The sequence below is a fragment of the Salmo trutta genome, chromosome 10 (assembly GCF_901001165.1).
Source record: "Salmo trutta chromosome 10, fSalTru1.1, whole genome shotgun sequence".
NCBI lineage: Eukaryota > Metazoa > Chordata > Actinopteri > Salmoniformes > Salmonidae > Salmo > Salmo trutta.
In genome coordinates, this window is record NC_042966.1 from 27,141,723 (window position 1) to 27,285,901 (window position 144,179).

At 42.0% G+C, this 144,179-nt stretch overlaps 5 protein-coding genes and 1 long non-coding RNA gene across 14 annotated transcripts; 3 read left to right on the forward strand and 3 right to left on the reverse strand.

The window, feature by feature from the left end:
• Positions 1-16,440: 16,440 nt before the first annotated feature.
• On the reverse strand, positions 16,441-50,139 carry pcnx2 (pecanex 2). 4 transcript variants are annotated; one of them, XM_029765151.1, is made up of 34 exons: positions 49,478-50,139; positions 43,792-43,994; positions 38,568-38,685; positions 38,378-38,414; positions 36,850-37,995; positions 36,559-36,697; positions 36,278-36,438; positions 35,268-35,346; positions 34,995-35,130; positions 34,110-34,252; positions 33,854-34,007; positions 33,533-33,565; positions 32,705-32,876; positions 32,461-32,571; positions 32,251-32,342; positions 31,992-32,101; positions 31,774-31,882; positions 31,540-31,632; positions 30,957-31,107; positions 30,552-30,693; positions 28,520-28,697; positions 28,110-28,218; positions 27,785-27,914; positions 26,798-26,856; positions 26,408-26,623; positions 25,866-26,119; positions 25,083-25,316; positions 24,748-24,851; positions 23,656-23,800; positions 21,316-21,546; positions 18,846-19,120; positions 18,250-18,425; positions 17,325-17,758; positions 16,441-17,040 (listed from the first exon to the last, which is right to left on the reverse strand). In XM_029765151.1, the coding sequence occupies exons 2-34, from the start codon at positions 43,974-43,976 to the stop codon at positions 16,867-16,869; spliced, it is 6,030 nt and encodes a 2,009-aa protein (XP_029621011.1). In that variant the 5' UTR covers positions 43,977-43,994; positions 49,478-50,139; the 3' UTR covers positions 16,441-16,866. The 4 variants fall into 4 exon arrangements, with proteins under 4 accessions (XP_029621011.1, XP_029621009.1, XP_029621010.1 ...); XM_029765149.1 differs by lacking the exon at positions 49,478-50,139 and adding an exon at positions 45,684-46,162; XM_029765150.1 differs by lacking the exon at positions 49,478-50,139 and adding an exon at positions 45,684-46,161 and having other exon boundaries at positions 36,278-36,420.
• A 148-nt stretch (positions 50,140-50,287) lies between these two features.
• On the forward strand, positions 50,288-66,554 carry map3k21 (mitogen-activated protein kinase kinase kinase 21). 3 transcript variants are annotated; one of them, XM_029765153.1, is made up of 11 exons: positions 50,288-51,937; positions 57,590-57,770; positions 58,325-58,473; positions 58,932-59,107; positions 61,045-61,285; positions 61,790-61,906; positions 62,108-62,212; positions 62,796-62,946; positions 63,049-63,146; positions 63,257-64,030; positions 64,152-66,554. In XM_029765153.1, exons 1-11 carry the CDS (start codon positions 51,163-51,165, stop codon positions 64,598-64,600), a joined length of 3,216 nt encoding a protein of 1,071 aa, XP_029621013.1. In that variant the 5' UTR covers positions 50,288-51,162; the 3' UTR covers positions 64,601-66,554. The 3 variants fall into 3 exon arrangements, with proteins under 3 accessions (XP_029621013.1, XP_029621014.1, XP_029621015.1); XM_029765155.1 differs by having other exon boundaries at positions 50,290-50,683; XM_029765154.1 differs by lacking the exon at positions 62,108-62,212.
• A 2,453-nt stretch (positions 66,555-69,007) lies between these two features.
• il22ra2 (interleukin 22 receptor, alpha 2) lies at positions 69,008-72,562 on the reverse strand. Its single transcript, XM_029765156.1, has 6 exons — positions 72,341-72,562; positions 72,083-72,215; positions 71,439-71,617; positions 71,147-71,316; positions 70,271-70,447; positions 69,008-69,823 (listed from the first exon to the last, which is right to left on the reverse strand). The coding sequence occupies exons 1-5, from the start codon at positions 72,402-72,404 to the stop codon at positions 70,298-70,300; spliced, it is 696 nt and encodes a 231-aa protein (XP_029621016.1). The 5' UTR covers positions 72,405-72,562; the 3' UTR covers positions 69,008-69,823; positions 70,271-70,297.
• Positions 72,563-81,639: 9,077 nt separating this feature from the next.
• On the reverse strand, positions 81,640-98,066 carry LOC115201488 (interferon gamma receptor 1-like). Its single transcript, XM_029765158.1, has 7 exons — positions 97,775-98,066; positions 88,919-89,039; positions 88,416-88,594; positions 87,855-88,015; positions 83,467-83,635; positions 83,070-83,191; positions 81,640-82,527 (listed from the first exon to the last, which is right to left on the reverse strand). The coding sequence occupies exons 1-7, from the start codon at positions 97,839-97,841 to the stop codon at positions 82,153-82,155; spliced, it is 1,194 nt and encodes a 397-aa protein (XP_029621018.1). The 5' UTR covers positions 97,842-98,066; the 3' UTR covers positions 81,640-82,152.
• A 12,728-nt stretch (positions 98,067-110,794) lies between these two features.
• On the forward strand, positions 110,795-125,463 carry LOC115201489 (interferon gamma receptor 1-like). 2 transcript variants are annotated; one of them, XM_029765160.1, is made up of 8 exons: positions 110,795-111,051; positions 112,640-112,668; positions 122,155-122,275; positions 122,550-122,728; positions 122,973-123,133; positions 123,378-123,546; positions 123,809-123,930; positions 124,203-125,463. In XM_029765160.1, the coding sequence occupies exons 3-8, from the start codon at positions 122,256-122,258 to the stop codon at positions 124,587-124,589; spliced, it is 1,038 nt and encodes a 345-aa protein (XP_029621020.1). In that variant the 5' UTR covers positions 110,795-111,051; positions 112,640-112,668; positions 122,155-122,255; the 3' UTR covers positions 124,590-125,463. The 2 variants fall into 2 exon arrangements, with proteins under 2 accessions (XP_029621020.1, XP_029621019.1); XM_029765159.1 differs by lacking the exon at positions 112,640-112,668.
• A 4,579-nt stretch (positions 125,464-130,042) lies between these two features.
• LOC115201490 (uncharacterized) lies at positions 130,043-139,044 on the forward strand. 3 transcript variants are annotated; one of them, XR_003879749.1, is made up of 6 exons: positions 130,043-130,301; positions 132,606-132,653; positions 132,844-133,033; positions 133,133-133,248; positions 133,347-133,396; positions 137,953-139,044. It is a non-coding gene; the product is annotated as an uncharacterized LOC115201490 (long non-coding RNA). The 3 variants fall into 3 exon arrangements; XR_003879747.1 differs by lacking the exon at positions 132,606-132,653 and having other exon boundaries at positions 130,046-130,301; XR_003879748.1 differs by lacking the exon at positions 130,043-130,301 and having other exon boundaries at positions 132,219-132,653.
• Positions 139,045-144,179: the final 5,135 nt, after the last annotated feature.

The window sequence follows — 144,179 nt, forward strand, 5'->3', positions numbered from 1 at the left end:
TAGGGTATTACGCAATGTTAAATTAAGATCCTCAGTTAGGTGGTTAACCGATTTTTGTACTCCGACATCCTTGTGTAGGTGGAAGGAGTCTGGAAGGGCATCTACATTTAAGTCATTTAGCAGACGCTCTTATCCAGAGCGACTTACAAATTGGTGCATTCACCTTATGATATCCAGTGGGACAACCACTTTACAATAGTGCATCTAAATATTTTAGGGGGGGGGGGGGTAGAAGGATTAAGGAATACCTAGGATAGGATAAAGTAAATAGGTGGGGTTTCAGGTGTCTCCGGAAGGTGGTGATTGACTCCGCTGTCCTGGCGTCGTGAGGGAGCTTGTTCCACCATAGGGGTGCCAGAGCAGCGAACAGTTTTGACTGGGCTGAGCGGGAACTGTGCTTCCTCAGAGGTAGGGGGGCCAGCAGGCCAGAGGTGGATGAGCGCAGTGCCCTCGTTTGGGTGTAGGGACTGATCAGAGCCTGAAGGTACGGAGGTGCCGTTCCCCTCACGGCTCCGTAGGCAAGCACCATTGTCTTGTAGCGGATGCGAGCTTCAACTGGAAGCCAGTGGAGAGAGCGGAGGAGCGGGGTGACGTAAGAGAACTTGGGAAGGTTGAACACCAGACGGGCTGCGGCATTCTGGATGAGTTGTAGGGGTTTAATGGCACAGGCAGGGAGCCCAGCCAACAGCGAGTTGCAGTAATCCAGACGGGAGATGACAAGTGCCTGGATTAGGACCTGTGCCGCTTCCTGTGTGAGGCAGGGTCGTACTCTGTGAATGTTGTAGAGCATGAACCTACAGGATCGGGTCACCACCTTGATGTTAGTGGAGAACGACAGGGTGTTGTCCAGGGTCACGCCAAGGTTCTTAGCACTCTGGGAAGAGGACACAATGGAGTTGTCAACCGTGATAGCGAGATCATGGAACGGGCAGTCCTTCCCCGGGAGGAAAAGCAGCTCCGTCTTGCCGAGGTTCAGCTTGAGGTGGTGATCCGTCATCCACACTGATATGTCTGCCAGACATGCAGAGATGCGATTCGCCACCTGGTTATCAGAAGGGGGAAAGGAGAAGATTAATTGTGTGTCGTCTGCATAGCAATGATAGGAGAGACCATGTGAGGATATGACAGAGCCAAGTGACTTGGTGTATAGCGAGAATAGGAGAGGGCCTAGAACAGAGCCCTGGGGGACACCAGTGGTGAGAGCACGTGGTGCGGAGACAGATTCTCGCCACGCCACCTGGTAGGAGCGACCTGTCAGGTAGGACGCAATCCAAGCGTGGGCTGCGCCGGAGATGCCTAACTCGGAGAGGGTGGAGAGGAGGATCTGGTGGTTCACAGTATCAAAGGCAGCAGATAGGTCTAGAAGGATGAGAGCAGAGGAGAGAGCTTTAGCAGTGCGGAGAGCCTCCGTGACACAGAGAAGAGCAGTCTCATTTGAATGACCAGTCTTGAAACCTGACTGATTTGGATCAAGAAGGGCATTCTGAGAGAGATAGCAAGAGAGCTGGCCAAGGACGGCACGTTCAAGAGTTGGAGAGAAAAGAAAGAAGGGATACTGGTCTGTAGTTGTTGACATCGGAGGGATCGAGTGTAGGTTTTTTCAGAAGGGGTGCAACTCTCGCTCTCTTGAAGACGGAAGGGACGTAGCCAGTGGTCAAGGATGAGTTGATGAGCGAGGTGAGGTCAGGGAGAAGGTCTCCGGAAATGGTCTGGAGAAGAGAGGAGGGGATAGGGTCAAGCGGGCAGGTTGTTGGGCGGCCGGCCGTCACAAGACGCGAGATTTCATCTGGAGAGAGAGGGGAGAAAGAGGTCAAAGCACAGGGTATGGCAGTGTGAGCAGGACCAGCGGTGTCGTTTGACTTAACAAACGAGGATCGGATGTCGTCGACCTTCTTTTCAAAATGGTTGACGAAGTCATCCGCAGAGAGGGAGGAGGATTCAGGAGGGAGGAGAAGGTGGCAAAGAGCTTCCTAGGGTTAGAGGCAGATGCTTGGAATTTAGAGTCGTAGAAAGTGGCTTTAGCAGCAGAAACAGAAGAGGAAAATGTAGATAGGAGGGAGTGAAAGGATGCCAGGTCCGCAGGGAGGCGAGTTTTCCTCCATTTCCGCTCGGCTGCCCGGAGCCCTGTTATGTGAGCTCGCAATGAGTCGTCGAGCCACGGAGGACCGAGCCAGCCTGGAGGATAGGGGACATAGAGAGTCAAAGGATGCAGAAAGGGAGGAGAGGAGGGTTGAGGAGGCAGAATCAGGAGATAGGTTTGAGCAGAGGGAAGAGATGATAGGATGGAAGAGGAGAGAGTAGCGGGAGAGAGAGAGAGCGAAGGTTGCGACAGCGCAATACCATCCGAGTAGGGGCAGAGTGAGAAGTGTTGGAGGAGAGCGAGAGGGAAAAGGATACAAGGTAGTGGTCGGAGACTTGGAGGGGAGTTGCAATGAGATTAGTGGAAGAACAGCATCTAGTAAAGATGAGGTCAAGCGTATTGCCTGCCTTGTGAGTAGGGGGGGGGGGGGGAAGGTGAGAGGGTGAGGTCAAAAGAGGAGAGGAGTGGAAAGAAGGAGGCAGAGAGGAATGAGTCAAAGGTAGACGTGGGGAGGTTAAAGTCACCCAGAACTGTGAGAGGTGAGCCATCCTCAGGAAAGGAACTTATCAAGGCGTCAAGCTCATTGATGAACTCTCCAAGGGAACCTGGAGGGCGATAAATGATAAGGATGTTAAGCTTGAAAGGGCTGGTAACTGTGACAGCATGGAATTCAAAGGAGGCGATAGACAGATGGGTCAGGGGAGAAAGAGAGAATATCCACTTGGGAGAGATGAGGATTCCAGTGCCACCACCCCGCTGGCCAGATGCTCTCGGGGTATGCGAGAACACGTGGGCAGACGAGGAGAGAGCAGTAGGAGTAGCAGTGTTATCTGTGGTAATCCATGTTTCCGTCAGCGCCAAGAAGTCGAGGGACTGGAGGGTAGCATAGGCTGAGATGAACTCTGCCTTGTTGGCCGCAGACCGGCAGTTCCAGAGGCTGCCGGAGACCTGGAACTCCACGTGGGTCGTGCGTGCTGGGACCACCAGGTTAGAGTGGCAGCGGCCACGCGGTGTGAAGCGTTTGTATGCCCCGTGCAGAGAGGAGAGAACAGGGATAGACAGACACATAGTTGGCAGGCTACAGAAGAGGCTATGCTAATGCAAAGGAGATTGGAATGACAAGTGGACTACACGTCTCGAATGTTCAGAAAGTTAAGCTTACGTTGCAAAAATCTTAGACTAAAATGATACAGTACTGCTGGCTGGTGAAGTAGGCTAGCTAGCAGTGGCTGCGTTGTTGACTTTGTTTGAAAGTGTAGCTGGCTAGGTAACCTCGATAGTTTCAGTACTACACCTTTATCATGAAACAAAGGCAACTATGTAGCTAGCTAACATAACACTAATCAAGACGTCCCTTTGTAATGTATTTAGTTTCTACAATGCTGCTCGTCGGTAATAGTTGGCTAGGTTTGGAAAATGGCGTCGCGGGGGACGAAAATAGCTGGCTAGCTAACCTCGATAATTACTCTAAACTACACAATTATCAAACTATGACAAAGACAACTATGTAGCTAGCTAACACTACACTAATCAAATCGTTCCGTTGTAATGTATAAGTTTCTACAGTGCTGCTAGTTGGTAGAAGTTGGCTAGCTAGCAGTGTTGACTAAGTTTGGAGAACGGCGTTTGGAGAACGGCGTCGCGGAGGACGAAAATATCTGGCTAGCTAACCTCGATAATTACTCTAAACTGCACAATTATCTTTGATACAAAGACAGCTATGTAAAGAATTGCTCAGATCAAACAAATCAAACCGATGTAATGTAATGAAATGTAATATTACCTGCGGAGCGAAGTGCAGCATGACTACTCGCTCCAAACCTGGAAGTAGATCAGGAATCTTTAGGTTGTCCGATAATTTATTGCACGGCTTTGATGTTCCTTGGTTGGGGTCTGAGCAGATTATTTGTTGCGATTGCAAACGTAATAAAAAATGGTGGTCCGATAGTCCAGGATAATGAGGAAAAACATTTAGATCCACAATATTTATTTCACGGGACAAAATTAGATCCAGGGTATTAATGTGGCAATGAGTAGGTCCGGAGACATGTTGGACAAAACCCACTGAGTTGATGATGGCTCCGAAATCCTTTTGGAGTGGGTCTGTGGGCTTTTCCATGTGAATATCAAAAGTCACCAAAAATTTGAAAATTATCTGCCATGACTACAAGGTCCAATGGGAACTCAGTGAGGAACGCCATATACGGCCCAGGAGGCCTGTTTAAAGTGATTAAGTAGGCTGCATAGATTAACTAGGAGTGATGAGCTGTACAGCAGAGTCTCACAACTCAATCGCTGGTTGAAAACTGTTTTCTGCCCCTCCCAAAATATAGAATTTGTAGATAATTAGCCCTCTTTCTGGGACTCACCCACAAACAGGACCAAACCTGGCCTGCTGAGGAGTGACGGACTCCATCCTAGCTGGAGGGGTGCTCTCATCTATGAACATAGATAGGGCTCTAACTCCTCTAGCTCCACAATGAGATGGGGTGCAGGCCAGGCAGCGGGCTGTTAGCCAGCCTGCCAGCTTAGTGGAGTCTCCCACTACCACAGTCAGTGTAGTCAGCTCAGCTATCCCCATTGAGACCGTGTCTGTGCCTCACTCTAGGTTGAGCAAAACAAAACATGGCAGTGTTCACCTTAGCAATCTCACTGTAATAAAAGACCTCAATTCCTGTCATTATTGAAAGAGATTGTGATATGTCCCATTATGCCTGGCGAAAACCAAACACTGCATTCCACAGTAAGAACCTTATAGCAATGGTCAAGCATGGTGGTGGTAGTGTGATGTTTTAGGAATGCTTTGCTGCCTCAGGACCTGGACTATTTGCCTTAAGAAGGAACCATGAATTCTGCTCTGTATCAGAATTCTACAGGAGAATGTCAGGCCATCCATTTGTGAGCTGGAGCGGAAGCTGAAGCGCAGCTGAGTCATTCAGCAAGACAATGATCCCAAACACACAATCAAGTATACATGAATATAGCTAAAAAGCAACAAATGTAAAGTTTTAGAATGGCCTAGTCAAAGTCCAGACCTAATCCCAATTGAGATGTTGTGGCAGGATTTGAAACGAGCAATTCATGCTTGAAAACCCACAAATGTCACTGAGTTAAAGCAGATCTGCATGGAAGAGTGGGCCAAAATTCCTCCACAGCAACGTGAGAGACTGGTCAACAACTACAGGAGGAATTTGGTTGGAGTCATTGCAGCTAAAGTTGGCACAACCAGTTATTGAGTGTAAGGGTGCAATTACTTTTTCAAACAGGGGCATTGGGTGCTGGATAAAGTTGTTATAAATGAAATAAGTAGGTAATTGTGTTTATTTGCTCACTCAGGTTCCCTTTATCTAACATTAGGTTTTGGTTGAAGATCTGATAATTCAGTATTAAAAATATGCAAAAGTAGAGAAAATTAGAAAGGGGGCAAATACTTTTTCACAGCACTGTATGCTTTGTTTAATACAATGAAAAGAAACTTAAAGATACCAAAAACATTTTAGTCCAATCAATGTTGCTAAATATCGTGTGTAAGTAAAAAAAAAAAAAAAAAAAGTTGTGGGACTCACCCTACTTGTGGACTAGTTGAACGCTTTTAGTTTTGTTTTCATAGGCTACCTAGCTAAAATGCTTGCTAGTGTAACTTCCTTGCATGGGCAACAATGAACCAGCAAAACAACAAGTCCAAATCCCCATCTCCATCTATGGCTTAGGAAGGGCCGATTTAGCAAGCTAGCTACTACAGGACATCAACACCAGCAGACCAGACACAGACACGTTTTTCTGACTGATGACATTTTGCTCGAGATGTGATTTGATTGGTGTGAAGCCAAATCCAAACTGGCCTCCCTTTGGGAGAGTTTTGCTGCGCCAGGAAAACCCACAGATGACCTCAGCTCAACGCTGATTGGCTAATTATTTTATACTTTTTTCAATCAAGGGAGGCCAAATCTTTGCTGGCGTCAATCAATCAAATGTTATGGCGGCAACATGTCATACTCTTTTGTTCCAGATAGCATCAGATACATGGGCTGCACACACATACTGAGACAGAGGGTCGCTGTTTCCCTTGCTCAGATGATTTCTCCGGTGAGATTCAGCCACTTGCGAATTTAAGGAAAATTATGAAAACACAGAGACGAAAGTTAATGTTATTTTTATTTGTAAAATATTTGGGGAACCTGGCTTCCCTTGGTATCCATGAATACATGCCACTGCTGAAGGGAGGGCCATCCATTTTTATTTCAGAGAACTCCATGTAACCCTTATTATAAATAACGCACCCTCCCTAACCATCATGTGGAGTCACACAATGATATGTTTTGTTGTCCTCCCACCACGATGTGGAAGAGGCATTAAGAGTTTATTAGGCAAATGAAATAAGTTGGAATGAACTTCGCACGTTGATGAGCTTGATGCAGATTTCCAATACATATCGATAAGGGTATTATTTGTGTGCTGGTGACATGATGATTGGTGCTTGGCTGCCAATACTTTTTTAAATGATCTTGTTCATATCTCATTATGTAACCTCTCCACTTTATCAGCGAACTGTTGTTTAAAGTGCATGTGCACATCGGCGTCGTTTACAATGGGAGCCAATTATGCACAGTTTGCGGAACAAGCAAGGAGGTGGGCAGAGCCAAGCACAAGCTAGCGAGATCCTAGCCGAGGGTTTTTGCATACACAATATCAACAGCAGAATTATATCTGAGAAATACTTATCTTACTGCAGAAATTACATTACATTAAATTATTATATTACAAAGGCGGAAGGTAATAAAGTGTAACTTAGCTCTCTGGTTCGAGTCCAGGCTCTGCCGCAGCCAGCTGCGACTGGTAGACCCATGGGGCGGCGCACAATTGGCCCAGCGTTGTCAGGGTTAGGGGAGGGTTTGGCCGGCAGGGATGTTCTTGTCCCATCGTGCTAGGTGTACAGTGTTTCCTCCGACACATTGGTGCGGCTGGTTTCCCGGGCATTGTGTCAAGAAGCAGTGCGGCTTGGCTGGGTTGTGTTTCGGAGGACGCACGGCTCTCGACCTTCGCCTCTCCCAAGACCGTACGGGAGTTGCAGCGATGAGACAAGACTGTAACTACTAATTGGGGAGAAAGTGGTAAAAGTTAATTTTTTTTTTTTTTTTTTACCTTTAATCGCGTCTGGCTAAGAACACACGAACAAAACTCTCAACAGGGAAGATGCGTGCTTCACTTCAAGAGCCGTGGTGGAGATACGGGGATTGACAGACAACTTTTCTCAGAGTTTTGATGACAAGCTATTTTGAATAGACTTTATTGGTCAAGAGGTTGTGAAACGTTCCTACAGACATAATGGTGAACAATTAGTATCGATTCACGTAAAGAAAGGATACATAATAATAAACAAATTTGGAGTTACGAGGTTTTAATCCAACAGCGACGAAACAATAATATAAATATGTAAGTTAAGTGATTTGGTAAAATGTAACGGAGTAAAAACTAAGTTAGTTCTTTCAGAAATTACTTCGAATAAAATAAAATGTTATTTGTCACATGCGCCGAACAGGTGTAGCTTACTGTGAAATGCTTTCTTACATGCCCTTAACCTATAAGGCAGTTAAAAAAAAAAAAATAAGAGTTAAGAAAATATTTTATAAATAAAATAAAATAAAAAAAGTAACACAAAAAAATAACTATAACGAGACTATATACAGGGGGTACCGAGTCAATGGTACAGGTTTGTCGAGGTAATTGAGGTTATATGTACATATAGGCAGGGGTAAAGTGACTAAAGAGTGAGTAGCAGCAGTGTATAAAAAGGGGGGGGGCATCAATGCAAATAATCCGGGTAGCCATTTGATTAATTGTTCAGCAGTTTTATGGCTTGGGAGTAGAAGCTGTTAAGGAGCCTTTTGGACCTAGACTTCCAGATGGGAATGGGCAATGTGGAGTGCAATTGAGATTGCGTCATCTGTGGATCTGTTGGGGTGGTATGCGAATTGGAGTGGGTCTAGGGTTTCCAGGATGATGGTGTTGATGTGAGCCATGACCAGCCTTTCAAAGCACTTCATGGCTATAGACGTGGGTGCCATGGGGCGGGAGTCATTTAGGCAGGTTACCTTGGCGTTCTTGGGCACAGGGACTATGGTGGTCTGCTTGAAACATGTAGGTATTACAGACTCGGTCAGGGAGAGGTTGAAAATGTCAGTGAAGACACTGTTGGTTGGTCCATGCATGCTCTGAGTACACATGCTGGTAATCCGTCTGGCCCCGCGGCCTTATGAATGTTGACCTGTTTAAAGGTCTTACTCACATCGGCTTCGGAGAGCGTTATCAAATAGTCGTCTGGAACAGCTGGTGCTCTCATGCACGCTTCGGTGTTGCTTGCCTCGAAGTGAGTATAAAAGGCATTTAGTCAGTCTGGTAGGCTCGCATCACTTGGCAGCTCACGACTGGGTTTCCCTTTGTAGTCCTTAATAGTTTGCAAGCCCTACCACATCTGACGAGCATCAGAGCCGGTGTAGTAGGATTCAATCTCAGTCCTGTATTGACGCTTTGCCTGTTTGATGGTTCATCTGAGGGCATAGCGGGATTTCTTATAAGCATCCAGATTAGTGTCCCGTTCCTTGAAAGTGGCAGCTCTAGCCTTTAGCTCTGTGCGGATGATGCCTGTAATCGATGGTTTCTGGTTGGGATATGTACATACGGTCACTGTGGGGATGATGTCATCAATGCCATCGGATGAATCCCGGATCATATTCCAGTTTGTGCTGGCAAAACAGTCCTGTAGCTTAGCGTCCGTGTCATCTGACCACTTCCATATTGAGCGAGTCACTGGTACTTCCTGTTTTAGTTTTTGTTGTAAACAGGAATCAGGGGGATAGAATTATTGTCAGATTTGCCAAATGGAGGGCGAGGGAGAACTTTGTACGTTTCTCTGTGTGGAGTAATGGTGGTCTAGAGTTTTTTTTCATCTGGTTGCACATGTGACATGCTGGTATAAATTAGATAAAAAAGATTTAAGTTTTCCTGCATTTAAGTCCCGGGCCACTAGGAGCGTCACTTCTGGATGAGCATTTTCTTGTTTGCTTATGGCTTTATACAGCTTGTTGAGTGCGGTCTTAGTGCCAGTATCGGTTTGTGGTGGTAAATAGACAGCTACAAAAAATATAGATAAACTCTCGGGCGAACAAAACCTAGAGACTCCCTTAATATTAGACATCACGCACCAGCTGTTACTGACAAATAGACACAGACCACCACCTCTCGTCTTACTGGAGATAGCTATTCTGTCTTGCCGATGCAGGGAAAACTCAGCCAATTGTATATTATCCATGTCGTCGTTCAGCCACGACTCTGTGAAACATAAGATATTACAGTTTGTAATGTCCCGTTAGTAGGATAGTCTGGAACGGAGCTCATCCAGTTTATTCTCCAGTGATTGCACGTTGGCCAGTAAGACGGATGGTAGAGGCGGGTTACCTACTCGCCGACAAATTCTCACAAGGCACCCGGATCTTCAGCCCCTGTATCTCCATTTCCTCTTCATGCAAATTACGGGGTTTTGGGCCTGGTCCGGGAGCTGCAGTATATCCTTCGCGTCAGACTCATTAAAGAAAAATCTTTGTTCAGTTCGAGGTGAGTAATCTCTGTTCTGATATTCAGAAGCTTTTCGGTCATAAGAGACGGTAGCAGAAACATTATGTATAAAATAAGTTACAAACACTGCAAAAAAACACACAAAATAGCACAATTGGTTAGGAACCCATAAAATCGTAGCCATCCCCTCCTGCGCCATTATGTACTGAGTAAGTAAACATTTAGTAAGTGTATAAGTACTGCCAACAGAGAGTAACTTGAAAAGTAGAAATTCCTCCAAAAATGTACTTAAGTACATGTAATCTGTTACTTGTAGCGCGTTACTACCCACCTCTGGTAGCTAGGATATATCAGTTAGCTAACCATTTACAGTAACAGCAGTTTATTAATAAGGCAATACACACTATCATTGTTGTGGCTAGATTACAAAGCTAACCTGAAATATAAAGCAGAAATTGAAAGACCTCACCTTATCTTGGCACTGCGCCGTGGTATGGAGGCTATTAATTGATTAATGAATAGATTAATAGAACGGAGTTATAAGGTTGAACTGCTTTTCTGAAGGGACAGAAAGTGTTGGCTGTGTATTTGGCCAATGACAGGAATTCCACATTTAAATCCACCCACACTTGAAAATCGGAACTTACACAGACTGTCTTTTTATACATTTTTTATTTAACTAGGCAATGAAAATAATATTATGAAAATAATATTTTACCTTAATTTAACTAGGCAAGTCAGTTAAGAACAAATTCTTATTTACAATGACGGCCTAAAGGGGAACAGTGGGTTAACTGCCTTGTTCAGGGGCAGAACGACAGATTTTTACTTTGTCAGCTCAGGGATTTGATCCAGTAACCTTTTGGTTACTGGCCCACTGCTCTAACCACTAGGCTACCTGCCACCCCCATAAACAGCCCCTTGTATACTGATTACAATATGTTAGCAAATCACCCCCTCTGTGTCAGCAATAACAAGTGTTCTAGACGGGCAGAGATCATGCTCTTTCCACTGGGACTCTGTGGGCCTCAGTGTTCTTTCCCTGAAGAATCCACCTCAGGACACATGAGGTAGAAGGTAAAGACAGAGCAGGGTTGGAGGCCATCTAAGAACCATTTTTTTCTAAAGGGAAAATCAGATTCATAGAGTTCCACTTACTGTACTACATATGGAGGGGGATGTACATTCTATCCTTTGACTCCGTAGTATTGAAGTCTTCCCTGTGGCTCAGTTGGTAGAGCATGGTGTTTGCGACGCCAGCATGGTGTGTACAATGCCAGGGTTGTGGTTTCGGTTCCCCTGGGGGGCCAGAGAAATGTATGCATTCACTGCTGTAAGTCGCTCTGGATAAGAGCGTCTGCTAAATGACTAAAATGTAATATCTTCTCTGTAATTTCTACTGAACATAGCCTTACAGTATATTTCATGACCTGGGTCTGGTTGTGGGAGCTAGGTTGAGTGTCACACACACACATCAGCTAATGGGGATCCTTAATAAATACACACACACACACACAGAAAGAGAAAGAGTGAGACTGACAGCTGAACCCAGTGAAGGCTGCTCACGATGGCAGTCTTGAAGACACAACACCAGAAAACCAATTATGCCAATTGACAGACTGGACAGTTTGGGAAGAATGTGAACTTAGTTTTTTACATTTTCCCACAATTCCAAAAGCATCAACACAGCCAGAACGAGGGTAAAAAAAAGCTGTGCCCCACACCTTCCCCTAGCCTCCCAAAACCCTCACTCCCTTCCCCACAGCCTCAGCAGTGTGGAGAGGTGGGATTAGATTCAGGTGCGAGGTCCTGTTTGGGTTGGACGGGCCCCAGTCCAGAACAAAGTGTTTCTGTCTCCACTCAACCCAGTTAACAGCTTATTATGAGATGTTGCCATTCCGAGATGTCAATCAGTCGGAGGGAGACCCCGCTTCGCTGATCTAACCAGCTGCAGGCTCTGAAAACATTTGACTCTCAGTTTTTAATGGGATCCCTTTACATGCCCCCTACCTCCACAAACCCAACCAACTACTGCCCCCATGCTGGTAACAAGAGCTACTCCAGGTATTCTCTGGCAAACATTAAAGCCCCCAATCAAACAGGAGAGAGATAGAATGGCAGAATAGTATATAGGGTTCTGAAAGAGGCGATTGCGTAGGTGCTGACTGACGTGGAGCCGTAACGATGGTCTGTATCTGAGACTGGTCTCACTGACTAACAAGTATCTATGAAGCCTTTCACAACAGCCTGAAAACTGCCTTACAGCCATATAGGAGCCAGAATGACGGTATCTACTGATGCCCAGACGGTAATGATTGTATGGCCCATAATGAGGGTTACCACTGAAAATGTTTTGGTCCTGACTGACTGACAGCCTCTATGTACGTCTATGGCATGGAGTGAATACTGTAGCATGGTAATACTGTAGAATGCGGTGATGACATTTCTACTGTCGCCATCAGAGGCACAGGCTTTTGGCATAGATGGTAGAGCTCTCATCTAATTTCTGGACTGCACCCTCTTACAGCACTGCTCTCACTCTATACATTGATCGGCAGTGGTGGAAAAAGTACCCAATTGTCAAACTTTAGTAAAAGTAAAGATTTCTTAATAGAAAATTACTAAAGTAAAAGTGAAAGTCACCCAGTAAAATACTACTTCAGTAAAAGTCTAAAGTATAAATCATTTAAAATTCCTTATGTTAAACAAACACGAAGGCACCGTTTTCTTGTTTTTTTATTTTATTTATTTATGGATAGCCAGAGGCACACTCCAACACCCAGACATTTGTGTTTAGTGAGTCGGCCAGATTAGAGGCAGTACAGATGACCAGGGATGTTCTCTTGATAATTGTGTGAATTTGACAATTTTCCTGTCCTTCTAAGCATTCAAAATGTAACGAGTACTTTTGGGTAAAAAGTACATTATTTTCTTTAGGAATGTAGTGAAGTGAAAGTTCTCAAAAATATAAATAGTAAAGTAAAGAACAGATACCCCAAGAAACTACTTAAGTAGTTTACACCACTGTTGATCAGTAGGTTTAGGTTACACTATATTTAGATACTACAAATACTGCCTGAGACACCTTTGCTATTTGTTTCTGTACCCAATAAATAGTGATCGAGGAAGATCCGATTATAGCGTGATTGACATTTAATGGTCATTTCCGATTGAGCCGACATCCAGGCTGCGTCACATCCGGCCGTGATTGGGAGTCCCATAGGGCGGCGCACAATTGGCCCAGCGTCTTCCGGGTTTGGCCGTCATTGTAAATAATAATAATAAAAATAACAAATAAAAAAACATTATGCAGCGTTCCTGGTCTCCATGAACACGGAAACATTGCCTTTAAAAGGTGCATAGCCGGCAAAGGGCGATTGGATTGAATCTAACCCTAAATGTGATGTTCTTTCTTCAAATGAAAATGCATGAAATGTACAATATATAAAACATGTCTCGCACTGTCATAATTAGTAGAATATCGGATGTGCAAGATTTTGGCACAATCAAAATATTTGCCACTGCAGATATGGCACTGGGGTTAGAAGTTAACCACCTCCATTTATTCACATTCATTGACTTAATAATAAGTATCTGAAATTGAAACATTCATTTCCCAACTGCTTTTCTATAATTTGCAGGCTGTGTATCGTTCTACATTAGATCTAGCTCAACCACAGTGCAGCCAATGTGTACAACAAGCTCTGTCAAAAGTTAATAAAGATCGCGTGTTATACGGTTTTGGAAACCCCAGAAACTAAATTCATATCACCCCAAAATAATTGTACAAATACAGAAGGTAAACTTACTGTGCGCCGTTTAACCACACATAGGTGTTTTGCGTTGCACATTAAACTGAACTGTGATACTTCCTTAGCTAAATGGAAACTCGGGAACACAAAGAAATTTGTCTCGAAGCTGTGTCACACAAATCTGTGGTAAAACAGCTAACAGTAAGTAAGTCTATTTTTTATTTTATTTTGTAATGTTATTTTTGGATGATAATTAAGCTGAGTGTTGAAGGTTTCCAAAAACTTTTCGCAATCAAGGATAAATTGTTTCTAGGTATTGACACAAACACATGGTTTTCTTGTATTTGATACCATTCCAGTCATTATTATGAGCTGTCCTCCCCTCACCAGCCTCCTGTCATGTACACCATGATATTGGTGTGATATTGGGCAACTGCTGACAACTGTTATTTCACCACTGGTTAACAAACTCTGGTTCTCTAATTTCAGAGCACATTGTACACCTTTTAACAAACTGGTTTTAGAGAAAATTGGATCTGTTGTATTGTATTGCATGTTGCACTATGTGTGTAAGTCATGTATGTTAGCTATACGCATGATGCAGCAATCCATCAGTTTTTAAACCTCCATTCTCCCATACACACTATGCTTTTATTTGGGTTGACTTCCAGTCGACTCGGTTCGACATCTCACTTTGGGACATGATCTAATAAGATCATTTGGTGGATTTGGCCTGATCAATATCAAATCAAAATCAAATCAAATTTATTTATATAGCCCTTCTTACATCAGCTGATATCTCAAAGTGCTGTACAGAAACCCAGCCTAAAACCCCAAACAGCAAGCAATGCAGGTGTAGAAGCACGGAACTAGGAAAAACTCTTTAGAAAGGCCAAAGCCTAGGAAGAAACCTAGAGAGGAACCAGGCTATGAGGGGTGGCCAGTCCTCTTCTGGCTGCGCCGGGTGGAGATTATAATAGCACATGGCCAAGATGTTCAAATGTTCATAAATGACCAGCATGGTCAAATAATAATAATCATAGTAGTTGTCGAGGGTGCAACAAGTCAGTAACACAAGAGTAAGTGTCAGTTGGCTTTTTCATAGACGATCTTTGAGAGTATCTCTACCGCTCCTGCTTTCTCTAGAGAGTTGAAAACAGCAGGTCTGGGACAGGTAGCACGTCCGGTGAATAGGTCAGGGTTCCAGCAGGTCTGGGACAGCAGGTCTGGGACAGGTAGCACGTCCGGTGAACAGGTCAGGGTTCCATAGCTGCAGGCAGAACAGTTGGAACTGGAGCAGCAGCACGGCCAGGTGAACTGGGGACAGCAAGGAGTCATCAAGCCAAGTAGTCCTGAGGCATGGTCCTAGGGCTCAGGTCCTCCGAGAGAGAAAGAAAGAGAGAATTAGAGAGAGCATATTTAAATTCACACAGGACACCGGAAAAGACAAGAGAAATACTCCAGATGTGACAGACTGACCCTAGCCCCCCGACACATAAACTACTGCAGCATAAATACTGGAGGCTGAGACAGGAGGGGTCAGGAGACACTGTGGCCCCATCCGATGAAACCCCCGGACAGGGCCAAACAGGTAGGATATAACCCCACCCACTTTGCCAAAGCACAGCCTCCACGCCACTGGAGGGATATCTCCAACCACCAACATACCATCCCGGGACAAGGCCGAGTATAGCCCACAAAGATCTCCGCCACGGCACAACCCAAGGGGGGGCGCCAACCCAGACAGGAAGACCACGTCAGTGACTCAACCCACTCAAGTGATGCACCCCTCCCAGGGACGGCATGGAAGAACACCAGTAAGCCAGTGACTCAGCCCCCGTAATAGGGGTAGAGGCAGAGAATCCCAGTGGACAGAGGGGAAACCGGCCAGGCAGAGACAGCAAGGGCGGTTGTATGGGTGTGCAAGGACAGCAATATGGGTGTGACCATCTGAATTCGCAAAACTCATGCAGCACACCATAATATGGTAACTGCCCTCTGGGCCACCGTAATCACATTTTTTAACTGGTCATTCAGTACAGTACCGTTTCCGTGTCTGTTGAATTCAACATTGTGTACCGTTCTGGCATACTGAACGCAACCCTGATGGCTTGATGCCGAAACTTTTGTTTTGTTTTTTCACCTTACATTATGAACTTTTCTGCACAATGCACTTTTTGGGCATCATGATGTCCCAATAAATAATCTCTATTTTTGCATTTAAACCTGTTTTGGATTTTCCTCATTTTCGACAGTGTGCAGGTCTCCATCTCTCCCAGTATTCTTATATATTTTGAAACCTATTCACCTGTAACAGACACTATTTGATATAAAGGTCCTTTAAAGAGCGCCGATGGCCACCCATCATTTCATTAGAGGCCCAGTGCAGTCAGAAACAGGATTTTCCTGTTTTATATACACTGAGTGTATAAAACATTATGACACCTGCTCTTTCCATTACAGACTGACCAGGTGAATCCAGGTGAAACCTATGATCCCTTATTGATGTCACCTGTTAAATCCACTTCAATCAGTGTAGATGAAGGGAAGAAGACAGGTTAAAGAAGGATTTTTAAGCCTTGAGACAATTGAGACATGGATTGTGTATGTGTGTCATTCAGAGGGTTAATGGGCAAGACCCTTAGTGTGGTAAAAATAAATGTATGGAGGTGTGCTAGACAATCTATACTTAAAAGGATAAGTTGTGTATTGTTTTTAAACATATGTATGCTTTTCTCCTACGAGAAAACATCTGCGGTAGGATACACCCAAGAATCCTCTGCAAATGCAATCGAGGAGAGGAGCAGACTCCTCTGTTTACCTATTAACGAATTGACACTCCTACATATGGCGACCAATTATGAGTTTCCGGGTCATGCAGGAGAGGAAGACGGAGGAGTCGAGGAGAGGACTTACTTTTGCACAATTGGGAAAAGGCTTAAGTGTTCTACCTTCCCAGCCAGCACCTCACCAACCAATAGAGATACAACCTTTAGAAAGTGACAAAATATTTTCCAATTTATGAACGCTCAAAACTTTGTTTCAAGCACCTTTTTGTTAGGTTTTTTATTGGTACACTGAGCACATTGTGAAAAATTAACATCAGTCATTGGAAAGTGCCCATATCTCATGCACCAGATATATCCTTAAAGTGATCTGTGATTATTGTTCACATTTACAGCACAGTATGAAATGAATCCATTGATCCAGCGGCACCCTGAACACGACTGAACCTTTGAATGTGTTTAATTTGTTAAGTGTTTATGAGTTTTTAGTACACTATTAACACACCACATAATTCACAACCCTTTGGACAACCCTCCCGGTGTAGGATCATGAACGGTGCAGGAGTTGTCTTTCTTACAAAAAAGTTTATTTTGTCACTCGAGCAACAGGCATTGTTGTTTACATTCAGAACACTGGGGCTGAACATGCTGCGGAGTGAGGCAGGTGTTGGTGGTCTCAGATAGTCTTTTGCTCTGGAAGTTCGTGGGTTTCAGAAGTTGTCGTGTCCTCCTGGCTCTTGTCTGCACCCTGCTGTGTGCAGCCTTTGTCACTTGAAGGCTTGTTGTCTTTCGAGCCATTGGGAGTGTTGGAGTAGGTTGCATCTATACTCTCGTAGGGCTCTGATGTCCACTGGGAGCAACATAGAAAAGATAGAAAATTCCTTCAGAATTATTTCATTACATTTATTTAACACGATCTGATATCTGATGCATTGTACCAACTAAAAAGCAAATTTAGTCTCATTTGAATTTGACTTATTTAAAGGTTCTGACCCATGTCTGATAAGTGTCCTCAATCAACTGTTGACATTAAATGCTAACATAGGTAACCACAACATAGTTAAACGTTAATATAGTCTCATGAATTAAGCTTAATAAATGCTACTAAATATGTTATCGGGCTGGAGCTTCTACCTGTGTGGCTCGGCTTGTGGACCGGCAGGAGGGTCCACCCATGGCGATGTTGACGCTGCTGGACGACTGCGTGTCCGTGGTGTTGCCCCCCTCGGCTGCCGACAAGCCGGAAATGACCAGACCGCTGGAGAAGCTCCTCTTGCCGAACAGCAGGCTGAGGGTGGAGCTGGAGGAAGACACCTGGCTTGAGCGGTGGTGGGCTGCAGCCTGGAGCTGGGAGCTCAGCTGGCCCCCGGCCGTGGAGAGCCGCGGCACCTGGGAGAAGATAGAGGCGATGGAGGTGTTGAAGGACAGCTGGCTGTTGGAGAGGCGCTGCACCAGGCCGTTGGCAGAAGATGACACCTGCTGGCTGTCCAGGATGGGCCCTGACTGGCTGGTGACTGGAGGCCGCTGGCTCTGGGGCTGCACTGAGCGGCTCCGGTACTCTCTCCTGGCTGGATGGATGCACATAAAGACAAGAAAACACAGTCAGTGTCAGAACCTAACATGGCAGAACCATGAACATAGCTGTCAGAACCTAACGTTTCAGAACCATGAACATGGATGTCAGAACCTAATATGGCAGAACCCTGAACATGGATGTCAGAACCTAATATGGCAGAACCCTGAACATAGATGTCAGAACCTAACATGGCAGAACCCTGAACATAGATGTCAGAACCTAACATGGCAGAACCCTGAACATAGATGTCAGAACCTAACATGGCAGAACCCTGAACATAGATGTCAGAACCTAACATGGCAGAACCCTTAACATAGCTGTGCAAGACACATCAATGTACTCTGCTTAGATGTGTAATGCTTTCATGGTAAGGAAACCAATATGTAAATGAGTAACTTGGGTGAACCATCCCTTTAAACGTATCATGTATTGCATTTGTTGAGCATACGTGTGCATCTCCAGAGAAAAGCTGGTGAACCAAACCTGCAGCATGCTGCCTATTGGCGTGAGAGGTCCTGTTGGGCCTGGCCTGGTAAAGACTCAGGCTCTGGGAGGTGATGGAGTTTGGGTTGTGGCTCAGAGAAGAGGAGCCCCCTGCACAGTCCACATCCTCCATGTTCACACCACTGTTACAACTGGTCAGGTTATCCTTCCGCACCCTGCAACACAACACACACACACGGCCCTATGATTCCTTTATATGCTGTCCGACAGCTCTATTAAAATGTTGTTTAGTCAAGGGCAATGAATCTGGATTGAAAAAATCTACATCTAATGTCAATCGAAAAGCATGGACCTATAAAAGGCTTACACAGTGCAGCCGTGCCTCCACCCAATAAACACTCTAAACATAAAAGTTCCATTAGCCTAACAGAAGATGCTAATGGTCAGTTAGTTATTTCAATCTCTCTGGATGCAGTCAAACATGTCGCAGCACTTTAGCCCTATAGGGTTTGGAAAGAGTGGTGCTGTCACAGCAGAAAAGTCCCTGATTGGATTCCATCCATAGGAGAGCAGAGCACTAGCAGGCTGGCTGATAAAGGATACCCTTCTGTTTCCCCTTGGCAGCCAGTACTCACCGCAGCCACTTGGAGAAGAGCCAGGTCCTGATGCTGTCCAGGCTGAGAGGGCCGCCCCAGATGCTCCTCAGCTGCTTGTGGGTGCCCATGTAGGAGGTGGTGAGGGGGGACACGTACATGGGGTAGCCCAGCGGCTGGTCACACGACGAGTTGATCATGTTTCGGAGGGCCTGCTTGGAGTTCTGGATGCTGCCGCGCTCTGGGTTGCGGTTGCGCAAGAACACCAGCTCCTGCTGCTGGCCGGCCCACAGGCCCCTTACACACTCCTTATTGATCTAGAAGAGAGGAGAGGATGAAGAGGGTAGTATTACTGACATCTGAATACACATGACACAGTCCAAATCCATACTTCTTTGAATTAAATCACCATTTTAATCAACTATGATACTATGATTAAATCATGACTTCAATCTACTGGCGATGGCAGAGAGAGGGATCAGGGTAGTACTATTGACACCTGAAAACACATCACACACCTTGTCCAATTCCACATTTCTTTACTCTGATTAGATCACAATTTTAATCAACTGGATATGGCAGACCCATTTGGATAAAGTTTCTTTACTTCATTAATCAAACCAACAACTCGTCCATCCCACACTGCTCACTCTAAACTCTATTAATATACAGTGCCTTATTAAAATATTCACAGCCCTTGACCTTTTCCATATTTTGTGTTTCAGACTGAATTTAAAATAGATTAAATTGAGGTTTTTGTCACTGGCCTACACACAATACCCCATAATGTCAAAGTTGAATTATGTTTTTACAAATTAATAAAAAATAAAAGCTGAAATGTCTTAGGTTAATAAGTATTCAACCCCTTTGTTATGGCAAACCTGAATATGTTCAGGAGTAAGTATTTGCCTAACAAGTCACCTAGTAAGTTGCATGGACTCACTCTGTGTGCAGTAAGTTTAACATGATCTCTGCACCCCACTTATACAATTATCTGTAAGGTCCCTCAGTCGAGCAGTGACTTTCAAACACAGATTCAACCACAAAGACCAGGGAGGTTTTTCCAATGCCTCGCAAAGGGCACTTACTGGTAGATGGGTAATAATAGAAAAAGTAGACATTTAATATCCCTTTAAGCATGGTGAAGTTATTAATTACACTTTGGATGGTGTATCAATACACCCAGTCACTACAAAGATACAGACAGAGAGAAAATAAACCGTTCAGGGATTTCACCATGAGGCCAATGGTGACTTTAAAACAGTTAGAGTTGAATGGCTGTGATAGGAGAACACTGAAGATGGATCAACAACATTGTAGTTACTCCACAGTACTAGCCTAATTGACAGAGTGAAAAGAAGGAAGCCTGTACAAAATACACATATTCCAAAACATGCATCCTGTTTGCAACAAGGCACTAAAGTAATACTGCAAAGAATTTGGCAAAGCAATTTACTTTTTGTCTTGAATACAAAGTGTTATGTTTTTGCCAAATCCAATACAACACATTACTGAGTCCCACTTTCCATATTTTCAAGCATAGTCATGGCTTCATCATGTTATGGGTATGTTTGAAATCAAGGACTGAGGAGTTTTTCAGGATAAAAAAGAAACAGAACCTGGTTCAGTCTGCTTTCCACCAGACATTGGGAGATTAATTCACCTTTCAGCAGGACAATAACCAGAAACACAAGGCCAAATCTACACTGGAGTTGCTTACCAAGAACAGTGAATGTTCCTGAGAAACTGAGTTACAGTTTTGACTTAATCTACTTGAAAATCTATGTCAAGACCTGAAAATGGTTGTCTAGCAATGATTATCAACCAATCAACCAGGTGTGGAAAGCTATTAGAGCCTTACCCAGAAAGGCTCACAGGTGTATTTGCTGTCAAACGTGATTCTAACATGTATTGACTCAGGGGGTTGAAAACGTATCAAATCAAGATATACTAGTATATTTTTCTTCATATTTTTTTTAATACATATTTTATAATTTTTCTTCCACTTTGACATTAGAGTATTTTGTGTAGATTGTTGACAAGAAATGACAATTAAATACATTTTAATCCCACTTTGTAACACCATAAAATGTGGAAAAAGTCAAGGGGTGTGAATACTTTTTGAAGGCACATCAGAGTAACTTCATATCATGTTCCAGACAGCTTCACACAGCTTGAATAGACAGCAATGCTGAATAATTCCAGTATGAACTACAATACCATAGGCACTTCTATAGATCTGAAAGGACTGGATAGATGTAAGCAATATTGTAATAGCTTCATCTTGCCTTTTGGTTGGTAGAAAAACTGCCATATTGCTTACTTTATACACTCCTCACAGATCTACAGAAGTGGCTACAGAATAGGGGCTTGGAATTCATTATGTGTTCAGCACAACTGTTCATTCCAATCCGGGACAAAGTTTTTTAACCATTGGTGGGGAAAATGCAAAACTGACCCAAGATCAGTGTCTAGGGGCAACTACACCCTACACCATTCATCCCACACCCACCTTAATGACCTTGAAGCTGAGGTGGCGTTTGTAGAGCATGATGATCTTGTACTCGTCCGTGCCGTCATCCACCATATGTCTCAGTGTGAGAAGAGTGTCCCGGCTGGACAGAACCGCCTTCCTCCAGGCTGGGTCGCTTTCATGGCAGATCACCAGACTGGTCTTGTAGTTACTAATGGCCTCGTACAAGATGGCTGGCTCCTCTGTCTCCTCCAGACATGTGAAGTGGTCCTGAAAACAACCAAGGAACAGAGCAGTAAGTAGAACCGCCATAAGTAAAAGCTTTGTTTCAGGGATTTACTGAACCACTTAAAGGACAGGATTCAATTAACAGAGCATTGTCGAAAACTTTTATAGCGCAATTTGCACTGGAGCTGACATCCGCCGCTTTTACCCATGAATTGCTCCTTTTAAAGGCAATTTCTCTTGACATTTGCGGGAATCACATTCACAGTAAACGCTGCAGATGTCAGCTCAAGGGTAAATAACCTTTAAAAGCAAAGTGCAGTCAGTGCACTTATCGACAATGCGCCTTTGATTGCATCCTGGCCTAAATAAATCAATCTTTGCAGCTCTACTGTAAAGTGCCTTCAGAAAGTATTCACACCCCTAGACTTTTTCCACATTTTGTTGTGTTACAAAGTGGGATTAAAATGGATTTAATGTAATGTTTTTGTCAACAATCTACACAAAATATTCTGTAATGTCAAAGTAGAAGAAAAATTCAAACATTTGTACAAAAAAATATATGAAAAATTAATTAGATATATAAGTATTCAACCCCCTGAGTCAATAGAGTGGTGCAGTGGTCTAAGACACTGCATCTCAATGCAAGAGGCGTCACTGCAGTACCTGGTTTCGAATCCAGGCTGCATCACATCCGGCCGTGATTGGGAGTCCCATAGGGTGGCGCACAATTGGCCCGGGGTAGGCTGTCATTGTAAATAAGAATTTGTTCTTTACTGACTTGCCTGGTTAAATATATATATATATATATATATATATATATATATATATATATATATATATATATATATATATATATATTAATAGGCATTAGAATCACCTTTGGCAGTGATTACAGCTGTGAGTAAGTCTCGAAGAGCTTTCCACACGTGGATTGTGCCCATTATTATTTTCAAAATTCTTCAAGCTTTGTCATATTGGTTGTTGATCATTGCAAGACAACCATGTTCAGGTCTTAGATTTTCAAGTAGATTTAAGTAAAAACTAACTCGGCCACTAATATTTACTGTCTTCTTGGTAAGAAACTCCAGTGTAGATTTGGTGCTTAGCGCAATTCCGTTTTTTTTATCCTGAAAAACTCCCCAGTCCTTAACATGATGCAGCCACCACTATGCTTGAAAATATGGAGAGTGGTACTCAGTAATACTGTATGTTGTTCTAGATTTGCCAAAAACATAACAGTTTGTATTCAGGACAAACAGGATGCATGTTTTGGAATATTTTTATTCTGCACAGGCTTCCTTCTTTTCATTTGGGTTAGTATTGTGGAGTAATTACAATGTTGTTGATCCATCCTCAGTGTTCTCCTATCACAGCCATTAAACTCTGTAACAATTTTAAATTCACCATTGGCCTCATGATGAAATCCCTGAGCGGTTTCCTTCCTTTCTGGCAACTGAGTTAGGGAGGACGCCTGTATCTTTGTAGTGACTGGGTGTATTGATTCACCATCCAAAGTGTAATTAATAACTTCACCATGCTCAAATTGTTTTACAATCTACCAATAAGTACCCTTCTTTGCGAGGCATTGGAAAATCTCTTTGGTCTTTGTGGTTGAATCTGTGTTTGAAATTCACTGCTCAACTGAGGGACCTTACAGATAATTGTATTTGTGGGGTACAGAGATGAGGTAGTCATTCAAAAATCATGTTAAACACTATTAGTGCACACAGTCCATGCAACTTATTATGTGACTTGCTAAGGACATTTTTACTCCTGAACATATTTAGGCTTGCCATAACAAAGGAGTTGAATACTTATTGACTCAAGACATTTACGCTTTTCATTTTTAATTAATTTGTAAACATTTGTAAAAACATAATTCCATGTTGACATTATGGGGTATTATGTGTAGGCCATATAATCCATTTTAAATTCAGTTTAACTCAACAACATTTGGAAAAAGTCAAGGGGTGTGAATACTTTCTGAAGGCACTATACACCAAGATACCATGGTTAATAGATATATGTACAGTCCACTAAGAATGCACAGGAAGAGTTTAAGGTTAAATGTACAGTCACCTACATATTCTACTTCAATAAGGGAGCAAGAGACCAAATGTTATTGTCTTCAAGATAGGCTATTGTGAATACCTGATGGAGCTTGAGACTCATCCTCACACCTGGGGCCACCACTTTCTGCAGCAGATCCATATCCGTGAACACCCACTCATCTTTAGTGGCGATACGGAAGTCTCCTTTGAACAGAGTGTTGAACCCATACAAGAAGGACTCCAAACTGAATTAGAGAGACAGAGAAAGGGAGCATTATCAAGGCTTTTAATCACATTACAGCAAACAGAGGGTTAGAGTTTAAAGAGACTTGCGTACCACTGTGATACTACAGTGTATTTGTACTGTTGAAGTCGGAAGTTTACATACACTTAGGTTGGAGTCATTAAAACTCGTTTTTCAACCACTCCACAAATTTCTTGTTAACAAACTATAGTTTTGGCAAGTCGGTTAGGACATCTACTTTGTGCATGACACAAGTAATTTTTCCAACAATTGTTTACAGACAGAATATTACAATATACGTGTGTGTAGAGTGCGTGTGCTAGCGTATGTGTGCGTATGTGTGTGTCTGAACCTGTGTGTGTGTCTCTTCACAGTCCCGCTGTTCCATAAGGTGTATTTGTATCAGTTTTTTAAATCTGATTCTACTGCTTGCATCAGTTACCTGATGTGGAATAGAGTTCCATGTAGTCATGGCTCTATGTAGTACTGTGCGCCTCCCATAGTCTATTCTTGATTTGGGGATTGTGAAGAGACCTCTGGTGGCATGTCTTGTGGGGTATGCATGGGTGTCTGAGCTGGGTGCTAGTAGTTTAAACAGACACCTCGGTGCATTCAGCATGTCAACACTTCTTACAAAAACAAGTAGCGATGAAGTCAATCTCTTCTCCACTTTGAGCCATGAAAGATTTACATACATATTATTAATGTTAGCTCTCCGTGTATATTTAAGCGCCAGCCGTGCTGCCCTGTTCTGAGCCAATTGTAATTTTCTGAAGTCCCTCTTTGTGGCACCTGACCACACGAGAGCCATAGCTGCCCCCTTATGGAATCTCAATGGAACTACAGCTAAGTGTAGATTGATGTGTTTTTACCGTCCATGCCTGGAGGGTAATAAATCCCATATTTAACATGAAAGGAATGAATATTTGACAGGTATGGAAGGTTTACCTGTTGGACATGTTGTGAGATGCTGTCCCCAAGGATCTCCTGCCCAGCACAGACAAGGCATAGCACAGAGTGACCAGAGGGGAGTCCTCGTCACAGTCCACAGGCTGGCAAAGCACAAAGGTCAAAGGTTCTCATTGTTCACATCCACTGAAATGACCAGCGGCAAGGAAACCAAATTGTACAACATGGAGTCATACTGCATGTCATGATAAGGCCCTGGAGTTTTTCTTGACCACATGACCTTATCAGGATAAATGAACTAGACTAGGGCCTGGAGTTTTTCCTGACTACATGCATGATTGTACTGTTCATTGCAATCTCACATCTCCACTCACCTCCTCCATTTTGTTGGCACAGTACTGGATCCACTCCAGATAGACGTTACAGAAGCTGGCTCTGGTGACGCCCTGGAGGCAGTGGACGTAGTCCTCGTCTATCTTAACGCTGAACACGGCCGGGTCTCTCTCTATGTGGTGCCACTTGGTGTAGGACACCAGAGCCTCCGTAATAGAGGAATCCTTGATCCACGTCTGTAGCTTCAGGGAGTGGATCAGGTAGTAGATTATGCTCTAGAGGTGAAACAAGAGGGAATAATAACAGAAGATTGATGATTTTTATGGTCTACTCCCTTTTGCTTGCATAAGACCAAGCTCAGACTTACCGTGGGATGAAACGTATTTAACTGCTTATGAAATAAAACCGGTAATGAATTACAAAGATGCTGAAAGTTAAAAAAAATGAATATAATTGAGCAATAAGGCCTGAGGGGGAGTGGCATATGGTCAATATACCACGGCTAACGGCTGTTCTTAACCACGACGCAACACAGAGTGCCTGAAAACAGCCATTAGCCGTGGTATATTGGCGATATACCACAAACCCCTGAGGTGCCTTATTGCTATTATAATCAATCTGGTTACCAACATAATTAGAACAGTAAACAAGTCATTTGTGTCATACCCGTGGTATACGTTGTGACATACTATGGCTTTCAGCCAATCAACATTCAGGGCTCAAACCACCCAGTTTATAATACTGCTTAGATCATAGGTTAAATTCAAATACAAAAAACCTTTATTGTCTGTTACATTTCCATAAGAAGTAAAAAGGTCTACAACCTTCAGATAGTAGGTGATGAGCAGTTTGCGCAGGTCGTACACCTGCAGCATGGTGGCAGCATTGTTCTCGCTGATGCTGTAGCCCTCCAGCAGGTACTTGGTGGTGGTGACCTCCCAGGCCAGCCATCGCAGGTTGAAGGCCGCGTTGCAGGACAGGACGTGGGGCAGGTGGCCCGGCTCACAGCAGCAACAGGCATCATCCTCCTCCACCCCCTCAGTGATGGCCTCTACCTCCCTCTGCTGGCAGTATGTACCTGGGGAGGAGGAGAAGGAGCACAGACCATCATGTTAATGGTGATTTTAAATCTGTGGTCGAGATGTTAGGTTTAGGATTATTAGAAAACAATTTCAGATAAAAATTGAATAACTTCCGAATTAAATGAAACATATCAAACATGCAACATTCAACACAGTCAAGATATTTCCCATATTAGTAGAGTGTGATCAGAGCCACAGAGTATCTATATGTATATAGATGTATATGGTTCTGGGTGTGGTATAGTGCTCCTCACTGTGTTGCTGTATATTAGTCAGTATCTGACCTCTGAACTCCAGGCCTCGGAGCTGGAAGGTGACCAGGCCATTGCCAATCTCGATGAGGTGAACAAAGGCGTTGAGGTAGTCAGAGGCCAGGATGAAGCAGTCTCCAGAGCTGTAGTTCCCCCAGCGGCCCAGCATCAGGTCACCACACAGAGAGTGCTGCAGAGAGCGCGTCAGATACTCATAGAAGATGGAGTTCAGGTTGTTGTCGTCGCATCCTGGGGGAATAAAGGTTTATGTAAAATACACTGATTGACATGACCAACAAACCAACATGTAGTAACCATGAGAAGATCCTTGTAGAGTTGAGAAATTCTAAATCAGATTATTATTTTAATGTTAATTAGGGGAAAAAACATGTTGATATTTATTCAATAAACTCAATAGGTTACCTGTCTCTTTATCAACCTGAGACACCAGTCTGCTATTAGAGTTGTCAATGCGTTTGGTGCTGCAAAATGGTACAAAACCATAGATTAGGAAGACAGTACATTCATTAAAATAAGGTAAACATGGTCTAATTCTGGTTTATTTTTAGGACCTTTTCTGTGTGTTAAATTAATTACATAAATCCTCATCAATAACTCAGTGACTGGAGTAGAGTTAGAGACGGAAAAGGAAGCGAGACATCTCACTCGCTCCTTTTTTATGGTTCATATAGGGTCAATGAACTAAGCAGACCAGACCCAGTTGCTATCGCAATGGGAGAGACATCCCTTAAGCAGACCGGAATTGTGACCATTCTTTTCAGTGGTAAACGTCCTGAGTAAGACTTCTTTTATCCATCATCTTTAGTGGTCTCTATACTCTGCTTGTCTACCCCTAGCCTAGAGCACTTAGCTCAGGGTCCTTGCTATCCGGAATCCTTGGGACGTCCCTACCCCCTTGAAGTTTACATTTAAAATGGTTAAGGTAAGGGTTAAGGTTAGGTTAAGGGTAGTGGTTAGGGTTTAGGGTAAAAGGATCCCAAGGATCCAGGATAGCGCTAACACTTGGCTCAGTCAGCTGAGCGCATGACATCATCTCTGAGAAAGAAATGTCCTTATATGGATGTCAACAGGGGCTCTAGGAGGTCATATAATTGACTACTTGCATATTTCCTGAGCACATTAAAAACAGATGAAACAGATGTGAGTGACGAACAATGAACTTTCACCAGATTAAAAATTATTGTAAGCGACCTAACTCAATGGTTTGGTCATAGACTCAAATTGAGTCGGACGTCCCTTGTCCCCTTCTTTATTCATAATGGACTTTCCCACGTCCCATCTCTAAGGCTGAATGCCCTGGGGTGCGGCCGACACACCGTGGTGCTTTAAGGGGTGCATGCATATTTCATGGTGCTTTATCTCATGCTGCGGTCGGTGAAAGGCCATTACTTGTAGTTCCTCTCCCAGAACTTGACGGGCCGTGGGTAGGAGGTGATGAAGATGGCACTGCCCAGGAAGGGGCTGAGAGGGGTGTAGAACAGAGTCGTCACAAACGTTTGCAGCAGCAACATGGCTGAGTCTGAGCTGTATCATGAAGGAGAACCACCACAACCAAGGAAAATCCACCAGGTATCAATTCAATTGGAGACAACAGGTTTACCATACTCACATATCTTCTGTCAAATTCGCATTACATTACAGTTTCAGTCAGAGCAACATCAAAACATATGCGGAAGCTTGTGTAGTTCCTACACATGTCAAAAGCAAAGGATACGAGGCACAGCGAAGGGCTGAGCGAATGCGTGGAAGGCGCTGCCCCATGCGATTTGCCACGGTGCGATATAGACCATGATGAAGTGGAGCTTGTGAAGCAGATCACTGAGCTGTAGAGGAACAAAGACCTGCTGTGAGTCACTGACAGACAGCAAAGCCAGTTATTTTTAGACCAGATTCTAAAAATAAATCCAATATAATCAAAAGTAGGAAGGCCACTCTACATACAGAGCAGCTGGCAGGTGTTCGCTGCTTCATATAGACCCCGAAAAAACGTTATGTTTGTTAATCAACTGTAGGCAGTTTGGGGACTGTAGTCATAGTGAGTTGTATTACTTTCCTATCTTATTGTAGTGAGAGGTCTGTCATTGGGAGTGTGTGTACCAGTCTCCGGTCACATCGCAGACTGACCTTGTGGAAGACAATGGACATGATAAAGAAGTCCAGCAGAAAGGTCTCTGAGGCCCTGCTGCAGTCGAACTCGAAGAAGACGATAGTGAAGATGAGAGTGACGAACTGGAAGCTGGGATTGCAAAAGGAGGCGCGGAGGAGCTTCATCCCAGCAACTGTCATCAACAAGACATCACAGCTGGAGCGAGACACAGAGACCTGAGCGACTCAGGTGTACAGGCGTGACACAGCAGAGCAAAGCAAAGGGGTGACATGGAGTGGGAGGGGAGCAGGGGAGACAAATGCACCAATACTAGCGAATATTGTATATACATCATACTTTCTTCCCTAGCAAGGGAAGTGACATGCAAAGTGACTGTTGTCATGATGACCAGGCTCAGATGATGGCATCAAAGTGACTGACTGTCTACTAGTTAGTACATGTACATAATTCAGACTGGGTTGAAAGTGATATTTATGTGATTGATTAAGGTACTAAGGGTTTTGTTCCACCTCCATGATGCACAGAAGGGAGTGGTGGAGACTTTATAAACCTATAAAGAACTGTGTGTTTCTGGATAAGGTTTTTCCCCAGCTGCTACATGTAACTGCCAAAATAAAGGAAACAACATAAAGTGTCTGAATAGTGTTGGGCCACCAGAACAGCTTCAATGCACTTCGGCATAGATTCTACAAGTGTCTGGAACTATATTGCAGGGATACGCCACCATTCTTCCATGAGAAATACCATAACCAGCTTTTTTGTTGATGGTGCTGGAAAATGCAGTCTCAGGTGCCGCTCCAGAATCTCCTATAAGTGTTCAATTGGGTTAAAATCCGGTGATATGGACGGCCACAGCATATGGTTTCAATCGTTTTCATGCTCATCAAACCATTCAGTGACCACTCGTGCCCTGTGGATGCAGGCATTGTCATCCTATGGTGGCATAACCACGGTAGCCAATAATACCTGTGGAAAGAAGTCGAGGTGCAACCCCCAAAAAATGTAATCATAGAAAAGGAAAAGGTGCAACACTCGCTCACCATTAAACATTATTTGTTTTATTTAAGCAAGGTTAAAAGATTCATGTTTCGGCCTTCATTAGAATAATCCTGATGATTATTCAGATGAAGGCTAAAACGTGAATCTTTTAACCTTGCTTAAATAAAACAAAAAAATGTAATGGTGAGCGAGTGTTGCGCCTTTTCCTTTTGATTTCTGAAATAATGGCCCGTCTAGCATTTTATACATCATGGGATGTTAATTGCTTAATTAACTCATTGCTTAATTAACAGCACCTGTGTGGAAGCACCTAATTGTAATATACTTTGTAATGCTCATTTACACAAGTGTTTCCGTTATTTTGGCAGTTACCTGTACATTAAGATTTATGTTGACATTTTAAGGTAATTACGTAAGCGAGACAGAGGCAAGTTTAAAGTATTTCATACTGTCTACCTGCAAAGAGATTAACTTTACATTCCAAACTGAATGTTATACAGACTGAAAATGGTTCTTAGAAGCCCTGGGTCAAATACATACACAGGTTGGCATTTATTGAGATGACTCATGTACTGAAGGCAGCTCTGCAGATTGGTCACTAGCTAGCACAACCACAAAGTCATAAAATCAGATTTTAAACTTAACCCTAACCTTAACCACACTGCTAACCCTAATGTCTAACCCTAACCTTAAAATAACGCCAAAAAGCACATTTTTGTTTTCATGAATTTTTATTGTATCGACAATTTTGACTTTGCAGTTGGCCTATCAAGTGGAAACCGATCAGTTCTGCCTCCAGGGCAAGCAAGACTCATGACAATAAACGTCAACTTGCAATACATACGTCCAATACTTGGCATGTGCTTGATTTAGTTAGCTTGGTACAATGGAACCACTTGATTAGTTCCAAAAGTGCAAACCCTAAATTACACCAAGCGCACATCAAATACTTTCAAATACTTTTGCATTTGACCCAGGTCTGGGTCTTGGTTCAGGGAAAGGAGGGAGTATGTGTTTTTTATTAAAAATCTTTAGGAGAAAGGTACTTACTGGATGCCTAGCTTCTTGCGGTGACTGAGTGAGAATCCATCGTTGGTGAGCGCACTCAGAATGATGGCTGGGTAAACCACGTATTTCTCAAAACACAGCAGGCCCACGTACAGACGCTCAAACCACATCAACTGAGCATCATCTGGAAAATGAAATCAACTTTAATCACAACACGCAAGAGCTGTTTCTTACTTTTGCAGTACTTGACAAATCCGTATAGATGAAGGCACAGGAGATAGGTCTTCCCCAACTAACTGAACCCACACGTGTATAGAACTATAGGCTATTAAATGTAGTCTTTCATCAAATTTGTACCAGAGAGTCAGAGATGCAAAAGGTCTACCATAGGAAAGACTGCATTGTGTCAAAATGTCTTTTTTTTTAAAGAATAAAGGCAGGACTGACCTCTGGGCTCAAACTGGGAGTACTCATTGCTCTTTAGCACTGGGTGAGAGATCCAGAGCCAAGGGTGATGCTTCCGTAACTGGGGTACGAGATAGTGGGTGACAAAGCCCACTGTCCCTGCCAGCGCATACAGTACTATGGTCACAAAGGGCTGTGGAGAGAAAGGAAGAGAAAAGGAGAGAGAGGAAGAGAAAGGGAGAGAGAGAGAAATAGAGAGAGAGAGAAAGACGGAGAGAAAGAGAAAGGGATATAGCGGGAGAGAGAGAGAAAAGGGGAGAAAAAGGGATAGAGGGAGAGATGGAGAGAAAGGTATAGAGAGGGAGAGATGGAGAGAAAGATATAGAGAGGGAGAAAAGGGATATAAAGGGAGAGAGATGGAGAGAAAGGTATAGAGAGGGAGAAAAGGGATATAAAGGGAGAGAGATGGAGAGAAAAGGGGGTTGACTGAATACTGAACCGATCAGATAACATTTTATTTACGACACCACAGTAATTATTTACTGATGAGGCAACATTGCTTTATGACACAAACAACATTTATGACACATCGTTTAAGGATGGTGTTTGGATGTAGGTAACCCACCTTTAGGGACAGGAAGACAGTGCTTGAAGTAATAGCAAAAGTTAAAATGTAGGCAATGGAGCAGACCACAAGATCCGAAAGAAGAATCTCCTTCTGCAAATGCAAAAGCAAATCATACAATATCACAATTGCGGAATATAATAATGTGTTTTAGTCAAACTTTTGTTTCTGAAACAAAAACAGAGGACAGCATTTGAGTGGAAGTGGAGGAAACAATGCATGTCTCTGACTTACCACTGAATTCATGAGCTTCTCTGGAAGAGGATCCTTGATGTCTTCTGAGTCTTCACCCTCTTCCTCATTGTCCACAAGAGTGGGCATCAGTTTGGACTTGATCAGAGACCTGTATGTGCACAAAAAAAGGAGAATATCTTAGCCTTAGCACTAACAACTCTCATACAGTCAGCATGTTAGCAGGCATAACAATAGGAGCAGAAAAGCAGGCAGCTTACATCAGCACAGTCGGATCACTGCTCTGCCCACTCAGATGATAGGAGAGAACCACTAGCAAGCCACAGAACCCAGAGAACAAGGCTGGGGTATGCTGTTCATCCCAGGGCTCCTTTAGAATAGAATAGAAATATTGATTATTGTACCTTTTCATGCTCGACTAAACTGCCTCTGCAGCAACAAACTGTTCCGTCGCAGTGCAAAACATATCCTTCATGTAATCATACACACGTCTTTACTCAATAATGAATTCATTCCTACCTTCAGAGCTCCAAAACAGAAACCGTACAGCAAAGATAACGCTGTCAGACTACGGAATATGCTGTACACTGCTGAGTGGAGTCCAGTTGCAGCTGACAAAGGAAGTGGAAACACAGGAATCAGGTTAAGGGCTAAGTTTATGGTGGTACAGCATGCATTCAGTTCATGATTATGAAGGTCAAGCGAAACAGAAAAGAGAGTGCTACTCACCTGTTCCACCAAAGAAATGAATGTCTATTTGTTCGAGCAGGTAAATCATAAATGTGTTGATTTGTGGGAACAGGCCAACGAGAAATGTGATAGGAAAGCAGTAAGTGATGCCTGTCGAATATAGAACAGACAGGACTTTAGAACTATAAGCTTTTTAGAATGTCAAAATAAAACATCATCTAAAATTATTTATTGGAGATGACTGAAAAAAGGTAAAAGAAATGATTTCTGGTATGTGACTTACCCACTAAAATGTCTCTCAGGAATTTGAGAGCATCTGCTAATACTATGGTGATGCCATATACAGTGGACACAGGCAGATCCTTACTTCTTAACATCTGTTCCAGAATCCAAATAAGGCCACAGAAAATACAGAAATAAGCAGCCCGGCTGTAGGCAACAATCTGATTGTGTCCCTGGAAAACATCAAGAGGGGAGAGAAATGAAGCAGAGAAAGCCTTGAACCATCTAGTTTGAATTTTTTTTTTATTCTAAACAACCAGTGAAAGTGTAAAGGTAATTGCCTAAATAAAGGAAACACCAACATAAAGTGTCTCAATAGGGCGTTGGGCCAACAGAACAGCTTCAATGATTCTACAAGTGTCTAGAACTCTATTGGACGGATGCGACACCATTCTTCAGCGAGAAATTCCATAATTTGATGTTTTGTTGATGGTGGTGGAAAAAACAGTCTCAGGTTCTGCTCCAGAATCTCCCATAAGTGTTCAATTGGGTTGAGATCTGGTGACTGAGACGGCCATGGCATATGGTTTGCATTGTTTTCATGCTCATCAAACCATTCAGTGACCACTCGTACCCTGTGGATGGAAGCATTGTCATCCTATGGGGGCATAGCCACAGTAGCCAAAATAATGGCCTGCCCAGCATTTTTATACATGACCCTAAGCATGAAGGGAGGTTAATTGCTTAATTCACTCAGGAACCACACCTGTGTGGAAGCAACTGCTTTTAATATACTTTGTATCCCTCATTTAATCAAGTGTTTCCATTATTTTGGCAGTTACTTGTATCTTCACAGTATGCCTTTAGAATATGTTCCATACAGACTCACATGTGTTGGCGAGGCTGCATCAGGTTGGACACTCTGTAATACAAACAATTTGTTCAAAGTGTTATTCACGTGATTAACTGATATACAGTCAATGACTGACAGAGAAATGTGTTTCCATCAGCAATGTGTCAGATAAAAAGTACTTAGCTAAAGCTTAATTCCATTGTTACAGTGGAGTATGTGGTGGTGCATTGAGAATGGCACAGTATTATCACAGATCTGGTATCCTATCACTGATCTGAATTATGTCAACACAGATAAGCAACGGTTGTACGGTTGATTAAGCCTTATCCTTTGTTACAAAATAGATACCTTCCTTACCTTTAACAACGAGTACTGGCAGCTAGCTATGACCACGCAGAACTGGAAAACCCAGATGTCTTTGAAGCAGCCATGGTTGAGCAGGATGAATCCCAGGAAGGCCACCAGGAAGGCCAGGAACACAACTGCTATGTTCTCCACCACATCCTGGTTCCTGAGGAGAGAGAGCAAAGGTCAAAGTAAAGTCTCTGTTAACTAGTTGATCAATCGCTGAGAGATGGAAAAGGAAAGATAGAATGGGAGCTTTTTCTCTTACCTGTCCAATAGCGCCAACAAGGCGAGCCGGTCATACAAGATGTTTACCCACTTCCCAGGAAAAAGCTTGAGCTTGTAGTACAGCTTACGAGAAGGCTTTTCCTGTGTGGAGGTCTCTGATGATTCATCAATCGAGTCCTCCTCCTGTCAGAGGTGGAATTCAGGTTGTAGTGTAAAATAAATCTCAATATCACTTTAATTGAACCCTTAGTCATAAGGGTTACATAACACTGACATAATAGATGTCTTAAACCGTCATGACTGTTAGTTTCAGCTCATAACAACTGACTACACGCTGTCATGACACAGATAATGTTTAGATCAGTTATCTCATACAGCTACATTGTAAGTAATAATCATCAGTACATTTCACTCAGTGTATTTCCTGTGTGTGTGTGTGTGCGTGTGTGTGTGTGTGTGTGTGTGTGTGTGTGTGTGTGTGTGTGTGTGTGTGTGTGTGTGTGTGTGTGTGTGTGTGTGTGTGTGTGTGTGTGTGTGTGTGTGTGGTGTGTGTTGTGTGTGTGTTGTGAACCATACATTGTGAATTAGGCGCTGAGAGGAACGATGTGCCATGTGATGTCTGAGCTAGGCAGGCAGTTTCTGTTCTGCTCACAGAGTCACTATAGTTTGATTAATGGCCAGCACTCTGATTTGCAGTGCTGAGTCTGAGCACCGCTTGGCTGTGGTTGCCTGCGTCCACTGTCTGGGATGGATAGGGGTTTATGGGTGGAGTGGAGAGGAGAGGAGAGGAGAGAGGAGATGGGGATGAAAGAGTGGAGGGGCGGGGTGTAGTGACTTGGAAGATTCTGGGTGAGGGAAGGAATGGGTGGCGGGGGAAAAGGGATGGGGGAAAGGGGTTGAGGTGGAGGTGGGGGGGTGTAGTCACCTGGAAGATTTCAGGGTGAGTTCTCCGAGGCCGAAGCCTGTGTGAAGGGATGATGCGGCGCTGGAAGGGGCAGTCTGTATGTCCACCCGCTAGCCCGTCCTGGCACTCCGAGTTGGAGGAAGTAGACAGGAGATCACTGGGTACACAACAAGGTTCACATGTAAATGCCCATGACGTTTAAAAACAACTCAAATTAAACATTGTCAAATGTAAATAGAACACAACAAGAACTTCATACAAATATTTCATATTAAATAATTGAGGTTATAGTACCACATGTTGCCTGTGATAAGTTCAGCTCCGAGGGGTAGGTTTAGGGCTCTCTCAGCATACAGCTTACGAGGTCTGTCTCCTGGAATAGAGAGCAGACAGAACTTCACATTTAAAACACCTACCTGATATGACGTAAGTGATATACAGTATGTTACACTACAGTATGTTATACAATAGTTGGGCAATAATAGCACAGACAATTGACCCTTGGTTACTGTTGCAACCTCTGCCAACATTTTCCCGGGAAGCCCAATTTCCCATTGAACCACTGCCGAAATTCCCTCCAATGATCTCAAACTGTGTTTCTAATAAACAAATCCACTCACAATATTCTAAAACTGTGTTTCTAATACACAATTAAATTAAATACAGACTACCCCTTGCTAATCAGGAAACTCTTGGGTATGTTGTGGTGGACTGTCATTACAATTGCTTCACAGGCACCTGGTAAAATTAAGTTTGTAGTGTAGCTTGCCACTGACTGGCTCTGAATTCACTGTCAGCAAGCAGTCAAAGCTATAACCACTTTTGGAGCTAACTGGTGCTCTCAAATCATATCCTGATGTTGACAGCAGATGGGAGTTAACTAGCTAACATACATTTTGAGAAAAACAGGTTATATTAAGTGGCTAGCTAGTGTTAGCAACGTTTGGTGGTCAATGTGACTTAGAGCTAGCTAACCAGCTGAACTAAACAAAAGTATAATTTCACATTTAAAAAAATACTCCAACAGGCTCTGCATTTCAAGAATCGCAGTAGCAAGATACTATTGAATTATTTAGCCATTTAAACATTTATTTCTTGAAGAAAACGCTCAGTTTTCATGCGATTTAAACGGATGCTTGTCCAATGTATCGACAGTTGATATCCATTGAAGTGCTGCGATTGGTTGGCCAAAATTCTAGGGCGGAGATTATCGAAGGGTCAGTTCACTACCACATTATCCAGGGTTTGTAACCAGTTTGTAGACTTCAGTGAATTGATGCCGCACAACAATATTTTGCACTTACTGTGGACTGTATGGAAAGTATAGGCGTCCTCCTTGTTGGTGGCCTCTGGTCTGCATATGACCTGGAGCATGGAGCTCTCTGACTGAGATGTTTGGGAGGGCAGGGAGTCGTAGTCTGGGTCTTTATCCCGGTCTGTCTGGGGACTGAGAGTAGAGGACAAACTATACAACGATTATATAAAAAAAATGCATTCATTTACAATAAAGATCAGATCAAATAACAAAATAAAGTAAATTGTGATGATGACCTTTTATATCTAAGAATCATTTAAAAAGGTTTACCTGTCTGGAGACACAATGGGGATCCGTGTTTCGGGGATGGTGTGAAGGGTGTCTGTTGTGGCCAGAGTATTGGGAGGGTTTGGCTGCTTCTGCTGGCTCTCTGTCTCTGTGTTATCCTCAATTTTTGCAGTGACGCCCTCTGCAAAAGCAACACTAGTTTTCAATTTTACCAATAAAGAATGAGTAAAACACAGCTATTTGCACAACAGAGACAATAGCTTCTCTCCTAAAATCTTAACTGCCTACATGTATATCATCATTATCTGACAACCTACATATGCCTGGACTCACCTTCCTCCATGGCTCTGTCCTCCTCATTTGTCACCTCCTCTGGTGGGTTTTCACTGCCACTGGCTCCCCTGGTGCTGTTGATGGACTCCAGCAGCGACACAAACTCCACAAAGTTGGACTCGTTGGGGATCTGGCCCTCCTTGGCCTCCAGGTCTGACTTGGATGAGGTCATGGTGGTCTGTTTATTCTGTGATCTATCAGCAATGAGGACTGCATCCTTCCCGCTGTCCATGCTCAGGCCTCGGACGTGTGTCCTACCCCCCGGGCCGTACTTCCTGAACATAGACGGGATTCGCAGGAAGCCATCTGCATCCACATTGAGGTCCGGAGGGTCGTTCTCGTCAGGGTGGGAGTGGACATCGATGCCAGAGGAGCTGTTGTCGGCTGTGGTCAACTGGGGGCTGGGGTGTTCCAGGTCTGCCTCGTTGTACTCTAAGTCCCGGCAGTCCAGAGCAGCAGAGTCAGCGCTCATCAACTCTTTGGTGATCTGGCCGTCTGGGCTTGGGGTCTGCAGCTGAGCAGAGTCAGCCTCAGATAAGGGTTCCCCTTCACTCTCTGCACCACTCCGTTCATCATCCTCAGGTGAGTCAAAGGTGATAACAGGGATTTTGATGAGGCAGTCGCCAGCAGCCCCTCCATGGGGGTCGATCCCCATCTGTGCCTGGGCAGACTCCAGGATGCTCTGTTTGACCGACTCCTCCAGTTCCGCAGCCGTCTGGGCATCACAGCTCATGGTGATGATGATCTTGACCATGTCGTTCTCATCCAGGCGGGCTGATGGGCCAGAGTTGTCCACAAAGACAACAGCGATCTCATCTGAGCAGTATGTCTCCTCTGGCTGGTCATTCTGAGGAGGAGGTGGGAGTGGGTCATCACGCTCCTGAATGACCTCTAAAGAGTTGTTGTTGGGGTCCTGTTGGGGCTGTTTCTCCTGCTTTGTCTCATCTGTGCTTTCTTCATCACTCCCCTTGGAGGAGGGCAGTCCCTCATCAGCAATCTCCCTATCAGCCACATGCTTCTGCTCCCCCAGCAGGAGAGGGGCAGCCTGGTCAGGGTTGGGGCTAGACAGGTCCTCTGGGGAGAGCTCTTGCTCAGGCTGTAGGCTCATTCTGGGTTGTTTCTCCTTGGGGACACTATCACTCTGGGCTGCAACAGATACATTAATGTTACAAAGAGCATATTGACAGGAATTGAGAATGGCTCATAAATGAAAGAAGAAAAACGTCTCAGTCTTTATAATTTCTGCTCTTAACTAACAATAAAGAATATAGATCTTCTCAGCAACACTTTGCAAAACCAACATTATGTGAGAATATTTATTGGAAGCTGACAACATGCTTATCTGAGCATATTTGATGCAATAATGTGCTAGGCTAGCATAATGAGTAGTAATCATTTTATCACTACATCCACACAATGCATTCCAGGAAGAGCATTTTATTCTCACAGTGAGATTTGAAAATAGAAAACCCATTTCCCACTATAGGGGGAATCAGAAAAGTGTTAAAAATATAGGAGAGTACAGTACCTTCAGTATTCTTTAAGTCTTCTGATTTTGGGCACTCCTGTAATGGCAAGAGATATGGATGATGATGAATAGAAAAAGGGGGGGGGGGACAGTGCTTATTCACATCTTAGCTTCAACTCAAAAATGTCTATTCCATAATATAATATATTAGTAGAATGAAGCTCGAGGGTAGTTATAATGGTACACTAACCACTCCAATCAACCCAGGGTCCGTTTCTGTCTGTTTCACTGTAACCTGGATGACTGGACTCGGCCTGTTTCTCGTCAACATTGTCATGGCAACACTGTCAGGAACCGTGCTGCTTTTCCTATTTGGAAAGACGTAGAGAGTATGTGGTCATCTGTGGTCTTTTTCAAGACAAAAGCACTACCCAAAAGAGACATTCTATTGTGCATTTGGAAAGTATTCAGACCCCTTGACTTTTTCCACATTTTGTTACGTTACAGCCTTATTCTAAAATGTATTACATCTCTTTTGTTCCTCATCAATCTACAAAGCAAACTTTTTTTTGTTGCACATTTATATTTTAAAAAAACAACTCAAATATCACATTTACATAAGTATTCAGACCCTTTACTCAGTACTTTGTTGATGCACCTTTGGCAGCGATTACAGCCTCGAGTCTTCTTGGGTATGACGCTACAAGCTTGGCACTAGAGGTCGACCGATTAATCGGAATGGCCAATCAATTAGGGCCGATTTCAAGTTTTCATAACAATCGCTAATAGGTATTTTTGGCCACCGATTTGCAGATTTAAAAAAAAAAATTGGACACCTTTATTTAACTAGGCAAGTCAGATTAAGAACACATTCTTATTTTCAATGATGGCCTAGGAACGGGGGTTAACTGCCTTGTTTAGGGGGGATTCGGGGATTCGTTTTTGCAACCTTCCGGTTACTAGTCCAACGCTCTAACCACCTGCCTTACATTGCACTCCACGAGGAGCCTGCATGGCAGGCTGACTACCTGTTACGCAAGGGCAGCAAGAAGCCAAGGTAAGTTGCTAGCTAGCATTAAACTTATCTTATAAAAAACTATCAATCTTAACATAATCACTAGTTAACTACACATGGTTGATGATATTACTAGTTTATCTAACGTGTCCTGCGTTGCATATAATCGATGCGGTGCCTGTTAATTTCTCATTGAATCACAGCCTACTTCGACAAACGGGTGTTGATTTAACAAGCGCATTTGCGAAAAAAGCACTGTCGTTGCACCAATGTACCTAACCATAAACATCAATGCCTTTCTTTAAAACCAATACACAAGTATATATTTTTAAACCTGCATATTTAGTTAATATTGCCTGCTAACATGAAATTGTGTCACTTATCTTGCGTTCATTGCACGCAGAGTCAGGGTATATGCAACAGTTTGGGCCGCCTAGCTCGTTGCGAACTAATTTGCCAGAATTTTACGTAATTATGACATACCATTGAAGGTTGTGCAATGTAACAGGAATATTTAGACTTAGGGATGCCACCCGTTAGATAAAATACGGAACGGTTCCGTATTTCACTGAAAGAAAAAACTTTTGTTTTCGAGATGATAGTTTCCGGATTCGACCATATTAATGACCTAAGACTCGTATTTCTGTGTGTTATTTTGTTATAATTAAGTCTATGATTTGATATTTCATAGAGCAATCTGACTGAGCGATGGTTAGGCACCAGCAGGCTCATAAGCATTCATTCAAACAGCACTTTCGTGCGTTTTGCCAGCAGCTCTTCGCTGTGCTTCAAGCTGTTTATGAATTCAAGCCGGGTGGGTATAATTTGTGGAACGTTCCAACAGGAATCTATTCCAAAAACTTCGTAAATAACAAGTTTGCCAAAAAACAACGCATACAAAGTTGTATAGCGGCAGAATAAGATACCGTGTAGGGACTGGTCTATTTCATTGCGTTTTTCACTCATCACGTTTATTCCGAAAAATGTCTGTCCTCACTCTGGTTGCCTATGGACAAACATTAAGAATAAGCTACGTGGTGAGTTAATGCCTATTCGGCAGCTTGTTAGCTAGGTTTGTATGCGTTGCTACTTTGTATGCGTTGTTGGTTGGCAACCTTTTACTTTACGTTTTTTGGAACAGATTCCTGTTGGAACGTTCCACAAATTATACCCACCCCTTCAAGCCTATCAACTCCCAAGATGAGGCTGGTGTAACCGATGTGAAATGGCTAGCTAGTTAGCGGGTGCGCGCTAATAGCATTTCAAACGTCACTCGCTCTGAGACTTGGGAGTGGTTGTTCCCCTTGCTCTGCATGGGTAACGCTGCTTCGAGGGTGGCTGTTGTCGATGTATTCCTGGTTCGAGCCCAGGTAGGAGCGAGGAGAGGGACAGAAGCTATACTGTTACACTGGCAATACTAAAGTGCCTATAAGAACATCCAATAGTCAAAGGTATATGAAATACAAATCGTATAGAGAGAAATAGTCCTATAATTCCTATAATAACTTCAACCTAAAACTTCTTACCTGGGAATATTGAAGACTCATGTTAAAAGGAACAACCAGCTTTCATATGTTCCCATGTTCTGAGCAAGGCACTTAAACGTTAGCTTTCTTAGATGGCACATATTGCACTTTTACTTTCTTCTCCAACACTTTGTTTTGCATTATTTAAACCAAATTGAACATGTTTCATTATTTATTTGAGGCTAAACTGATTTTATTGATGTATTATTTTAAGTTAAAATAAGTGTTAATTCAGTATTGTTGTAATTGTCATTATTACAAATAAAAACATTGGCTGATTAATCGGTATCGGCTTTTTTGGCCCTCCAATAATCGGTATCGGCGGTGAAAAAAATCATAATCGGTCGACCTCTACTTGGCACACCAATATTTGGGAAGTTTCTCCCATTCTTCTCTGCAGATCCTCCCAAGCTCTGTCGGGTTGGATGGGGAGCGTCGCTGCACAGTTATTTTCAGGTCTCAACAGAGATGTTCAATAGGGTTCAAGTTTGGGCTCTGGCTGGGCCACTCAAGGACATTCAGAGACTTGTCCCGAAACTACTCCTGTGTTGTCTTGGCTGTGTGCTGAGGGTCGTTGTCCTGTTGGAAGGTGAACTTTCACCTCAGTCTGAGGTCCTGAGCACTCTGGAGCAAATTTTCATCAAGGATCTCTCTTTGCTCCGTTCATCATCCCCTTGATCCTGACTAGTCTCTCAGTCCCTGCTGCTGAAAACCTTCCCCACAGCATGATGATGCTGCCACCACCATGCTTCACCGTAGGGATGGTGCCAGGATTCCACCAGACGTGACGCTTGGCATTCAGGCCAAGCGGGTTCTTGGTCACATCCCTGACCAAGGACCTTCTCCCCCGATTGCAGTTTGGCCGGACGGCCAGCTCTAGGAAGAGTCTTGGTGGTTCCAAACTTCTTCCATTTAACCTGTTGGGGCTAGGGGGCAGTATTTGCACGGCCGGATAAAAAACGTACCCGATTTAATCTGGTTACTACTCCTGCCCAGTAACTAGAATATGCATATAATTATTGGCTTTGGATAGAAAACACCCTAAAGTTTCTAAAACTGTTTGAATGGTGTCTGTGAGTATAACAGAACTCATTTGGCAGGCCAAAACCTGAGAAGATTCCTTACAGGAAGTGGCCTGTCTGACCATTTCTTGCCCTCCTTTATCATCTCTAACAAAAACAGGGGATCTCTGGCATGACGTGACACTTCCTACGGCTCCCATAGGCTCTCAGAACCCGGGAAAAAGCTGAATGACGTAATTCAAAGCCCAGGCTGAAACACACTAGCGCGTTTGGCAAGTGCTCTATCAGAGGGCCATCAGACTGAGGCTCGTGCATGAGGGGATAGCATGCTTTTACTTTCACTCTCTTTGTAATAAAAAACGATTTCCCGGTCGGAATATTATCGCTTTTTTACGAGAAAAATGGCATAAAAATTGATTTTAAACAGCGGTTGACATGCTTCAAAGTACGGTAATGGAATATTTAGAAATGTTTTGTCATGAAATGCGTCGTGCTCGTAACCCTTATTTACCCTTTCGGATAGTGTCTTGAACGCACGAACAAAACGCCGCTATTTGGATATAACAATGGATTATTTGGGACCAAACCAACATTTGTTATTGAAGTAGAAGTCCTGGGAGTGCATTCTGACGAAGACAGCAAAGGTAATAACATTTTTCTTATAGTAAATCTGACTTTGGTGAGTGCTAAACTTGCTGGGTGTCTAAATAGCTAGCCCTGTGATGCCGGGCTATCTACTTAGAATATTGTAAAATGTGCTTTCACCGAAAAGCTATTTTAAAATCGGACATATAGAGTGCATAGAGGAGTTCTGTATCTATAATTCTTAAAATAATTGTTATGTTTTTTGTGAACGTTTATCGTGAGTAATTTAGTAAATTCACCGGAAGTGTTCGGTGGGAATGCTAGTCACATGCTGGTCACCTGCTAATGTAAAAAGCTGGTTTTTGATATAAATATGAACTTGATTGAACAGACATGCATGTATTGTATAACATAATGTCCTAAGATTGTCATCTGATGAAGATCATCAAAGGTTAGTGCTGCATTTAGCTGTGGTTTGGGTTTATGTGACATTATATGCTAGCTTGAAAAATGGGTGTCTGATTATTTATGGCTGGGTACTCTGCTGACATAATCTAATGTTTTGCTTTCGTTGTAAAGCCTTTTTGAAATCGGACAGTGTGGTTAGATTAACGAGAGTCTTGTCTTTAAAATGGTGTAAAATAGTCATATGTTTGAGAAATTGAAGTAATAGCATTTCTAAGGTATTTGAATAACGCGCCACGGGATTCAACTGGCTGTTGAGTAGGTGGGACCTAGCCCAGAGAGGTTAAGAATGACGGAGGCCACTGTGTTCTTGTGGACCTTCAATGCTGCAGAAATGTTTGTTACCCTTCCCCTGACCTGTGCCTCGACACAATTCTGTCTCGGAACTCTACGGACAATTCCTTCGACCTCATGACTTGGTTTTTGCTCTGACACGCATTGTCAACTGTGGGACCTTATATAGACCGATGTGTGCCTTTCCAAATCATGTCCAATCAATTTAATTTACCACAGGTAGACTCCAATCAAGTTGTAGAAACATCTTAAGGATGATCAATGGAAACAGGATACACCTGAGCTCAATTTCGTGTCACATAGCAAAGAGTGAATACTTATGTAAATATGGTATTTCAGTTTTTTATTTTTAATATATTTGCAAAAAAATCTAAAAACCTGTTTTCACTTCGTCATTATGGCGTATCGTGTGTAGATTGATGAGGAATGTTTTTTTTTAATCATGTTTAGAACAAAGCTGTAATGTAATAAAATGTGTAAAAAGTCAAGGTGTCTGAATACTTTCCGAATGGACTGTATACTTTGGATTATATTTGTTATACATTTTGTTTTTATTAACAGGCTCACCTTAATTTAGCTGCAAGACATGAATCTGACGCGTTGCTTTTATTCTCTCCACCTTGGATGACATCAGAGAGACTGCTTGGGGGCACAACGTCACCTTTATCGAACATCACATGAAGGCGATAGTTGACCATCTTTATCGTGATGAAGAAGATGGTGACTGAGGTGCAGTATATACTAAGTGCCATGGTGGTGGGCGGAAGAGCCTGAGGATAGAACACACAAACTCCCTCAATATCTCAAAACACATATCCTGACAATAAAATAATCTTCCATAAAAAAATGTTCATATTCTTCATCACAGAGTGCATCCAAACCTTTCCTCAATAATATGATAGCTAGTCTCAAATTAAGTCTGAAACACAACACCAAAGCAGCTATTTGGGGCTGCAATATTATGCTCAAACAGCCAAGAGCAACACTGAAAGAAAAACTATTGTCTGAGGATGATCTGAATGAAAAGTCAATGCTCCGACCATATAATGTAGTCATGTGGCCCCTCAGCTACATACTGAGATGAGTGAGTCATCAGAGGAATCAACCAACCTGTCAATAGAAACAAATATGTGCAATAGCCATGGTGTTCATTATGTTGAAACACAGGTATGCTATAGGCCTACATGAAATTATGAACCGTAAAACCGTGGGCTTGTGACTTGCTCTGATCTATAATTCAGAGGAACTGTCAGCCTAAGGGATGTCATACGTTTTGTGCTTAGCTTCTTGTCATCAATCTCTGAGGACCAAGCCAAAAAATTCATAATAACACAATAACATTGTATTCAATTTGTATTTTATTTTACCTTAATTTAACTAGGCAAGTCAATTAAGAACAAATTCTTATTTAAAATTACGGCCTATTTTATTGTCAAGTAATATATCAACCAAAATTAATTGACAAGAGCTATTTCTATATTATTTGTATAAAAACATATATCGATATCTATTTTCTGAGAAATCGTATGGAAATGCAGGCCCTTATGAAGTGACACAATATCACATTCTGTGGTATAGGGAATCAAATAAGAACTTGAAATATAGGACAAAACTAATCTCCTTGAAATGGGTTAGTGGTGGGACAATATTACACCATTACATAAGAATGATCACAGTCATCACTTTAACATCTGCACAAATAATCAGAAGGCTTTTGGTCTTCAGAGTAGCTGATACTGTATGTTGTTTGACCTTTTTTTATCAAGTTATTTATAGATAAACTATGAAACAAGGGTTGTGGGTTTTTTCTTAAATGAATATTAATTGAAACTTTTCCTTTATTTTAACCAGACAAATAGCATAGAATTCTTGGAATGAAAATACATTAAATTCCATTACGATGGAAATAAAGTGACACATTAAAGAGACCACAACCACAACATCTGGTGGCGGAAATTATTTTTATAGGCTATCTTGACCAAATTAAACCAAACAGCATCATTAATGACGTAGGACTACTAGCGACTAAAATAAATTGATCAAATGCAGATGAGTGCGTGCTGTAGGCTATACTATCACATCCAAAAGGGAGAGAAAGGTTAGGTGTGCCGCCGTTTGTCTTTGTGGACGCTGTGTAGGCTACCTACAGTCAGTGTTACAATGCCTGGACTTTTATGCTTTTTCATCACTGTGGCAGCCATGCGTTCCATCACTGTGCTACATACTAGCCTACAGCATGCAGAGAAAAATGCGACCATTCCATTTTCTGCCAATACAATTAATAAATAAGTGGAAACGTTTCAGTGCTGAGGATAAAAATATCACTGTAAATAAAAGATGAGAACGGAATGTTGCTCCAAGAGAACCGTGTTTGTCAATGAAAAGGGCGCTTAGTGATGCGGCGCAATAAACCTTATAGCCAACACAAGATCTGGGCCTTCGATTGAATTTATACTCACCAAATGTAGTGATAGTGGCAACATAAGAAGGAACATCCACAAATAGAGGTGACAGGAGTTATTGAATGTGTTCTGGTCCGGGTCATGATACCAACCTCCGGTCAATGATGCCCAAACCCCTTGACGCAGAGTCTGTACTAGTTGCGAGCCCATCCTCCTCAACTGCAATAGATTCGTATCACGATGGTCAAATGCATATGTGGCCCATACACTACGTTGTTACCATGTTGAAACTATAGCCCTACTGGCTCTATCAAGCTATCATGCGCTTTTTACTCGCCGCATCATTTCATCCGAATGTCAGATCTCACATGGTGCGGACAGCTCTATCTCATCCTCTCTTCTTCTCTACCTCCGTCGGTCCAGATTAATTATGCATATAAACCCTGGATTGCTGATGCATTGTATTGTCTATTGTGTGGCTTTGAAGCCACCGTTCGGCCATATTGGCCCTCCCCGGTAGGCGCAGTCTTCCATAGGAATTAATGGAATTCTACAGTATTTCAATTAAATGTTTCAAGGACAAAATGTATTTAAGTATACTTTTTTTTTAGTGGGGACAGTAACATTAGTAATCTCAACAACAACAACAAAAAAATTTTTTATGTTTAGCTCACATAATATAATTTAAAAGTATGCATTAAGGTGTATGTAATAGAATACACGTGTCTAAAACGAATGTAGTCATTAATACATGCATTTCTATCGCTTCCAAAATATATATATTTTTTTTTTTACGATGGAGGAGTACCAAGATGGCTGCGCGATGGCTTCAATACAGCGACCCCTGTTAGTCATCCAGGGTTTAAACACATCACTGGTCCAGATGCGCAGCTCGTGAGAGAGCACGAGCAGCAGCCACTCCTCCAGCTATACGGAGCTGCATCACTAAAACTAAATCCTCATGCGGTTTATGAGCTGATCCTGAATTGAATCGACTTTATGGTTATTGACATCGTTTCACATTTATAATTGACTCTAAATCAAAATAAATCAAAAATGTTTCTCTATTCTTTGGGACTGACATTATATATTTTAAAAAGTATTACTGAAAGAAAAAAGTATCATCTTGTTGATTGAATGTAAAGCATAGATAGGCCACGAATCATGCAATATCCCCATCGAACATGACAATAATAGTACCCTTTGTCAAAACCCACCAAAAAAACGTGTCCCGCTGATCAGTGGGAATCTTAGAGGCCCTCAAAAATTCACAAGTAATAGTTGAAAAATAACAGCTATTCACAAGTAATAGTTAAAAAATATGATCTTAAAAGGTTTATAAATAGGCCTTGTTGTGGAAAACTCGAGCCAAAGATAAGGCAGAGACTAATTTAAAATGATAAAAATGAATCTTTAATACATATGAGCAGCTGGAAGGTAGATCCGCCTCTGATTGCAGTCAAGGAAAGAGTTTGAAGAATAAATGGTTACATGTCCCTTATATAGTGGGAGGCGATAATACTATCATATTGTTTACACAACAGTTGTTGTTGTTTATACAAGCCACACTGCTTCTTGACACAATGCCCATCCAACCCGGAAGCCAGCCGCACCAATGTGTCGGAGGAAACACCGTACACCTGGCTACCGTGCGCGATGAGACAAGGATATCCCTGCCGGCGAAACCCTCCCTAACCTGGACGACGCTGGGCCAATTGTGCGCCACCCCATGGGCCTCCCGGTCTCGGCCGGCTTTGACAGAGCCTAGACTCAGTTAGCACTGCGATGCAGTGCCTTAGACCACTGTGCCACTCGGGAGGCCCTGGAGCTTCCTTTTTAAGGTAGCTCTTGAGACTAGAGTTTCTTTTTAGGATCAACATTTATTATAACTGGGCTAGCACTGCCTATCAGTCCACTGACATTGGAGTGGTCTGTCCAATATGAGTCTGGAACTTGAGACAGAGACAGTTTCCCTCTCCGTCTCGGGGAGAGGTTCAATTTCCCTACTCATGAATTGGTTTAGAATTTCATTATTAGGGATATCAACAAAAACTTCATCGGTAGTACAATAAATCGTAGTGTTTAGTGTTGTCAGTCTCTTTCCAGTAAATTAAATGGTTGAGTGGTTGAATATATGAAATCCTGTTCAACGTTTACTAGTCCTATAGAACAGAGCATTGGTTTTGTTTCAAAATGTACTACCCGGGTGGAGGAAATCCCATAAGCGGTTACAGTTTTATTGATTGGGGTAAGTCAAGTCCAGTTTCTTTACTAAAGGTGGATGTAGTAGCACCCATATCTACCAACATAGGAATTTATCTTCCCTGTATTTTACCATAATGTTTGGGCCAGATTGGTCCACCTTTACCTGTGGGCATTACTGTATCAAGGATGTTATTTCCCCTGAGGGATGTCCCTATTGTGGCTGGTTATTCCTTTCCCGCATTTATTGTATTTTTGAGCATTCACTTCTTCAGTGATTGGGGTCGTGACAATAGAAGCTGCCTTTATCTCTATTCCTATCCCTCTCTCTCTCCCCCCTAGCTGCTCTGTTGTTACAACCCCTGCCACACCCACGCCTGCGACCCCCGTCCCCTGCTTTGACCGCGGCCCCCAGGTTGAAAAAGCTCCTGTCATGTTAAACTGTAGCTGATGGTCAGTTTTGGTGGATTTATATTTAATAGTTTCCATGCAATGCTGAAGTGGGATAGTAACTGCCGGTAGGGTTTTAGCTTGCCAACCTGGAGTAATTTGGTTGAGTATCTCAGAGACCTTCTTAGGAAACCCACACACATAATGCTGATACCAGGGGGCCTGATAACCCCCTCCGCATCAGACACCATTCCAGAGTGCTTGAAAAAACATGTCTCTCATTCTGATCGAAAAACCATGGGCATCTTCACCATCATTCACAACACAGGATGTAATTTTGGTCCAATCTACTCGAGTAGGATAGCAGTGTAACACTACTGCTGTTAGGGCTTCTGTTTTCAGTGGAGGATACAAAACCACTGGTGGTAGTGGTTGAGGCTGTGTAACGGGAGTTGAGGGAGGGGCCAATTTATCGGTACATTTAGAGGGTTTATCACCCATGATTTCTGATTGTTTTCTTAGTCCCCTATTGTTACACCAAATCACTTCAATTTTTATTGTTTTCTCCAGGTTTTTGTATTGTTACTTAATCAAATCTCTAGTAAACCATTATACACACATTTATAAAATCTCTGTTAACCCATTATACACACATTTATCACTTCATCTCTCTTTTTCCAACTACGTCTATCAACCGACACAATTCTACCCGATCACTGGTCTATCACTTCCTCACTATACTCAACACATCCTAATACCAACCAAACAATTATAGTCAAATGTATGCAATTACCTTCATTCAACTTTCTTACTTACTTTAACCACATTCATTAACCCTCTCATGTGTGTAAACTGATTATATATATTATAACTATAATCTAGTTGTTGGCTATCCGATTCCTAGTTGTAGGCTATCCGATTCCTACTTGCAGGCTATCCTATTACTACTTGCAGGATATCCAATTCCTGCTTGCAAGCAACCCGATTCCTGCTATAAAGTACTTTTCCTAGATGTAGGCGAACTGATTCCTACTGGCAGGCTATCCAATTCCTGCATCAGGTGATTGAAGGTAAACCAATCCCAACATGTCGGCAAACCGATTCCCACTATTGGAGACACAAACAGATTCAGTATTATAAAATAGTTCTGCCAAATTGAACCCCAAACTTTTGTGGATGAGCAGGACAAGATATTTTTCACCATTAAGGTTTGGCTGGAAAACAGACCCTCACAGAGATTTTTGAATAAGGTCTCTTACCTTTTTAAGTTGTTGCCAGAGGGATGTCTGGGTCCAAGCTGAGCGAAACAGGTCAAAAAGTCAAGTTGCCCTCATCCGGGTCATGGCACCAAATGTTGTGGAAAACTCGATCCAAAGATTAGGCAGAGACTAAATTATAATTATAATAGTGAATCTCTAATACATATAAGCAGCTGCAAGGTAGATCCCCCTCTGATCGCAGTCAGGGAAAGAGCTTGAAGAATAAATGGTTACATGTCCCTTATATAGTGGGAGGTGATAATACTATCATATTGTTTACACAACAGTTGTTTATACAAGCAACAGTTCCAAAACACAGTGTTAGTGTTAGGGTGCAGTAATAACAGGAGTCTATGAAATGCATAACATCACAGTCCAACACAAAACAATAACATAACCCTTGAGAAGTTACAACACCCCCCCCCCAATTCTGCCATAACATCCTAGACAGTATTTACAGTTAATTATATGCCAAAATTATAGGCACAATTAATGTAGGCTAGTTTATGTATAATTAATAAACAGTTATATCTGTTTGGTTGAAGTTGTGATTGTCGTGTTGGTGCTCATGAGATAATGGGTTTACACATGGCAGCAATGTAATCCATTATTACTGCTATCATCAATAATGTTGCGAAATATGCCATCACCGCGCGCACTCTTCTGCACACGGAGGATCTTCCCCACTGCTCCTCCTCTTGTTTTCCTGTAGAGACATGCATGTCACGTGAGGGGAAATCCACCAATCTGCGTGTTGAAGAGCTCAGCTCGAGCGAGCGAGCAAACTTCCCAACAGGACCAGCCCGCTGCTCAGGCAGCGCAGTGTGTAGTAGGAGCGATATCGGGGCCGTACAGATTGTTCTGAGGAAAGTTGATGGAACGTTTGGTTATCTTTCGGATCCTAGCGAATCATTAAAACTTCATATTGTTGGCTACACGAGGATTCATACTGACAAGACATTAACTGTATTTATATTCAAACTTTTTAAAGTGTCAGTGCAGTCAGTGGGCTGACGACCTAAGCTAGCTAGCGTAACGAATTGGCTAGCTAACTAAAGGTTTGGAGAGCGATTAAACTAACGTTAGCTAAACTTGCCAGCTAAAAGTTAGATGAAAACGTAGCTCGGCTACCAACAATGATATAGCTACTACTGTTGGCGTATGTTTCTGGTGTTAAACCCAAGTTTATTTCGACCGAATGTGCAGGTAACGTTACTATTTTGGCACTTAAACTTCATAGCCTGATAGATCATTCAGGAGCTAACGTTAGCACAGCTACTGTAGGTATGGTTTTTTTCTAGCTACTAAGCTAGCTAGCTAGCAGTAATTGGGGCTTATTTTCCACTGTCCGTAGTGAGACTGGGTCAACCTCCACGTACACCCCGATAAGTAACTAGCTACATAAATGTGCGTTGTTCCTTCAAACTAGCGTCTTAGCACTCTAACTAGGTAACGTTACTAGCTAACTTATTGAATAGTTACGTTTCAGAAGTTGATCCACAAATAAACTTGACCAGAGTGGCGACGTGGAAAGTAGCAAACGTGTCTTACCAGGACATTGGAATACCATGTTTTGCCCATTTGGGAAGTCGTTCTGAACGATTCACTAACATTCCAATGAGTGTAGAGGTCGTTTGATTTTGCAGCAGCTTTGCACCCTATGGTTCTGCTACAGACACCGAGAAATGGATGTTTCCAAGGCTGGTTTCCCAAACGGTGAGGGGCGACCAAAAGACACTGGAGAGCATGACTGGACAGATTCCCCCACCGCAAGAGCTTGGGCTCATTCTGCTCCCCTTTCCCGATCGCTGTGGACGGCTGTGTTTGACTATGGAAGTACTGGAGAGGACGAACTTAGTCTGCGGCGGGGGGACGTGGTTGAGGTCCTCTCGAAGGATGCTGCGATCTCGGGAGATGAAGGATGGTGGACGGGTAAAATTAACCACCGAGTTGGGATTTTCCCAGCAAATTATGTTACGTATCAACCAGCAATTTACAGACTTCCCGACGGTAGCACGGTAGGGGTGCGGGAGCGTCCGAGTACTCCCGTACAAATAGATTTTAGTGAACTCGTTTTAGAGGAAATAATCGGTGTCGGGGGATTCGGTAAAGTTTACCGAGGGGCATGGAAGGACCAAGAGGTCGCTGTAAAGGCAGCCCGACAGGATCCTGACGAAGACATTACTGCAACTTCGGACGGTGTTAAACAAGAGGCCAAGCTCTTCTCTATGCTACAACATCCCAATATAATAAAACTTGAAGGTGTCTGCCTTGAGGAGCCGAACCTGTGCTTGGTGATGGAATATGCTCGCGGAGGGACTCTTAACCGGGCTTTGACAGGTCGGAGGATACCCCCACACATTCTTGTCAACTGGGCTGTTCAAATCGCCAGAGGCATGCACTACTTACACGAGGAGGCTGTTGTGCCCATTATTCACCGTGACCTGAAATCCTGCAACAGTAAGCAACATCAATATTACCATCCGCTCAAAATAACCATCCATCACTTTCAGAACAGATGAAATTCTGAGCATGGCCACAGGAATAGTCAACAATCTCCTCTACCAACTAAAACATTACCCTAAATCTCATGAATACACTTTTACCATCACTGTAAAACTGACAAACAATATATCTCCTAGCACCAAGAAATGTTGGGTTTTGCACATTGTCTGATTAGAAAAGCTGCCTAGAATGCTATTGTATTGTAAGCTCAGCTGCTGTACTTAAACTTCAGGTGACACTGCATGCACGTTGTAGATAGGCATGCAACTGAGGGTTGTCATTTGAAGGAATGATTTGTGGAACCCTGAGCAAGGTCTTCTCCGCCATGACTTTCCCTGTTCAAACTATCACACAAACTCTTATGCTAACCCCACATTAATGATACGCTAGAACATGATGAACATATTAATTCACCAATCAAACACCTGGCCACAGTGGCATGTTGAAAGATTACTTTCATACTACTTCCTAGGTCTATACATTGTATAGACCTAGGTATTGTTGACACACAGTGAGCTCCAAAAGTATTGGGACAGTGTTTTGCCTCTGTACTCCAGCACTTTAGATTTGAAATTATACAATTACAATGATGTTAAAGTGCAGACAATCAGCTTTAATTTGAGGGTATTTTCATCCATTTAACTGTTTAGAACCATTTATAAATGATAGCACTTTTTGAACATAGTCCCCCCCCATTTTAGAGGACTAAATGTATTGGGTCAAATTTACTTAAGTGTATTAAAGTAGTCAAAAGTTTAGTATTTGATACCACATTAATTGCAAGCAATGATTGCATCAAGCTTGTGACTTGACAAACCTTTTGGTTGTTTCAGATTATTTTGTGCCCAATAGAAATGAATGGTAAGTAATGTATTGTCATTTTAGAGTCACATTTATTGTAAATAAGAAAATAGTATATTTTTAAACACTACATTAATGTGTATGCGACCATGATTATGGATAGTCCTGAATGAATTGTGAATAATGATGAGCGAGAAAGTTACACGCACAAATATCATAACCCCTCAAAATGCTCACCTCCCCTGATATTGTAATGGTGAGACATTAGCATGTTTTAAGGGTATAATATATTATTATTCACGATTGATTCAGGAATATCCGTAATAATGGTAGCATCCATATTAATGTAGAAGTGTTCACCCGATATGGTTGTAAATACCCTAAAATTAAAGCTGACAATCTTCACGTTAACCTCCATAGTCATTGTATCATTTCAAATCCAAGTACAGAGTACGGAGCCAAAACAACAACAAATGTGAGCTCCAAAAGTATTGGTACAATATCTGTCCCATATTGCGTGACAGATAATTGAAAGGGAACTCTGTGACAATACATTAAGTTAAAGGTACAAAATGCAAAAATCGTTCCGCCATTTCCGGGTTGCTAAAATTATAATAGTTTGCCTAATTTCAGTTTGTGACAAAACGAGCAAGTGTAGAGAATCATTGTACCTTCTAAACCGCTGTGCAATATCTTTTCACTAAACAAAACTATTGTATTTTCAGCTGTGAAGCTGGTGTACAAAACCGGAATTAAAACGCAAATGCGAAGCATAGAAATGGTGCACAAAGAACAGATTTACCCCTTCTTAGACTTGCTTTCATTGCAAATGACAGATCTATAACACATGTCTATGCTAATTTGGTCAGGTTGCCCAAAAAGTTACAGATTTAATTTGTTGGCCAAAGCAGTAATGTTTTACATTCTGACCCAAATACGTCAGTCTGCCTTTGGGAAGTGCAGAATCATTGCTGCTATGAAATTGCACCATCTCCGCATTCCATTAATTTCCACAGTACACAGGCAACTTTCCCTCTACCAACTCTGTCCTTTTCGGTCACCCCTATGGACTCCAGAGGCCTGTCCAAGCAGCTGAGAGCTCTCCATCTGCTTGTCGTTCTGTTAGGCATGTGGCTGATCCTCAGAAACCCAGATCCTCTTCAGGGCATGTGAGAACCAGGCAGGGCCCTAAAGAAGGATCTTTGTATGCAGGGGGGGGACCCTCGAGAGGATGTGAAGTAAGATCAACGTTTGCTCAGCTGGGGTCCCTAACCCCAACCCCCCCAGAAATATTGTCTCAAATTAAGCCCCTGATTTACTAAACACTCAACTTCAAACCATGGCATCAGTGTATGTGCTCCTAAATCACATGAGTGCTGTTACAATGTTGGAGCTCACAACTGTAATAATAATATGGTAATTTTCCTAAACCTCTCATATTAGGCTTATATGGCCCATTTGGAAATCAAACCCACAATCCCGGTGTTGCAAGAACCAACCCACACTGAGCCACTAGAAAACATGAAGATTCTAGAACTGACCCTTGCTACAGTTAGGTTTTAGGCATGTTTTTCAGTTGGTGAGAATATTTAGACTCAAGCCTTGGTGGGGCTTTTGAGCCCTCTGAGTTGTCCCTCTAAATAATGCATGAACATTTTTGAGTTGACTATGACTGTGGCCATGTACTTCAGAGTGAGACATCACCTCTGTATTGTGTGAAACATGATTCTGGCACAGTGTCTGTTCTGCAGTATACCGATAGTGGCTTGTCTTATCAGGCTCAGATTTCTCAGAAGGTGAACTTTGTTCGTCAATTCATTTTGCTGTATTTTTGTTTTCACCGGGGAATCATACACGTGTCTACATAGTACTGTCAGATGTGGGGGTGTGGGCAAACCCAACCTCTTCTATTGAACAGCTATTCAGGTAGCACATGTTAAATGGACAATAGACACTGGCTCACACCCCACCCCCAAGCAGCACTACACTGCTAACACAAGTTAGTGTGTGTATCTTTCCACATTATTGTGACAGACAGCACTGGTATCTTGCTGAATTTAATTGGGGGAAAATGTGTTTGTTTAAGGGGCTCACTGAATTTACCCACTGACCCCCACTCGGAACTATACACTTTCTGTTTAAACCAGTTACTTAGGACACCAGCCACAAATAAGGGAGCCCAGAGGGGATTTCATCTCTGGGATATTGTTGTGAATGTTTGTCTTGAGCATGCATTGTAAGATGAGAGAAAATGCAGTGCACAAACTTTCACGACCCAACTACCTTCACCTTCAGTACTGATCAACCCACAATTTACTTAGTGTAGTAATCCACACTTATTTGATCAATGATTATCTTAAGGGAATATCAAAAAGTCAGTGAAATTGTGTGTCTTTGTGTCCCTTAATCTTTTAATACCTCGGTCGAAGGAGGAATGCCGCTAATGAGGGGCAAAAGCTTAACATAAGTTTGCACAATGGAGTGGTCAAGCACTAGTTGCTAGGTTACAGCAGCCACAAGAATGCCCAGACTCCCTGGTCTGAAAGGCTTATTTTCATTATATTTAATCTCCACAACAGCTGCAACTTTAAAATTCTTAAAAAATTTTTTACAAGAGGATATTCCTTTTTGCTGATTGGAGCTGGAGCGCAGAGAGGTTCTGTAGATGGACGCAATGTTCATTGGCAGGCAGTGCAGAGCACACTGAAACTTGGCCTCTTGCCAGCCCTCATAACACTTTAATTTTGTAGTTTCGGGCACAGAGATGCAAAGGTTAAAGAATGTCAAGAATCTCTCTCCAGAATGGAGGTAACAATAGTGCCCTGTTGGAGTGCACACAGTGTTATTTTGTGTATCCAAGTCATGGCTATTGTTGCATCTAGCGCTCAAGTTTACACCCTAACCTATAAAATTGTTACTGTAAATATATATGCCCTTACAGAGGAGGGCTTAAGTAAGCTTAGCATTACTATAGATTGCAAGGCAACTTTTTTTTACTGCCCTGCAGTTAACCACAATAATGAGTAGTTCGCTTACTGAAGGTTTTTTCTGTAAGGAAAACTGGAAAAGCTTTGAGTATTTTTTTAATTATTGCCACCAAAGAACTGCCTATTATCCGGCATCAGCTGGAGAAAACCGGACTCACTCAACCCAGTGTTCTGTCTACAAATATCACCTTGAGCTGGTACCTTTTAAGGCTAACTCTTTTGTTTACATAGTGTGGTTGAAACACAAGGGAAATGGTGTGAAAAATAACAGGGGGAAAGACATTTTCTCAGTGCCACCCAGGCCTACGGCCTAATAGAAAAACTATAGGTCTAGTCATTGTTAGAAATACTCAACAAATAGATTTTTAAAAATGGTCTAGTCCTTTAGTCTGTGGTTTGCTCCCCTCCCTGCTACTGAATCATGTTAATTACTATGGCAGAGCTCAGGTTCCGACATCCACATCTGAGGAAACTCCTTTTAAAGGCCTGAAATGTGCCATGGGCACTGAAATACAGCCTATGTCAACCCGACTTGTATTCAGAGGTTTGGACCAGCATTCAGGGTAAGGTTAGCATTAGTATATCATGTAATCAGGGAGTCTGTTATCAATGAACATACCACTTTTCTGTATCCTGTTCTGGAAGAATATAGAGTTATGTCGGGTAACTAGCCTAATCAGAATTTATAGAATCATGGACAATGAGATGAAACCGCTGTATTTTATAGGCTCATTAAGCCAGAAAAACCTGTTTTGAAATGGAATGCCAATTGTCACATTTAGGAATAGGCCTAGTTTCTTCCTATAAGCCTACTTGAATATTGTGCCACTCTAAGGAACATATTTGTTTAAATCTAAGTGAAGGTAGATGCTATGTCAGTTACAGTATGTTAATCTTCTACAAATAATAAGGACAACAATAATCTTACACTGCCATAGCTCTCCACAGTATTGTTGCTCTCCTTGTCCACTGTGATTTTGTTACATTACCCTCCTCCAGATGTAGCCTATGTTGTGTGCTTTGTCACCCTCTCATTTGGCAAGTCAGTGACTGTGAGCTGGCAGTAGAGTCAAGGTCTACTCTATTCTATTCTGGAGTAGATGATTGTTAACATTCCGGGCATGGGAAAGTTAAAAGTGCTCCCTTGTAAAATGAAATATGTGTTGTAGTTTTTAGATAATGGTGTTTTGTTAGCTTGGCCAAGTTGGATATGGCATTGATATGGAGGAGTCAAGGACAGAATGAGCTGATATCTGACTTTCAGGCAACCACCCCCGGTCTTAGACTGTTACACATTCTCTTTAATCAACAGGTGTCCAGACCTGGGGTGAATGCCAATGTTAATAGGTTCTTAATAAGTAGAGGGCGGCACACCTGCCAAAGTAAACAATGACCTCCCTTCTTTAGCTAGGCCTATAGTTTGGGTACAGTATGTAATATCCATTAGGTCTATATGTCCATGAGGAAGAATGTCTTCTAAATTAGCATATTTATATTGTTTTAATCGCACAAAGTGCTTCATATTCACATCGTCTTTAAGTAAAGCAAAAACTGCAGTCCTCTGAGAACACTTCATACTGTTTCTTGCCTATTCATTCAGTTAATGGGTGGTGTTTTCGGTTTTGCCTTACAGACAGGTTGTGTAAGTATCAGTATAAAGAATGTTTAAGACCTGGGGACAGATATATTATAATACTGTCATCTTCCCAGTTGATCATAATGAAAAAGCTGCTTTTTTACATTTGTTTTCACACCTAGAAGATATCCCATTGTGTGTCGCCAAACCAACCCTCTCCTCTGTCCTCTACTTTTTACCTAGTTTTGTTGCTTGAAAAAATAGAGAACGATGACATTGGAAGGAAGACATTGAAGATCACAGACTTTGGCCTAGCCAGAGAGTGGCACAACACCACCAAGATGAGTGCTGCTGGCACATACTCATGGATGGCCCCCGAAGTCATCAAGTCCTCCCTCTTCTCCAAAGGCAGCGATGTCTGGAGGTAATACAATAACAGCACGCTCCTTCTACTCCCTGTTCCAAACACAGTCAGACTGGAATCAATAGGGTTTTTATGAAATGATGATTTGGAAAGGTGGCACCATGATACTCCTTTTATTTTCAGACATTCAGAAACATTTGTCCCGACCTATTTCTGATAAGTGCTCTCGTTGTTATTTTGTTTAAACCAAAACTGTTTTATCAGATAACTTTATGTACATTCTGTACTACTACTATGTGCAGTATAGCCTACAGTAGCCCTGAACACCCTCCACTGGTAACTACAATCTGATGCATCAGGAGCTAACATTAATTTCATGAAAGATGATTACTGTAGGCTTGGTGCTTAATCTCAACAGGATCATTTGTGTTTGCACTGTACAGGTAAACAACATTTTACTGCCATTATTTAGTATTCAACAAGTCCATTATTCAAGAACAAGTTCCTCTAAACAGCAGGTCTAAGCACAACAAGAAAGGTTTAGGCAATTTGAGTGTTAAAATAGTGTTATAATATTAGGACATTGTGCTCACTGTATCTGTGTTCTCTACTAGTTATGGGGTCCTGTTATGGGAGTTGCTGACAGGAGAGGTGCCTTACCGTGGGATTGATGGGCTGGCTGTGGCCTATGGTGTGGCTGTCAACAAGTTAACCCTCCCTATTCCATCCACCTGCCCAGAACCCTTCGCCAAGCTCATGGAAGGTGCTGTCACCAAGTCCGACCATCCATCTGCTGTTACCGTTCCTCAACCCATTTTTGAAGAACTCATGTTGCCTAAAGTACATTCATAGGATAATAAATTCTCATTCCAGGACATATGTGTGTGTATTTGGTCGCTGGTTCAAATACCCAAGCCAACACTGGTGAAAAATCTGCAGATAGGCCCTTGAGCAAGGCACTTAACCCTAATTTGCTCCAGGGCGCCGTACTACTTAACCCTAATTTGCTCCAATTTGCTCCAGGGTGCCGTACTACTATGGCTGACCCTGTAAAACAACCCATTTCGCTGCACCTATACGGTGGATGTGACAATAAATCATATATACTTTTAATCATATATATACTTTAAAAAAAAACAACATCACAGAACTAGATATTGGTGTTGATTTAGTTCCAGAACATTGATCCCAATCTTGGTTCCACATTGTTGTTTATCTCAGAGTGCTGGGAACAGGACCCCCACATCCGGCCGTCGTTTGCCTCCATCCTGGAGCAGCTGACAGCCATAGAGGAGGCGGTGATGGCCACTATGCCCCAAGACTCCTTCCACTCCATGCAGGAGGACTGGAGGGTGGAGATCCAGGAGATGTTTGACGAGCTCAGGACAAAAGAGAAGGTACAAGTGTAGGAGCTTAATTTGAGCACTCTTTTGTTGCTGAGAATTTTCCTTCACCGCAGGAAATGCATAAGAGTTTCATGATTTACATAAATTGACTGAAAACCCACACTAACACACAATTATATTAACAGTATTGTACTTTGCATGTAGCAACATTATGGATTAATGTGCTACAGGATTATTTTGCTGTGACAATGTAGGTCAAATTAAGACCATACATCTGTAATAACAGCAAGTGTCACATCCCTCCCCGTATGCCTTCATTCATTTGATCAGTGTAGGGGCATGTATTCTCAAACATAATGCCATGATGTGAATGGTGAGAGGCACTATGTCAGCACTCAGGAAACAGAGAGATGTGGTGCAATGTATTTAGAATTTTCACTAAGTAGATTTGTCCTGTGTTATAATTTACTCATCCTTTGTTGCTTCATTAAGTAGGTAAGATGTATAGCTATAGTATAAACTGAGAAGTATAAGGTTAGAAGCGTTTGGAAGGCAGCTGTGCAATAAACCTGTAGTTAAGGGAATGCTTTGATTTGAATGGATTATTTCTGGGAGCGAGCTAATCGTGTCTAACAAAATAAGGTATTAGTGTTAACGGTTTTAAGTATTTCCCCTTGTTAATACGACAAGCTGCTTCCCTTAGTCCCTCCTCTTATATCAAATGGGAATTGTAATTGCTGTATCAAATGGGCTTTCATGTAAATTCAGCTGAATTGTTAAGCAGCAAACTTGTCAAATTGTGAAATATGTCAAACCTCTCTCAGGTATTGTCTAGCATGTCAATTCTTCATGTTATTTCCCCATACGACACCGGTTCTTTTCATTACCTCTAAAAGGGAACAGAAGCACAGACAGTCATACATTGTTCCTCCGGAGTGTGAGTTTCTACATTCCATTGTTAAAGGTTGCATATGATCTAAAACGCTTATCCATCTATATTTCTGAGGGACCATAAGTCTAAACCTACTGTAGGTGTAGTGAGGTTCAGCTTTCTTCTAAAACTTCAGTGACGTTTTTTGCCGGAGATATATAGGGCTATTGTTTTTGTTATTTTTAACACAAATTATTATATAGTTTTTCAACATCACAAGTTGCAAACGTTGTTACACAACATAAATCAAATTTTCTCTTCAGTGGGTTTGTAAAGCTGCTTTGCAGAAGTAATTCATTAAGGATTATTCCGTTTTATGAGAGGAACCTAAACAAAATCAAGAACATGAAATCCAAATGCTGCCCTGCAGAGTAGATCAACTGATTTTGTTAACCCTACTCATTTGCAACCTAGTTGACAATCAAGCGTTGGCAGCCTCTTAGCCAGGCAGTCCAAGGCCTCTCTACCACTCTGTAGCTGTGCCTCAGCAACTGAGGGGCCCCTTTAGCTTGTGGTCTTTGGCTTAGTCATCGCTTCCCCACACACCACAAGGTTTCTGCAAAGCTCCATGAAGCCAGTTGGGATTTACAACCTGTGAGTGCTGGCCAGCCTCTCTTAAAAGAGCTCTCCTTCACTCAGGGCTCTGCTCCGGGGCTCTGCTCCGGGGCTCCGGGGCTCTGCTCCAGGGCTCTGATCACTGCTCTGCTGGGTGGTGTTTGGAGTTATTTGCAAAGGTAAATCTGTAAACAAGGAAGGTATTTGTGAATTATTTTTAGCAAAAATGATAGAAGGGATAAGGAACTAATGCCCTGTCTAGAACCTGTTGCTGTGGATAATTTTTCCAGTGTTTCCCCTACCATTGTATTGCAGAGGCGGGCACACCTGCCTATTGCTGTCCCTCCCTCCCCCTCCTCGGCTTCGATTGGTCTCAAATTATAATTTTGTTACTTTGGGCGAGTCGTGCACCCCACCGAATGCAAAATGTAGGGGGGAAAACTATATTATACAGAGTTGTCTGTCATCTGACCCTCCTACATGTGTTCCGTCCTTCCTGTAGGAGCTGCGTTCGCGTGAGGAGGAGCTGACACGTGCGGCGCTGCAGCAGAAGTCCCACGAGGAGCTGCTGAAGAGGAGGGAGCAGCAGCTGGCAGAGCGGGAGATCAACGTGCTGGAGAGGGAACTCAACATCCTCATCTTCCAGCTCAACAAGGACAAGCCCAACGTCAAGAAGAGGAAGGGCAAGTTCAAACGTAGCCGCCTCAAACTCAAGGACGGCAACCGCATCAGCCTGCCGTCAGGTGGGTGTTTCTGACTGTCTTTCTGTCTTGTCGAGATAGTCTGTCTTTAAGTCAATGTTATCTTCGAGTTGAGAAAAAAAGTTCAACAAATGTTACACCAATGGTAATCTCGGACACCCAGAACAAAAATGTTGCGTTATTTGTTAAAATGCTCAATTAGGTTCTGTCTTTCTCATAGATGTATGAGGTAAGATATTAACGAGACTAAAAAAGTCTCCACCCCCCCGAAATGGAAACTCTCAGCCAAAAAAACTTTCCACTTAAAATCAAAGCTTGAAATCCCACCCTCACTTTAAGCACCACCTTCACCCAAATAATCTCAAAATAACCAGTGATGGAAAACCAAAGCACTGGAACTACGGTTGCTCGTTAGTCATCGCATCCCAGTCTTTTGACAGACATTACGATACCATTTATGTTGCGTAGTCTGTCCACTAGAGATTATACGAATGGTAAAAGCTAAATAAGTGACCAACCACCCTGGCCTGTGTCTCTGTTTTCTAGATTTCCAGCACAAGATCACGGTGCAGGCGTCACCCTCCATGGACAAGAGGAGGAGTCTGAACAGCTCCAGTCCCCCCAGCAGCCCCACACTCATACCCCGCCTCCGGGCCATCCAGTGTAAGTGCACCTCAGACAATCAATCCACATACTACATTAACACAGGAACAAGACAGACCTGGATCAAATGCATAACAAAACAAGGTAACTATCAAGTAAAGTATTTTTATGTGTGCTTCATTGTGGCATTGCTGTTATGACTGGGTAAGCTTCCCTGTCCAAATGCTGATGTGGTTCTGCGTGAATGTTTTCTCCCTCTAGTGTGTGCCCGCATTGACAGTATCCGAAGGGCCAGTATGTATGTGTATCACCAGGATGTGGATATCACCAGCGAGTGCCAGCCCTCTACTGGGTTTAGGAAGAAAGGCAAGCAACTGTGGCATTGTTGGGATGTGGCCACTGTCTGCTGTGTGTGCACCAGCTACGTGTTTCTCAACTGCTAAGGTTCTAACAACGGACTGCCAGCTGCTGCCTGTGTGCTTCTGGTTACTAAGACAACTTGATGGACTATCATCATCGCTGATTTCAGAAAATTAACTTGGGGTTTATCCTCTGAAAAGCCCAGGGTGTTTCAGGGTTTTTACTACTACTAATAATAATATGGGTTTGTTTTGAAATGAAGAACACGTTGGGATGCGTCAGAGGCTGTTTGTAACCTGTAATGTTTATCACAGGTGGTTTTTTTGTTTGCAACCCAACCTGTTCTTGAAATATTGACATCAAAATACTGGGTCTTTTTGATTTCCTAACCAGTGTTCAGCTGCAGGGATTATATTTCTTATTGCGGTGGAGGTTGTCTTCTCAAATAATCCAGTCCTCTAATTGCTTAGCTACTCAGGTGTTTGAAGACTAATATATCTGCTGTTGGCCTGGACTCTCCCAGAGATTTGTCACTGGGGCATTGGAGTACTCTGCCAGTTGTTGACTGATGTTCGCTCCTTCATCACAGTGACTCTGGACGAGAGCAACAGGACATGGGGACGAAGCACCATCTACAAGCCGGAGGAGTTTGATGATGTCAAGAAGGGGATAAAGAAGAAGGGGCGAACGTGGGGACCGAGCTCCGTTCAGACCAAGGAGCGGGGAAACTGTGCTGAAAGGTACAGGACATTAGTGTTTCTTTCCATCTCCATTCAGTATTTCTTCTGTCATCTTCATGGTGTCTGTGTGGGATGTTTGATGAAACTGCCTTGTCCTGGCAGAGTGAGGCCACTGTCTGATGGTAACAACCCCTGGTCCACCAGTCTGGTGAAGTCCCAGAAGTCAGTTCCGTTGGCTGCATTGTTTGCAGAGCAGCAAGGTGAGGGAAATCTGTTTTCTAATATAATCAGATACAGCAATACCATTTCTTAGTACCTGTCAAAAGCTTATCAATGACTATTTGTCTCTGTCCTCGTCCTTCATGTTTAGGGACCAATAAAGATGAAATATGCTCACCAGATAGCTCGGACAATAGCAAACCAAAGCAACTGAAGTTCCCCAATCAGGTGTACATCGATCTACCTCTGTGGAAGGATGAGCAGCAGCAGGGGGGTGAGGGGACGGCAGGAGTCTGCCCTGGGGAAGGCCTGGAGGACCCCAGCACCACCTCAGCCAGCTCCACCAGCACCACCCCCCAGCACACCCCCACCAACAGTCTGAAGAGGGCCTCAGCTCGCCGCCGGACAGATACCGTGCTCTACGTCTGTGCCTCGATGCTGGCCTCGGTGGGGCTGGGCTTCGACCTGCGTGACACACTCAAGGCCCCACCGGGAGACGACCCTGAGCCCCAGCCCAGCGTGGAGAAGAAGAAGAAAGAGGGTCTGTTCCAGCGCGCCACACGCTTCCGCCGCAGCACCAGCCCCCCTGGTGGACGTTCCTCCCGCAAGGAGGAAGCAGTCTTATCCTTGTCGGCGGGCTCCCAAGGCCCTGTCAACCTCATCTCCATGTCCTCCATCTCAGAGTGCAACTCCACCAAGTGCCTCCTGCAGTCGGACGCGGAGGGGCCTGAGCCCATCCCTGTGAAGGTGGTAGACCCCAGAGCACAGCCCAACAGCAGCTCCCAGCCACAGGGTCCACAGGGGCCGGGTAGCAGGACTCAAGCTGAGGTCGAGCCCCTCCCCCAGCCTGCAGCCCCAGAGCAGACTCCGCCTCAGAGCATGGGCTCTAGCCTCCGAAGGAAGAACTCGTCCTTCGTTCAGGACAGTGAGTGAAAGTGACAGGACTGTATAATGCAGTAGTGTTGTTTAATGCTGTGAGGTGACACGACTGTACAACTGCGCCCTGAACTGTTGCAATGAAACTGACTGTTAATTTATTTCCACAGCTAATGGTACATCTGGCTGTCACACGACCTCGTCGGGACAGTCTTCCACCACGACCTCGTCGGGACAGTCTTCCACCATGACCTCGTCGGGACAGTCTTCCACCACGACCTCTCAGAAGAAGTCTGACAGGGAGGACACCCCTGAGAGAGCAGCCAGTGGGGAGACTGTTGCTTCCAGACCCCGGCCTTTGTCCCTCCGGGGCAAACCCCACTCCTGGGGTCTCTTGAGGGGCCAAAACAAGAGCTACTCCCTGGGCCACTACTCTGGCGAGAAGAGCGCCAGAAGCCTCAACATCGTCCTCTCTTCCGCTGAGGTCAAGATGGACTGCTCTCTGCTGGACATGGACACGGAGGGGCAGAAACGTGACTGCACCGTGCCCCTCTGCCGAATTCAGAGCAGCCCCAGTCGCCCCTCCGTCTTTGAACTAGAGAAAAAGTTCTTGTCATAGCAGAAATAAGCTGCCTTATTACCAGGGTACCAGAGCACAATCTTTAATGTTTTGAGTTGGATCAACAACTCTTATTTGACATTCCAGGGCATTCCACTGCCCTCATGTTTTTTTTACCTGAATGTGGGCCACTGCTGCTTGATGATACCTGTGCTTTTTTATTTATATCTGTAATATTTTGATAGGTAATTTAATATTGGGGGAAAAACATATTACAATAGCATCAGGTTGATTGAACAACGAAGGAACACATTCCATTGTTTGTTGTTGCAAAAATGGTCGCCATTTCTACACACACACTAGTTTGGATCGTGGCATCTCAAGTTAGAAAATGATGCGTACTTTAAAATGTCAAACAATGTTAATTTGCTTTTATCTATAAATATATTTTTCTCCAATTTGATTTAATGCTGGTTATTATTTTGTTTTCTATTGATTTTGTTCATCGTTTCTATTTTATAAATACCACAGTGTTTATTTTAGGACAAGTTCTGTCCAATGTCAGAGGTAATATTGAATGTCTTAGGCTTATCTTTGACTTCTGTCTGGAAGTCAACATGTGGCTCAACTGACAGATGTAGAGTAACAGTGCAACCAACAACACTGGAGATCCTAGTCTCAACACTGAAACACTAAGCAAGGCCTGGTCAGCCACTACCTTACCACTATACGACTAGACAAGCGTTAAACAACTGAACCAGTACCACTACTGTACAGACTATTCAGCATTATTCGCTGCTGTGTTTTTTGTGGAATATGACCATTTGGCTCGAAACCAATTCACATTGGGGCTTAGTCTACCTAGCTTCCTGTGCAAACACTATTTTGAAGAACAAAGAGATGGTGATTGGATGGGGGGAAAGTATGAAGGTGTTTTATTTGGCTTATCATAAATGTATATTTTGTATGAATGGTTATCATTACAGTATTGATTATTTCACACCTTTGTTCATAAAGATAATGCCTAAAGATGGAATGACATTTTGAAAAAACATATTCCAATACTTGTTTGAGTAACAGTTAGGTGCAGTATTCCTTAGCTTTTTGTTAATATGAAAATGATTGCTGACAGGAACTGCCTTCTTTTTGATGCACCTAGACTATACAAGTTGTTATCCACTAAATATTCATTCCCATGCAAGTCATCAGTACCGAGCAACATGTAAAACTGTCCTGTAAATATCCAATGTACAGTATTTTTGTTCGTCCCGTTTATACTGTTTTCACAGAATACTGAAAGTTAATCTCCTTTTGTAGTACTGTTTTAAATCTTGAGTACTTCTCTTTATTTAAATCAATATTCCTAATGGAACATCCCAGTCAGCTGTTGAAGTCAGTACAACTGGAAGAATACCTTATTTAAAAAAAATGTAAACACTGCCTTTGAGATCACATTGTCATAGCAAGAGCATTTATGGGGTCCTTGCTATCCTGACACGTTATGCCTGCCATTAATACAACAACTTTGATAAGGCTTTCTTTTTCATACGTTTTCATAGCATTGTGTTTGCTGTGCTTGGGAGAAGAACAGTACAAGAGATTGAGACGACAGACATTTACAGATCTTTAGTTATTTATTTTTTTGAAACCTGTTTTATCACATTTTGTTCACACCACAGAATCCCAGTGTTGTTTTATCCCCATGTTAACAATCACAGGCTTTAAGTAATACATCAGTTGACCTCAACCTTCTTTTATACTTGAACCACTTCAAGAATGGCTGATTAGCATGATAGGTCTTTCAACCAGCATGAATCCTCAGAAACCCCCCACGTTCTTTCTGGAAATGTAAATCACTCAAAATGACCATACTAAACAAACCTGAATGCATACCTTCAGAAAGTATTTACACCCCTTGACTTTTTCAAAATGTTTAGTCAATTTAAAATGGGTTCAATTGAGATTGGGTCACTGGCCTACACCCAATACCATGTTTTTTAGAAATGTTTACAAATTAATTAAAAATGAAAAGCTGAAATATCTTGATACAACAAGTATTTGACAAGATTTTTGAATGACTACCTCATCTCTGTACCCCACACATACAGATAATTGTAAGGTCCCTCAGTTGAGCAGTGAATTTCAAACACAGATTCAACCACAAAGACCAGAGGTTTTCCAATGCCTCGCAAAGAAGGGCACTTATTGGTAGACAGGTTTTTTTTTTAAAAAGCAGACATTGAATATCAGTTTGAGCATGAAGTTATTAATTACACTTTGGATGGTGTATCAATACACACAATCACTACAAAGATACAGGTGTCCTTCCTAACTCAAGTTGCTGGTGAGGAAGGAAACCGCTCAGGGATTTCACCATGATAGGAGAAAACTGAGGATGGATCAACAACATTGCAGTTACGCCACATTAGTAACCTAAATTACAAAGTGAAAAGAAAGCCTGTACAGAAGAAAAAAAATCCAAAACATGCATTCTGTTTGCAATAAGGCATTAAAGTAATACTGCAAAAAATGTGGCAAAGGAATTAAACTTTGTCCTGAATACAAAAGTGTTATTTTTTGGTAAAATCCAACATCGCTGAGTACCACTCTTCATATTTTCAAACGGTGGTGGCTGCATCATGTTATGAGTATGCTTGGCAAAACTTGAACATGACTATCAAGCAATGATCAACAATCAACTTGACAAGAGCTTGAAGAATTGTTTTAATAATAATAATGTGCAAATATTGTACAATCAAGGTGTGAAAAGTGCTTAGAGACTTACCCAGAAAGACTCACAGCTGTAATCTTTGCCAAAGGTGATTCTAACATGTATCAAGTCAGGGGTGTGAATACTTATGTAAATCAGATATTTCTGTATAGGGTAATGTGTGATTGTCATCAAAACGTCACGCCAGGGTAAGCCTACACAGCCCTTATTTGAAGTGTTTTTAAAATCCCCTTTGGGAAAAATGAATGGTGGAAAAATGATTGAAACCATTTCCCTGTTTGACCGCTAGGTTTTATGGGTATCTATGACTCATACTGTGGTACTCTATAGCAGGGTTTCCCAAACTCGGTCCTGAGGATCAGCTGTGTAGTGGGGGGGCCTTTGGAAAACCCTGAGATAGACGTGAATGAGCTCTGCTGTTGATCTGCAGACTCTCTGTGTTGACGAGGGAGAAAACAACCTGTCTCCTATGTTCCCAACACTTTCACCAAAGCTCAAAGTCGCTCACATTCCATGAGACGGATTTTTTATACTGTATTTTTAATCAGCCGTTTGGTTTGTGAAATTATGTAAAAGTAAAATTGACAAATGTATTTTATTAAAAAAGAAAGTTGATTTGTTATGTAGTATCCATGTACATACTTTTATTTGTGACCTAGTGTATGTATTCTAGTTATTTCCTGAATGAATCATTTGTATTGTGTTTTAAGGAAGTTAATCCCAAGAAATTGAATACATTGTAACAAATTTTTTTCCTTCATAGATGAGGTTAAATCCGTAAAACATGAAAATGTATGATTTATAAAAACAAAAAATCCTATTATACATGTATTATACACACATTTGATGGTTATATGGTTATCAAAAACCTGAAAACATATTGCCATTCTGTTACAATTCAAAACAATTTAAGTCAGAGCATAATAGTGAGAGTAATTTTATTCAGGGTTAAAACTGTTGCTGCATGCGTTAAGACTGAATAATGAAATGTGAAATATATGATTCTGTCCCATGTCATGCTCCATACAGGTTGGTGGAAACAGAACAAATTTATAGTGATATGATGTTAAAGATACAGTATGAAGTAGGATGTATTCATAAAGCGCGATCAAATGGACTGTCGGTCTGGACTGTCGATCTTACACAAAAGGATTTGTTGTAAGAGCTGAAATTGCAATTTATGAATTGTAGATTTGAATTGTTGTCTGAGATGACTGTAGTATAAGAAACCATTATTGTTCATATTTGTTTTGAATTATTAGTGTCCCTTGTGTAAATCAACCTCAATAAAGATATCCTCAAGGAAATGTTTGTTAAAGCAAAATGAGTAGGTTTTATTTGCATTTGAATACAGCCAGTAAAATGAGTCTAGCAGACACTTATCCAGAGCAACTTACAGTCAGTGCATTCAAGTAAGGTAGGTAAGACAACCACAGATCACAGTCATTGAAAATAAAAAATAAAGCAGCTTTCCGCAAAACCAGTGCTAGTAAAACTGATTCATTATTTAAATTACTGATTCATTACATGTCAATATAATCAGGACACAGGAGACTGTAATTTACTGGGATTCTATGGCTATGCTTACACAGGCAGCCCAATTCTGATCTTTGTTCCCCATTATTGGTCTTTTGACCAATCACGACAGGTATTTTTCAGAGCTGATCTGATTGGTCAAAAAACCAATTAGTGAAAAGAAATATCAGAATTGGGCTGCCTGTGTAAATGCAGCCTTAGCAATTCTATAGGAGACGGTAGGTTGTTTTGTCCCTCGTCAACACAGAGACTGCAAAGCTCCTTCACATCTATCTTACAGTGCAAGCCCACCCCAACTACACAAGGATCGGAATGATTGTGCTTTATCAATATCTCCCTATTAGCATAGTGAGGGGGCAAGTAGCCTAGCGGTTAAGAGTGTTGGGCCAGGTTGCTGATTCAAATCCCAGAGCCAGCAAGGTGGACAAATCTGCCGTACTGCCCTTGAGCAAGGCAGTTAACCTCCAACAACAACTGCTCCCGTGGACATTGATTAAGGCAGCCCCCTGCACCTCTCTGATTCAGAGGGGTTGGGTTAAATGCGTAAGACACATTTTGGCTGAATGCATTCAATTGTGCAACTTACTAGGTATACCCTTTCCATTAATATGCAACAGGCAGTCCGCAAGTGGGATATTTAGTCCTCCCAAAGTTTTTAGTTCCGGTTAATTTGCAGTGTACAAATTATTATAATTATGTTCCAACCCCCCCAACCATCCACTCTGACAAAAATCAGCCCGTGGCTGAATCTAGTTACCTACCCTTTCTATATGTGCGGTAATTTAATTATTGATGACATATCACAATGTGTAATTGTTTAGTGCTACTCATTGTTTTACGTACAACATTTGTCAACAAAGTTATCGATGAAAGAAATGTGAAGGATTCTAAAAGTGCATCCCTGTGCAGTACCTGAGGTAATAGTGGATAAATCAGTGTATACTTCCGGTGAGGTTTGATTGTCACAGTATGTTGAGTTTCCGGTTTGGCAGAGAAATCCAGGGCTACATTTTCCCCTGCAGGAGGAAATTAAAAAAAAGAGGAGAGAAACTTAAGTGTCTCAAAGCTAAAAACAAAAACAAATCTGGGTGACTTTGCACATGTCAATAATCTAAAAATACAGAACAAGGAAGTTTTTTACTCAAAGGGAAGATTTGACAAAGCAAATGTAATCCCAAGGCACAACTCACTGCTCGCCCCATATGAATATCTCTCTGGGGAGAGATTTCTCTCTCCCAGATGACGATAATACTTATCCCCTGATTTTGTCATCTTTTGTCCTGGCCGACAGCCTGTTTTGAACAGCATTTCTCCCCTGACTCCCTGGGGTCAACACTGAGAGTGTATAACTGGTCTACCCTTTAGGCTACCAACAAAGGCCAGACTCGGATGCTAGCCTAAGCTGGCTGTCTCAGGTGTTGCCTGCTCCCGAGGCGCAAAGTGCTGGGTAACGTAAGGCATACCTGGGGGAAGACATTAGATCCTGGCCCTCACAGTGTGGTGATGCAGGCCCTAGGGCTCCGGGTGCTTCTACGGTCCAGCAGGTGCAAGCGACTCTCGGCCGTCAAGCAGTAGGTGGTCCCGGGGCTCAGATCTGAGATCAGGAGCTGTTTGGCACAGCCCTCCATTTCAAATGTTTCCTTCACAAGGATTAGTCAGAGAATAGGCTTAGACAGAAGTGCTAGAGATATTGAGTTGTTAATCATAACTCTGAAGACTTCTGAATCACTTGGCAGCACTCATCAAGTAAAAAGCTTGAAGGATTCTGTGAACCTCAACTATTTCAGTAGTTTATAACTATTCTGTGACCATTTTGTCTCAAGTCTTAAGCTCCCTTTATACCTGATGTTAACATGCAACCTTTGTCCTGATCATGTCCACATTCTGATCGTGCCCACATTTTTAGACAGGTATAGACGATTAAAAGACATTGTGATCAGATCTTTCTGACCACCTCTGGAGAAAGTTATTTGTATCTGTATATCTTAAGAGTGTAAATAGATCTGGATGGAAAAACTATTTAAATCATCATTATACCACCCTGTAAAATAATTGACTTATGAATTCATATTACTTTTGGAATAATATCTGTGAAATAATTTGCATACACAGAGGGACAAGGACATCTGGTTACAATGCAGACACAGTGGACAGATAAGAGACACCCTTTAATTACCAAGTGTAAACGCAACAAACCTTGATAAGATAGTGATTGGATCATCTCAATCAGATCCCCAAAAACACGTTAGCGCAAGGTATAAACGGGGCGTTTGAGTTAAAGTTGGAAAATTCCATTGTTAAGGACAATTTACTAATTATAAATAATAGTAGCTAGTTACCTCCTCAACATCACTCTGCATGAGGTGTATAGTAAATGACATTCTTTGCAGCCTGCTCACACTGATCCAGCTGCCATTAGGTCTCCTGTGGGGAGAGCGTGGAGGCTTGAGCCGGACCACAATGCCTTTCTCCGTCACATGAAGTTTCATAGTCGGTGGGCTGACAGAGGCTGCAAGATACAGAGGCCAAACCACGCTGTCTAGTAACGACAGCTCTGAAATTGTAAATCCTTGTTTGCATAAAACACTTCTGATTACCCATATACCATGGATAGTAATGAGAAGCACTTACTCTCCCACTTGGGGTTGAATCTGGCGGATAGGACCCATGGTGATTGGGTCCCTGAGTGGGCTGCATGGACCCTGGCGTAGTACCATTCTCTGGGGTCGGATGTCTCCTTGCTCAGGTCACAGAGCAGCCGGCTGATGCCATGGCACTCCTTTGCATTGGTCCACTGCTTCTCCCCATATCTGAGGTGGGGAGAAATTAAAGGAATAATCTGAGCCTGTATTCATAAAGCGTCTCAGAGTAGCAACCCACTCGGTCCATATAATCTTATTAATTATGATGCATAAAACAAAACGTATCCTAGATCAGCACCCCTACTCTGACATGCTTTACGAATACAGGCCCAGAAATATACATTTAAACAAAGTAGGATAGGTGCATGTCACATCTTGATACATGCACATCTTTCACCTGTGTTTTACTTGTTGTAAAATGTACAGTTTTTATAAGAAAATATACTGAAAAGTATTTGTCATTTGTTTGAACAGAAAATTAAACAACAACTCCTGAATTGCAATCAGCACATGCCTAGCTCATTGTCCTACATGATTTTTGAGCTATAGGATGATATAGTAAACATATTTGTGTTCATATAGTAGCCTATGTCAGATTCACAAAGCTTTGACTCAAATAGTTTTGATACTCACACTTTCCACTGGACAAAGTATTGTTGGTCGTTGGTAGAGTTGGCATGTTGCTTCCAATGCAAGACATTTCTGTAGTCTAGGGAGTGGAATTTCACCTCATGTGGGGCGAAGACATCTAGAGTATATTCTTTGCCTGAAATGGAGACCAGTGTCATAAAGCAAGACATTTTCTCCTAACTGGAAGAGAGATACACATTGCAGGCATTTGATATTATAACCATGCACATGCATTATGTTGAATATTAAGACGGGACTTACTCTCTGAGCAGCGACTGAGGGAGCTGTAGCACAGCAGTAGAGTGTGGATCAGGAGGGATGGCATGTTAGCTGTAGCGCGGTATTATGACATACAGAGCTGGTTCAGCTCTGTGCCCTTTTTAACCAACCATAGTTCCCTTTTTTTAACTTCCATGAGAGGCATTGTTTGTGACGTTTTCCCTGTAATATAGATGATATGAAGGTATTATGACAGAGATCTGGCTCAACTCTGTGCCATTTTTAACTATGATTCTCATGGAAGTTAAAAGAGGGAACAAAGGTTTGTGACGACACAGCACATATGGTAATATAGATAAACAAGCAGAAAATTGTAAAGGCAACAAACTTTGTAGATAATATTTTGGTTTAACACTTGTGAAAATGTATAGAGAAAAAAAAACAGTGCTAATATCAAATGTGCAATATTAAAGTCTGTACCTGCTACTATACCTGCTATATATATATATATATATATATATATATATATATATATATACACACACACACACATATATACACACACACTTATTAGGACCAATGTGTGTGGGCAAATAGCACCTTTGCACGAAAACAAGATAATATTATGCTGGCATGAATACTAACATGTGCTAGTGTAGCGGTGTAAAGTAGTGTCATGGGTCCAGTTGTGTGGGTGGATATTGGCTTGAGGTGTGTGTGGGTATTGGGTATTGTATGAATAGGCATCTGGAACACAGGGTCTGGAACAGATAAAAAGCTGACCTTTACCATACTTCCTCAATTCAAACTTACTTCAACTTTGTAGTAATTGACATTTATGGCAATTTGTCCATACCTGTGACGAAGCATAAATGAATAAACCCCAATGACCTTCAGAGTCAAAGTAGGCTTTGCAGTTGATCAAAACGTACTACCATTTGCATTTAGAAAGTGCATTATCGTAAAAAATACAAATGATCCCATGTAGAATATCTTATGATTCACTTTATATAAATAAAGGTATATTCTATGCCATTTTGTTCTATACTAAACAAAAATATAAAACGCAACATGCAACAATTTCAAAGATTTTACTGAGTTACAGTTCATAGAAGGAAATCAGTCTATTTAAATAAATTAATTAGGCCCTAATCTATGGATTTCACGACTGGTAATACAGATATGCATCTGTTGGTCACGGATTGCTTAAAAAGAAAGGCATCAGAAAACCAGTCAGTATCTGGTGTGACCACCATTTGCCTCTTGCAGCGCAACACTTTGAGTTGAGCAGGCTGTTGATAGTGGCCTATCAAATGTTGTCCCACTCCTCTTCAATGGCTATACGAAGTTGCTGGATTTGTGCAGGGAACTGGAACACACTGTCGTACACGTCGATCCAGAGCATCCCAAACAGGTTCAATGGGTGACATGTCTGGTGAGTATGCAGGCCATGGAAGAACTAGGACATTTTCAGCTTCCAGGAATTCTATGCAGATCCTTGTGACATGGGGCTGTGTATTATCATGTTGAAACATGAGGTGATGGCGGCGGATGAATGGCACGACAACGTGCCTCAGGATCTCATCACGGTATCTCTGTGCATTCAAACTGCCATCGATAAAATGCAATTGTGTTCGTTGTCCGCAGCGTATAACTGCCCATACCATAACCCCACCGACCACCATGGGGCCACCATGTTGACATCAGAAAACTGCTCGCCCACACAACGCCATACATGTTGTCTGCAATCTGCCCGGTACAGTTGAAACTGGGATTCATCCATCCATGAAGAGTGCACTTCTCCAGAGTGTCTGAGGCCATCGAAGGTGAGTATTTGCCCACTGAAGTCGGTTACGACGCCAAACTGCAGTCAGACCAAGTCCCTGGTGACGACAACGAGCATGCAGATGAGCTTCCCTGAGACGGTTTCGGACAGTTTGTGTAAAAATTATTTGGTTGTGCAAACCCAGCTTCATCAGCTGTCCGGGAGGTTGGTCTCAGACGATCCCGCAGGTGAAGAAGTCGGATGTGGAGGTCCTAGGCTGGCGTGGTTTCACATGGTCTGCGGTTTTCAGGCCGGTTGGACATACTGCCAAATTCTCTAAAACGACGGCGGCTTATGGTAGAGAAATGGACATTCAATTCTCTAGCAAGAGCTTGGTGAACATTCTTGCAGTCAGCATGCCAATTGCATGCCTCCTCAAACTTGAGACATCAGTGGCACTGTGTTGTGTGACAAAACTACACATTTTAGAGTGACTTTTTATTGTCTCCAGTACAAGGTGCACCTGTGTAATGATCATGCTATATAATCAGCTTCTTGATAAGCCAAACCTGTCAGATGGATGGATTATGTTGGCAAAGGAGAAATGCTCACTAACAGGGATGTAAACAGATTTGTGCAAAACATATGGAACATTTCTGGGATATTTTATTTTAGCTCATGAAACATGAGACCAACACTTTACATATTACGTTTAAATTTTTGTTCAGTATATTTTCTGAATATCCTTGTGTGACAACAACGGTAATTTAGACGTTTTCTCAAGAAGAAGCAAATCATGTGCAGGCATACAAAGAGTTAAGAAGAGTGTTTTTGTTTAAGTATCCTGACAACCTTTGACGTGGTTGCCTTGGAGCCATTTTGGGGCATCCCCAGCTGTTCTATCCCATCACTGTTTCACGGCGGCCCTCCTTTCTCCTCCTGTTGATTTACACCTGCTCCCCATGAGAGCCAGGCTTTTGTAATGGCCGTGAGGCTCCCACTTCACATACATTCTCAGAGCTAGAACAATGGGAATATCTGATTTACTTTTCACTGGTAGTAATTAAAAGGCAGAGGAATTGTCTTCTCTTACTGGAAACTAGTCTAGGGGCCTCTTCCTGATGCACAGTCTGCCCATGCCATTTAGAGGAACGAGCGGGTAGTGATTACTTAAAATGTCAAACGAAAGCAAACATAGACATCCGGCGTTTCTTCCTTATTTAGTAGTAGTAGTACCTTTGTGAGGTAGCATTTCAATAACAGCAGTTGAGCTCTTTCCTGTTAAGATCTGCTCCACTATTCATTCAATACTATTTGTTTGGCTTTGCTGAAATATCTACTTCCCTTCCTCTAGGGTAGAATTTCATTGACATGAAAATGTCCTTCAGACATCCCTGCAAGCATAACAATTTGTTTGCTCTTTCAAAACTGTATTTAGTATCATAGTAATTCTCCCTCTCTAGCTTTAAGCACCATCTGTCAGAGCAGCTCACAGATTACTGCACATAGCCCATCTATAATTAGCCCAAACAACTACCTCTTCCCCTACTGTATTTATTTATTTATTTATTTAGCTCCTTTGCACCCAGTATTTCTACTTTGCACATTCATCCACTGCAAATCTACCATTCCAGTGTTTTACTTGCTATAATGCATTTACTTCGCCACCATGGCCTATTTACTGCCTTTACCTCCCTTATCTCACCTCATTTGCTCACATTGTATATAGACTTATTTTTCTACTGTATTATGTTTGTTTTACTCCATGTGTAACTCTGTGTTGTTGTATGTGTCGAACTGCTTTGCTTTATCTTGGCCAGGTCGCAGTTGTAAATGAGAACTTGTTCTCAACTTGCCTACCTGGTTAAATAAAGGTGAAATATTTTTTTTAATTTTTTTTATTACAATAATCAATTTAATTTGCTTTTATTATATATATATATTAGTATACAGTGCATATATATATTAGTATACAGTGCATTCAGAAACTATTCAGACCCCTTCATTTTCTCCACATTTTGTTACGGTACAGCCTTTTTCTAAAATGGATTCAATAATTTTTTCCCCTCATCAATCTACACACAATACCCTATAATGATTGTGTTGAGGCACAGATCTGGGGAAAGGCACAAAAACAAATCTCTAGCATTGAAGATCCCCAAGAACACAGTGTCCTCCATCATTCTTAAATGGAAGAAGTTTGGAACCACCAAAGACTCTTCCTAGAGCTGACCGCCCGGCCAAACTGAAAAATTGGGGAAGAAGGGCCTTGGTCAGGGAGGTGACCAAGAACCCGATGGTCACTCTGACAGAGCTTCAGAGTTCCTCTGTGGAGACAGGAGAACTTTCCAGAAGGACAACCATCTCTGCAGCACTCCACCAATCAGGCCTTTATGGTAGAGTGGCCAGACGGAAGCCTCTCCTCAGTAAAAGGCACATAACAGCCCGCTTGGAGTTTGCCAAAAGGCACCTAAAGTACTATCAGACCATGAGAAACAAGACTCTCTGGTCTGATGAAACCCAGATTGAACTCTTTGGCCTGAATGGCAAGAGTTCAAGTGAAGAAACCTGGTACCATACCTACGGTGAAGCATAGTGGTGGCAGCATCATGCCGTGGGGATGTTTTCAGCGGCAGGGACTGGGAGACTAGTCAGGATCGAAGGAAAGATGATCGGAGCAAAGTACAGACAGATCCTTGATGAAAACCTGCTCCAGAGCACTTAGGACCTCAGACTGGGGAGAAGGTTCACCTTCCAACAGGACAACGACCCTAAGCACACAGCCAAGACAACGCAGGAATGGATTAGGGACAAGTCTTTGAATGTCCTTGAGCAGCCCAACCAGAGCCCAAACTTGAACCCTATCGAACATCTCTGTTGAGACCTGAAAATAGCTGTGCAGCGACGCTCCCGATCCAACCTGACAGAGCTTGGGAGGATCTGCAGAGAAGAAAGGGAGAAACTCCCTAAATACAGGTGTGCCAAGCTTGTAGTGTCATACCCAAGAAGACTCGAGGCTTGTAATCGCAAAATCAAAAGTAACAGTCAATGCAGCTGGTGGCCACACCAGATACTAAGTACTGCAGTGCATCTCCTCCTCATGGATTACACCAGATTTTCCAGTTCCAGCTATGAGATGTTACCCCACTCTTCCACCAAGGCACCCGGACATTTCTGAGAGGAATGGCCCTAGCCCTCACCCTCCGATCCAACAGGTCCCAGACGTGCTCAATGGGATCGAGATCCGGGCTCTTCGCTGGCCGTGACAGAACACTGACATTCCTGTCTTGCGGGAAATCACACACAGAACGAGCAGTATGGCTAGTGGCATTGTCATGCTGGAGGGTCATGTCAGGATGAGCCTGCAGGAAGGGTACCACATGAGGGAGGAGGATGTCTTCCCTGTAACGCACAGCGTTGAGATTGCCTGCAATGACAACAAGCTCAGTCTGATGATGCTGTGACACACCGCCCCAGACCATGACGGACCCTCCACCTCCAAATCGATCCCGCTCCAGAGTACAGGCCTCGGAGTAACGCTCATTCCTTCAACGATAAACGCGAATCCGACCATCACCCTTGGTGAGACATAACCGCGACTCGTCAGTGAAGAGCACTTTTTGCCAGTCCTGTCTGGTCCACGACGGTAGGTTTGTGCCCATAGGCAATGTTGTTGCCGGTGATGTCTGGTGAGTACCTGCCTTACAACAGGCCTACAAGCCCTCAGTCCAGCCTCACTCAGCCTATTGCGGACAGTCTGAGCACTGATGGAGGGATTGTGCGTTCCTGGTGTATCTCGGGCAGTTGCTGTTGCCATCCTGTACCTGTCCCGCAGGTGTGATGTTCAGATGTACCGATCCTGTGCAGGTGTTGTTACACGTGGTCTGCCACTGCGAGGACAATCAGCCGATTATGATTTTTCAACGCCGATACCGATTATTGGAGGGCCAAAAACCCTGATACCGATAAATCGGCAGATTATTTTTTTTATGTATTTATTTGTAATAATGATATTTACAACAATACTGAATGAACACTTTTATTTTAACTTAATATAATACATCAATAAAATCAATTTAGCCTCAAATAAATAATGAAACCTGTTCAATTTGGTTTAAATATTAAATAATAAACAAAGTGTTGGAGAAGAAAGTAAAAGTGCAATATGTGCCATGTAAAAATGCTAACGTTTAAGTACCTTGCTCAGAACATGGGAACATATGAAAGCTGGTGGTTCCTTTTAACATGAGTCTTCAATATTCCCAGGTAAGAAGTTTTAGGTTGTAGTTATTAAAGGAATTATAGGACTATTTCTCTCTATACCATTTGTATACTGCTCAAAAAAATAAAGGGAACACTTAAACAACACATCCTAGATCTGAATGAAAGAAATAATCTTATTAAATACTTTTTTCTTTACATAGTTGAATGTGCTGACAACAAAATCACACAAAAATAAATCAATGGAAATCCAATTTATCAACCCATGGAGGTCTGGATTTGGAGTCACACTCAAAATTAAAGTGGAAAACCACACTACAGGCTGATCCAACTTTGATTTAATGTCCTTAAAACAAGTCAAAATGAGGCTCAGTAGTGTGTGGCCTCCACGTGCCTGTATGACCTCCCTACAATGCCTGGGCATGCTCCTGATGAGGTGGCGGATGGTCTCCTGAGGGATCTCCTCCCAGACCTGGACTAAAGCATCCACCAACTCCTGGACAGTCTGTGGTGCAACGTGGCGTTGGTGGATGGAGCGAAACATGATGTCCCAGATGTGCTTAATTGGATTCAGGTCTGGGGAACGGGCGGGCCAGTCCATAGCATCAATGCCTTCCTCTTGCAGGAACTGCTGACACACTCCAGCCACATGAGGTCTAGCATTGTCTTGCATTAGGAGGAACCCAGGGCCAACCTGGGTTCCTATGGGTTCCTATGGTCTCACAAGGAGTCTAAGGATCTCATCTCGGTACCTACTGGCAGTCAGGCCTCCTCTGGCGAGCACATGGAGGGCTGTGTGGCCCCCCAAAGAAATGCCACCCCACACCATGACTGACCCACCGCCAAACCGGTCATGCTGGAGGATGTTGCAGGCAGCAGAACGTTCTCCACGGCGTCTCCAGACTCTGTCACGTCTGTCACGAGCTCAGTGTGAACCTGCTTTCATCTGTGAAGAGCACAGGGCGCCAGTGGCGAATTTGCCAATCTTGGTGTTCTCTGGCAAATGCCAAACGTCCTGCACGGTGTTGGGCTGTAAGCACAACCCCCACCTGTGGACGTCGGGCCCTCTTACCACCCTCATGGAGTCTGTTTCTGACCGTTTGAGCAGACACATGCACATTTGTGGCCTGCTGGAGGTCATTTTGCAGGGCTCTGGCAGTGCTTCTCCTGCTCCTCCTTGCACAAAGGCGGAGGTAGCGGTCCTGCTGCTGGGTTGTTGCCCTCCTACGGCCTCCTCCACGTCTCCTGATGTACTGGCCTGTCTCCTGGTAGCGCCTCCATGCTCTGGACACTACACTGACAGACACAGCCAACCTTCTTGCCACAGCTCACATTGATGTGGCATCCTGGATGAGCTGCACTACCTGAGTCACTTGTGTGGGTTGTTGACTCAGTCTCATGCTACCACTAGAGTGAAAGCACCGCCAGCATTCAAAAGTGACCAAAACATCAGCCAGGAAGCATAGGAACTGAGAAGTGGTCTGTGGTCCCCACCTGCAGAACCACTCCTTTATTGGGGGTGGCTTGCTAATTGCCTATAATTTCCACCTGTTGTCTATTCCATTTGCACAACAGCATGTTAAATTTATTGTCAATCAGTGTTGCTTCCTAAGTGGACAGTTTGATTTCACAGAAGTGTGATTGACTTGGAGTTACATTGTGTTGTTTGTGTTCCCTTTATTTTTTTGAGCAGTGCATTTCATATACCTTTGACTATTGGATGTTCTTATAGGCACTATAGTATTGCCAGTGTAACAGTATAGCTTCTGTCCCTCTCCTCACCCCTACCTGGGCTCGAACCAGGGACACATCGATAACAGCCACCCTCGAAGCATCGTTACCTATTGCTCCACAAAAGCCGTGGCCCTTGCAGAGCAAGGGGAACAACTACTTCAAGGTCTCAGAGCGAGTGACGTCACCGATTGAACCGATATTAGCGTGCACCCCGCTAACTAACTAGCCATTTCACATCGGTTACACCAGCCTACTCTCGGGAGTTGATAAGCTTGAAGTCATAAACAGCTCAATGCTTGAAGCACAGCGAAGAGCTGCTGGCAAATACACGAAAGTGCTGTTTGAATGAATGCTTACGAGCCTGCTGCTGCCTACCACCGCTCAGTCAGACTGCTCTATCAAATATCAAATCATAGACTTATTATAACATAATAACACACAGAAATACGAGCCTTAGGTCATTAATATGGTCAAATACGGAAACTATCATTTCGAAAACAAAACGTTTATTCTTTCAGTGAAATATGGAACCATTCCGTATTTTATCTAACGGGTGGCATCCCTAAGTCTAAATATTGCTGTTACATTGCACAACGTTCAATGTTATGTCATAATGACGTACAATTCTGGCAAATAAATTTCGGTCTTTGTTAGGAAGAAATTGTCTTCACACAGTTCGCAACGAGCCAGGCGGCCCAAACGGCTGCATATACCCTGACTGCTTGCACGGAACGCAAGAGAAGTGACACAATTTCCCTAGTTAAAATAAATATTAACTAAATATGCAGGTTTAAAAATATATACTTGTGTATTGATTTTAAAGAAAGGCATTGATGCTTATGGCTAGGTACACATTGGTGCAACGACAGTGATTTTTTTCGCGAATGCGCTTATTAAATCATCACCCGTTTGGCGAAGTAGGCTGTGATCCGATGATAAATTAACAGGCACCGCATCGATTATATGCAACGCAGGACAAGCTAGATAAACTAGTAATATAATCAACCATGTGTAGTTAACTAGTGATTATGTTAAGATTGATTGTTTCTTATAAGACAAGTTTAATGCTAGCTAGCAACTTACCTTGGCTTCTTGCTGCACTCGCGTAACAGGTAGTCAGCCTGCCACGCAGTCTCCTAGTGGAGTGCAATGTAATCGGCCACAATCGGTGTCCAAAAATGCCGATTACAGATTGTTATGAAAACTTGAAATCGGCCCTAATTAATCGGCCATTCCGATTAATCGGTCGACCTCTAGTACGGACATTGCAATTTATTGCCCTGGCCACATCTGAAGTCCTCATGCCTCCTTGCAGCATGCCTAAGGCACGTTCACGCAAATGAGCAGGGACCCTGGGCATCTTTTTTTGGTGTTTTTCAGAGTCAGTAGAAAGGCCTCTTTAGTGTCCTAAGTTTTCATAACTGTTACCTTAATTGCCTATAGTCTGTAAGCTGTTAGTGTCTTAACGACCGTTCCACAGGTGCATGTTCATTAATTGTTTATGGTTCATTGAACAAGCATGGGAAACAGTGTTTAAACCCTTTACAATGAAGATCTGTGAAGTTATTTGGATTTTTACGAATTGTCTTTGAAAGACAGGGTCCTGAAAAAGGGACGTTTCTTTTTTTGCTGAGTTCATTTATTGTATATTGGGAAATAATAGGGGAAAAGAAAAGTATATATTACATTACAATGGGGCATGCAGGTCAGGAATGAGGACATTTCTTTTTGACACTAGTTCCTAGCATGCAATACCACTGTGTACCACTTGGGTTTCACATTGTCTATCCCTGGTTCCCCTGATTAGGCAACAGTCCCAAGTGATGAATTGGAAACAACATAATGAAGGCTTTCCCTTTGATTATCCTCTTTGTCTCCACCATAGACTACCCAAATAGTGAGAGGAACAGGGAAATGATTGGTAGCTGAGCATGTGCAAAGACAAATGTGTTTGTTTTTCATGATTGTGTTTTGTCAGTTACTTTTCTAAAATTGCTTGTAAATAGTGTTTTTATAGCATTGGAAATGTATATTTGTATTGTATAATTTGTATGATTGCGTGGAGGGCGCCCTCAATGGGATTTCCCTGTTTAAATACATTTATAAAATATTATCATCCTTTCTCTAGAGAAACTCAGATTTTGTATCCTGTAACATTGTCCCCAGGACTCATCTCCTCTATCACAGGAATGATCACAGGAATATGGGAGAAGTCATAGTCCGGCAGCTCAGGGAAGTCACGCTTCCCCTCTAGTCCCAACTCCAGTGAAGAGTCTGACCCCTCGTTAGGCAACATGACCTCCCCACCGCTCCACTCCTGGTCCTTCAGTCCAATAGGGAGGCGGAGGACCTCTTCCTGGGGGGTACTGATGACTTTGAGGGCATCATCTGGCAAAGATTCCATGGGGGTCTGCAGCAGGGGGGAGCCACCTGTTTGTACCTCACTCAGGATGGCTCTCTCAGGGAGCATAAGTGACCTAACTGAACCCATATGTGACAGTATGGAAGCCTACCAGAGGAGAATAGACATTATTCAGTCAAACATTCTGTGGGTGAAATATGTTTTTCATGTGCTACTGTTTTGACAGTGTTTGCAGGAAGTAGCATATCAATAGTTTGATAACTCCAACAGGAACATGACACATAGTTTCAGGCGAGCACATGTTGGTACATTGTAGAAATTCTCTGCATTACTATAATCTAGTCTACAGTCGTGGCAAAAAGTTTTGAGAATGACACAAATTTTAATTTTCACAAAGTCTGCTGCCTCAGTTTGTATGATGGCAATTTGTACTATATGTATATTGTATATATATGTATACTTCATGTACTTGTCAATAAAAGCCTTTGACACTTATGAAATGCTTGTAATTATACTTCAGTATTCTATAGTAACATCTGACAAAAATATCTAAAGACACTGAAGCAGCAAACTCTGTGGAAATTAATATTTGTGTCGTTCTCAAAACTTTTGGCCACGACTGTATATGTAGTAGGTTTATGACTAAATCGACTGCAGTGCAGGCCAAACAGTTGAAAGGCTGAACACACCAAAATCTTTGGTTGAGGGAATGAGCCGCTTGTCAGTTTACTGTATATCAGCCACACGATGAACGCAATCACCACCATGGCAACGATAGGGATCACAATGTAGAGGGCAATGTAGCTAGGACCTAGAGGGGACAAGTCCAACAATTAGACTGACAGTCAAACTGATTTCACATTCAAAACTGTACAGTGTCCTAATTGAGCATTTGCTGATAAAATCAGCCATGATATGACAATACAGACATGTATAAAACTTTCAAAAACTTTCAAAGCACGTATCAGATATTAGCAGATGTTGTTAATCAAATGATTACAGACAATGTCTACTAAACGATAACAGACATACTGAGAGCTAATATGACTTTGACGTATCCATCACGTGAGAAATTAAGAGTCTTACCGGAATCCCCATGCTTCCCCTCAATGCATATGTTCTGGTGAGCTGAGACATGAACATTGTTCATTTTTCCTTTGATCTTGATGCAGTGCCTATCCATCTCTCCATCAACTGGTATTTCAACCTCACACACATGGTGTTGCTTGTAGGAGCAGGTAAAGCTGTGTTGTTTCTGGGGAAATAAAAAAAATAATATATTAGGCTATATTACAACAATGTTCATAAAAAATAAATATGCAAACGTTTATATTTGAAGGATATAAATGTGTTTCCTTTTGAAAAATAAGGCTGCTTTGCTTGCAAGTGAAAACAATTTGCAGCAGGTAGATACAGTTGAAGTCGGAAGTTTACATACACCTTAGCCAAATACATTTAAACTCAGTTTCACAATTCCTGACATTTAATCCTAGTAAAAATTCCCCGTCTTAGGTCAGTTAGGATCACCACCTATTTTAAGAATGTGAAATGTCAGAATAATAGCAGAGAGAATGATTAATATCTGCTTTTATTCCTTTCATCACATTCCCCGTGGGTCAGAAGTTTACATACACTCAATTAGTATTTGGCAGCATTGCCTTTAAATTGTTTAACTTTGGTCAAATGTTTCAGGTAGCCTTCCACAAGCTTCCCACAATAGGTTGGGTGAATTTTGGCCCATTCCTCCTGACAGAGCTGGTGTAACTGAGTCAGGTTTGTAGGCCTCCATACTCGCACACGCTTTTTCAGTTCTGCCCACACATTTTCTATAGGATTGAAGACAGGGCTTTGTGATGGCCACGCCAATACCTTGACTTTGTTGTCCTTAAGCCATTTTTTTTAAGCCAAGCATACTTTGGAAGTATGCTTGGGATCATTGTCCAGCTCGTGCTGCTAGGTGACCTAAACTGGGACATGCTTAACACCCCAGCCATCCTACAATCTCAGCTTGATGCCCTCAATCTCATACAAATTAATCAATGAACCTACCAGGTACCACCCCAAAGCCGTAAACACGGGCACCCTCATAGATATCATCCTAACCAACTTGCCCTCTAAATACACCTCTGTTGTTTTCAACCAAGATCTCAGCGATCACTGCCTCATTGCCTGCATCCGTAATGGGTCAGCGGTCAAACGACCTCCACTCATCACTGTCAAACGCTCCCTGAAACATTTCAGCGAGCAAGCCTTTCTAATCGACCTGGCCCGTGTATCCTGGAAGGATATTGACCTAATCCCGTCAGTAAAGGATGCCTGGTTATTTTTTTTAAATACCTTCCTCACCATCTTAAATAAGCATGCCCCATTCAAGAAATTTAGAACCAGGAACAGATATAGCCCTTGGTTCTCTCCAGATCTGACTGCTCTTAACAAACACAAAAACATCCTGTGGCGTTCTGCATTAGCATCGAACAGCCCCCGTGATATGCAACTTTTCAGGGAAGTTAGAAACCAATATACACAGGCAGTTAGAAAAGCCAAGGCTAGCTTTTTCAAGCAGAAATTTGCTTCGTGCAACACAAACTCAAAAAAGTTCTGGGACACTGTAAAGTCCATGGAGAATAAGAACACCTACCAGCTGCCCACTGCTCTGAGGATAGGAAACTCTGTCACCTCCGATAAATCCACTATAATTGAGAATTTCAATAAGCATTTTCCTACGGCTGGCCATGCTTTCCACCTGGCTACCTCCCACCGCGGTCAACAGCACTGCACTCCCCACAGCTACTCGCCCAAGCCTTCCCCATTTCTCCTTCTCCCAAATCCAGTCAGCTGATGTTCTGAAAGAGCTGCAAAATCTGGACCCCTACAAATCAGCCGGACTAGACAATCTGGACCCTTTCTTTCTAAAATGATCTGCCGAAATTGTTGCAACCCCTATTACTAGCCTGTTCAACCTCTCTTTCGTGTCGTCTGAGATTCCAAAAGATTGGAAAGCAGCTGCTGTCATCCCCCTCTTCAAAGGAGGGGACACTCTTGACCCAAACTGCTACAGACCTATATCTATCCTACCCTGCCTTTCTAGGTCTTTGAAAGCCAAGTCAACAAACAAATTACCGACCATTTCGAATCCCACCGCACCTTCTCCGCTATGCAATCTGGTTTCAGAGCTGGTCATGGGTTCACCTCAGCCACGCTCAAGGTCCTAAACGATATCGTAACCACCCTCGATAAGAAACAATACTGTGCTGCCGTATTCATTGACCTGGCCAAGGCTTTCGACTCTGGCAATCACCACATCGGCAGACTCAATAGCTTTGGTTTCTCAAATGATTGCCTTGCCTGGTTCACCAACTACTTCTCTGATAGAGTTCAGTGTGTCAAATCGGATGACCTGTTGTCCGGGCCTCTGGTAGTCTCTATGGGGGTGCCACAGGGTCAATTCTTGGGCCTACTCTTTTCTCTGTATACATCAATGATGTCGCTGGTGAGTCTCTGATCCACCTCTACGCAGACGACACCATTCTGTATACTTGTGAACCTTCTTTGGACACTGTGTTAACAACCCTCCAGACGAGCTTCAAGGCCATACAACTCTCCTTCCGTGGCCTCCAACTGCTCTTAAATACAAGTAAAACTAAATGCATGCTCTTCAACCGATCGCTGCCCGCACCTGCCCGCCCGTCCAGCATCACTACTCTGGATGGTTCTTACTTAGAATATGTGGACAACTACAAATACCTAGGTGTCTGGTTAGACTGTAGGCTCTCCTTCCAGACTCACATCAAACATCTCCAATCCAAAGTTTAATCTAGAATTTGCTTCCTATTTCGCAACAAAGCATCCTTCACTCATGCTGCCAAACATACCCTTGTAAAACTGACCATCCTACCGATCCTCGACTTCGGCGATGTCATTTACAAAATAGCCTCCAATACCCTACTCAATAAACTGGATGCAGTCTATCACAGTGCCATCCGTTTTGTCACCAAAGCGCCATATACTACCCACCACTGTGACCTGTACGCTCTTGTTGGCTGGCCCTCGCTTCATACTCGTCACCAAACCCACTGGCTCCAGATCATCTACAAGACCCTGCTAGGTAAAGTCCCCCCTTATCTCAGCTCACTGGTCACTATAGCAGCACCCGCTCCAGCAGGTATATCTCTCTGGTCACCCCCAAAGCCAATTCCTCCTTTGGCCGTCTCTACTTCCAGTTCTCTGCTGCCAATGACTGGAACGAACTACAAAAATCTCTGAAACTAGAAACACTTATCTCCCTCACTAGCTTTAAGCACCAGCTGTCAGAGCAACTCACAGATCACTGCACCTGTACATAGCCCATCTATAATTTAGCCCAAACAACTACCTCTTCCCCTACTGTATTTATTTATTTAGCTCCTTTGCACCCCATTATTTCTACTTTGCACTTTCTTCCACAGCAAATCTACCTTTCCAGTGTTTTACTTGCTATATTGTATTTACTTTGCCACCATGGCCTTTCTTGCCTTTACCTCCCTTATCTCACCTCATTTGCTCACATTGTATATAGACTTATTTTTCTACTGTATTGTTGACTGTATGTTTGTTTTACTCCATGTGTAACTTTGTGTTGTTGTATGTGTCGAACTGCTTTGCTTTATCTTGGCCAGGTCGCAATTGTAAATGAGAACTTGTTCTCAACTTGCCTACCTGGTTAAATAAAGGTGAAATAAATAAATAAAAATGTGGAAGACCACGCTTTAACTTCCTGATGTCTTGAGATGTTGCTTCAATATATACACATCATTTTCCTTCCTCATGTTGCCATCTATTTTGTGAAGTGCACCAGTCCTTCCTGCAGCAAAGCACTCCCACAACATTATGCTGCCACCCCTGTGCTTCACGGTTGTGATGGTGTTCTTCAGCTTGCAAGCCTCCCCCTTTTCCTCCAAACATAATGATGGTCACTATGGACAAACAGTTTTATTTTTGTTTCATCAGACCAGAGGACATTTCTCCAAAAAGTACGATCTTTGTCCCCATGTGCAGTTACAAACCGTAGTCTGGCTTTTATATGGCGGTTTTGGAGCAGTGGCTTCTTCCTTGCTGAGCGGCCTTTCAGGTTATGTCGATATAGGACTCGTTTTACTGTGGATATAGATACTTTTGAACCCGTTTCCTCCTGCATCTTCACAAGGTCCTTTACTGTTGTTTTGGGATTGATTTTCACTTTTCACACCAAAGTACGTTGATCTCAAGGAGACAGAATGCATCTCCTTCCTGAGCGGTATGACGGCTGCGTGGTCCCATGGTGTTGCCAAAACTATAGCTTGTTAACAAGAAATTTGTGGAGTGGTTGAAAAACAAATTTTAATGACTCCAACCTAAATGTATGTAAACTTCCGACTTCAACTGCACACGTGAAAAATCTGAGCTTCTACAAGTGTTCCCCAGTCATTTCTAAGTCATAATTTTCTGTCATTTCTTACCAAGTGATATTCTGTGATAACCATGTAATCAAATTCCTTATGATCCGGTCTTTCATCTTTGATGATGGCATGTTTGTAGATGTGAAACGGGTGAATGAATTGAACTTTGATAATTTCATCGGATACAGCAGAGATGTTGACAGGTGGGAAATCCAATGAGCCTAAAAAACACACAAGACCATTCCTTTGTGAAAAAAATCTGAGGTCAGAAAATATGTTTAAAATCTCCCGGCTCTGAGCATTGTGTGGTCAGATCAACAAAGAAATGCTACATGTGCTGTAGTGCATACAGTGTATTTACAAACCCTTTCAAGATACTACCCCAATTCTAGTTGTCAATCACTACATACTGTGGCTCAGTTGGTAGAGCATGGTGTTTGCAACACCAGGGTTGTGGGTTCAATTCCCATGGGGGACCAGTATGGAAAAAAATGATTGAAATGAGTGCATTCACTACTGTAAGTTGCTCTGGATAAGAGCGTCTGCTAAATGACTAAAATGTAAAATGTATAACATTGTTCCCATAATTCGCCTTTTGGTTAGCTCAGTGTGAGAACTTACACTGTACATCCACCAGGTCTGGATACACTGTATCGTCATAGGTGAATGAAATTTCGGAGGAATTTGTATTCTGTCCAACAACAGCAGTCAATATGAAACGGTAGCCCTCTTCTATTACTTTGGTAAATGAGGAGACATCGCAGTGGTAGAGGGAAGTGTTTGAACAAACCAAGGCAGCACTGAAAGATAGAGGAAAACAATTGTTGTGGGTTAGTGGCAACCTCTGATTTGGACTGAAATGTTAGTTCACAATTACAATGGAGAAGCTGACAAAGAACTGTTGACAGGACTTTACATTTCTATGGGTCTTGCTGTTATTGTAATGCATAACCGCAGTGCATGTCAATTTTCCAATAACTATTTGAAATTGTGCGAATTGTGGTATTGTGCCAAGAAACATTTAATATTCACTAGCTATATACACTAGATTGGATAGCCTAGGCCCTATTTGGTGAAAAATATCAATGAGCGAGATTAAGCAACCAATATGCTGCAGCACCTACCCAGAATATTTTCTTGTCATTTCCACATTGAACTGTGGCTGCAGAGATGGTTCACTGTAGTTCCAATAGATCACATTGTGAAAATTGTGGCAGATGAGGCTCACGTTGACGGGAGGAGGAACTGTAGGATAAAATAGTAGAAAGTCAGTCCGAATCAACAAGCTCAGTACAGACAGAGATTTATACTTACCATATAAATGACTGTGTTTCTAAAACTGTGCTATATCTATAACAGCATAACATACTAGCAATTCAATCTATTCAAGTGATGTTGCAACAATAACCTGTATACCAGGGGTCCCCAATTACAGTCAGCTGTGGGCCAATGTTTTCTTGAGCGGATGTTAAGGGCACCAGAACATAGTTAGTTATAAATCATTTGTAGACTTCAAATTGACCGCAAGAATACAAAAAAAAAATACATTATTTAACAAAAACAGAATCATGATTCAAACCTTGATTACATTGGGATACAATCACATATGCCTCTATATTTATGCGTGGGAATACCTGGGAACAGATTTCCTAAATTGGAGATTTTACAGTCTTGTCCAAAAACCAAAACATTATTATTATTATTATACATTTGTTTAGCTCAGAAAACTTGGGGTGCGGGGCAAATAAAAACATTTTCTTGAAATATAATTTGATCTCTGAGAAATTAAGCTTATTGATTGCACCCAAATTGGCCATTTTAATTGATAGGATTAATATAAATCTTCAATAAATGTAGTACCTAACATCCGATTTGGACCATACATTATACCAACAATGAGTAAGACATGAAGAATCCAATAAACTGATCAAAAGCCACCCACGTACCCTCCACCCAAACAGCCAGTATACAGTATCGGTTCTCTGTTTGACAAGCAGTATGGAGCTGCTGCTTGGAATATTGCTTCTTCATCTGGTGATGTTCCCCCCCCCCCCGTTCAGAGAAATTAGCCATTGACGTCACTCGGATTATTTACTATACATTAGTGTGAAAGTACCAAGTTTTACCCACTAGATTGTCCCGTTATTGCTACTTCCGCCACACATTTATTAATGTGGCTGGTCTCTTGTGTTTATTAAATTAAATCACAACCTTTTCTTTGCAAATTTGGGTAGAAAACCAATAGTTTTTGCTCATGATGGAAATAGACTGTATGGTCATCTTCACAATTGAAGCCAGCCCTACTGAAAGCAATTCAGTTTGTCATTTTGTTAGGCTTTTTTTGTGTCCAGGAAACAGCCTTCTGTGTGTGCTTTAATCTCTCCAAAAAGGTATGGATTAGTTAGACCATTTCTGGTGAACAAGCAAACCATTTGGCTACAGCAGTTCTAATGGTTCAATGTTATGGTCACTAATGTTCTTCAATGGTAAAAGTCCCAAACACACACTGTATAGTGTTTTGCAATGGTAATAATGATATTGGGTTGGGTTTTATGGTAAATGTCACGAATCACATAAATGCATTTTCTAATAATTGTATTGAAAAACATATGACTGCCATGCAATGCCATTACAATTGTATTATTTTATTAGGGTTTTCACAACATTTTAGTCACTAGCCCATTTCTCCATCATAGTTTTGGGCAACATCTTCATATGAGAATTGCACCATACAGCCACAGAGAGCTGCCATTTGTTGGACTATTCAAAGTCAGTTGGGTTGAAGCATTAGGTCGCGAAGAGAAAGACAAACTGAATTGCTTTCATGGAGGACTGGCTTGAACACACAATTGACCACACAATTCATTTTCATCATGAGTAAAAGCTATTGGTATCTACCCAAAGTTGCAAAGAAAATGTTGTGATTCATTTAATAAACCAGCTAAATGGATAAAAGCATGTGGTGGCAGAACCAGGAACAGAAACATCTAGTGGGCAAAACCTGGTACTTTCACACTAATTTATGGTAATCAACAGATTCACAGGGAATACATTACAAATGGTGAAGAAGCAATACTCCAAGCTGCAGCTCCATACTACTTGCCAAATAGATTACTGATACTGTATACTGGTTGTTGGGTTGGGATTGGAGTGAGGTGTGGAGGGTCATGGTCTGGAATGTATTTTCAGTAACAGCAAGATAGTTGAAGAAGTGTTGACTGGTGCTTGTGACGAGTACACAGGTGTTTGGTTTTGACCATTTTGTTTGATTCCTTATGTCTTACTCAATTGCAGGAATAAGTTTGGTCCAAATCGGATGTTGGGTACTATAGTTGTTGAATATTATGTGAATCCTATCATTTAAAGTTGACAATTTGCGTGGAATCAATTAGCTTAATTTCTCAGAGACCAAATTAAATTTCAACAAAATAATGTTTCAGGGATGCTAATCTTATCGGTTTCTAACAGCAGAAACAATTTCAGAACAATTTGAGATGGTGAGTGTCATGGCTTGTTGAAATGACATGGAATAACCCAGATGCCATGTTTTCTGGTGTTTTCCTGATTGCTTCGGGACAAAACAATGTATTTTGAGAGTTGGGCCCATAGAATAAGGCATTAAAATACTAGAATAGCTATGAACCTTCTTATGATGGGATAAAGGTCAGCCATTTTGGTCAGGGAGTTGGTCAAACATGGTTAGCCAGTGCTGTGATAAGATATTTTACACTAAGGAATTTGAATCATTTATCTGCACTTTATGCTTGTTAGCTAATTAGCCAGACAGTTTTAGATTTATTCCATTAATAATTTAGATGAACTGACAATTTGCCAACATTCCATTCAAACAATGTAATCAATCCACAGCCATACACTGGCTGAAATCAGTTGAAGATTAGACTTAGACAAATTGTAAATGCAACAAGTACTGATACTGTATCATATAATAGCACACATCTTTCCAAGGAAACAAAAACTACATTTATGGTCTGTTTACATAGCCTCTAAAATCTATTCATATAGAAAATGTATAAAACACAAACTGTATTTATAATTATGTTAACATTTCTGATATATCATACCATATTTTTATTTTCCTGCATAAGTAAAATCAGGATTAAGCCTCTACTGCCAGTCATTCCAATTTACCCTTTGCCAAACCCCACCCCAGAATATTGGGCAACCAATCGCAGTACTCAGTTGCTTAGCAACCGTCTCTAACCAAGCTTGTGTCTGACATCCTTGGACAAGATCTCGTTTCAAAAACATGGAAGCCAATGAGAGCTATGGCAAAAACAGAGTTCTTAAAAATAAAATGAAAATGTTCTGTTCTGTTACATTATAAACATAGTAGCTTTAATAGCCGTGTTTATGTGCATTTGCAGCCTTTTGTAGCCTCATGTTACCATGTACTGTAGTGATGGGGGGGATCAATACAGTTACATATTGGGATATTATGTTTGATAATATATCGTATTGACAATATCATTGCACCAAAACGCCAGTATTTGTCCTTTATAGGTTGTTCTCCATCTTTTTAAAAATGGGGAGTCAATTTGTTTTCAGCACTTTTATTTCCATGACTAATCAAAACTTGTTTTCAAATGGCTCTCTCTTGTCCCTCTGCAGCAGACATATTGTGTTGCACCCCGCCTTTTGCCTTCAGAACAGCCTTATTTCATCAGGGCATGGACTCTACAAGGTTCCTCAAGGATGCTAGTCCATGTTGACTCCAATGCTTCTCAAAGTTGAGACAAGTTGGCTGGATGTCCTTTGGGTGGTGGACCATTCTTGATACACACAGGAAACTTGAGTGTAATAAACTCAGCAGCGTTGCAGTTCTTGACACAAACCAGTGCACCTGGTTTGTGTCAATACGCCATTCAAAGGCACTTAAATATTTTATCTTTCCCATTCACCCTCTGAATGGCAAACAATTGTTTCAAGGCTTAAAAATCCTTCTTTAACCTGTCTTCTACCCTTCATCTACACTGACTGAAGTGGATTTAACAAGTGACATCAATAAGGGATCATAGCTTTCATCTGGATTCACCTGGTCAGTCTGTCAGTTTTGTATATTTAGTTTATACCTCCACAGTTTACTGGGCCTGTATATTGTATGTAAGCCTATAATCATGGTTATTCCTTTCTATTATTTTCCATAGAACCACTTATACACTCTCACTGTTACTGTGAGCCATCAATACAGAGGAGCGTGGTGTAGCGAACCATTATCTGAATAAACCTTGTCTGAAGATATCTTGGACTTCTTGCCGGACAGACCTGTGGTGGCTGAACGCTATCCATTGGCACTTAATATAACTGTAATAGTGCTCGTTCTACATTGTCCTCTCGGTTAAGCCTTTACTATTTTTCCAGACACAACTGCAGATACAGATTGGTGATCGGCCTAGCTCCTTATTTATTTGTAAAGGATTTTGTTTAACTCAATCCACAGGTAAAGCATACTCGTCTGTATCAATTAAAATAAAATAAAAGATAACTGATTCAGATCAAAATTGTAACAGGGAGAGCCACAAAACAATGTTTTTTTATTTCCCCGAACAACTCTGGGGATCATTATGTCTGAAAGTTTTCAACAGAACACAGCAGCACTTCACTGTTATTTCACAAGAGCATGTACTGTCTTTCAAGTCCCACAACTCCATTTTAAAAAATTATAAAAATATACCGTATGCTTGCATGTACTGTATGTCAACTTTTCTATGCAGGTATACTATAGAATAAATAAAAAAAATCTAAATAAAACAAATTCCCATGCTAATAAATTATGGTTTATGATAGCTGGTTGCTAAAATTCTAATAGTTTGTCTTATTTCAGTTTATGTGACAAAACAAGCAATGCATAGTGTAGAGAATCATTTTACCATCTAAACCGCTGTGAAATATATTTTAAATAACCCAAAAATATTGTATTTTCAGCTGTTTGAAGCTAGTGTACAAAAAAAAAGATGCAAAAAGAAAACTTAAGAACTGGAAGCATAGAAATAGAGCACATAGAACAGACATACCGCTTCTTAGATATGCTTTCAATGAGAATGACCAATCTATAACTCACATTTCTATGTGAATTTGGTCAGTTGCCCAAAAAGGTACATATTGCAGCTTTAAGTTTGCTGGGAAATATTCAAGATATGGGCTGCATTGTGTGCAAGTTAAATAAACCAATAAATCTTCCAGCACAACATAAGAATAAGAAGTAAATAAAGTAAATAAAATAATATTAAGCAAACCAGATTGTACGATTGTTTGTATTGTTTTAATTTACGGACAGCCAGGGGCACACTCAAACACTTAGAAACAAAGCATTTGTGTTTAGTGAGTCCGCCAGATCAGAGGCAGTAGAGATGACCAGGGATGTGCATGAATTGGACCATTTCTGTCCTGCTAAGTACTTTTGGGTGTCAGGGAAAATGTATGGAGTAAAAAGTACATCATTTTCTTTAGGAATGTAGTGAAGTAAAAGTAAAAGTTGTCAATAATAGAAATAGTAAAATACTTTAAAGTATTTTTACTTAAGTACTTTACACCACTAAACATTTCCTCACCCAGCATCTGTGCTGTTTTAGGGAAATACACTTCCGGATTTAGTTTCACAACATGAATGTTATTTTAGAGTGGGGGAAAGGCAATGTACTGTAGTCCTCTGTTCTGTGGAGCACAACACACTAGACTAGACTAGAGGTCGACTGATTAATCTGCATGGCCGATTAATTAGGGCCGATTTAAAGTTTTCATAACAATCGGTAATCTGCCTTTTTGGACAGGTGGGCAGCCTGCCACGCAGTCTCCTCGTGGATTGCAATGTAATCGGTTACATTGCAATCCACGAGGAGACTGCGTGGCAGGCTGCCCACCTGTTACGCGAGTGCAGCATCAAAAGGACCTTGTGGCTGCAAGGAGCCAAGGTAAGTTGCTAGCTAGCATTAAACATATCTTATAAAAAAATCTTCACATAATCACTAGTTAACCTAGTAATATCATCAACCATGTGTAGTTAACAAACTTGTTCTGCATTGCATATAATCAATACAGTGCCTGTTAATTTATCATCGAATCACAGCCTACTTCAACTTTGCCAAATGGGTGATGATTGAACAAAAGCGCATTTGCGAAAAAAGCACAATTGTTGCAATAATGTACCTAACAATAAATATCAATGCCCTTCTTAAAATCAATAGACAAGTATATATGTTTTAAACCTGCATATGTAGTTAAAAGAAATTCATGTTAGCAGGCAATATTAACTTGGGAAATTGTGTCACTTCTCTTGCGTTCAGTGCAAGCAGAGTCAGGGTATATGCAGCAGTTTGAGCCGCCTGGCTCGTTGCGAACTGTTGAAAGGCTATTTATTCCTAACAAAGACCGTAATTAATTTGCCAGAATTTTACATAATTATGACATAACATTGAAGGTTGTGCAATGTAACAGCAATATTTAGACTTAGGGTTGCCACCCGTTCTATAAAATACGGAACGGTTCTGTATTTCACTGAAAGAATAAACATTTTGTTATAGAAATGATAGTTTCCGGATTTGACCATATTAATGACCAAAGGCTCGTATTTCTGTGTGTTTATTATATTAATATTAAGTATATGATTTGATATTTGATAGAGCAGTCTGATTAACAGCAGCAGGCTTGTAAGACAGCAGCAGGCTCGTAAGCATTCATTCAAACAGCAGCTATTAGCAATGCTTGATGCACAGCGCTGTTAATGACTTCAAGCCTATCAACTCCCGAGATTAGGCTGGCAATACTAAAGTGCCTATAAAGAACATCCAATAGTCAAAGGTATATGAAATACAAATGGTATAGAGAGAAATAGTCCTATAATAGCTACAACCTAAAACTTCTTAACTTGGAATATTGAAGACTTGTGTTAAAAGGAACCACCAGCTTTCATATACACTCATGTTCTGAGCAAGGAACTTAAACGTTAGCTTTTTTACATGGCACATATTGCACTTTTACTTTCTTCTCCAACACTGTGTTTTTGCATTATTTAAACCAAATTGAGCGTTTCATTATTTATTTGAGACTAAATTGATCTTATTTATGTATTATATTAAGTTAAAATAAAAGTGTTCATTGTTCATTCAGTATTGTAATTGTAATTTATTACAAATATATATAAAAATCTGCCGATTAATCGGTATCGGCGTTGAAAAATCATAAATCGGTCGACGTCTAGACTAGACCACTCCATAAAAACCACTGAGGGTACAATAATAACCCACACATGAAGTTAGGCATGTGTCAAATCAAAGAGAGGTCTATTTTAACTGTGATTTTCTCTGTGGTGTAAGTGTGAAATCTACAGTGAGTTTCCCACTGAGGTTGAAGGAACAAAACTTTACAAAACAGAATGCCAAAACCAACTGACAAACAGTGCTCACCACTTATTGCAAACTAGCACCTTATTTATTGACAACAACTGACTACTTTAATGACTACTTTTTGTGCATCAGTCCACTGCCTGAATAAAATAACACATATACTGACAATAATGTAGCGAAATCGGGAGTTAGTCCTGACTCAATCCCGGGTCCAGCAACTGTCAGCCCAACATCTTAGCCGTTACGCCAAGAGATCCAAACCTCTTCTTGAGGTCACTAGGTGTTGGGTTATGGTCACTATACTAGCCCCTTACTCCAGGAGAGCATGTCCCTTCTCTACACAAAGTCACATGTACACCCAGTGCTTAATCTGTAAATCGGGAGATGCAGAAACAAAAAGTGAGTGCAAGAGGGGGTGATAATCAAGCATTGCATGCATATCATATCAGAAGTCGCAGACAAGGGGAGTATTTTTAGTAGCCAAGGGCCCTGGAAAATGTTGGCTTTATATAAACGCATGTCATGCAATTCTGTTATTTTACATGACTACGGTATTCATTTTTTTTGTTAATACCGCACAAATGATCAAAATGGCAGGCTACCTTCACACTGACAAACTCAGAAAGATATCAATTAAAAGGACCTTGTCTTGAATCCATCAATAGCCTAGCCCTAATACTCACTAACAGGGATGTAAAAACATTTCTCATATGCACAAAAAGCTTATTTCTCTCAAATTCTGTGTACAAATTTGTTTACATCCCTGTTAGCGAGCATTTCTCCTTTGCCAAGATAAATCAATCCACCTGACAGGTGTTGCATATCAAGAAGCTTATTAAACAGAATAATCATCCCACGTTGTTTTAGAGAATTTGGCAGTATGTCCAACCGGCCTCACAACCGGCAACCACATCTAACCACGCTAGTATTTGACTCTGATGTGTGCCACATAAAGTATTTCACTCTAGCCACACAATTAAGGAAATTAGAAGGGGGCGGGGGGATTTTGGCAGGGGGGAGATTTGACACAACACGTGTTTTTGTTAGGCAAGTCAGTTAAGAACACATTCGTATTTACAATGACAGCCTACCAGAAGGCAAAATAACTCCTGCGGGTACGGGGGCTAGGATTAAAAAATAAATAACAAATATAGGACAAAACACATCACAAGAGAGACACCACAACACTACATAATGAGAGACCTAAGACAGCAACATATGGCAGTGACACATGAAAACACAGCATGGTAACAACACAAAAATGACAATATTATGGCAGCAGCACAACATGGTAGCGGCACAAAACATGGTACAAACATTATTGGGCACAGACAACAGCACAAAGGGCAAGAAGGTAGAGACAACAATAGATGACGCGAAGCAGCCACAACTGTGTTACGCCAAGAGATCCTACAATATATTTATATATTGAGTATACTTTTGGAATAGCTATATCATTTCCAAGAACATTGGCATATTGTACAGTGGCCTTCCGCCTGCATTATGTTGTTGAAATAATTAAGCAGGAATACTGTCCTAAATACTTACAGTAACGTCAGCTCCAAGTGATTAATCAAAGCGTCATTTAAAGCTAACTATTTTACGTCAAAAATGACTTACCGTAAGAAACGACCTGTTGGTTTAAAACCAAGATCAGAGAAATGTGGACTATCCTTAAACCGGCCATTTTCAAATTTTGTCGAGTCTATGTAAAACAATATGAAATGTATCTGAATGTCCATATGAATAGGCCTATACCTATTTCAGATCATTTGAGAGACTTTTGTCTGTCTAACTAAAAATACAGACAAAATGCATTTCCAGCAGAGCCAAACCCCAGGATATTGCTCATTCTAGCAGGCTACACAGTAAACAAATTACAATGAAATGTTCCTGTCGCAACTACAAGACCCGCCTACTTCTCATTTTTCCAGGAATAGATACTGCAGTGCGTCGTGATTACGTTTCAAATCGAGGATCAAAGGTGAAAATGTCAATCTTTGTGTAAATACTTACACATTTGGAATACAATCTTGGTACCAATAATTACTAATATTACACCAGATGTATGTCTCTGAACCGATTATTTTAAAATTGCACAGTCAGGGATGGCCGAGCCTTTGGGGGGCCCTAATAACATTTTAAAGCACGTTTTCTACAATTCTACACATTTTGCCATGGGGAAGAGAGAACATTTTGCCATTTTACAGCACATTTTCTGCAATTCTACCCATTTTACCATGGGGTGGAGAGAAAAGGTTTGCAGATTTGAAACATTTCCTGCAATTGTTAGCTGACATGGCTAATTGAGTGACTATCAGTGGCTGCAATAACAGGAGGAAAACTGCTTATGCACAACCAAATTTCGAAATTGAACTTTGTGTATTCTACTATTCTAACAGTTGAAACCCCTACTGAGTAGTTGTTGTCCCCCCCATAAAAAAAGTGAGTTTTTGTCACTTATACCCAGGGCCAGTCCTGGAAGGATAATTTTGTAGCTAATGACAGCATGCAGCATCTTGCTGCGATGTTTAATAGAGGGGGCAGTGTAACCGATGTGAAATGGCTAGTTAGTTAGCGGTGGTGCGCGCTAATAGCGTTTCAATCAGTGACGTCACTCGCTCTGAGACTTGAAGTAGGGTTTCGCAGCGGCTTTTGTGTCAGTTGTTGTGTGCAAGGGTCCCTAGTTCGAGCCCTGGTTGGGGCGAAGAGAGGGACGGAACAGCAGCACTTAGCTAACCTGCAAAGTCCATTTCCTGGAGTAGCTCAAATTGTGCATTAATGTAACATAAATCTCACCAATTTATGGCACACTGCTCTGAGCCAATTGTGAACACTGTGCAGATTTCATTCGAATCAACCCATTGAATGAGGCACATTTTCACATCTTTTTGGGCTTCATTTGACTGGCAGATTTTCAATAGCGTAACTTTTTTTTGTATTTATAGCTAGCATCTTAATTAAGGTAACTTTATACTGGTATAACACTGATATTATATCAGACTGATTTGTTGTAGATTAGCAATATTTTTGTGTTTGTTCGATAGCTTGCTAGTCGGGCTAGCAAGCTAACTTGGCTAGCTAGTCTTGTGAGCTAGTTAACTAGGTAGCCCTTGATCATGACTCTTACTACCGTTACATTACACGTAAGAGTCATTGGACGAAGGTGTCTTCTGTAGGGGGAAAAAAATCATATTTTTGATAAGAGTTGCAACACTCCATCTGAACATTAACATGCATCGCTTGTGGTGTGGTTTTTGAAGTATAAGGACCTTATCTTTCATATCGGTGAGAATATCTTATAAAAACACTAAAGGTTAAATTGATACACACCTTTCTAGGGTTAGGGTTCCCACACAACCAGATTTCCATGTTACAGCGCTTGTTATGGAAGACAGTGGACTACCTGTGCTAATTAGTTATCTGCATCTTCTAACACCTGTATGTAAATGCAAGACAGATGCCACTGTAACAGTATAGCTTCCGTCCCTCTCCTCGCCCCTACCTGGGCTCGAACCAGGAACTCTCTGCACACATCAACAACAGCCACCCTCGAAGCATCGTTACCCATCGCTCCACAAAAGCCACGGCTCTTGCAGAGCAAGGGGAACAACTACTTCAAGGTCTCAGAGCGAGTGACGTCACCGATTGAAACGCTATTAGCTCGCACCCCGCTAACCATTTCACACCGGTTACATTCACCCCCCTTTTGACCTCCTTTTCCGCAGCAACCAGTGATCCGGGTCACGGCACCAATATAACAGTATAGCTTCCGTCCTTCTCCTCGCCCCTGCCTGGGATCGAACCAGGAACCCTCTGCACACATTGACAACAGCCACCCTCGAAGCATCGTTACCCATCGCTGCACAAAAGCCACGGCTCTTGCAGAGCAAGGGGAACAACTACTTCAAGGTCTCAGAGCGAGTGACGTCACCGATTGAAACGCTATTAGCGCGCACCCCACTAACTAGCTAGCCATTTCACACCGGTTACACCACAAACATGTTGTCACTGAAAAATACTGTTGGCTGCAACTGTTACAACCGGTTAAAATAGTGTACAATAAGTATATATTTGTGAAATTATTTTGACGTGAGGGATTTATGTTTCCAGAACCGAACTGCAATTGAGAATCAATATACATTTAGATGGAGTATTTGTCTTCTGTTTTGACTTCCAGAGCCAATTCGACCTTTAAACAGAAAATATAAGGTCATTGGACTAAGGAGTAACGTTATGCTCCTTTAGTCCAATATTGGGCTAGTTAGCTAGGTAGTGTTCTTAATGAGCTAGGTATCTATGCTGGTTGTTAGCTTTTGTGGACTATACATTTACAGTCAGTGAGATTAATTTCTGACAAAATTATCAAATTCGCGTTAAGCCTCACAGTATGATCAGATTCAATAGCAGCCTCAGAGGCTGCCATGTAGGCCGTTTAAATTATACTTTTTTGGGGGCGAGTCAGTTAAGAACAAATTCTTATTTTCAATGACGGCCTAGGAACAGTGGGTGGCCTCGTTTAGGGGTAGAACGACAGATTTTTACCTTGTCAGTTTGGGGATTGGATCTTGCAACCTTTCAGTTACTAGTCCAACACTAACCACTAGGCTACCTGCCACCCCATGCTAATTAGGTGTGCCTTATAGGCTGATGCATAGTATATGGAGTAATTCTTTTTTTTTTTACAATATTGATAGATATATGAATATTGACATTAGATATTATATTTTGATGAATGGATATAACATTTATAAAAATGTATGCTATCAAAATGACTGATGCTGAATCTCTTCTCATCTTTTCACGTTAACATGGAGGATTTGGGGGAAAAAGCTGTGAAGGACAACCTACAGAAAGAAAATGATCCACACATGCAATAAAGTGTCGAAGTGAAGCTGGTGGATACAGTATGTAACCAGGGTGCCTAACTGTTTCAGCGTTTTAATAATACCACTTAACTACTTAATATTCTCCAGCTTTCTTTCATTCTCCTGTACTTAAACTGTTAGTTATTTGATATATGGAAAACAATGAATTTGTACTTTGTAAGTATTTTTGTACTTGTTTTGAACCATACCATCAGATAGTAAATGAGTCTTACACACAACATGGACCTAAAGAGTCCCTCATCTCATTCATGATTATCATGCACTAAATATCTGCTCGGAGCACATGGAATATACCAGCCCTTTTAAATAAAACCCACCATTGTCTTTGACAGTTTTTTACTTGGGACCAGATTCAGACAATTGTCATTAATAAAAACATGGCAACGTCCTACACAAAAACAAACAGAATTTTCTGTTAACGGACACCCCTCCCTAGCACCATTCACTTCCCAAACGTTGTTCTTTTAATCTTGTACACTTCATTGTGCTAGATTAGAGCAACTGAGAACAGGAGCTGGATAGTGGTTTCGGATCACAGGAGAGTCAATTTGTCATGTTCTTGGGCTGCGTTTACACAGGCAGCCTAATTGATTCTTTGCCCAATTATTTGCAGAAGATCTGATTTGATTGGTCAAAAGACTAATAAGTGGGTGACGTGTTTTCTGTGGTGAGTGATCTGAATGTTCAGTCTGTAGCTGTACATCTATGAAGTCACCATTGAGTGGCATAATGTACAACATCCCTAACTATAACGGGTAAGACTCAATTGTGTAAAGGACAAGACAGACCAACACAAATGTCAGTCATGCGCAGTAGATCACCTGCTGGGTGTCGACGAATAGTGGCCATCTAACATGCATAGTCATTGGGAAATGATCAGAAAATTACTGCCAATATTCTGTGGTCTGAGGCTGCGCAACCACTGTGCAAGGCCGAAGTTAATGTTGGTCTGTCGTGTCCTTAACAGGAAACAAAGTAAGACGAGACAAGCCATCATCTTCAACAGTGCATTTATTGTCACAGGTCTAATTGAACATAGAAGCACTGTGGAGTCAATCAGAACACAAGCTGGGAGGATTAATAACACCAAAATGTACACAAGAACCAATGTGTTGGAATATAATAGCAAAAAAAACAAACAGTGCTTAAATAATGAATTAAATAATAGTTAAAGTGCAAACGATTTTACCAGGAGGCAAATGTAAACCCAAGGGGGAAACCTTGTTGGTATCCTTGTTGTAGGCTCGGTAAGAGTACTCATGTCCCCACAGCTAAGGCAGGGAAGTCCTCAGGGTGGTCTGAGTTTGGGGCTAGGACACAAGCCTGGAGAGAAGCACAACAGGACATACAGTTGAAGTCGGAAGTTTACATACACCTTGGCCAAATACATTTAAACTCAGTTTTTCACAATTCCTGACATTTAATCCTAGTGAAAATTTCCTGTCTTAGGTCAGTTAGGATCACCACTTTATTTTAAGAATGTGAAATGTCAGAATAATAGTAGAGAGAATTATTTATTTCAGCTTTTATTTATTTTATCACATTCCCAGTGGGTCAGAAGTTTACATTCACTCAATTAGTATTTGGTAGCATTGGCTTTAAATTGTTTAACTTGGGTCCAAAATTTTGGGTAGCCTTCCATAAGCTTGAATTTTGGCCCATTCCTCCTGACAGAGCTGGTGTGACTGAATCAGGTTTGTAGGCCTTCTTGCTCGCACACGCTTTTTCAGTTCTGCCCACAAATTTTCTATAGGATTGAGGTCAGGGCTTTGTGATGACCACTCCAATACCTTGACTTTGTTGTCCTTAAGCCATTTTGCCACAATTCTGGAAGTATGCTTGGGGTCATTGTCCATTTGGAAGCCCCATTTGCGAGCAAGCATTAACTTCCGGACTGATGTCTTGAGATGTTGCTTCAATATATCCACATAATTTTCCTTCCTCATAATGTCATCTATTTTGTGAAGTACACCAGTCCCTCTTGCAGCAAAGCACACCCACAACATGATGCTGCCACCCCCGTGCTTCACAGTTGGGATGGTGTTCTTCGGCTTGCAAGCATCCCCCCTTTTCCTTCAAACATAACGATGGTCATTATGGCCAAACAGTTCCATTTTTGTTTCATCAGACCAGAGGTCATTTCTCCAGAAAGTACAATCTTTGTCCCCATGTGCAGTTGCAAACCATAGTCTGGCTTTTTTATGCCGGTTTTGGAGCAGTGGCTTCTTCCTTGCTGAGCGGCCTTTCAGGTTATGTCGACATAGGACTCGTTTTACTGTGGATATAGATACTTTTGTACCTGTTTCCTCCAGCATCTTCACAGGGTCCTTTACTGTTGTTCTGGGATTGATTTGCACTTTTCGCACGAAAGTACGTTCATCTCTAGGAGACAGAAGGCGTCTCCTTCCTGAGCGGTATGACGGCTGCATGGTCCCATGGTGTTTATACTTTCATACTATTGTTTGTACAGATGAATGTGGAACCTTCAGGCATTTGGAAATTGCTCCCAAGGATGAACCAGACTTGTGGAGGTCTACAATTATTTTTCTGAGGTCTTGGCTGATTTCTTTTGATTTCCCCATGATGTCAAGCAGAGGCACTGAGTTTGAAGGTAGCCCTTGAAATACATCCACAGGTACACCTCCAATTGACTCAAATGATGTCAATTAGCATATCAGAAGCTTCTAAAGCCATGACATCATTTTCTGGAATTCTCCAAGCTGTTTAAAGGCAAAGTCAACTTAGTTTATGTAAACTTCTGACCCACTGGAATTGTGATACAGTGAATTATAAGTGAAATAATCTTTCTGTAAACAATTGTTGGAAAAATTACTTGTGTCATGCACAAAGTAGATGTCCTAACCGACTTGCCAAAACTATAGTTGGTTAACAAGAAATTTGTGGAGTGGTTGAAAAACTAGTTTTAATGACTCCAACCTAAGTGTATGTGTAAGGGTGTTTAACTGGCGGCAGAGAAGTCAGACGCAGGAGAGAAATAACTGTTTCCAACGGCGCAGTTTATTCACAAAAAACCCACCGGAAAACATAATAATAAAAATCAATGGGTAAACATAACCCTATGCACACCAGTACAGACGTACACAAACACTTACAATAAACAATCTCCGACAAGGACATGAGGGGAAACAGAGGGTTAAATACACAACATGTTATTGATGCAATTGGAACCAGGTGTGAAGGAAGACAAGGCAAAACCAATGGAAAATGAAAAATGGATCAGTGATGGCTAGAAGGTCGGTGACGTCGACCGCCGAACACCGCCCGAACAAGGAGAGGGACCGACTTTGGCGGAAGTCGTGACAGTATGTAAACTTCCGACTTCAACTGTATGTACATAAGTGGTGTTAAGAGGATAGGATAGGATTCTAATACAGATTTATTTCATGCTTCTAGAAAGAGAGGTTTCTTCACCTCACAAAATTGTAAATTTATCGTTGTCTTGTAATTGTTGTTATTTTCTTGTCTGTATTTCATTCCATAACACTTTGTTTTATTATTAAAATGTATTTTATTTACCATTACCAGCCATGTTCACTTAAAAATAAAACTGTTCTGCTCTGTGATGAATGGGAGGGATATATAATACACACATTACCACCACTAAAAATGTAATTATACACCTCTTGCACTGTGCATCTTCCCAGTATCAATCAATGTTATTACCCACAAAATTTGTTCAGTTGTGGTGTGTGCTGTACTCACTGGTCCCCCCACATATAATTCCTATATTTCCTGTGTGTGTGTGTGTGTGTGAGAGACTCACTGATTCTCCAACTCCATCTCCACAGGCTGTTGGGTGGCCTTAGGTGGGATGCCTACTGCATCAGGCATCACGCCCATCCCTACATCACTACAGAGGGGACAGCAACCATGCTAAACCATCTATCACAGCACTAGCATTTATAATGAAAAATCATGAAACTGTTATGTTTACTTTTGTAACTTATCTCCATATGGTGCTAACCTCGCCCCATGCCATGCCCATAGCCTCTTAAACAAAGCTAAAGTTTGAGGGCCCACGGCCTCCTTTCTTCTCCTCAGGGGAGATGCCTCTGAAAAACAGGAAAACAACATTACATTTACCATGTGGTGAACAATGATGACACATGATCTTATTTGCTAGATTAATAAGCAATCCCGTTCCACTGTGGCGTTAGTATTCTCTCTTCCCCCTCAGGTTGAAGCTACCGATAGTATCCATGTTTCTGTGTCCTCCTCTTCTCCCTCTGCCCTGTCGGACCTGGCCGTCAGAGTCTGCATAATAGGCTGGCCTGGGGAGAACATCAGTGAGGGAATACAGTTAATCAATTTTAATCAATAGAGTTAACAAAACATTTTCACAAGGCAATACACAATAAAACATTTAGCATGAGCACGACAGTTTCAAGCTCATTAGAAAGCCACAAGCCTGGGAGGCGATGGAACAAGAGACCAGGTTCCATGGATGACACATCTCCACAGAATAAGACTTCTCGATGGAGTGCTCCTCTTGGTTGTTCCTGCATTCACTGAGGACGGCTCGCCTTGTGCCCCTCTCAGCCTCCTCTCACACCTCTGCTCTCATCCTGGACCATTCCCCCTCGGGCAGAACGCTTACCACCTAAACAACATGGAGATTGAGATGAAATAAAGTACAAATAATTTGTTGTTTATGCATCTAGAGATAAATGCATCTACGTTGTATTGTTAGGCTGTAACCAGGTTTCCATCCAACCTTTTTATGCAGGTAAAGTATATGGCGGATAGAAAATGTAATGACAGGCCAGATGGTAACAGAACATTTGTTGGTAAACTTTCAAAATATCAACAAAACCAAATACGCTAGCCAAGGTGGGATCTTTTTGTGTTGGTAAAATGAATTTTGCGAGAAATGTCAGGGGAAACACTTTTATGTGCAGATATTGATTTAATAACCATCATATCGAAGTAGACCACACTATTTACCTAGAGTTTCCATCTGTATTTTTCGTAGCTGTCTACATACCACCACAGACCGATGCTGGCACTAAAACCGCACTCAATGAGTTGTATACCGCTATAAGCAAACAGGAAAACACTCATCCAGAGGCGGCGCTCCTAGTGGCCGGGGACTTTAATGCAGGGAAACATCAGTTTTACCTCATTTCTAACAGCATGTTAAATGTGCAACCAGAAGAAAAAAAATTCTAGGCCACCTTTACTCTACACACAGAGACACGTACAAAGCTCCCCCTCGCCTACAGGCAACATTCGCACTGAGCTAAAGGGTAGAGCTGCCAGTTTCAAGGAGCGGGACTCTAACCCAGAAGCTTATAAGAAATCCACCTATGCCCTCCGATAAACCATCAAACATGCAAAGCATCAATACAGGACTAAGATCGAATCGTTCTACACCGGCTCCGACACTCGTCAGATGTGGCAGGGCTTGCAAACTATTACAGACTACAAAGGGAAGCATAGCCGAGAGCTGCCGAGTGACACGAGCCTACCAGACGAGCTAAATAACTTATATGCTCGCTTCGAGGCAAGTAACACTGAAATATGCATGAGAGCATCAGGACGTGTATTCCGAGCACGCGCTGACCAACTGGCAAGTATTTTCACTGACATTTTCAACCTTTCCCTGTCTGAGACTGTAATACCAACATGTTACAAGTAGAACACCATAGTCCCTGTGCCCAAGAACACTAAAATAACCTGCCTAAATGACTACCGACCTGTAGCACTCGCATCTGTAGCCATGAAATGCTTTGAAAGGCTGGTCATGGCTCACATCAACACCATTATCCCAGAAACCCTAGACCCACTCCAATTTGCATACCGCACCAACAGATCCACAGATGATGCAATCTCTATTGCACTCCACACTGCCCTTTCCCACCTGGACAAAAGGAACACCTATATGAGAATGCTATTCATTGACTACAGCTCAGCATTCAACACCATAGTGCCCTCAAAGCTCATCACTAAGCTAAGGATCCTGCCACTAAACACCTCCCCCTGCAACTGGATCCTGGACTTCCTGACGGGCCGCACCCAAGGTGGTAAGGGCAGGTAACAACATATCCACTACGCTGATCCTCAACACGGTGGCTCCTCAGGGGTGCATGCTCAGCCCCCTCCTGTTCTCTCTGTTCACTCATGACTGCACAGCCAGGCAGAACTCCAACACCATCATTAAGTTTGCTGATGACACAACAGTGGTAGGTAGACCTGATCACCGACAACGATGAGACAGCCTATAGGGAGGAGGTCAGACACCTGACCGTGTGGTGCAAGGACAACAACCTCTCCCTCAATGTGATCAAGACAAAGGAGATGATTGTGGACTACAGGAAAAGGAGGACCAAGCACGCCCCATTCTCATCGACGGGGCTGTAGTGGAGCAGGTTGAGAGCTTCAAGTTCCTTGGCGTCCACATCACCAATAAACTAACATGGTCCACGCACACCAAGACAGTCGTGAGGAGGGCACGGCAAAACCTATTCCCCCTCAGGAGACTGAAAAGATTTGGAATTGGTCCTCAGATCCTCAAAAGATTTTATAGCTGCACCATCGAGAGCATCCTGACGGGTTGTATCACTGCCTGGTAAGGCAACTGCTCGGCCTCCGACCGCAAGGCACTACAGAGGGTAGTGCGTACGGTCCAGTACATCACCGCTTCCTGCCATCCAGGACCTCTATGCGGTGTGCGGTGTCAAAGACTCCAGCCACCCTAGTCATAGACTGTTCTCTCTGCTGCCGCACGGCAAGCGGTACCGGAGCGCAAAGTATACAGTGAGAGAAAAAAGTATTTGAACCCTTGCTGATTTTGTACGTTTGCCCACTGACAAAGAAATGATCAGTCTATCATTTTTATGGTAGGTTTATTTGAACAGTGAGAGACAGAATAACAACAAAAAAATCCAGAAAAACGCATTTCAAAAATGTTATAAAATAGATTTGCATTTTAAGAAGGGAAATAAGTATTGACCCCCTCTCAATCAGAAAGATTTCTGGCTCCCAGGTGTCTTTTATACAGGTAACGAGCTGAGATTAGGAGCACACTCTTAAAGGGAGTGCTCCTAATCTCAGCTTGTTACCTGTATAAAAGACAACTGTCCACAGAAGCAATCAATCAATCAGATTCCAAACTCTCCACCATGGCCAAGACCAAAGAGCTCTCCAAGGATGTCAGGGACAAGATTGTAGACCTACACAAGGCTGGAATGGGCTACAAGACCATCGCCAAGCAGCTTGGTGAGAAGGTGACAACAGTTGGTGTGATTATTCGCAAATGGAAGAAACACAAAAGAACTGTCAATCTCCCTTGGCCTGGGGCTCCATGCAAGATCTCACCTCGTGCCGTTGCAATGATCATGAGAATGGTGAGTCAGATGAGACCAAAATGGAGCTCTTTGACACCAACTCAACTCGCCGTGTTTGGAGGAGGAGGAATGCTGCCTATGACCCCAAGAACACCATCCCCACCGTCAAACATGGAGGTGGAAACATTAAGCTTTGGGAGTGTTTTTCTGCTAAGGGGACAGGACAACTTCACCGCATCAAAGGGACGATGGACGGGGCCTTGTACCGTCAAATCTTGGGTGAGAACCTCCTTCCCTCAGCCAGGGGATTGAGAATGGGTCGTGGATGGGTATTTCAGCATGACAATGACCCAAAACACACGGCCAAGGCAACAAAGGAGTGGCTCAAGAAGAAGCACATTAAGGTCCTGGAGTGGCCTAGCCAGTCTCCAGACCTTAATCCCATAGAAAATCTGTGGAGGGAGCTGAAGGTTCGAGTTGCCAAACGTCAGCCTCTAAACCTTAATGACTTGGAGAAGATCTGCAAAGAGGAGTGGGACAAAATCCCTCCTGAGATGTGTGCAAACCTGGTGGCCAACTACAAGAAACGTCTGACCTCTGTGATTGCCAACAAGGGTTTTGCCACCAAGTACTAAGTCATGTTTTGCAGAGGGGTCAAATACTTATTTCCCCCATTAAAATGCAAATCAATTTATAACATTTTTGACATGCATTTTTCTGGATTTTTTTGTTGTTATTCTGTCTTTCACTGTTCAAATAAACCTACCATTAAAATTATAGACTGATAATTTCTTTGTCAGTGGGCAAACGTACAAAATCAGCAGGGGATCAAATACTTTTTTCCCTCACTGTAGGTCCAAGAGGCTCCTAAATAGCTTCTACCCCCAAGCCATAAGACTACTGAACAGCTAGATTCAATTAATTTAAAACATGATTAAATAAGCCTGAAGTAAAAAAAAAAAAAAAAGTTAAGTAAAAACGAATAAGATAATGGATGTGTCATTTCTACTACACTTAAGTTTGTGATGGAAATGACATTTCTACAGTTTCTGGAGAAAATTGACACAGCTTAGCATGCTTTGATTAGTATTACAGCTAGCATATCGTTTACACTAAACACATAAAATATTTTAAAAAATCAAAAGTTCTACCACAAATGAAAGAAATTATAGCCTGTACGGAAATGACTGACAATTAAAATATTCTCTACACAAGCAATATTTACCACGATTTTTCTTCAAATTCTGGACATCACATCGGGAACAACTGTCCACTGCAGCCATGTGCTTGTGTCACAATATGTTTCCATGGTAACTAAATGAACATCCTCTTGAAAAACGTTATTAATGAGGAATTTGTCCTCAGTGGTGGAAATGACACCACTCCCAAAGGACAGGTATATTGTGTGTAAAAAAAATATAATGGGCATATTCACAATAAATATTGATATAGATTTGATTTAATTGACTCTTTCTGTAGTACATAACATTATATAATGTGCAATTATTAATGTTTTCTTATAGAAAAACATAGTAGAAGCTTAAAAGTCTGGGTCAGGGACAAGGGCAAGGGAAAAATAGTGAAATTGAGGTATAAAATGCGTCTGAAAAGTAGCAAAAATACTTGATAGAGAGGTGTTTAAAAAGTATGGGGTGATTCCAGTGTGAACTTAACATACAAATATTTGTATATATATATATTTTTTAATAAAATCCCCAAAATTGACCTGAGGACATGGAAGTGCCCGTAGTTGCAGAATCACCCTAATATCAATAATATCAAAGTCTCTGTAATCGTGTGGTTTCATAGCGTAGCTTGCCACTGACGAAGAGAGGTAGCGGAGCAGAAGATCTGGGAGATGGCGGAGATAGGGTTCACCTAGCCATCCAACAACCCTTTGCGGCCCAATGACAAAATGTGTATAATAGTAGAAAACGTGCTTTAAAACGGCAACATTTCCTCTACGCCCCATGGCAAAATGTGAAGAATTGCAGGAAATAAACGTTGAACATTTTCTCTCCCAAGAGAGTAGGGCAACCTAATCTCACTGAGGGCACACAAAAATAGATTCAATGACATACATCTGGTGTTATATAAGTAATTATTGGTACCATGATTGTATTCGAAATGTGTAAGTATTTACACGAAGATTGACAACGAAGTCCGCCATTTCCCCCTTCACCAAAATGGGGGATCCTGTTTCCTGCAAACAATGCCTGTAGTACCGCGGTCGGCCTGGAACTTCGTCTGCAATGAGAGGTTGCAGTCGTTCTGCGCTGGTTCCCTGAGTTAAAGTTAGGTTTCGGGGAGAGGAAACTGATCCGAGGTGTGGAAACTTCACTACCGCAAGGCGACATGGTATCACTGCACGGGAGTTTTCCTACTGCCAGTAAACATTGTGTAGCAGGCGGGTCTAATGGCTGTTAAAGGAACATTTCATTGGAAGTTGCGTACTGTTAGTCTTCCGATTGGAGCAATGTCCTGGGGTTTGGCTGTGCAGGAAATGCCCCAATTTATTTAGACAGACAAAAGGCTCTCAAGTCATCTAAAATAGAAATAGCTTATTCATATAGACATTCAAATACATTTCATATAGTTGTACATAGGCCTATAGACTCGACAAAATAAAAAATGGTCGGGATAGGGATAGCCCACATTTCCCTGATCTTCGTTTTAAGTCAACGTCACGTCGACTCTTACGGTAAGTAACTCTTGCCCTGAAATAGTTGGCTATAAATGTTTCTTTGTGATCAATCACTTGGAGCTGATGTTACTGTAAGTATTTAGTACAGTATAACCGCTTAATTCTTTCAACAACATAATGCAGGCTATAGGCCACTGTACAATATGCTAATGTTCTTGGAATTTATATTGCTATTCCAAAAGTATACTTAGTATGAAAATATGTTCGAGGATCTCTTGGCGTAACTGCTAAGGTGTTGGGTTGACAGTAGCTGGACCTGTGTTCAGCTACTATTCGCTACAATATTGTCAGGCCATGTGTTTTCTTTTATTCAGGCGGTGGACTGATACACAAACAGTTGTCCTTAAAGTAGGCAGTTGTTGTCAATAAATAAGGTGCTAGTTTAACTGTTTATTGTCAGTTGGTTTTGCATTATATTTGTATGCCAGTAGCCTAATTCATGTTTTTTGTTCCTTCAACCTCAGTGGGAAATTCACTGTAGATTTCACACTTACACCACAGAGAAAACATACAGTTACAGTAGACCTCTCTGTGGTCTGACACCTCTCTGTTATCTGACACATGCCCAACTTCATGTGTGAGTTATTACTGTACCCTCAGTGGATTTTATGGAGTGGTCTAGTCTAGTGTGTTGTGCTCCACAGAACAGAGAATATTGCCTTTCCCCCACTCTAAAGTAAAATTTATGTTGTGAAACTAAATCCGGAAGTGTATTTCCCCAAAACAGCACAGATGCTGGGTGAGGAAATGTTCAATCGTTTGTACGTGCACTACATACCATACATAATGAAATGCTTACAAGCCCTTAACCAACAGAAGAGTTAAGAAAATATTTACCAAATAATCTGAGGCAAAAAATTATAAAAAGTAACACAATAGCATAACAATAACGAGGCTATATACAGGGGATACCGGTACCGAGTTAGTGTGCGGGGGTACAGGTTAGAGGTAATTTGCACATGTATCAGCAGTGTACAAAACAAATGGAGGGGAGGGGGGGGGGGTCAATGTAATAGTCCGGTGGCCATTTGATTAATTGTTCAGCAGCCTTATGGCTTGGGGGTAGAAGCTGTTAAGGAGCCTTTTGGTTCTAGACTTGGCGCTCCAGTACCGCTTGCCGTGCGGTAGCAGAGAAAACAGTCTGACTGGAGTCTCTGACAATTTTATGGGGTTTCCTCTCACACCGCCTATGATATCGGTCCTGTATTGCAGGAAGCTTGGCCCCAGTGATGTACTGGGCCATACGCACTACCCTCTGTAGCTCCTTACGGTCAGATGCCGAGCAGTTGCCATACCAGGCGGTGATGCAACCGGTCAGGATGCTCTTTAAGGTGCAGCTGTATAACTTTTTGAGGATCTGGGGACCCATGCCAAATCTTTTCAGTCTCCTGACTGTGAAAAGGTTTTGTCATGCCCTCTTCATGACTGTCTTGGTTTGTTTGGGTCATGATAGATCGTTGGGGATGTGGACACCAAGGAACTTGAAATTAGGCAAACTATTATAATTTTAGCATCCAGCTATCATAAACCATAATTTATTGGCATGGGAATTATTTAGATTTACTTTTTTTCTTTTATTCTACAGCATACCTGCATAGAACAGTCAACATACATGTAAGCATACAGTATATTTTTTTATTCCTTCTTGAAATGGAGTTGTGGGACTTCGGTGGTTCCTCAAAGACAGCACCTGCTCTTGTGAAATAACAGTGACGTGCTGCTGTGTTCTGTTGAAACCTTTCAGACGTCAGACATAATGATCCCCAGAGTAATTTGTAGAAAGAAACAAACATTGTTTTGTGGATCTCCCCGTTACAATTTTGCTCTGAAGTCAGTTTTTATCTTTTGTTTTCCTTTAATTCCAAACTGATACAGATGATTTTGGTTTACCGGTGGATTGAGTTTAACCAAATCTTTCACAAATAAGGAGCTAGGCCGATCATGAATCTGTATCTGCAATTGTGTCTAAAAAATAGTGAAGGCTGAACCGAGAAGACCATGTAGAGCAGGTACTATTACAGATATATTAGGTGCTATGGGATAGGGTTCAGCCACCACAGGTCTGTCCTGCAAAAATAAGTCCAAGATATTTTCAGAAGAGTATTCAGATAATGGTTCACCACACTACTTTGAAAAAGTGAGAGTGTATAAAAGCAGTTCTATGGAAAGAATAGAAAGGAATAACCATGATTATAGGGTTACATACAATATACAGGTCCAGTGAACTCTGGAGGTATACAGGTAGCCTAGTGGTTAAAGCGTTGGGCCAGTAACCAAAAGGTTGCTGGATTGACTCCCTGTGCTGACAAGGTAAAAGTATGTCGTTCTACCCCTGAACAAGACAGTTAACCCACTGTTCTCCTTTCGTGGCCATCATTGTAAATAAGAATTTGTTCTTAACTGACTTGCCTAGTTAAATAAAGGTTAAAAAAAATACACTGAGTTTACAAAACATTAAGAACATCTGCTGTTTCCTTGACAGTCTGACCAGATGAAAGCTATGATCCTTTATTGATGTCACTTGTTAAATCCACTTCAGTCAGTGCCAATGAAGGGGAGGAGACAGGTTAAAGAAGGATTTTTAAGCTTTGAGACAATTGAGACATGGATTATGTGTGCCATTCAGGCAATATAAAAGATGTAAGTGCCTTTGAACAGGGTATTGACACAAACCAGGCACAACGGTTTGTGTCAAGAACTGCAATGCTGCTGGGTTTATCACAGTTTCCTGTGTGTATCAAGAATGGTCCACTACCCAACGTGTTACAGTTTTTACTCAACAATGAAATTAAACACAGACTACCCTTGCTAATCAGGAGACTCTCGGGAATGTTTTGGTGGACTGTCAATAGAATTGCTCCACCAGGACCTGGTACGATCAAGTTTGTAGCATGGCTAGCACGGATGGCTCTGATTATGCACTGTCAGCTTGCAGTCGAAGCTACAAAACACTTTTAGAGCTAACTAGTGCTTTCAAATTGTATTCTGATGTTGACAGCAGGTGATAGTTATATTCATTACATAGCTCACTTAGCTAGCTAGCTAACATACAGTACAAGTCAAAAGTTTAGACACACCTACAGTTGAAGTCGGAAGTTTACATACACTTAGGTTGGAGTCGTTAAAAATTGTTTTTCAACCACTCCACAAATTTCTTGTTGACAAACTATAGTTTTGGCAAGTCGGTTAGGACATCTACTTTGTGCATGACACAAGTCATTTTTCCAACAATTGTTTACAGACAGATTATTTCACTTATAATTCACTGTATCACAATTCCAGTGGGTCAGAAGTTTACATACACTAAGTTGACTGTGCCTTTAAACAGCTTGGTATATTCCAGAAAATTATGTTATGGCTTTAGAAGCTTCTGATAGGCTAATTGACATCGTGTGTCAATTGGAGGTGTACCTGTGGATGTATTTCAAGGGCTACCTTCAAACTCAGTGCCTCTTTGCTTGACATCATGGGAAAATGAAAAGAAATCAGCCAAGACCTCAGATAGAAAATTGTAGACCTCCACAAGTCTGGTTCATCCTTGGGAGCATTTTCCAAAAGCCTGAAGGTACCACATTCATCTGTACAAACAATAGTACGCAAGTATGAACAACATGGGACCACGCAGCCGTCATACCGCTCAGGAAGGAGACGCGTTCTGTCTCCTAGAGATGAACGTACTTTGGTGCGAAAAGTGCAAATCAATCCCAGAACAACAGCAAAGGCCCTTGTGAAGATGCTGGAGGAAACAGGTACAAAAATATCTATATCCACAGTAAAACGAGCCCTATATCGACATAACCTGAAAGGCCGCTCAGCAAGGAAGAAGCCACTGCTCCAAAATCGGCATAAAAAAGCCAGACTATGGTTTGCAACTGCACATGGGGACAAAGATCGTACTTTTTGGAGAAATGTCCTCTGGTCTGATGAAACAAAAATATAACTGTGTGGCCATAATGACCATCGTTATGTTTGAAGGAAAAAGGGGGATGCTTGCAAGCCGAAGAACACCATTCCAACCGTGAAGCACGTGGGTGGCAGCATCATGTTGTGGGGGTGCTTTGCTGCAGGAGGGACTGGTGCACTTCATAAATAGATGGCATCATGCGGTAGGAAAATTATGTGGTATATTGAAGCAACAGCTCAAGACATCAGTCCGGGAGTTAAAGCTTGATGGCAAATGGGTCTTCCAAATGGACAATGACCCCAAGCATACTTCCAAAGTTGTGGCAAAATGGCTTAAGGACAACAAAGTCAAGGTATTGGAGTGGCCATCTCAAAGCCCTGACCTCAATCCTATAGCAAATGTGTGGGCGGAACTGAAAAAGTGTGTGCGAGCAAGAAGGCCTACAAACCTGACTCAGTTTCACCAGTTTTGTCAGGAGGAATGGGCCAAAATTCACCCAACTTATTGTGGGAAGCTTGTGGAAGGGAACCCAAACTGTTTGACACAAGTTAAACAATGTAAAGGCAATGCTGCCAAATACTAATTGAGTGTATGTAAACTTCTGACCCACTGGGAATGTGATGAAAGAAATAAAAGCTGAAATAAATAATTCTCTCTACTATTATTCTGACATTTCACATTCTTAAAATAAAGTGGTGATCCTAACTGACCTAAGACAGGGAATCTTTACTAGGATTAAATGTCAGGAATTGTGAAAAACTGAGATTAAATGTATTTTGCTCAGGTGTATGTAAACGTCCGACTTCAACTGTACTCATTCAAGGGTTTTTCTTTATTTCAACTATTTTCTACATTGCAGAATAACAGTGAAGACATCCAAACTATAAAATAGCACATATGGAATCATGTAGTAACCAAAACTGTGTTAAACATCTGAGATTCTTCAAAGTATCCACCCTTTGTCTTGATGACAGCTTTGCACACTCTTGGCATACTCTCAACCAGCTTCATGAGGTAGTCACATGGAATGCATTTCAATTAACAGCTGTGTCTTGTTAAACGGTATTTTGCGGAATTTCTTTCCTTCTTATTAATGTGTTTCAGCCAATCAGTTGTGTTGTGACAAGGTAAGGGTGGTATACAGAAGATAGCCCTATTTAGTAAAAGACCAAGTCCATACTATGGCAAGAACAGCTCAAATAAGCAAAGAGAAACGACAGTCAATCATTACTTTAAGACATGAACGTTAGTCAATACGGAAAATGTCAAGAACTTGAAGTTTCTTCAAGTGCAGTCGCAAAAACCATCAAGCTCTATGATGAAACTGGCTCTCATGAGAAACTCCACAGGAATGGAAGACCCAGAGTTACCTCTGCCGCAGAGAATAAGTTCATTAGAGTTACCAGCCTCAGAAATTGCAGCCCAAATAAATGCTTCAGAGTTCAAGCAACAGATACATTTCAACATCAACTGTTCAGAGGAGACTGCGTGAATCAAGCCTTCATGGTCGATATTGCTGCAAAGAAACCACTACTAAAGGACACCAATAAGAAGAAGTGACTTGCTTGGGCCAAGAAACGCGAGCAATGGACATTAGATTGGTGGAAATCTGTCATTTGTTCTGAAGAGTCCAAATTTGAGATTTTTGGTTCCAACCACCGTGTGTTTGTGAGACTCAGAGTAGGTGAACGGATTATCTCTGCATGTGTGGTTCCCACTGTGAAGCATGGAGGAGGAGGTATGATGGTGTGGGGGTGCTTTACTGGTGACACTGTCAGTAATTTATTTAGAATTCAAGGCACACTTAACCAGCATGGCTACCACAGCATTCTGCAGTGATACACCATCGCATCTGGTTTGAACAGAATAATGACCCAACACATCTTCAGACTGTGTAAGGGCTATTTGACCAAGAAGGAGAGTGATGGAGTGCAGCATCAGATGACCTGACCTCCACAATCACCTGACCTCAACCCATTTGAGATGGTTTGGGATGAGTTGGACCTCAGAGTGAAGGAAAAGCAGCCAACAAGTGCTCAGCACAAGTGGGAACTCCTTCAAGACTGTTGTAAAAGCATTCCTCGTTAAGCTGGTTGAGAGAATGCTAAGAGTGTGCAAAGCTGTCATCAAGGCAAAGGGTGGCTACTTTGAAGAATCTAAAATATAAACTATATTTTGATTTGTTCAATACTTTTTTTGTTTACAACATTATTCCATATATGTTATATTATAGTTTTAATGTATTTACTATTATTCTACAATGTAGAAAATAGTAAAAATGAAGATAAACCCTTGAATGAGTAGGTGTGTCCAAACTTTTGACTGGTACTGTACATTTTAGAGAAAACAAGCTATATTAACTGGCTAGCTAGCTAGCGTTATCAGCGTTTTCAATGGTGGCCAACAATACTGAGAGCTAGCAAATAATAATTTGTAGTATATTTTAAGAATTGAAAAATACTAAATTTCAGGAATCACTGTCGCATGTACCCCTGGTGCACTGTTAAAAACCGGCCGTGCACATGCCATCGTGCACAAATTGATTTTGTCCCCCCACACCAAACGCGATCAAGACACGCAGGTTAAAATATCAAAACAAACTCTGAACCAATTATATTAATTTGGGGACAGGTTGAAAAGCATTAAACAATTATGGCAATTTAGCTAGCTAGCTTGCTGTTGCTAGCATTTTTGTCCTGGGATATAAACGTTGTTATTTTACCTGAAATGCACAAGGTCCCGTGTGGCTCAGTTGGTAGAGCATGATGTTTGCAACGCCAGGGTTGTGGGTTCGATTCCCATGGGGGACCAGTACGGAGAAAAAAAATATGAAATGTATGCATTCACTACTGTAAGTCGCTCTGGATAAGAGTGTCTGCTAAATGACAAAAATTGAAATGTTAAATTATTTAGCCATTAATTTCTTGTCTTTTTCTAAAAGAGAACTCTACTTTTGCCATTGGCTTCCATTCTTTTTTTAAACGAGAGCTTGTCCAAGGATGTCAGACACGAGCTTGGTGAGAGACGGTTGCTATCCAACGGAGCACTGCAATTGGTTGCCCAAAATTCTAGGGCAGACCTTGGCAAAGGGTCAATTGGAATGAATGGCTGATTTTATTTTTGCAGGAAAATTAAAGTAAGGCATGTGATATCAGAAATGTTGTAATAGAATGAATGTCAGTATACAGTATCAGTTCTCTATGTTTGACAAGTAGTATGGAGCTGCAGCTTGCAGTATTGCTTCTTCACCATTTGTAATATATTCCATGTGAATATGGTGATGTTTTTTCCCCATTTAGATCAATTAACCATCTAAATAGTTTGGAATTATTTACAATTTTTTTTTTGAAAGTACCAGGTTTTGCCCACTAGATGCTGCTGTTTATGGTACTGCCAGAATGTTCTTTTATCCATTTTGCTGGTTTATTAAATGAATCACAACATTATTTTTGCAACTTTGGGTAGAAAACCAATAGCTTTTACTCATGATGAAAATAAATTGTGTGGTCAATTGTGTGGTCAAGCCAGTCCTCCATGAAAGCAATTCAGTTTGTCCTTCTCTTTGCAACCTAATGCTTCAACCCAGCTCTTTGAATAGTCCCAACAAATGCCAGCTCTCTGAGGGCTATCTGTATAGTGCAATTCTCATATGAAGACTTTTCCTACAAGCCCAACACGTTGATGGAGAAATGGGCAAGTGACTAAAATGTTGCGACAACCATAATAAAATAATACAATTATAAACCATTGCATTGCACCATGCTCAGTTGGTAGAGCATGGTGTTTACAACACCAGGGTTGTGGGTTCGATTCCCACGGGGGGCCAGCACAGAAGAAAAAAAAAAGTATGATATGTATGAAATTGTATGAAATGTATGCATTCACTACTGTAAGTCGCTCTGGATAAGAGCGTCTGCTAAATGACTAAAATGTAAAAATGTAAATGCATGGCAGTCATGTTTTTAAATAAAATTATTAGAATCTCTGTATGTGATTAGTGACATTTACCAATAAACTCAACCCAACTCAATAACATTATTACCATTGCAAAACACTATTCAGCGTGTTTTTTTTTTTTAACTTTTACCATTGAAACCATTAGAACTGCCGTAGCCTAATGGTTTGCTTGTTCACCTGGAAGGGTCTAACTAATCTAGACCTTTTTGAAGAGAATAAACCACACATAGAGGGCACAAATTAAGCCTGGACACAAATTAAGCCTAAAAGAATTACAAACTGAATTGCTTTCAGTAGGACTGGCTAAAATTGTGAGGATGACCATACAATCTATTTTCATCATGAACAAAAGCTATTGGTTTTCTACCCAAATTGGATTAATTTAATAAACACAAGAGACCAGCCACATGGGCATCTAGTGGGCAAAACTTTGTAATTTCACACTAATTTATGGTAAATATTCAAGCGACTTCAGAGGCTAATTACTTTGAACAGGGGGAAAAAAACATCACCAGATTCACAGGTCTCTAATGGATGAATTACAAAGGATGAAGAAGCAATACTCCAAGCAGCAGCTCCATACTACTTGTCAAACATAGAGAACCAATACTGTATACTGGCTGTTTGGGTTGGGTGTGTAGGGTACGTGGGTGGCTTTTGATCAGTTTATTGGATTCTTCATGCCTTACTCATTGTTAGTAAAACTTATGGTCCAAATCGGATGTTAGATACTAGATTTATTAAAGATTATATGAATCATATAAATTAAAATGGCCAATTTGCGTGCAATCAATTGGCTTAATTTCTCAGAGATCAAATTATAGGAATTCAAATTTGATCTGTTTCTAACTACAGAAAGGATTTCAGAACAATCTGAAATGGTGTGTGTCAAGCCTCTTTCTTGTGCTTTTTGAGGTGTAATGGCTCATCTGTATTCTTCAGATACTGTATATAGCAGGGTTCCGCAATAGGTGGCCTGCGGGACAAGTTAATTGCCTCCCCCCAAGTTTTCTGAGCAAAAATAATAATAATACAAAAATAATAATAATTAATATTAATAATAATGTTTTGTTATTGGACATAAGACTGTAAAATCACCAATTTAGGAAATCTGTTCCCAAGTATCCACACGCATAAATATAGAGGCACATGTGATTGTATCCCAATGTAATCAAGGTTTGAATCATGATTCTGTTTTTGTTAAGTAATGTATCTGTTTTTTGTATTCTTGCGGTCAATTTGCAGTCTACAAATGATTTATTACTAACTATGTTCTGGTCCCGTTAACATCTGCTCAAGAAAACATTGGCCCACAGCTGACTGTAATTGGGGACCCCTGGTATACAGGTTATTGTTGCAACATCACTTGGATAGATTGAATTGCTAGTATGTTATGCTGTTATAGATGTATTATAAGCTGGGTGGTTCCAGCCCTGAATGCTGATTGGCTCCTAATTACCTTTCCTTCTTACATCAGCTGATATCTCAAAGTGCTGTACAGAAACCCAGCCTAAAACCCCTAGGAAGAAACCTAGAGAGGAACCAGGCTATGAGGGGTGGCAATTCATAGGCAGAGCTATTTATTTGACCTTTGCATAGCACCGAACTCATTCCCGCAGTACCCCACTCTGTCCCTGTATAGCACCGACCTCAACCCACTCCCACAGTACCCCACTCTGTCCCTGTATAGCACCGACCTCAACCCATTCCCACAGTACCCCACTCTGTCCCTGTATAGCACCGACCTCAACCCACTCCCACAGTACCCCACTCTGTCCCTGTATAGCACCGACCTCAACCCACTCCCACAGTACCCCACTCTGTCCCTGTATAGCACCGACCTCAACCCACTCCCACAGTACCCCACTCTGTCCCTGTATAGCACCGACCTCAACCCACTCCCACAGTACCCCACTCTGTCCATGTATAGCACCGACCTCAACCCACTCCCACAGTACCCCACTCTGTCCCTGTATAGCACCGACCTCAACCCACTCCCACAGTACCCCACTCTGTCCCTGTATAGCACCGACCTCAACCCACTCCCACAGTACCCCACTCTGTCCCTGTATAGCACCGACCTCAACCCACTCCCACAGTACCCCACTCTGTCCCTGTATAGCACCGACCTCAACCCACTCCCACAGTACCCCACTCTGTCCCTGTATAGCACCGACCTCAACCCACTCCCACAGTACCCCACTCTGTCCCTGTATAGCACCGACCTCACCCCACTCCCACAGTACCCCACTCTGTCCCTGTATAGCACCGACCTCAACCCACTCCCACAGTACCCCACTCTGTCCCTGTATAGCACCGACCTCAACCCACTCCCACAGTACCCCACTCTGTCCATGTATAGCACCGACCTCAACCCACTCCCACAGTACCCCACTCTGTCCATGTATAGCACCGACCTCAACCCACTCCCACAGTACCCCACTCTGTCCCTGTATAGCACCGACCTCAACCCACTCCCACAGTACCCCACTCTGTCCATGTATACCACCGACCTCAACCCACTCCCACAGTACCCCACTCTGTCCCTGTATAGCACCGACCTCAACCCACTCCCACAGTACCCCACTCTGTCCCTGTATAGCACCGACCTCAACCCACTCCCACAGTACCCCACTCTGTCCCTGTATAGCACCGACCTCAACCCACTCCCACAGTACCCCACTCTGTCCCTGTATAGCACCGACCTCAACCCATTCCCACAGTACCCCACTCTGTCCATGTATAGCACCGACCTCAACCCATTCCCACAGTACCCCACTCTGTCCCTGTATAGCACTGAGCTCAACCCACTCCCACAGTACCCCACTCTGTCCCTGTATAGCACCGACCTCAACCCACTCCCACAGTACCCCACTCTGTCCCTGTATAGCACTGAGCTCAACCCATTCCCACAGTACCCCACTCTGTCCCTGTATAGCACTGAGCTCAACCCACTCCCACAGTACCCCACTCTGTCCCTGTATAGCACCGACCTCAACCCACTCCCACAGTACCCCACTCTGTCCCTGTATAGCACTGAGCTCAACCCATTCCCACAGTACCCCACTCTGTCCCTGTATAGCACCGACCTCAACCCATTCTGTGATGCGTGGTGCCTAAGAACAGCCCTTAGCAGTGGTATATTGGCCATATACCACACCCCCTCCTGCCTTATTGCTTAATTATAGCACAGTTTTGGAAACTGATTCTGACTGACTTTCTACTATTTTATCCTACAGTTCCTCCTCCTGTCAACGTTCGCCTCATCTGCCACAATTTTCACAATGTGATCTATTGGAACTACAGTGAACCATCTCTGCAGCCACAGTTCAATGTGAAAATGTCAAGACTAAATTCTGGGTAGGTGCTGCAGCATATTGGTTGCTTAATCTCTCACCAAATAGGGCCTATGTTATCCAATGTAGGTTATATAGCTAGTGAATATTAATTAAGTCTTTCTTGACACAATTTCAAGTAAAAATTGGAAAATCGACATGCACTGTCAGACCCATAGAAATGTAAAGTCCTGTCAACAGTTCTTTGTCAGCTTCTCCATTGTAATTGTGAACTAACATTTCAGTCCAAATCAGAGGTTGCCACTAACCCACAACAATTGTTTTCCTCTATCTTTCAGTGATGCCTTGGTTTGTTCAAACACTTCCCTCTACCACTGCGATGTCTCCTCATTTACCAAAGTAATAGAAGAGGGCTACCGTTTCATATTGACTGCTGTTGTTGGACAGAATACAAATTCCTCCGAAATTTCATTCACCTATGACGATACAAAGTATTCAGACCTGGTGGATGTACAGTGTAAGTTCTCACACTGAGCTAACCAAAAGGCGAATTATGGGAACAATGTTATACAGTATGTAGTGATTGACAACTAGAATTGGGGTAGTATCTTGAAAGGGTTTGTAAATACACTGTATGCACTACAGCACATGTAGCATTTCTTTGTTGATCTGACCACACAATGCTCAGAGCCGGGAGATTTTAAACATATTTTCTGACCTCAGATTTTTTTCACAAAGGAATGGTCTTGTGTGTTTTTTAGGCTCATTGGATTTCCCACCTGTCAACATCTCTGCTGTATCCGATGAAATTATCAAAGTTCAATTCATTCACCCGTTTCACATCTACAAACATGCCATCATCAAAGATGAAAGACCGGATCATAAGGAATTTGATTACATGGTTATCACAGAAGATCACTTGGTGAGAGCTGATGGAAAATCATGACTTATGAATTACTATATGATGGTTTCTGGGAACCACCTTTGTAGAAATGTCTATTTTTCTCATGTGTATACCCGCTGCAAATAGTTTTCACTTGCAAGCAAAGAAGCTTTATTTTTAAAAAGGGAACACATTTCCTATATTTTTATGAACATTATATAAAACAGGTTTTTCAGTTTTTTTGGAATATAGGCTAAATATATTCATTTTTTTATTTCTCCAGAAAGAGCATAGTTTTACCTGCTCTTACAAGCAACACCATGTGTGTGAGGTTGAAATACCAGTCGATGGAGAGATGGATAGGCACTGCATCAAGATCAAAGGAAAAATGAACAATGTTCATGTCTCAGCTCACCAGAACATATGCATTGAGGGGAAGCATGGGGATTCCGGTAAGACTCTTCATTTCTCACATGATGGATACGTCAAAGTCATATTAGCTCTCAGTACGTCTGTTATCATTTAGTAGATATTGTCTGGAATCATTTGATAAACAACATCTGCTAATATCTAATATGTGCTTTGAAAGTTATACATGTCTGTATTGTCATTATGGCAGATTTTTATCAGCAAATGCTCAATTAGGACGCTGTACAGTTTTGTATGTGAAATCAGTTTGACTGTCAGTCTAACTGCTGGACTTGTCCCCTGTAGGTCCTAGCTACACTGCCCTCTACATTGTGATCCCTATCGTTGCCATGGTGGTGATTGCGTTCATCGTGTGGCTGATATACAGTAAACTGACAAGCGGCTCATTCCCTCAACCAAAGATTTTGGTGTGTTCAGCCTTTCAACTGTTTGGCCTGCACTGCAGTGGATTTAGTCATAAACCTACTACATATAGACTAGATTATAGTCATGCAGAGATAGTTTCAGGAGAGCACTTGGTAGTACATTGTAGAAATGAGGAGTGTCATGTTCCTATTGGAGTTATCAAACTATTGATATGCTACTTCCTGTAAACACCGTCAAAACAATAGCAAATTTAAAAACATATTTCACCCACAGAATGTTATACTGAATGTTGCATATTCTCCTTCTCTGGTAGGCTTCCGTGCTGTCATATATGAGTTCAGGTGAGTCCCTTATGCACCCTGAAAGAGACATTCTGAGTGAGTTACAAACAGGTGGCTCCCCCCTGCTGCAGACCCCCGTGGAATCTTTGCCAAATGACTGTGAGGGTCTCATCAGTAACCCCCAGGAAGAGGTCCTCCGCCTCCCCATTGGACTGAAGGACCAGGAGTGGAGCGGTGGGGAGGTCATGTTGCCTAACGAGGGGTCAGGCTCTTCACTGGAGGTAACGAGAGAGTTGGGACTAGAGGGGAAGCGTGACTTCTCTGAGCTGTCTGACTATGACTGCCCCCATAGACCTGTGATTATTCCTGTGATAGAGGAGATGAGTCCTGGGGACAATGTTACAGGATACAAGATCTGAGTTTCTCTCAAGAGAAAGGATGGTGATTTATTTACATATGCTCAGCTCGTGCATCTACTTGACCGCACCTGAATCTGTTTGGGGGAGAGCAGGGTATTCAGTTTAGTCTTTGATTGGTTGTTCTAGGCCCACAGCCTGGAGTCCTACCAATAATTTTCCTGTTCCTTTAACTATTTAAAATGGGCAGTGTATGGTGGAGATGGAGAGAATAATCACAGGGGTAACCTGGGACTGTTGCTTACTCAGGCGAACCAGGGATAGTGAAAACCAAGTGGTCTTGAATGCTGGGAACTGCCCCATTAAACGTTGAATTTCATTAGACCGAATTAATACATTTCCAACAGCACATTTGTAAAAATAAAGTGTCCCTCTTGTCCATTCTTTTACTGTGCCTACTTGAGTGATATGAATGTTTTCTAAGGTAACAAGAGAATAAGGGTTGAGAGAGCAGAATGAATGATATTCATTAGGTAATTGTCTTGTGCTGTGTATATTAGTTCTATTTGCACTTTTTACATGACTGTCATACATGTACAATGTTTCAAAATGTATTATTAGGTCCTATTATATTCAGATGACCAAGTTCTACCAATGCAATTGGATTGCTGTGGTGATAAATGTATGTTGTTATCAGTGCCTTGCTGTTTGTCCTATACCTAATTATTTAGTTTAATTGTGTACAATTTTGGCACTATACTTTTCATACAGCTAAAATTATATATAAAATAATGATTAATGTTAAGGATTTTTCTATTTTGTGTGCAAACTAATTGTTGTATTTAATGTTTTAAATCACCTTTCCCCAATAATTTCCCTTATCTTCGTTATTTTGTATTTTCTTTGCATGATATACAATAAAAGCTAATTAAATGGATTATTGTAATTACTATATTAATACATGCAGATTTGAAAGAGCAAACTAATTGTTATCCTTGCAGGGTAGACTGAAGGACATTGATGTCAATTAAATTCTACCGTAAAGGAAGTAGATATTTCAGCAAAGCCAAACAACAGGTATTATATTTGTCACGTCCTGACCAGTAAAGGGGTCATTTGTCATTGTAGTTTGGTCAGGGTGTGGCAGGGGGTGTTGTTTTTGTGTGTTTTAGGGTTGGTTTATTTAGAGGGGATTTGTTCTAGTTTTCATTTTCTATGTTCGTTTTCTATGTGTGGCCGAGTATGGTTTCCAATCAGAGGCAGGTGTCTTTCGTTGTCTCTGATTGGAAGCCATACTTAGGCAGCCCTTTTTTCCTTTGGGTTTGTGGGTGGTTGTTTTCGGTATAGCCTATGTGCCTTACGGAACTGTTTTGTCATTTATTTTGTATGAGTGTTCTCTCTAAAAGTAAGAAGCACATACCCGCTACGCCTTGGTCTGTCCCTTACGACGCGTATGACAGTATTGATGAATATTGAAGCAGACCTTTAAAAGGAAAGAGCCTAACTGCTGTTATTGAAATGCTTCCTGAAAAGGTACTACGAAATAAGTACGAACTGTCGGATGTCTGTTTGCACAAGTCGCATATAACACTCCCCATCGGAGACCAGGGTTCAGTCCCAGTGTCCACTGTTTCTCCGACTTTCCTGTCTCCCCCTCTGATTTCCTTACTGTCTAAATTAAGTTAAAATAACTCAAATTTATAATTTAAACAAAAAGTAATGGCTCCATTTGAGACATGCTGCTGTGCAAATCAAACCCACTTCTAAAAGTGAAATGTGAAAATACATGATTGAATCGTGACCTTACTATATTGAAATGACCATGAAGATTGTGAATATGAAGATTGCAGTCACAGTGGTACATTGGCAATGTTAACGTAGAAAAAAAGGAATATACATTAGTATATAAAAGTATCTGGTAGCTTCACTTTAGACGAGAGGATTCTGTTGCTGTCTATTTGTTTGAACATTATAGGCCTTCACATTGGATTCCCCCAGCAGCACTGAGCTGTGGATGATTCCTAGCCTGGTCTCTTCATAGTAAGGTGCACCCATGTCCCTCCCCAGTATGATGTCATGTGTCTGGTCAGACCAACACAAGGGGTAAGACTCAGCCTCTGCAGATTCTGCATTGCGAAAAAGTCCAAGAATGCTGGCTTGCTTCCTACAGAGTTGCACTTAAACAGCATGATGTGCCACACCTCCGAGTTGTTCAGCAGGAGGGCCACGTTGAGTGGGGACGTGTAACAGATGGTCAGGCATCTTATTTTCACCAAGCTGGAGCTGTCTGCCTGGTGCAGCAAAGAGAATGAGTGGTCGTTACAGGTACACTCTCTGGGGCTGATGATGCCACAGGCCACCAGCTCATGGACACCTGCACAGTATAACAGGCTGTGGTCAGGCACGTGGGCTAGTTTGAACTCTGGCCTGAGGAGGCTGGAAACTTCTATCCATATCAAGCAGTACAGCAGAGCCTGACCAAGGTGCCTGAGGGCCAACATCACCACAAGGCCCTCACACAGCACAGCAAGCATGATTAGCACTCAACTGTGTGTGTGGAGATAAACAGACCACACAGTCCATTTAGACAGAGAAGCACATCTCAATGAAGTCAGGCCAAGATGGTGCCTCTGATCCCTTTATGAAATGGATCCTGTTCCCCAGCCAGAGAATGAGGAAATCTTCGGACCAAACTAAGCAGCTTTGGGATGATGAAGAGAGAACGTCTAATCACAGTCTTTTTTATGTTTGTAGCTCTGTCCAGGCTGAGCTGTTCCATGAGCTGTTTAAGGCTGTCCTGACCAGCTGGAATGGAGGATATTGACTCAGGAGCCTTGTTAGCACAGGGTCACATCTGTAAACAACAGAATGAACAGTAAATACAAACAGTTAATCTTGGACCTCACTCAAAGATGACTCCCACAATTCATCTAGCAAGTCATTAGAAGTCTAACATGATTTTAATCTATATACTTGGAGCATTCCTGTCTTTCCACATTTTTTTTTTAGGCCAACGTGTGTGATTAACCGCTACAGGATCAGTGTCTCCCCGCGGGACGGTTGAGCTAACGTAGGCTAATGTGATTAGCATGAGCATAAGTAACAAAAACAATTCCCTGGACATAGACATATCTGATATGGGCAGAAAACTATTGTCAATCTAACAACACAGTTCAATTTACAGTAGCCATTACAGTGAAATAATACCATCCTATTGTTTGAGGAGAGAATGTATTAATAAACCTATTTAGGTAAATTTGGGCAGTCTGGATACATTAACATATGCAATGGTTCATTGAATCAGTCCAAAATGTTGCACATACACTGTTGCCATCTAGTGGCCAAAATCTAAATTGCGCCTTGGCAGGAATAATACGTTATAGCCCCTCTTGCATTTCGAAGATGGTACAAATAAAAATATGCATGTTTTTTTCTTTGTATTATCTTTTACCAGATCTAATGTGTTGTATTCTCCTACATTAATTTTAAATGTCCACAAACTTCAAAGTGTTTCCTTTCAAATAGTATCAAGAATATGCATATCCTTGCTTCAGATCCTGAGCTACAGGCAGTTAGATTTGGGTATGACATTTTAGGTGAAAATTGAAAAAAAGGGTTGGATCCTTTTAAGTGACATATTGGAAGACATTAGCCTCATACCTTCTGTAATTGCCTTATCATTTGGAGGTGTTATGCAAAACCACAAGAGGGCCTTGGATGGAAAAACAGATAAGTTAGCAGTGTTTTTAGAGACAAGCTATTGCTTCGAAGTATATTTCTAGTATATTCCAGGGATTCTGAGAACATCTATTAAAGATGTGAGATGTGTGCCAGTAACTAGTTTGAGTGTTTGTTGGTTGTGATCACTGATCAGGAACGCAGGACACATCCAGCTGTGGTCTATTAACTCCCTCCCTGAGAGATGAGTGTGTCCCTTTGTTTCAACTCGGGAGGGTCATTGAATACTATGTGCAGTTCCTTATGGAATCACATTCACGTGCCCGCGTGGACACATACACACTTGCTGTTTAATAGTGCAGAACAAAAATGTCATTATGGACAGGATTGCACAAAGGCTGTTATTTATATGCATAGGCTTGATAAAAAGGGTGATACAATTCATAGTTTGTTCAAGTTAGCCTTTGTTCAAAATGTCTGGAGGTCAAATTTCAATTTATCAGCCAATCAACTTAATAGTTTTTCTGTTTTTGATGAAGACTCCCTCATGACTGGTTCAGTTACCAAACCAATCAAGAGGGTCTTCCTATCTATCACAGGTCTCCCCATAGAGCCAGAGCTTTGTTTTGGTCTCCCCATAGAGCCAAAGCTTTGTTTTGGTCTCCCCATAGAGCCAGAGTTTTGTTTTGGTCTCCCCATAGAGCCAGAGCTTTGTTTTGGTCTCCCTATAGAACCAGAGCTTTGTTTTGGTCTCCCCATAGAGCCAGAGCTTTGTTTTGGTCTCCTCAGAGCCAGAGCTTTGTTTTGGTCTCCCCATAGAGCCAGAGCTGTGGTTTGGTCTCCCTATAGAACCAGAGCTTTGGTTTGGTCTCCCCATAGAGCCAGAGCTTTGTTTTGGTCTCCTCATAGAGCCAGAGCTTTGTTTTGGTCTCCCTATAGAACCAGCGCTTTGTTTTGCAGGCAGTTGAGCCCCAATAATGAAATATAAATCATCCCAGACTGCCAAGACCATGCAGACAAGACCCAGACTCTTTCATTCCTCCTAAGGGGCCATATCCAGACCTCTTTGGTTCTCATTCAAACCATGTACCAAAGCGTGGCCAATGTGTACAACAGTCCCAATGCTCTGTTGACTGTTAATAATCCTCGCTTACAATACGGCTTAGGAAGTCTACCTTCATATCACCCAAAAATGATTTTACAACTACAAAATATACAACTTATTGTGTGCCGTTCTAATCACTCCGCCATTTCATAGATGCAAAAATTCTAAGTTCGCCTAATTTCAGTTGACGTGACAAAACAAGCAGTTCCCAGTTGTTTTGAACGCACAGAATTCGGGGATTTCCGAGTACCCAGTTGTTTTGAACGCGGCATTTGTAAAGTTGATATATTTATGGTACTTAGGTTTGTTCGGTCTGACAGCGGATTTGCACCGTTTGCTCAATGTGTAGCTTGCCTGCCCCGTGCCTTGCGTGGACCTATCTACCAGCTCACTGGGCAAGCTAAATCAAGCGCACCTAGCAAATGCAATGGGTGTAGACTGAGGAAAATAGAGACCCAACTCGGCGGAAAATATGTCTCCCTCCAGCAAGTGACGTTTTTTCGTTGTATGGAGGTCAATGAGAGTGTCGAATTTGGTCAACAACAAACATGAATGGCTTATTTGCTATAATGAAATGTTCGTAATGCTTAAGTTGTTACGAGTGTACTGATAAGTAGGACGCGTGACATCCCGGCAACTTTGAGAAAAAACACTATCGGAGTTGTCTCGAGGATGCCTATGCATATCATGATATGAGTCTCTCCATTGAACGCATGCAGTTGACGTCAACAACCCTCGTCGAATTAAGTACCACAGTTCGAGTCATAATACCTATAAAACTAGCGGTAAAACCCGGAAATTATTCCAATTGTTTTTCCAAGATACATTTTCCGTAGGAGATTTTAGAACTACTTTATGTAAGGTCTATGTTTCGTGTAGGATTACCCTTGCATGACATTTTGCCTCTAATGAAACGCTAATCAGCCGCTAATGGGGCTATCATACAGAACTACACATCCTGTCGCAACCTTTGACGTCGTCACTTAAGCAGGGTAGGAAAAACCTCCACATTTCTCCATGCAAACTCATTGCCAAGTAACCTAGCAAGTAGATATTATAGCCTTTTTAGTTTATCGTGTAAATAATTGATAGTGTGTTCTTGTTTAGCACTTTTCAAGTCACCTTGCTAGCTACCCTAGCATTTTACAATGAATATAATTTGTTTAGTTACCCTGGCCTTTGTAGCTAACCTTACGTCTCTCTGTCGATCAGAAGCCAGGATGGTTCTGTACCACTACTCCGATATGCACATGTGCATTTTATCGTTTTCCGACCTCTGTAAGCGAGAGGCGTTGCTGGAGCTGTGTGATAAGGGAAGACCTGTTTGCTAGCATCTAACAAACTATTTTGTTTATGTCAAATCTGTGGGTAACTAGATGCGCCCACCAAACAATAGTTAGCTATATCCCTACCCTGGTGGGCTAACATTAGCTTGCATGTCACCTCGTGAAAAAGTGGGACTACACAAAACACGTGCGAACGTTAACTAACTCAAAGTACTCAACAATAAAAGGGCACAAGTCATTATACTAGCCTATGCTGGTTTTCTTTTTACTTGAAAGGAAGGTAACTTGCGTTGTACACTTAACTACAGTCGTTGGTTACCTAGCTCATTTTCATAAGCACCTACAGTAGTTACGCACTTTGGTTGGCAACATTAAATACATGTTTTTACCCATCAACCTACACACAACCACACAATGACAAAGCAAAAACAGGTTTTTAGAAATTATAACAATTATTTAAGAAACGGAAATACCTTGTTTACATAAGTATTCCAAACCTTTGCTATGAGACTCTATAATTGAGCTCAGGTGCACCCTGTTTCCATTGATAATCCTTGAGATGATTGGCATCCACCTGTGGTAAATTCAATTGATTGAACATGATTTGGAAAGTCTTTATAAGGTCCCAGAGTTGACAGTGCATGTCAGAGCAAAAATCCTGCCATGAGGTCGACACGATTGTCCGTAGAGCCCCGAGACAGGATTGTGTAGAAGCACAGATCTGGAGAAGAGTACAAAAACAATTCTGCAGCTTTGAAGGTCCCCAAGAACACAGTGGCCTCCATCATTCTTAAATGGAAGAAGTTTTGAACCACCAAGACTCTTCCTAGAGCTGTCTGCCCGGCCAAACTGAGTTATCGGGGGAGGAGGGAGGTGAAAAATAACCTAATGGTCACCTTCCAGAAGGACAACGATCTCTGCAGCACTCCACCAATCAGGCCTTTATGGTAGAGTGGCCAGACGGAAACCACTCAGTAAAAGGCACGACAGCCTGCTTTGAGTTTGCCAAAAGGTACCTAAAGGACTCTCAGACCAGGAGAAACAAGATTCTCTGGTCTGATGAAATCAAGATTGAAATCTTTGGCTTGAGTGCCATGCGTCACGTCTGGAGGAAACCTGGCACCATCCCTACGGTGACGCGTGGTGGCAGCAGCATCAGCGGCAGGGACTTGGAGGCTAGTCAGGTTCGACGGAAAGATGTACGGAGCAAAGTACAGAGAGCATCTTGATGAAAACCTGCTCCAGAGCGCTCAGGACCTCATATTGGGGCAAAGGTTTACCTTCCAACTGGACAATGACCCTAAGCACACAGTCAAGACAACACAGGAGTGGCTTCAGGACAAGTCTCTGAATGTCCTTGAGTGGCCCAGCCAGAGCCTGGACTTGAACCCAAATGAACTTCTCTGGAGAGACCTGAAAATAGCTGTACAGCGACGCTCCCCATCTAACCTGCCAGAGCTTGAGAGGGTCTGCAGAGAAGAATGGGAAAAACTCCCCAAATACAGGTGTGCCAAGCTTGTAGCGTCATACCCAAGAAGACTCAAGACTGTAATCGCTGCCAAAGGTGTTTCAACAAAGTACTGAGTAAAGGGTCTGAATACTTATGTAAATGAGACATTTCAGTTTTGTATTTTTTTTTTATACATTTGCATACATTTCTAAAAACCTGTTTTTGCTTTGTCATTATGAGGCTAGTACTTTTCAGACTGGGCTAGTAGAACTAGCCTGACACAGCATTGAAATGGATTGTAGAAAATGTGCCAAACTAGCCTGACAGCAGTAAAATTTTGCCTTCACAAACATCACAGATTTAGGGCCTGAATGTTCCCTGTCCGAGTACATAATGTGATCTGCTGGCCAGTGTTCCATCCCTGCATGTCAGTCCCTGTCAGACGATCCCCCTATCACTGTTTCTCCTCAGTGACCTCAAGGCTGAGGGTTTTAACGTTTCTCTTGAGAATTAGAATCAGAAATACAGTCATAGCTCATTGCAATACTTCACCTCTTCAGGGCAAATGGTACCCTAGACTGTCCTGATCATCTAGTTGAGCATTCCAGGTAATTTCTACATCCCAGCAGAAGTGTCCCATCCACATAGAAGGATTTTAGATGTGCAGATGGACAAAAGCCCAGTCTATTTTACCGTTACTGTAGTCAAGTCTGTGGATTATGGTATTAATATAGATGTTACCATTTTAGTAATCAACTTAACTAGCTAGTAAAATAACTTCTTTTTTTTGTCTTTCAGATGAGTGACGACACTCAGGTCTGTAGCTGCCATTTTCCATTGGGAAAGATAAATGGCCCTGTATTTACAAGAAAAGGTAGCTCATCTACCATGGCAGAAGAGGACGATCCAGACTGTTGATTGAGAAACAAGAACAAACCATGAGGCATGAGGATTGGGTGTTGAGGAACCACTTGTCACATTGTATAAGGTGGGGTTGTATTATGATAAACAATGTGTTTTCTATACAGATAGATGGTGATGCAGCATTGAAAAAGACCTACCACTGACCAACTATTTTATTTTCCAGTCCAACAGGAGTGCATCCCTCACGCCATCCGGTGCATGGACATCCTGTGCAAGTGAGATCCGAGCGCGAGCATCCAGTTGTAGACTCTACAGCACATCAAGCCTGTGGACAGACAGGTCAGTAACTCATCAAATATGATACAATATTGTGTAAAACATTGAATTTGTAGATGCATCAAAATGTTTATGTTATGTCCATTTTCCTCATGTTTTAGATAGCAAGGAGGTCTGCTGGAAGTGATGTACCCTCTCTCTCACTCTTGGGGTAAGACATCATTTAAACATCACAGATATACATTTCCACTGTGTCCATGATAAAATGCAATGTGAATTGTGTTGTACTACTGAATGAAACTGTGGCGATGCATTCAGACCAGCCTAATTTACATTAACTACATTACTTTAGTAGGCTGCTTTGAGCAAAATTTTAATTTAAAATAACCTATTCTATGAGCTTATTGTTTATGATCTTTATTCATTGTTCACTTGTTTTTCAACAATGTCAGGTACAAACGGGGGATAATAAATAATTTGAACGTCTAAGATATAAATTCCCACTGTGCCCATAATAAAGTTAAATACATTAGTTGGCTGCTTTGAGCAAAGCTTGTATGTAATATAACCTATTCTGGGAGCCTAGTGTGTGTAGGAACTATACTGAATGTTTTTCGACCATTGGCTTCCCTGAAAAAGTGTACTGACAGGAGGAACAATATGAGTCTGTCAGAGGTCGACACGCTGGATGGGGAGGGTGATGGAGGCTTTGGTGGTCCTCACAATGAAGAAGCAGGTGTCCCTTCCAGTGATGTGGGGCTGACCTTGGACCTGGTGCCAGTAAGGATGGTCTTCATGGAGACCGTAAAACCCTCCCTTGATATAGAAAGCCTTTGGCTTCACTGCCTCTTCAATGGTAAGATCCATAGGAGCACATGACCTCCACTGCTGTGGTGACCACCAAACCATCTGATGAGGCACCCAGGGTCCCAGACCCCGTGACCCAAAGCCCTGACTTCTGCAAATCCATCCCTGTAGCAATTTTGAATGCCTTGATGCCCTCGTCTTCATTATCTGTGCCCCACTTTACAGACAACACCCCACCCAAAGACTGATCTGAGGACCTTTTTTAGCAGCGACGGAGTAACGCGCTTGGCCCTAACCAGTGCTCCATAATTGCTGGTCGTCAACCTCTCTCTCATTGTGTGCCATTTGGGGTTGGTGCGCTGTCCAACCATTGCCTGACGTATAGCCTCATGCTGCACCACCGAGAGCTCCATGCCAGCCAGGATGCCTACATGACCCAGGGGCACTTATTTTTTTAACAATGTCCGGAACAGACAGACAGACAGACAGGGAGGGTAGAGGTTGTTCTGGCTTAGGTTCAGGGAGACATGCTAGCCCACTGAACCTGCCCCTGAGATGGTTAGGTACTGAAGATCCTCCTCTGTGGGCTCTCGGGACAGAGGGTTATAGTCTTCAGCCGGGTACAGGTCCTCTACTGACTGCACCTGGTTGGGAATGGCTGGCTTCCCCCACCTGCATTCCACATCAGTACGTCCGATATTGTGAACTGCCAAAATAGCTACCAAAATAGCTGCTAAAATAGCTACATGGCTAAACTGATGCGCTCCATGAAGGCATTAACATGTGGTAGAGAATCCCCTGGTCACCTATAGAGACTTGCCAAGAGGAAGGATGTTGAGTGCCACATCCCAACCAATGTATGACTTTGAACACCTTAAGGCATTTGTTGTAAGAAATGTGTTTATATAAATGAAGTTTGTTTTGATTGGTGACATTACAACTAGAATATTTAATACACTGTCCTTTTCACGAGGACAAGGGACCTATAAATCAAGATTGTGCGAATGCAACATGCACTCCAAATAAATACTGTGCCTTTGAAGATTTGTCTCTGGGCATGCAACTACTATACAGGCTGGATGTCTAAACAAAGTCAATTCTGAATGTCAACAGATTTTTTTGATTCGTTCTCTTCAATGACAACATTCTACAACGGAGTTATCACTGATCTAAATCTGGTATCGGGGATAATCTGGTTAATGATTATATCATTGATTTAAGTGGCTCTTTCCTTGTAGGATGTTGACAGCTGTACATTACACATTGTATTGCTAAGATGCTCAAACTTAACTGGGCTCCTGAGTGGCTTAGCGGTCAAAGGCATTGAATCTACATTAGCTCAGGAAGTGTCCTAGTTCAGTTAAATGTGCAACGCAAAACACCTCTGTGGGAATCTGTGTTAGAATGGCACACAATATGTGTATCTTTTGTATTTGTAAAATAACCAAAACAAAGCTCTGGCTCTATGGGGAGACCAAAACAAAGCTCTGGCTCTATGGGGAGACCAAAACAAAGTTCTGGCTCTATGGGGAGACTAAAACAAAGCTCTGGCTCTATGGGGAGACTAAAACAAAGCTCTGGCTCTATGGGGAGACTAAAACAAAACTCTGGCTCTATGGGGAGACCTGTGATAGATAGGAAGACCCTCTTGATTTGTTTTGTAACTGAACCAATCATGAGGGAGTCTTCATCAAAAACACACTTTAAAAATTGATTGGCTTATAAGTAACTACATTTGACCTCCTTACTCAGCTCATTCTTTGCTGCAAAAATATGTATCTGCTCATTTTGAACAAAGGCTAACTTGAACAAACTATGAATTGTATCATCCTTTTTATCAAGCCAATACATAAACTCAACAAAAAAAGAAACGTCCTCTCACTGTCAACTGTGTTCATTTTCAGCAAACTTAACATGTAAATATTTGTATGAACATAAGATATAACAACTGAGACATAAACTGAACAAGTTCGACAGACATGTGACTAACAAATGTAATAATGTGTCCCTGAACAAAGTGGGGATCAAAATCAAAAGTAACAGTTAGTATCTGGTGTGGCCACCAGCTGCGTTAAGTACGGCAGTGCATCTCCTCCTCATTGACTGCACCAGATTTGCCAGTTCATCTCTGCTGTGAGATGTTACCCCACTCTTCCACCAAGGCACCTGCAAGTTTACAGACATTTCTGGGGGGAATGGCCTTAGCCCTCACCCTCAGATCCAACCGGTCCCAGACGTGCTCAATGGGATTGAGATCCAGGCTCTTCACTGGCCATGGCAGAACACTGACATTCCTGTCTTGCAGGAAATCACGCACAGAACGAGCAGTATGGCTGGTGGCATTGTCATGCTGGAGGGTCATGTCAGGATGAGCCTGCAGGAAGGGTACCACATGAGGGAGGAGGATGTCTTCCCTGTAACGCACAGAGTTGAGATTGCCTGCAATGACAACAAGCTCAGTCCGATGATGCTGTGACAAACCGACCCAGACCATGACGGACCCTCCAAATCAATCCTGCTCCAGAGTACAGGCCTCGGTGTAACGCTCATTCCTTCAACGATAAACGCAAATCCGACCATCACCCCTGGTGAGACAAAACCGCGACTCGTCAGTGAAGAGCACTTTTTGCCAGTCCTGTCTGGTCCACGATGGTAGGTTGGTGCCCATAGGCGACACTGTTGCCGGTGATGTCTGGTGAGTACCTGCCTTACAACAGGCCTACAAGCCCTCAGTCCGAGCCTCTCTCAGCCTATTGCGGACAGTCTGAGCACTGATGGAGGGGTTGTGCGTTCCTGGTGTAACTCAGGCAGTTGTTGTTGCCATCCTGTACCTGTCCTGCAGGTGTGATGTTCAGATGTACCGATCCTGTGCAGGTGTTGTTACACGTGGTCTGCCACTGTGAAGACGATCAGCTGTCCGTCCTGTCTCCCTGTAGCACTTAGGTGTCTTACAGAATGGACATTGCAATTTATTGCCATGGCCACATCTGCAGTCCTCATGCCTCCTTGCAGCATGCCTAAGGCATGTTCACACAGATGAGTAGGAACCCTGGGCGTCTTTCTTTTATTTTTCAGTCAGTAGAAAGGCCTCTTTAGTGTCTTAAGTTTTCATGACTGTGACATTAATTGCCTACCGCCTGTAAGCTGTTAGTGTCTTAACAACCGTTCCACAGGTGCATGTTCATTAATTGTTTCATTGAACAAGCATGGGTAACAGTCTTTAAACCCTTTTACAATGAAGATCTGTGAAGTTATTTGGATTTTTACGAATTATCTTTGAAAGACAGGGTCCTGAAAAAGGGGCGTTTCTTTTTTTGCTGAGTTTATAAACAACAGCCTTTGTGCAATCCTGTCCATAATTACACTTTTGTTCTGCACTATTAAACAGCAAGTGTGTATGTGTCCACGCGGGCAAGTGAATGTGATTCCATAAGGAACTGCACATAGTATCCAATGACCCTCCCGAGTTGAAACAAAGGGACACACTCATCTCTCAGGGAGGGAGTTAATAGACCACAGCTGGATGTGTCCTGCGTTCCTGATCAGTGATCACAACCAACAAACACTCAAACTAGTTACTGGCACACATCTCACATCTTTAATAGATGTTCTCAGAATCCCTGGAATATACTAGAAATATACTTCGAAGCAATAGCTTGTCTCTAAAAGCACTGCTAACTTATCTGTTTTTCCATCCAAGGCCCTCTTGTGGTTTTGCATCACACCTCCAAATGATAAGGCAATTACAGCAGGTATGAGGCTATTGTCTGCCAATATGTCACTTAATCACACAACTTGGCCTGAAAATGACAAACCAATGCGGAAAGACACAGGAATGCTCCAAGTATATAGATTAAAATCCTGTGAGACCTCTGACTTGCTAGATGTACTGTGGGAGTCATCTTTGAGTGAGGTCCAGGATGAACTGTTTGTATTTACTGTTCATTCTGTTGTTTACAGATGTGACCCTGTGCTAACAAGGCTCCTGAGTCAATTTCCTCCATTCCAGCTGTTCAGGACACCCTTAAACAGCTCATGGAACAGCTCAGCCTGGACAGAGCTACAAACATAAAAAAGACTGTGATTAGACGTTCTCTCTTCATCATCCAAAAGCTGCTTAGTTTGGTCCGAACATTTCCTCATTCTCTGGCTGGGGAACAGGATCCATTTCATAAAGGGATCAGAGGCACCATCTTGGCCTGACTTCATTGAGATGTGCTTCTCTGTTTAAATGGACTGTGTGGTCTGTTTCTCTCTCCCACACACAGATGTGTCCTAATCATGCTTGCTGTGCTGTGTGAGGGCCTTGTTGGCGATGTTGGCCCTCAGGCACCTTGGTCCGGCTCTGTTGTACTGCTTGATATGGATAGAAGTTTCCAGCCTCCTCAGGCCAGAGTTCAAACTAGCCCACGTGCCTGACCACAGCCTGTTATACTGTGCAGGTGTCCATGAGCTGGTGGCCTGTGTCATCATCAGCACCAGAGAGTGTACCTGTAAGGACCACTCATTCTCTTTGCTGCACCAGGCAGACAGCTCCAGCTTGGTGAAAATAAGATGCCTGACCATCTGGTACAGGTCCCCACTCAACGTGGCCCTCCTGCTGAACAACTCGGAGGTGTAGCATCTCACACTGATCAAGTGCAACTCTGTAGGAAGCAAGCCAGCCCTTTTGGACTCTTTCACAGTACAAAATCTGCAGAGGCTGACTGTGTCTTACCCCTTGTGTTGGTCTGGCCAGACACATGACATCATACTGGGGAGGGACATGGGTGCACCTTACTATGAAGAGACCAGGCTAGGAATCATCCACAGCTCAGTGCTGCTGGGAGAATCCAATGTGAAGGCCTATACCGTTCAAACCAATGTAGACAGTAACGTAATCCTCCCTTTTTCATATCTCCTGTCTGAAGTCAAGCTACCAGAGACTTCCTGTATATTTGTAATTTTTATATACTGTACTAATGCAGATTCTTTTTTTTTCTATGCTAACATTGCCAATGTACCACTACCTATGTCTGTGATAAACAATCTTCATAATCACTGTTGACCAAACAGAATGTTTCTCCTTGTGGTCATTTCAATATAATAAGGTCAGGATTCAGTCATTACAGATTGAATCCTGCAATTATTTTCGCACTTCACTTTTAGGAGTGGGTTAGATTTATGTAATAGCATGTCTCAAATTGTGCCATTACTTTTTTTTAAAGTATGTTTTAGATATTTTCACTTTGTTTAGACAGTAAGGAAATCAGAGGGGGAGACCGGCAGGTTGGAGAAACAGTGGACATGGGGATTGAACCCTGGTCCCCAGCGGGGAGTCTTACATGCGACGAGTGTTTCCACTACAACACGGCTCTGCACAGAGAGTGCCATTTCTTGAAAAGAAAGTACATGTTATGTCGTTATTTCTCTAAACATCAACAGACTTGAAGGGTACAGATGGGAGGACTGAGTTGTCCAACATTGGCTCACTGCCATAAATGGCCCCTGCTTTCCACTGGTGCCAAAAGTCCTGTTCCCCTCATGGGAGACATGCATGCAACCTGCTCCTGTCTCTTTCTGCATGACACTTCATAATTAAATGCTTTGTAAATTGCCACCATCTTTGTTCGGTGAGTTGTTTTGTTCGCAGTCAAAAACATGTGCCTGCTGGGTGCACAGTGCAAGCACATATGAAAGTAATATGAACAATAAACATGGTTGACGACAATGTTTACCAATTTTGAACAAACCCCTAAACTAAGAAGTAGAAATCAGGGCCCATTGATAGTAATGATATTAATAAACCAAAAAAAAAAGAATTATCTTTAGTCAATCGCCATAGAAACTCAATATGTGATTTGTGTGAACTACATGCTTGTGTGTGTATAATGATGATGCAGAACATCTTTTAGTTTTCTACACTGGATGTGGGCAGGACATGCATGTTTTCTCCTTCCATTAGCTTTTTTATTTAACTAGGCAAGTCAGTGAAGTGCTTCTTTCACATGCATTGCTTGTTTGGGGTTTTAGGCTGGGTTTTTGTACAGCACTTTGAGATTTCAGCTGATATACGAAGGGCTATATAAATAAATTTGATTTGATTTAAGACTCTTATTTACAATGACGGCCTACCTCGGCCAAACCCTCCCCTAACGACACTGGGCCAATTGTGCGCCGCCCTTTGGGACTCCCAATCACAGATGGTTGTGGTAGAGCCTGTGATTGAACCAGGGTCTGTAGTTACACTTTTAGCAGTGCGATGCAGTGCTGCAGACCGCTGCGCCGCTCGGGAGCCCTAGCTTTATTGCTTTGCGACAGGGAACACAACCTGATTGTTTTGTATGAATAATGGCACATGCAAAGCTCCCTTGCAAAAGAGACCTTGGTCTCAATCTGACTCTCTGCTTAAATAACGGTCAAATAAAATAAAAAAGATAATCTTCCTCAACTTTCAATGGGATTGTGCTCCATCATTGTTTTAAAGACAGTAAGGGGTTGCAAAAAAGAACCACTTGGTGGCAGTGTAGACTTATCTGAACTACGAGGCCAGTGTGTTGGCAGACACTTGTCCTAGTTAGTAGATTCAGGAACACAGGCATTCTGTTCCACCAGGGAGAGCAGTACTCCTGTGCATGCCCCTCTATTCTCTTCCATTTTGGTCGACTCAACTGGGTTTATTGACCACTTGATATTTCTCCTTGTGGTCCTCTGTAAGTTAGGTTATTTGCCTGGAGAGTTACCATTCAAATAGGGAAACAGTTTTTTCCCAAGTTTGAATTTCATGTCACACTTAATATTAGGATTAGTTGCACAAACAACACTTGGTTGAATTGGATTAACATTTTTGGGGCAGAAAATAGTGTATTAACTTTTACACCTGTAGCTACATAAAGTCTTCTCAGTAATATCTACAATTATTTAGGCTACCCTTCCCTTTCATGCAGCATATTCAACCCATCAATGTCTCCAACAGTCCTTTGATCCTGACACCTCTCCATCCATTCCTCCACAAAGACATGGAAATATTGTTGATATTAATGCAATTTCATAGATTTTTGTTGAGCGCTTGGCTCAGCAGCATTCTTGTGTTGTTGCTAAGGACGGGAATTGTTGAATATCATGTCACACATAACATTACATTGACCTTCCCTGCTGGGCTTTGAACTGATCCCATGGTCATTGTGACATTTACTGTGGCAACCGGGGGCTGGGAAATAGGCAGAGGCAGAAACAATTCATCCCATGTCACTCTTTAACTGCTTGACTACGTCTCCTGCCCTGACTGTTGCCTCACTCTCTGGGAAGGTATTCTTGAGACAACCCTCTTTTAAAGGTCTAGCTGTATGGTGACCTTAAGTTTCTTTTCATATGTATTTCCATTATGTTATTGACATATCATCAAATTATATGTGAACAATATCAGTATTTTAGTGGCAAATAGGACCAAATATCTTATGTCATTGCCACTATATATAAATAATTGTTGATAATGGCATTTCCCCATTTACTTGCAGTACACACCTCTTTTCAAGTATTCAATTGCTAATCCAAAATTAAACATTTTCCTTGATCCTGCAATCCTGCCCCAACTGTTTTGTCAATTGATATTCAAATAATACATTGTTCATGTCAAGATGTCACATCTTCACCTGCTCTGAAGCAATTGTATGTTGTGTATCTACAGTGACTTCAGAAAGTATACTTTTTCCACATTTTGTTGTATTACAGCCTGAATTTAAAATTCATTAAATATATATATATACACACACACATTTCAGCTTTTTATTTTTAATTAATTTGTTTTTATATATATATAAATATGAATAAATTCATTAAAAATGAAAAGCTGAAAGGATGTAATTTGGTGATATGTCTAGAGTCAATAAGTATTCATAGAGCCATGACTACATAGAACTCTATTCCACACGTATTCATAGAGCCATGACTACATAGAACTCTATTCCACACGTATTCACAGAGCCATGACTACATAGAACTCTATTCCACACGTATTCATAGAGCCATGACTACATGGAACTCTATTCCACACGTATTCATAGAGCCATGACTACATGGAACTCTATTCCACACGTATTCATAGAGCCATGACTACATAGAACTCTATTCCACATCAGGTAACTGATGCAAGCAGTAGAATCAGATTTTTAAAAACAGATAAAATACACCTTATGGGACAGCGGGACTGTGAAGCAACACAAACATAGGCACAGACACATGCATACACACACATGATAACATACACACTATACACACACGCACACATGGATTTTGTATTGTAGATATGTGGTAGTGGAGTATGGGCCTGAGGATACACACTTAGTTTGTTGTGAATTCTGTAATACATGTATTGTAATGTTTTTAAAATTGTATAACTGCCTTAATTTTGCTGGACCCCAGGAAGAGTAGCTGCTGCCTTGGCAACAGCTAATGGGGATCCATAATGCATACAAATACAAACCCCTTTGTTATGGCAAACCTAAATAAGTTCAGGAGTAAAAATTTGCTTAACAAGTCACATAATAAGTTGCATGGTGTGTGCAATAATAGTGTTTAACATGATTTTATTTATGACTACTAATCTCTGTACCCCACACATACAATTATCTGTAAGATCCCTCAGTTGAGCAGTACATTTCAAACATATGTAAATTCAACCACAGAGACGAGGGAGGTTTTCCAATTCCTCGGAAAGAAGGGCACCTATTGGTAGATGGGTAAAAGGCAAAAAAAAAGCAGACATTAAATATCCCTTTGAGTATGGTGAAGTTATTAATTAGACTTTGGATGGTGTAGCGATACACCCACTCACTACAAAGATACAGGCGTCCTTCCTAACTCACTTGCCGGAGAGAAAATAAATTGTTTAGGGATTTCACCATGAGGACAATGGTGACTTTAACACAGTTACAGAGTTTAATGGCTGTGATAGGAGAACACTGAGGATGGAACAACAACATTGTAGTTACTCCACAATATTGACCTAATTGACACTGAAAAGAAGGAAGTCTATACAGAATAAAACTATTCCAAAACATGCATCCTGTTTGCAACAAGGCAAACAAAGTGTACATAAAGTGTTATAATTGGGGGAAATCCAATATAACACTTTACTGAGGCCCACTCAGTATAGTCAAATCAAATCCAATTTTATTTGTCACATGCTCCGAATATAACAGGTGTAGACCTTACAGTGAATGCTTACTTACGAGCCCCTAACAACAATGCAGTAAAAAAAAACAAAAAAAAAGAATAAGAAATAAAGTAACAAATAATTAAAGAGTGACAGTAAAATAACAATAGCGAGGCTATGTACAGGGGGTACCGGTACAGAGTCAATGTGCGGGGGCACCGGTTAGTCAAGGTAATTGAGGTAATATGTACATGTAGGTAGAGTTATTAAAGTGACTATGCATAGATAATAACAGAGAGTACCAGAGGTGTAAAAGGGGGTGGGGGGCAATGCAAAAAGTCTGGGTAGCCATTTGATTAGCTGTTCAGGAGTCTTATGGCTTGGGGGTAGAAGCTGTTTAGAAGCCTCTTGGACCTAGACTTGGCGCTCCGGTACCGCTTGCCTTGCGGTAACAGAGAGAACAGTCTATGACTAGGGTGGCTGGAGTCTTTGACAATTTTTAGGGCCTGGATGGTAGGAAGCTTTGCCTCAGTGATGTACTGGGCCGTACACACTACCCTCTGTAGTGCCTTGCGGTCGGAGGCCGAGCAGTTGCCATAACAGGCAGTGATGCAACCAGTCAGGATGGATTTCCTCAGGGGTGTGAATACTTATGTAAATTAGATATTTCAATACATTTGCAAACATTTCTACAAACATGTTTACACGTTATCATTATGGGTTATTGTGTGTAGATGGGTAAACATATATTTAATACATTTTGAATTCAGGCTGTAATACAACAAAATGTGTGGAATATGTCAAGGGGTATGAATACTTTCTGAAGGCACTGTAGATATTATTGCATTGATGCAATGGGACAATACCCCCCAACCAACCAAAAGCCTCTTAGGCTTGTTCAGCGAGAGCTTAAGGAGGGCTTAAGAACGACCCTTTAGAAACGGTACTTCAGGGCTGCGTCTAGCCTTTACAAATCCATACTCTACTGTTTGTTGCCACAGCAATGAGACCAGGAAGAGCATGGGGACCGGGTCCCAGTTTCTGTTTAACGAAT

Bases quoted from the DNA above. Each gene is read 5' to 3' on its own strand.
- pcnx2 (XM_029765149.1), bottom strand. From the start codon at position 45,836: ATGGGCTCGCAACTAGTACAGACTCTGCGTCAAGGGGTTTGGGCATCA. The intron at 30,694-30,956 runs GTCAGTCCTGCC...TTCATTTTCCAG, and splicing joins CTCCCAGTTTGAGCCCAGAG to ATGATGCTCAGTTGATGTGG. The intron at 21,547-23,655 runs GTATTCACAATA...GGTTGTTTTCAG, and splicing joins TGAGTCTCAAGCTCCATCAG to GACCACTTCACATGTCTGGA.
- map3k21 (XM_029765153.1), top strand. From the start codon at position 51,163: ATGGATGTTTCCAAGGCTGGTTTCCCAAACGGTGAGGGGCGACCAAAA. The intron at 51,938-57,589 runs GTAAGCAACATC...CTTTTTACCTAG, and splicing joins TGACCTGAAATCCTGCAACA to TTTTGTTGCTTGAAAAAATA. The intron at 62,947-63,048 runs GTACAGGACATT...TTGTCCTGGCAG, and splicing joins CGGGGAAACTGTGCTGAAAG to AGTGAGGCCACTGTCTGATG.
- il22ra2 (XM_029765156.1), bottom strand. From the start codon at position 72,404: ATGCCATCCCTCCTGATCCACACTCTACTGCTGTGCTACAGCTCCCTC. The intron at 71,618-72,082 runs GTGAGTATCAAA...TCCCCACCTCAG, and splicing joins TACTTTGTCCAGTGGAAAGT to ATATGGGGAGAAGCAGTGGA. The intron at 70,448-71,146 runs GTAACTAGCTAC...ATCCTTGTGAAG, and splicing joins TGCAGAGTGATGTTGAGGAG to GAAACATTTGAAATGGAGGG.
- LOC115201488 (XM_029765158.1), bottom strand. From the start codon at position 97,841: ATGGCCGGTTTAAGGATAGTCCACATTTCTCTGATCTTGGTTTTAAAC. The intron at 89,040-97,774 runs GTAAGTCATTTT...TTTATCCTACAG, and splicing joins CCAACAGGTCGTTTCTTACG to TTCCTCCTCCCGTCAACGTG. The intron at 82,528-83,069 runs GTGTGTTCAGCC...CTCCTCTGGTAG, and splicing joins TCCCTCAACCAAAGATTTTG to GCTTCCATACTGTCACATAT.
- LOC115201489 (XM_029765159.1), top strand. From the start codon at position 110,982: ATGGTCGGGATAGGGATAGCCCACATTTCCCTGATCTTCGTTTTAAGT. The intron at 122,276-122,549 runs GTAGGTGCTGCA...TCTATCTTTCAG, and splicing joins ATGTCAAGACTAAATTCTGG to TGATGCCTTGGTTTGTTCAA. The intron at 123,931-124,202 runs GTGTGTTCAGCC...CTTCTCTGGTAG, and splicing joins TCCCTCAACCAAAGATTTTG to GCTTCCGTGCTGTCATATAT.